This window comes from Coptis chinensis, chromosome 9 (assembly GCF_015680905.1).
Source record: "Coptis chinensis isolate HL-2020 chromosome 9, ASM1568090v1, whole genome shotgun sequence".
Classification (NCBI taxonomy): domain Eukaryota; kingdom Viridiplantae; phylum Streptophyta; class Magnoliopsida; order Ranunculales; family Ranunculaceae; genus Coptis; species Coptis chinensis.
In genome coordinates, this window is record NC_141464.1 from 68,423,713 (window position 1) to 68,536,509 (window position 112,797).

The 112,797-nt window shown below is 38.0% G+C and overlaps 6 protein-coding genes and 1 long non-coding RNA gene across 18 annotated transcripts in view; 2 read left to right on the forward strand and 5 right to left on the reverse strand.

Annotated features, from left to right (window-relative positions):
* LOC147477597 (SWAP (Suppressor-of-White-APricot)/surp RNA-binding domain-containing protein) overlaps positions 1 to 1,674 on the reverse strand; it is a 4,138-nt gene extending 2,464 nt beyond the window's left edge. Inside the window, exons 1-2 of the mRNA XM_086583514.1 lie at positions 1,567 to 1,674; positions 421 to 1,404 (exon numbers count right to left, since the gene is read on the reverse strand). Coding sequence (XP_086439640.1) covers positions 421 to 1,397 — 977 coding nt within the window. The 5' untranslated portion in view covers positions 1,398 to 1,404; positions 1,567 to 1,674. The remainder of the gene's footprint in view (positions 1 to 420; positions 1,405 to 1,566) is intronic.
* A 21,761-nt stretch (positions 1,675 to 23,435) lies between these two features.
* Positions 23,436 to 59,178, reverse strand: LOC147477598 (plasma membrane ATPase 2-like). 11 transcript variants are annotated; one of them, XR_015208281.1, is made up of 25 exons: positions 57,015 to 59,178; positions 56,858 to 56,935; positions 56,076 to 56,218; positions 55,818 to 55,945; positions 55,625 to 55,674; positions 54,331 to 54,474; positions 53,893 to 54,122; positions 53,165 to 53,272; positions 52,585 to 52,654; positions 52,323 to 52,426; positions 52,094 to 52,242; positions 51,950 to 52,013; positions 51,725 to 51,858; positions 51,541 to 51,614; positions 51,399 to 51,438; positions 50,873 to 50,971; positions 44,028 to 44,114; positions 32,272 to 34,217; positions 31,447 to 31,619; positions 31,247 to 31,312; positions 30,905 to 31,160; positions 30,582 to 30,803; positions 30,345 to 30,503; positions 30,159 to 30,265; positions 23,436 to 23,717 (listed from the first exon to the last, which is right to left on the reverse strand). XR_015208281.1 is itself a non-coding variant. In XM_086583405.1 (24 exons), exons 4-8 carry the CDS (start codon positions 55,856 to 55,858, stop codon positions 52,628 to 52,630), a joined length of 492 nt encoding a protein of 163 aa, XP_086439531.1. In that variant the 5' UTR covers positions 55,859 to 55,945; positions 56,076 to 56,218; positions 56,858 to 56,935; positions 57,015 to 57,311; the 3' UTR covers positions 23,436 to 23,717; positions 30,159 to 30,265; positions 30,345 to 30,503; positions 30,582 to 30,803; positions 30,905 to 31,160; positions 31,247 to 31,312; positions 31,447 to 31,619; positions 32,272 to 34,217; positions 44,028 to 44,114; positions 44,572 to 50,971; positions 51,399 to 51,438; positions 51,541 to 51,614; positions 51,725 to 51,858; positions 51,950 to 52,013; positions 52,094 to 52,242; positions 52,323 to 52,426; positions 52,585 to 52,627. The 11 variants fall into 11 exon arrangements, 9 of the variants coding, with proteins under 9 accessions (XP_086439531.1, XP_086439524.1, XP_086439530.1 ...); XM_086583405.1 differs by lacking the exon at positions 53,165 to 53,272 and having other exon boundaries at positions 44,572 to 50,971; positions 57,015 to 57,311; XM_086583398.1 differs by lacking the exons at positions 56,858 to 56,935; positions 57,015 to 59,178 and adding an exon at positions 35,870 to 35,923 and having other exon boundaries at positions 50,688 to 50,994; positions 51,130 to 51,438; positions 56,076 to 56,216.
* A 5,567-nt stretch (positions 59,179 to 64,745) lies between these two features.
* Positions 64,746 to 65,153, reverse strand: LOC147477599 (uncharacterized). Its single transcript, XM_086586041.1, has one exon. The coding sequence runs from the start codon at positions 65,151 to 65,153 to the stop codon at positions 64,746 to 64,748; it is 408 nt and encodes a 135-aa protein (XP_086442167.1).
* A 7,623-nt stretch (positions 65,154 to 72,776) lies between these two features.
* On the reverse strand, positions 72,777 to 73,649 carry LOC147477600 (uncharacterized). Its single transcript, XM_086586042.1, has one exon. It carries the CDS (start codon positions 73,647 to 73,649, stop codon positions 72,777 to 72,779), a length of 873 nt encoding a protein of 290 aa, XP_086442168.1.
* Positions 73,650 to 92,803: 19,154 nt separating this feature from the next.
* Positions 92,804 to 97,586, reverse strand: LOC147477601 (uncharacterized). Of its 2 annotated transcripts, XR_015208972.1 has the most exons (3): positions 97,109 to 97,586; positions 94,016 to 94,411; positions 92,804 to 93,427 (listed from the first exon to the last, which is right to left on the reverse strand). It is a non-coding gene; the product is annotated as an uncharacterized LOC147477601 (long non-coding RNA). The 2 variants fall into 2 exon arrangements; XR_015208971.1 differs by lacking the exon at positions 97,109 to 97,586 and having other exon boundaries at positions 94,016 to 94,665.
* A 4,100-nt stretch (positions 97,587 to 101,686) lies between these two features.
* LOC147477602 (RING-H2 zinc finger protein) lies at positions 101,687 to 103,435 on the forward strand. Its single transcript, XM_086584350.1, has 2 exons — positions 101,687 to 102,559; positions 103,183 to 103,435. Exon 1 carries the CDS (start codon positions 101,747 to 101,749, stop codon positions 102,557 to 102,559), a length of 813 nt encoding a protein of 270 aa, XP_086440476.1. The 5' UTR covers positions 101,687 to 101,746; the 3' UTR covers positions 103,183 to 103,435.
* A 199-nt stretch (positions 103,436 to 103,634) lies between these two features.
* On the forward strand, positions 103,635 to 105,011 carry LOC147477603 (putative F-box protein At4g09190). The gene has a single exon (XM_086582936.1). It carries the CDS (start codon positions 103,732 to 103,734, stop codon positions 104,503 to 104,505), a length of 774 nt encoding a protein of 257 aa, XP_086439062.1. The 5' UTR covers positions 103,635 to 103,731; the 3' UTR covers positions 104,506 to 105,011.
* The last annotated feature ends 7,786 nt before the right edge of the window (positions 105,012 to 112,797 follow it).

The following is a 112,797-nucleotide window of genomic DNA, read 5'->3' on the forward strand; positions in this document are numbered from 1 at the left end:
TATTTCAAAATTGACAGAAAACAATCCTGTACAATAGCTGGTTGTATTAAGCCATTAAGGCCACAATCATTGCTTATATTTCCCAGTCTAAGTTACTATAGGCATGTAGTAACATGCACTAGCAATTCCTCTAGTCCAGGATACCAGATAACATAAACTAACTTAATAGGCACTGGATAACGTTTTGCAGATACAATGATAACAATATATTACAGTAATCCCTAAAATAATAATAATAATAATAATAATAATAATAATAATAATAATATAGAATAGTAGTAAAAGAGAATTAGTTTAAGGAATATAGAAACAAAACCACATGTATATATCTATAATTAAATCGTAGTATACTAATATGGTATGCCTCAATAATCAACAATCAGTTATGAATAATTGTCAAATGTCAGTCTTATGACGTACCTCTCAAAAAGAATGTCATTGGCCAAGTATACTATATGCAACTGTCTTTCAGAATCCTCGAGGGAAAGTACTCTTTCTCTCAGAGCCTCTGCTAGAGCAGGCGCGAAAGGGGACCTCTGCATAAACCATATCTTGGCACCCTTGATTGACTCCTTAGTACCAGTGAGATTATTGAGCACATTACCAAGTTCTGCTGCCACATCAGAAGGAAGTGGTCCAGACAAACCCTTGAAAGACTTGGGTGAAGAAGGATCATAATCTGGTCGACCTTGGCCCATTGAAGGAAGAGAATGTTGCTGGTCATAGAAAGGTGGAAAAGGAGATTGAAGCAAGTGAGGAGCAACTCCAGCAGCGGGTGAGGCATTCAGAGTAGGAGAGTTTATCATAGAGTTTGATTGTTGAGGCATCATTGGCATGGAGGAGGGAAATGATGGACTAAAAGGAGCATTTGAGGGATGTGTGCTTATCCAGAGTTTGTAACGATAATAATTATGGCCGTCTCCACCAAAAAGGAAAGCGTAAGCAGGATTTTCTCGCTGCTTCTCACGAATCATTGATTCAAATTCAGGGCCATTCTTGGCAGCATATTCAACAAGCTTATCAATGACCTTGTGGAGCTCAGGATCAGACGGGGGAGCAGCTTGGGGAGGTGCAGCATCATAAGGATTGTGGAAAGGAGATGACCCTAGGTGTGGGAGTAAAACAGGTGGATAGCCTGGTGGTCCTTGCTGCTGGTGTTGGATATGAGGAAGGTGGTGTGGATGTGGGTGCATTTGATGTTGCTGTTGCAAGTGACGATGGAACGGAAACTGTTGTAGAGAAGGATGAGGAGGTAAAAACGGTGGACCTTGTGGAAACTGTTGGTGTGGGGCTGGAAACCCAAACTGCTGCTGATGTTGTTGTTGCATATTAGCAGCTTGCTGTTGCTGCTGAGCAAATGCCATTGCCGCTGCATACTCTTGAGCCTGCCTATCCATACCCCTTCTGATGATTACAAGTTTCAATTTCTTAACATTATTGGGGGCATACTTAAACACAAACTTCCACTTAATATTATAGGCATCAATTAATGATTAATATAAGTAAACGCTAACAGCAGTGGATGATTATACATATTAAAAAAAAATGTATTAATTCGTTACTGACCTTATTATGATGATTCTTTAGCTCGAGGAATTAATTTTGGAGACAAAAGTGAGCAGCAGAAGAGAGGTGATATTATATATACTGTTGAAAGAAGAATTAAGCCCGGCCCGTAATTTGGCCCATTCCAATTATGGATTTTTCTTTTATTGAAAAATTGAGCCCGGCCCAATACTTAACTGAATGTCGTGTATCAGTAGCCAACGATGTCAATGGGTTGGGCCCGGCCCAAAACTTGATTGAATCCGAGCCGATAAAATAGAGACTAAGGACTTAAATATTGTCCGATAAGACTATTGGACCAGTTTTGGACATATCTTGTCCGGTCCGAAAACTAATATATAGTTTTGTTAGTATTTCAATTAAATACAAATAAATATTTAACTATTAGATTACATCAAAAGTTGGAGGTTTGGTGGTTAAGTGTTATAGTGCCACAAGGCATAGGTTCGAGACCTAGACTGGGCTAGGAACTTCTAAATGTAAATATGTTTACGGCCGGGACCTAGACATAGGTGAGTCTTGTTCAAGTCCGGCTATTGAAACAAAATTGTGACAGCTTTTAATTTTAGTTAGTCCTTCATTAGCGATGCCGCCTATCAAACAAACTGGTCTAGCAACGAGTTTAATGGATTCACTTCCGAGTGAGATCATTGGACTAATACTCACAAACTTGCCAGTCAAGTTAGTTTTTCGAAGTAGGTTGGTATGTAAAAAATGGCTTGATATTATCAATCAACCTTACTTTTCTGTGTTGGGAGATTTCACTAGAAAGTCACACCTCAATCTAATTACTTTCTATCCCAAATGATTTCAACTTGGAGCTCACACCAGGGAAATCACCCACCCAAGACTTTGGTAGTTATCACAACAAACTCAAACAAGCAAAGCCACTAATTTATCATCACCCATAGCAAGCAAACAATAAATAAGGAAGTAAATATGCAAAGAGACACAAAATTTTTGGTGGTTCGGTAAATGTTACCTACATCCACACAAGAGCCGAGTTTCCTTTATAGCAAAGATTGGAGAGTTTACAAGAGATATCAAGAATCAAGAACAAGAGGTCTCACTCAAACCCTAGCTCAATAGAGCTCCCACAATACCCAAGAAATGAATCTCTCAAAAAGTTATCTCAAGACCCTAATCTATTTCCTTTATATAGGTGTACATAGAAAAAAGGGGAGAAAATGGGCTTGGGCCGAAACAGTGAAAAATTTCGGTAGGCATGGTAGCGGGTGCCTCTTCATCGGGGCCAAAAATCGTAAGCGTGGCATACCGGACACCGAGCAAGGCTCGGCGGTTCCAAACAACCCAACAATCTCCCACTTGGAACCTTCAAGATTCTTCATGCACATCACATCTCAATTGTAACAACTCAATCCAAATCCAATTTACTAATGAAACACTCGGCTTATCCATCATGGTCTTCAAGCAAGAAGACCCACCGAAGTTGAACACAACTTCAACTTCTCGATGAGGGCGCGGTCTTGGTCAACATATCCGCCGGATTCTCACTCCCTTGGATCTTCCCAAGTGCCAAAACCTCATCCTCCAACAAAGATCGGATAAAATGATACCGGAGACCAATGTGCTTGGTCCTAGAATGAAAGGCGGAATTCTTAGCAAGATGTATAGCACTCATCCACCGTGTAACACACTTCTCTCTTTGCTTCATCCCAAGCTCTTCCATCAATCCCCTCAGAACGGATCATCTCTTTGTTTGCCTCTGTAACGGCCACATACTCTGCTTCTGTGGTAGACAAAGCAACAATCTGCTGTAACTGAGAAATCCAACTCACTGCAGTATCACCTACTGTAAAGACATAACCAGAAGTGCTTCTTCTGCGATCTACTTCTCCTGCAAAATCGGTATCCACATACCCTTGCAGGTTCACAACACCCCTTCCATAACATAGGCATTTCTTTGTAGTACCTCTCAGATATCTCAATATCCACTTCACGGCTTCCCAATGTTGCTTGCCAGGATTAGACATAAATCTACTGACAGCTCCCACTACTTGGGCTATATCCGGACGCGTGCAAACCATGACATACATAAGACTTCCAATGGCAGAGGCGTATGGTACCTTATCCATGAAGTTTCTTTCCTCAACAGTCTTGGGAGAGTGTTCCTTGGACAACTTGAAGTGGACTGCCAAAGGTGTGCAAACCGGTTTTACGACTACCCATGTTGAACCTCTTCAATACCTTCTCAATATACTCACTGAGACAACTACGAATCATACCTTTCTTTATCTCTTCGATCCTCATCCCTAGAATCTGTTTTTGTCTGCACCCAAGTCCTTCATAGAGAACTCACTTGCTAACTTCTCTTTCAATCTCCCAATTTATGACATATCAGAACTTGCTACTAACATATCATCAACATATAGCAACAGGATGACATAGCTGGAGTCGAACCTCTTGAAGTAGCAACAATGGTTAGCGTTGCACTTATAGTAGCCATTTCCTTGCATGAAGTTATCAAACTTCTTGTACCACTGCCTGGGCTTGTTTCAAACCATACAAGCTCTTTCTGAGCCTGCATACCATATTCTTTTTACCCTTCTTAATGAAACCCTTTGGTTGCTGCATGTAAATTTCCTCAACTAGGTCACCATGGAGGAAGGCAGTTTTAACATCCAACTGCTCAAGATACAAATCTTCCGTTGCAACAATACTCAACACTGACCGACTGGTATTCAGTTTCACCACTGGGGAGAATATCTCTGTGAAGTCAACGCCTGCTTTCTGCTGAAAAACCTTGACTACTAGCCTCTCTTAGTATCTCTGGGAACCATCATGTTCCTCTTTGACTCTAAACACCCATTTGTTCTGTAGAGCCTTCTTACCCATGGGTAGTATGGCTAACTCCCACGTGCCATTAGAGATGAGGGACTTCATCTCATCTTGCATAGCAAGCTCCCACTTGCTTGCATCACTCACCTCCAATGCTTCATCATAGCATTGAGGCTCGCCACCATCAGTAAGTAGCAAGTAATTCACATAGGTAGAGGGTGGATATCTCGTACTCGTTACATGTGGCCTGGATGTCTTCCTTGGGGCATGAGGTGGAGATGGACTCGGTGGTGTAGTATCCTCATTATTCTCTGAGTCACTACTAATGTCATCCTCTGACTGTGGGGCTCCCACTATACCACGACTTACATCGAAGTCTTCCAACTCAACATACTCTATGCCGCTCTCTGTACCCGATTCCTTGGTTTGTGCTTCATCTCTGTTCTTGTACATCACCTTCTCATTAAACACAACATCTCTACTACGAATGATTTTCCGATTTTGATCATCCCAAAAGCAATACCCAAAATCATCACCGCCATAGCCGATGAAGGTGCACTTTAGTGACTTAGCATCAAGCTTGCTTCTAGCTTGGTCACTAATGTGAACATAGGACACACAACCAAACACCTTCAAATGGGAAAGGTTCACATCCTTCTCGCTCCACACTTCCTCTGGAATCTTAAAATCCAAAGGTACTTGATGGTCCTCTATTGATCGTAAGTGGCGTGCTAACACTTTCTGCCCCGAACTGCTTGGGCAAGCCTTTGTGTAATGCGATACACCTAGCTCTCTCTGTCGATGTTCTATTCATCGACTCTGCAACCCCATTCTCATTGTGTGTCCCCCGGCAAAGTCTTTTCCATCTTTATGCCATTGTCAGCACAGTACTTCTTAAAACCTGAATCCTCATACTCTCCACCGTTGTCGGATCTTAGCTTCTTTACTTTCAAGCTTGTCTCATTCTCAACCATGGCCTTCCAAGTCTTGACCACTTCAAATACTTCTGACTTGTGTCTCAAGAAATAGACCCACACCTTCCTAGTATGGTCATCAATGAAAGTCACAAAATATGACTTTCCGCCAAGTGGAGAGACATTAGCTGGCCCCCAGACATCTGTATGAATCAACTCAAGCCTTCTAGCTTTTGGAGTCTGACCCATTCTCTGAAAACTCACCCTTTACGCTTTCCAAATACCGCAGTTCTCACGAAGTCAATTTCACCGATCAGAACTTTGGGAGTTTACCGTAAGAGTGAAGGATTTTCATTCCTTTCTCACTCATGTGACCAAGTCTGCGGTGCCAAACATTCGGATCCTCTTTGCCATGTGCCACGACAATCGACTCACAACCATGTGCAGTCATATAGAGAGTACCATCTTTCTTACCATTTGCACCAACCATTGAACCGCCCGAGACCTTCCAAGTATCACCGGTGAAGATCAGAACAAATTCTTCACTTGCCAATTGCCCCATAGAAATCAAATTCTTCCTCAAATCCGGGCGTCCGACGTCCCTCAATAACCATGACGAGCCATTCATCTTGACATGCACGCCACCCTTGCCGACAATGTCACAAGGTTGGTCATCACCAAGAAAGACCGTTCCAAAGGTCACCTTCGATTGTAGTTCTCAAGGAACTCGATGTGAGGTAGCATGGAAAGATCTTGGCCAAATCAAGTACCCAAGACTCCTTCTTGTGCTCTATCGAACATATCAAAGCATCATCTACCATCTCAACAACATTAGCTTCTTGATTCTTTTCTTTGTTCTTATTAATGTTGTTGTTGTTTCTTGGTGCCGGGCAATTTGTTACTATATATAGTGGCCATGCTTACCACAATTGTAACATACAACTTCACTTATGTCTCGAGGATTGTGTTCAACGCTTTGCAATCGGGGGGCTTGAGATTTCGATCTCCCCCTCCACTTTTTCTTACTACGATTCCTGTTTGAATTTCTTCCCCTACTTTCAGTGCTCAATGTCGACCCTGAAGTTGACCCCGAAGATGAAGGACAATCCTGTCTCCGGATTTCCTCGGTTAGTACCATACTAACAACGTGCTCAAACTTGAACTTGGTCATTCTCGCAGAGCCACTAATAGCCGCCATAGTCGCCTTCCAACTTGGAGGCAATTGTCCAAGTATCGCCAAAGCTAGCACCTCATCACTAAATGTAATCTCAACCGACTCCAATTGGTCCTTAGTTTGGTTGAATTCATTTAGGTGATCCTTGAAGGAGGTCCCCTCCGACATTCTCATACTAAATAGCTTGGTGATCAAATAGACTTTGTTCGCGGCCGAAGGTTGTTCATACATCGTAGTAAGTGCCTCCATGAGAGATTTCGCCGTCTTCTCGATTTTAATATTGAAGGCTACCGACTTCGAGAGACTCAATCGGATTGTGGCCAATGCTTTTCTATCTTGCAGATCCCATTTGCCTTGCGGAATCTCATCGGGCTTCTCACTTATCAATGTTTCCATCAAATCCTTTTGATAGAGTATGTCCTCGATTTGCATCTTCCAATAGCCAAAATTTGTTCCGTCAAACTTCTCTATCTTGTAGCTTTCCTTTTCGATTGTCATGACTTCTACTTGAACCAATACAATGGTGGAGACTCTCTCAGAGGAATTTCTTCAAACACCTAGCCTTCTCTGCTAAAGATAGAAACTTTCCTCACACACCTTGTTCCAATGATTCAAAACCGTGCTCTGATACCACTTGTTGGGAGATTTCACTAGAAAGTCACACCTCAATCTAGTTACTTTCTATCCCAAATGATTTCAACTTGGAGCTCACACCAAGGAAATCACCCACCCAAGACTTTGGTAGTTATCACAACAAACTCAAACAAGCAAAGCCACTAATTTATCATTACCCATAGCAAGCAAACAATAAATAATGAAATAAATATGCAAAGAGACACAAAGATTTAGGTGGTTCGGTAAATGTTACCTATATCCACACAAGAGCCAAGTTTCATTTATAGCAAAGATTGGAGAGTTTATAAGAGATATCAAGAATCAAGAACAAGAGGTCTCACTCAAACCCTAGCTCAATAGAGCTCCCACAATACCCAAGAAATGAATCTCTCAAAAGTTATCTCAAAACCCTAGTCTATTTCCTTTATATAGGTACATATAGAAAAAAGGTGAGAAATATGGGCTTGGGGCCGAAATATCGACAAATCATTGAAATTCCGAAAAGTTTCAGAACTCTAAAGCTTGCTGGTGAGATACCGGAGCTTCATTCGCTCGATGGTTCCACAGCCCAACATTATGATAGGATGAAACTAGTTTCTTACAACATGAAAAATGGAAATTTTACCTCACTTGAAGATGGACTTCCAGGCCTTCACCACGAAAAGGATTATGATATATTTTCGTACGATGAGAGCCTGATTTCACTGAATTTGCGCTAAGTAGATGTTAAAAACAATAAAAAAGTAGGAGGGTAATGCAAGAACTGAATAACAAATTTTTTTTTGTATGTGTTCCTCTTAAGCAAATCTTATTATCGGTTTTAGACTTTTAGCACTTCTATGGTTACATATGCAATATGACTCCAAACTAGTAACCCATTCTTGTATGCTATTCATATCTGAATGCACCATGAGCTGTGCTCTGTGGGGGTCTTAGTTTAATGTTAGTTTATCGGTGATATGATCCGTCCAGCAAACTCTTTTTGGTTCCTTAAAATACTCTGCAACAACCAAATGCAGTCAATATATATCGAGACTTAATCTAGCATAAGGATTTTCATCTTCCGCCTAACACGGTGTCATCACCCTTGGAATAGTCCTATGAAATTAAAGTCGCCCAAAGATTAGATAATTCAGTTCTTTCTATTTGAGCGATGAGAAACATTAATATTTGCAGCTCTCTTGTTTGTAATTTGATGATTAATTTAATGAAAGAAGGCTACTGCAAAATCAAATTTTGTTTGTAGTTTGTGACTTTGTAATGAGTCAGTGAAGTTTAATTGTTTATAGTTCATATGCACCAGTTCATTATGGCACAAGCCGCAAGAGCTGAATCAGCATAACATGCTAAGAAAAGGTGATACCTCACCATGTTCACAGTATACAAAATCCTTTGAGCAGAGCTGCTGTAAAAGGTTTCTGATTCAATTTTCTTAGTAAAACATGTTTACATGGTTACATTATTTGAGAAGCTCTCGAGGCAAAAAAGAAACGATGAGCAGGAATATGGAGGATGAAGCAAGCATGTGGTAGTGCAGTGTAGCCGTATAGGGGCAAAGACTTTCTTTGATGCAGTTATTTATTTTTAGAGTTCGTCTACCCTAAGATATCTTCATATGGACGAGATCCGAGACCGTTGGATGTGTGATCAGTCCGAAAATCAAAAACAAAAAGTCGGACACATCCAACGCATTTTCCGCGCTTAACATGGTGCGTCACCACCCTTAGCTTGGAGTAGTCCTAGAAAATTAAAGTCACCCAAAGACGCTTCACCTTATTAACATGCTTGCACTGCAAAACTTTGTTATAATGGCGTATTAAAATCGTGATCTAGCTTGCTGTTAAAACAGAGAATGTTAAAAATGACCATTGGTGTTTGGCTATTACCAGAGCAACACATGAATTTATATCCCCTCTTGATTCTAAGCATTTTGTTTCCCTATACTATTTGTTCACAATATGACTAGGGTCTTACATACAGTACGGCTGCAAAAAGGCCCAAAATATTGGTCGAAAGTATTTTATATCAGGAAATTTCGGTGGTATTTTATATCAGGAAATTTCGGTGGTATTACATTGGATATCAGGCTAGCAATACCGGCATTTTATATATCCACAAGTTGTTTCAAATATGCGGGAACTTTCATATCAAAAGTTTTGAGAAATGGTAAGTACCCTCCACTCTCAAACATTCGTGGCAGACCACGTGTCCATACTACAATATGACTAGGATCTTACATATAGTACGGCTGCAAAAAGGCCCAAAATATTGGCCGAAAGTATTTTATATCAGGAAATTTCAGTGGTATTACATTGGATATCAGGCTAGCAGTACCGACATTTTATATATCCACAAGTTGTTTCAAATATACGGGAACTTTAATATCAAAAGTTTTGAGAACTGTCAGTACCCTCCACTCTTAAACACTCGTGGCAGACCACGTGTCCACACTACAAGCAGGTCGTGCATACGACCTAAGGTAAAGTCGTCCAAACGATCTAGGAAACGTAACCGCTGCAAGCTAGTCAACAACATCATTAATGAGAGATCATTACTTCGTAACAGAAGGAGTAAAAACAATTACTAAGACAACGCAAAATGGGGATCTACGCCTATAAAAGGAGGTGTCTTCTCTATTCTCAGGGGAAACCAATTCTCCATCTTCTCGATCATCTATCTCCATCTCCCCTCCAATCAACCAATCAAAAGCTCGGACTACATTCGACTTGATTCGAGTTCACTAAAGAACTTGATACGTAGACAGCTCGACATAACCGAGTTAAGTCGAACAAATACTACTTCTATATTGGCGCCGTCTGCCGGTTCGTCTTCTTGAGAAAAAACATTAAATCATTTTCTCAAGCCTACGAAACTTGGTAAAACCACCATGGAAGGACAGCTCAAAACTTTAGCCGATCAAATGAAAACTCTCCAAGATTCTTTTAAGACAAGTACGTCATTGAAGTTTCCATGACGCTGGTGTGGATTATCAATGGCGGCAAGCGAAAAGTCAGCATTCTAAAAGATAAGTCTACATTCAACTATCCTTCATTTATACTAATCTTTAATTTTTGGATCAGTTCGGATAATCTGTGCACACTTCTTTGTTGCAAGATATACTTCTTACTTATAGATCACTTACAGTCGATCTAGTACCGACCCGAGGGCTGCAACTACTGTTTGGGCGAGAACTCATGCAAACACACCAATGATCTTGTTGGAGAGGTTGATATGAAGTGAGAGAGACTGTACCACCAATGGCTGCCTACGTATCCAAATCGTTCTCTGAAATCAAGTCTAAAAAATTCACGTAATCCTTTGTTTGAAATGATTGTTGGGTATTTATAGGAAAATGAATATGTTAAGCTTCTTATTGCTTAAAATACCCTTTCCTTATTTGATGAGATATTTCCCTCTTTGTATGAAATCTTTCCAAAAGCTTTATATGGAAAAAATCCCTTGACATATCTCTGGACCTGCTATATATAACTTAGGTGCTATATTAGTGGGCAGTGTCATTGCTCCAATAGAGGGCATGTCCGAATGCCACACTAGTAGGCAAGCGGGAATGCCACAGTAGCGGGCAAGCAAGCACGCCTCACTAGTAGGCAAGCAGGAATGTTAAAGTAGTGAGCAAGCAAGCAAGCACGCCTCATTAGTGGGTGGCTCTTATAGTAGTACCCAATGATGGTCGTTTGTAGGGGTACGAGTACACTGGTACATACACCGCCCCCTCTTCGTTGAATGGAATTCGTTCCTTGCGACAAAGAATAAATATTATATTACCGCAAAAAAATGAAACAGTGTGATTGAAATATCTGCGATGCAAGTACATGACAAAGCTGATAGTAGCAACCACCCGTTTAACATGGCAGCTGTTGGTTAGGGGCAATTTACCCAGGGTGTTGAGCGTCAGCCACATCATGTTGCTTTAAACCAATGTCCAAAATATTGCTGATATATCTGATATATCGCTGATATATATCGTTTTTTTGGTACACCGATATAGATATATTCGATATATATCCACTGAATATTGAATCCTTTTTTTTCCGATATATATCAAAATTTCCGATATAAAACTTTATATCGCCGATATAATCGATATATGCGATATATATCATTTGACTTTTGACCAATTTTTAATATAAATATTTTCGATATATCCAATATATATCGGTGAGATATCCGATATATAGTCGATATTTGAATAATGCAATTGAAATTTAATTAGGACAACTCTATTTATAGTATTTATAGTCGATATTTAATTAGTCGATATTTGAATAATGCAATTGCAATTGAATAATGGACAACTCTATCCAAGTTATGAATATGTTGGAACTGTACCTGGATTTGTTGCATTGTGCCCAATGTATACTTACACTAGCATTCCTCGAATTGGAATCATGTTAGAATTTCCAACACAAAAATATGAGTGGCATGTTCGACAATTTCTCAACAGTGGGTATAACTCTGTATATACTTGGGTAGGGTATTGTGAAGTAGTTAGGATTCAAGAAGCGGGTATGCAAGTTGACCAGCCACGTCACTCGTTTATGTATTGATGTAACTTATTTATCCTATTTTGTAATTTGAGACTTTGAGTACATTAGGTTATGACATTGTGGTTAATTATTTGTCAATATTTTTTTTATGGTTTTCTTGATAAATAAAGGTTGCTATTATGTCCTCCGATATATTCGATATTTCTGATATTTTAGATAGTTTGGACTGGTCACCAAAAAAATGGATATATCCGATATATATCAGTTTTTGGGTACACCGAAATATTCACCGAATTTGATATTTTGGGCTTTGCTTTAAACCATGAGGCTATGATTACTGATATTCTTATTTCCGAAAAGGACGTTGAAACTATGGAGAAGCAGCCACCGTTTACGAAAATCGAACAGGTCCAAGCCGCCCCCAATCATGTTATTGAAGATGGGACTAAAAATGGTGTGCATGGTGTCTCCTTGTATGCCACAAATGGTATACCAATCCACAACACGGATCACATTCCCACTGTATTTCTTGATGATGATGTGATAGAAAAAAAATGATGATCTAGTTTTCTCTACCGAGATGGTCGAAGAGTATATGAATAATCCAATGGTAACGGAGATGAGTTCGAATAATGCGAAAGGTGTGGAGGATATTTTAGACATGTGTATTTCTGGGATACACAAATTGCAAGAAGTAAAACAACTGCATATACAAATATATACTCCTTGTTTTGTCATTTGATATAATTTATGATAAAGAAGCCATTTGTATAACTTGTATAATAAAGTTAGTACATAACTTTTATGTATATATTTAACTATGATTGCGTTGAAACCACAAGACTTAATTCGTAGGTGGTTGATGTACTACCCAATTTAAAGACAATTGGGTTCAAGTTGCAGAAGAACTATATACTTGTTTATGGGGATATGAGTCGATGAAAAAGGACTTGTGATAGGATGCACTTGTGTGGGCTAAGACTACTAAACTTTGCTTATGATACCCTATGTTATGAAGCGTGTTATTTGATTGGGGGTTGAGGCTATGACTCGATTCTAGCTTAGTGAACTGTAAGACATTTTTGCCTTTGCAACCTGGGGTATGCTGGTTCATGCGCTTCTTGCATGAATAATATTTGTGCTTTAAGCATAGTGTTTGTTGGTGTTGTCACTGCTTACTTGATGATTTTTTGTTTTTTTTGGTGCATGGAGAGAGGTGTTGAAAACGCAAACTCCACGACTTTTTGGTGCATGGAGAAAAGTGTTGAAAACACAAACCCCATGACTTTTTAGTGCGTGGAGAGAGGTGTTGAAAACGCAAACTCCACGACTTTTGGTGCATGGAGAGAGGTGTTGAAAACGCAAACCCCATGACTTTTTGGTGCGTGGAGAGAGGTGTTGAAAGTGCAAACTCCACGGCTTTTGGTGCATGGAGAGAGATGTTGAAAACGCAAAATCCACGACTTTTTGGTGCATGGAGAGAGGTGTTGAAAACGCAAACTCCACAACTTTTGGGTGCATGGAGAGAGGTGTTGCAAACGCAACTTCCATGACTTTTGAATTTGTATATGTTTTTTTTTATAGTTTAGCTTTCTTACCAACTGCTTGTCTTTAATAATGGTAATTGAGTAATTGATATATATTATTTTTGACTAACTAACTGAATGAAAATAAAGAAATGTGGAATAATGCATTTTATTGATGAGTGATAATCTGAAAAACAAAAGAAAATTACTTTAAGGACCAGTTCTAAGGAACTGTCGGCCCAAACTACTAATTGTCTAGGTTGATAAAAGCCCATCCTAATCCAGAGCCGGCTTTGTTGTGTTAAACGTCCGTGTAAACCATCTATGAATCGGGTGATGGGGCTGTAAGATTGTTGGGCCTTCCTCGCCCCCAACTGCTGGCGTTTCACTAGAGATGCGCTCGTCTTGGTTGATTTCAGGGACAAAATCGTCAATTGGAAAATCTGTCATTAGGGATGCAAGGGTGTGATCCTTTTCTGAAACGCGAGGTTCAAAGACAATGTTGTAAGCGCTTAAATAGATGTCCCATTTAACCAGTCTGCTTGATTCCTGAGCATTGCGGAAAACTTTGCGAGTGGGTATTCAGTGTATACCTTGACCAATCTTCCTTGGAAGTATGGCTTGAGGCGTCTGGCAGCATGAACCAATGCTAGAGCGATTTTTTCAACTCTCGCAAATCTAGTTTCCACCCCCGTTAGGGTCTTACTAATAAAGAAGATTGGACGACCGTCTTCTCTATCGATGAATAGTACTGCACTGACTGCAGTGCCTGTAGCGGCCAAGTAAACTCCGACAGGTTGCCCTGTGGCTGGGCTGGCCAACATTGGTGGCAAGACTAAGTATTTCTTGATGGATTGGAAGGCATTTTCACAGTTATCATTCCACCCTGCTGAGTCTTTTAAAGTCTGAAAGAAAGGACGACATTTGTCCGAGTACTTAGAGATGAAACAGTTGAGAGCTGCTAAGCGTCCTGTGAGCTGTTGAATCTCCTTTTTTGTTTTTGGCGCTGGCATGGCTTGAATGGATCGGATATACTCTGGGTTAGCTTTGATGCCTCGACGAGTCATCGAATACCCCATAAAATTTCTGGAGATTAGCCCGGAAGCGCATTTTGAAGGATTGAGCCGCATGTTGAATTATTCAATTATGTCAAAAACTGATTGTAAGTCAGAGATGTGATCTCCCTTATGCTTGGATTTTACAATCATGTCATCAATGTATGCCTCCATTATCTTGCCTAACATATCTCCAAATATGGTGTTGATCATCCTCTGATAAGTGCCACCCGTGTTTTTTAAACCAAAAGGCATGACCTGGTAACAAAAAATTCCCTGATTAGCTATGAATGCAGTTACTTTTTGGTCTTTAATAGATAGCGGAATCTGGTGGTATCCTGAAGAAACATCCATAAATGATAATCGCGGGTAGCCAGATGTGGCATCTACCCATTCTGATATCCGTAGAAAAGGGTAGGGATGAATCAGGCAAGCTTTGTTAAGGATCGTGAAATCGATGCACACTCTCATTTTACCATCTTTCTTAGGCTTGACTGAGAGTAGACGATTGATCTCCTCTTTGACCTTGAGTTTTCTATCCGGTGTCATACGCCTAGGTTTCTGTCGCACTGCCTTGGTTGTAGGATCAATGTCAAACGTGTGGCATGCAATATCTGCGCTAAGTCCAGGCATTTGTTCTACTGACCAAGCAAATATTGTCTTGTTTTTTCTAAGGAGGACAATCATCTCCGCTTGTTCGCTTTCTGACAGTTCCGCCGATATGAAAGTTGTTTCGCTGCTTAAATTCCCAATCTGCACTTCTAAAAGGCGGTCTATAGTTGGCGGCCCTTCATTTCGTGAACTAGCAGTACAAATATTGTGTGGTACTGATTCTGACTTAGACACCTCCTGCGAATTGCTGAGAACTATATTTTCTCGCGCATATCGGTTGTGATACTCCTCCAAGACTTTTTCGTGGCAGCTGTGGGAAGCCATTTGGTCGCCCCGTATCTTACAAATTTTGCTGAGGGATGGGAATTTGACTGCCTAATGAAAAGTAGAGACTACTGCCCCCATACTATGGAGCCAATCCCTTCTTAATATTGCATTGTAAGGGGATTTGCAATTCATCATAAGGAATTCAATGGCTGCCATCTTGTCCATGAGTGTGACAGGTAAAGAAACTCTGCCCACTGGGGTTGTTAATGTTCCATCAAAACTGACTATTGGATAATTTTCTGCAACCACCAAATTCTCTGAAAGTTGCATGTTCTTGTAGCAACCTGCAAAAATGACGCTGACAGAACTCCCCGTGTCTATCATTATGCGCTGAACTCACTATAATCCAATGAAAGCAGAGATGACAACCGCATCATAATGAGGATGATGGATGCCCATTAGGTCTTTATCACTAAAACATAAGGGACCAGGTTCGGTAGTTTCTAAACGAATTCCTTCTGCAAAATCAATGTTATTTACATGATAAAATTCATGCAAGAAACCAAACTTGGCTCGTTGCTCATACTTCTGCTTTGTTCATGAAATGTCATTAATTTTGGCATGACCAGCTAGGATTTTATTGTAGCCCGTCATTACTAAATTTTGCTTCATAGTCTTTGGAAGTAAAAACTCATCTAACTGTCCTTTTTCAACTAACCTCTGTATCTTTCCCCTGAGGGATCTGCAATCTTCAGTTTCATGACTGAAATCATTATGGAAGTGACACCAAAGATTTTTGTCACTCCTAGACTTTGTGTTTTCAGGTAAGGGCATTAGAGGAAAAAATAAGTTACGTCCTTTAATCTTCTTATATATTGCTGCATATTTGGCATTTAATGGAGTGAGTTTCATTTCTTCGCGAACTGTGTTTGATTTTTGTTGTTGTCCTTCCGCAGTGTTTTACTTATGTTTCGCTTTACCATCGCTTGAATCTTTACTTCGAAAATAATCTTTGTCTCTTGAGGCTTTTGTTATAATATCTTCTTCGACGTTAATGAACTGTTGTGCTCATGTAAACAAATCGGACTTGGATTGCGGGGGGTCTCGTACAAGGGAATTGTAAATTCCATTTTTATCGAAATGTATTCCTTCCTTGAATGCATGAACGATCATTACGTCAGGGACATCAGTAACCTCTACTTGCACTTGGCAGAAACGAATTACAAGCTTTGCCAGAGTTTCGTCCTTTTGTTGCTTGGTATTTAGCAAGATGTTGATATCCTTAGGACATGTCCAATTATGCTTGAACCGGTCTGTGAACTGACTTGCTAATTCTTGGAATGATGTGATAGAATGAGCTGGCAGGCCGGAGAGCCAACGGAGAGCTTCTCCTTTTAATGTCGACGAAAAAAGTTTGCATAAGAGGGGGTCATCTCTACGCCAGAGAATGAGTCTGTTTTTAAATTCCATGACATGATCGTTCGGGCCACCTCCTGCTTCATCAAACTTAGGAAGATCTGGTTGTTTGAAGCCGTCTTGATATTTTGCATTTTGTATGATCAGAGAAAATCGCCCAACGACATCTTTGTTCACTGCAAGGTCTTTCCATCGAGTTTTAGCCACAACCGCATTGGTCATTGTTTTCTTGATAATGTCTCTGATTTGTTGTTCCATAAATGCTACTCCTACGGCCTCTTGACTTTCGACTTGAGGAGTGACTTCACTATGTTGCATCTTACGGTGTGTCGCCCCCAGTTGTTGCTTACATCTAGATTTTGCTGGTGTCTTGGACTACGGGATCTGTGTCGGTAAGACAAGCTAGGTTGCCATTCTGGGGAGTAGTTCCTTTGGTGTGGTTGCATTCTAGGCTGATCTGCATTAAATCTTCTGTACCGGTTTGCCGCATTCAAACCATGTCTAAGGTCGTGATGCAATTCGGCTCTGAGGACATGATCTTGGCGTCTAGCACTACCTCTTATTGTGGATGTTGTCCATCTTTCTGACACGCTACGATCAACGTTCAATGACCTTGTCCTGTTAAGGGAGGTATGATGATTACCTAACAATGTGTATTGTTGTTCTTCATGCCCTGTGTTATGACCACTACAACGCCTAGTGTTGTTGGTATTTCGAGATTTGGATCGCTCTCTTGAATGGGATGAATGTCTGCTTGACCTTGAGTAATCTTGACAATGTTCGGAGATGGGTTCCAATGGATGGGATCTGCCATTATTATCTTGTATTTGGTTGAATACACTCCGGTTTTCGCCAGATTTGGGGGATCTTGCCGATGTGGAAGATGCAGCATCGATGTCATCCCTCTGTACTTGCTTCCCTTGGTCCAGTTGTTTTTGCAAGTTTTTGTTGCATTCCTTCTCTCTTATGGACTTTTGACACATCATTTCTAATGTAAGGTAATCATCGTTTGCCGCCATATTTTCAGGATTTACTTCGTTTGCATTTGTAGTATCTAGATCTTGAGGGTGAATTACTGGAGCCCGAGGTGGTGGACGTTTAGATCTGGGTTGTCGTGGCACTTGGAGCTGTGAAGGCTGTGATAGGGTTATATAACTTTTGTAATAACTCTAATTTTTTATATTTTGAATGAGAATCATATGGGCAAATATTATGCATATTATATATGTTATTAGTTATATGCATGTGTCTAATACTTTATGTTGTAGATGATATGGTGTGTGGTGACATACAGAAGATCATATCATCAGTACCTTATAAAGTATAAGTAAACGTTCACAACCTAGATGGATTTGGACAAACCATTGGTAAGGTTGTAGTATAATCTGGTATTAGTCTATCTTGACTATAGGATTACACTAGTACACTTTGTGTTTATTGAATAGGACCAAGTGAGGTTATTTCTCTTTATATTGACTATATAAGAGAACAAAAACCTCTGTTATTATGGATGCTTGTCCTCTTAATCCGGATATAATAATAGGCACTTACGTGCATTGTACATTGCTTTAAGTCATTAATGAGTGAGATTCATTTGTGAATCAACAAACTCGATGGATTGAGTAATGACATTGTATGTAAAGTGTGTTGTTGATTATAGAAGGAATCCGTGACCCGCAGGAAGTCGGGTTGATGATGTCCCCTTGAGGAGCTCATAAGGATTGTCATGTAAACCCTGCATGTGGATTTATTCCGACATGACAATGAGGTTGAGTGGTACTACTCAAGGACATAAGAAGTTGATTGATGTAGTTGTCAGTAACTTGACTTAATCAACGAGCATTCAATATCTTAAACACGGGGAGATCAACAAGCATATAATATGGAGCCCATAAACGTAACACATAATTTGGGATTAGGGCGATAGTGCAACAATGTCCTTTAGTGGAATAAGCCATTTGTTGTCGGACATGGGCCATGTGTTCTGGGCGAACATGGGAAGCCCAAGCCCGTCAGGAGGCCCAACCCTAATTTCTCCTCATGACCCCTGTTGTAGCCTATAAATAGAAACCCTTCTCTCCTGGCCGAACTCACTATTCATTGTTTGGAAAAGAGAGGCAAGGAAAGAGAGAAAGAAAGGGTTGGTAGATCGTTGCCCACACAACGTCCATTCTAAGGATAGGAATACAACAGAAGATCAAGAGGTTGTTGATTTCATAGAGCTTGGATTCTCAGAGATAAGAAGCCGATTTACAGGTATGTTTTCCAATCAAAATCGTGAACCCCATTAATTCCGCTGCACATGGTTTTCATGGTTTGTAGAAATTTACATTCTGAAATAACGGTTCCTACAGGCTGATCTTGCAGATCTGTTGCAGCGGGTTGATCTATCACTTCCTAATTAACTAGAGCTTCCAGATTTTGTTGTTGTTGTTGTTGTTGTTGTTGTTGTTGTTGTTGTGTTCTTGCATTTTTGTTCATCTGGGACCTTGTAGTTTTTGCCATTAATGGTGCTTGGAAGAAGTAACGTGGAAGAGAGCCCGTCAATAAGAACCACGGACGGCGCCAATTATGTTTGGGTGAGAACTCACACAAACACACCAATGATCTTGTTGGAGAGGTTAATATGAAGTGAGAGAGACTGTACCACCAATGGTTGCCTACATATCCAAATCGTTCTCTGAAATCAAGTCTAAAAAATGCACGTAGTCCTTTATTTGAAATGATTGTTGGGTATTTATAGGAAAATGAATATGTTAAACTTCTTATTGCTTAAAATACCCTTTCCTTATTTGATGAGATATTTCCCTCTTTGTATGAAATCTTTTCCAAAAGCTTTATATGGAAAAAATCCCTTAACATATCTCTGAACCTACTATATATAACTTGGGTGCTATATTAGTGGGCAGTGTTATTGCTCCAATAGAGGGCATGCCCGAATGCCACACTAGTAGGCAAGCGGGAATGCCATAGTAGCGGGCAAGCAAGCACGCCTTACTAGTAGGCAAGCGATGCCACAGTAGCAGGCAAGCAAGCACGCCTCACTAGTAGGCAAGTGGGAATGCCATAGTAGTGGGCAAGCAAGCACGTCTCATTAGTGGGCGACTCTTATAGTAGTACCCAATGATGGTTGTTCGTAGGGGTACGAGTACACTGGTATATACAACTACCACCATGTCACATGTTCCTTTATAGTGAATCGGTGACAATACAGATCTAGGAATCTAGCTTACAAGTCACTAACTAAGGTGTTGGTTCAACCAATCTCAAACAAAAATTTTAGAGCATGTTAATCTATGGACCTATATCAATGAGGAGTAGCGCACACTAGCACAACTCATCACAGAGCTATATCAAAACCTTAGCCAGATCTCATGCAAAGACCTCCGCCAGGCTATCCATTAGTCTTCCATCAGCCAAGTCGTTATCAGTCATATCGTCCTCCGCCAGGTCGTCCTCAGCCAGGTCGTCTATCAGATCAGCACATCATCAGCTCAGGTTGGACAAAAATAGAAAAAAGTGAATTTACAAGAGAAAATAGTGGATTTTGACCTCAAAATAGCCACCACAAAGTGGAGCTGGGTGGTGACAGCATGTGCGTCGCCGAGATCTTTCCGAATTGGGGTCACACACGTGATTCTGACAATTGTAGCCAAAGTTATGGCCAAAATACCAAAACGCATCCAAACTTATTCCAATTAGCTAAAGATCACGATTACTTGCCATCTTTGCGCTTATCTGCCAACTCATGATACTTTAGTACCATCAATGTGCAATCTGACAACTCAGCATCATCTGACTCAGATCCTCCTGCATCACTCATCCAGGTCATCCTCAGCCAGGTCGTCCATCAGATCAGCGCATCATCAAGTCAGGTCGTCCTCAGATCAGGTCATCCTTAGATCAGGTCATCCTCAAGTCAGGTCATCCTCAGATCAAGTCATCCTTAGATCAGCTCATCTTCAAATTAGATCAAATTATCCTTAGATCAACTCATCCTCAAGTCAGGTCGCCCTCAGATCAGCTCATCCTCAAATCAGTTCATCCTTTGATCAAGTCGTCCTCAGCTTATGTCATCCTCAAATCAGCTCATCTTCAAGTCAGGTCATCCTCAGATAAGCTCATCCTCAGATCAACTCATCCTCTGATCAGGTCGTCCTCAGCTCAGGTCATCCTCAGGTTAGGTCGTCCTCAGATCAAGTCATCCTCAAGTCAGGCCAGAGCAAGTCTACAACCTGGAAGAAGCAACTAATATTCCAACTATCAGTTCAACTCGAACACAATCACTGTCAGTTCAGCTTGTACACAGGTTGTCATCAGTTCACTGGAGCTTGAACGAACATTAATATTCCAGGTCGCCCCAGACTGACCACACCGCAAAGCTCGAGTCGATGATGTTAATCAATCTAAAAAGCTCGCTCGCCATGGAGTTATACCACACACAAAAGGTTTTTTTTTAAAACAATAAGCTGGGGTTAGGCTGACCCCCACCTGTATCTATTAACCAAAACCAAAACGTACATATATGGTGCCTAATGCATCCTCCTCTATGAGCTTACTAAGTTCTCTATCTACTGGAGGTCCATAAAGCATCAGTTCATTACAATGAGAAGGAACTAGTCCTGCAAGATGATCTGCAGGCCTATTGGAATAACAAAATCAAGGGGAAGCAATACTTTGTTGAATCAACAATTCCAAATTGAGAAGCATTTAAGTGTTCCCGAATTAGATATAACAATTCATAGCACGCAGTTCCCTCCTCGATAGTTCGCATATAATACAAACCAGTGAGTCGCTCGAATTGCAAAATGGAAGTTCACTCCCTTGTAGTTTATTGCAAGCCAACCAAGCTGGGGGGCTAGCCATAGCCATCTCCAAACTAGGACAAGTTATTGCCATCTAAACATGTCAATCAAGCTCCAACACTGGGGCTAAACAACATTAACACCCACAAAGGGCTACTTCTACTACGAACTAGGGGCTAGCTACAACCATCTCCGACCTGATCGCTCAAATTAAGCTCTAAAACTGGGCCTAGCAACATACAATCAATTCAAGACTAATAACCATAGTGATGCCCCCAAAAGGCTAGCTATCAACCATAGTGACGCCCCCAAAAGGCTAACTATCAACAAAAACGCCCCCAAAAGGCATACAAATCAACTTAACACCAACGTCAGGGTTAAGCTTGATTCAACTGTAATTACCACTCAAAGGTTAATTATCAGTCAAATCCAATTCACAGTACTCCCAAAAGGACCACAAATCAATTTAAGGCCTATGATAAGGTTAAGCTTGATTCAACTGTAATTACCACTCAAATGCTAATTATCAGTCAAATCCAATCTACGAACTACGATATACACACTACGGCATACGATTTACGATTTACGCACTATGAGGCTTACGAGCTATGATTTGCGCACTACGACGTAAGACCTACCACATCAACTCACAACAAAACTCTAAGCAACAAACGACATCCAGCCTACAAACACAGAAAATTCAATTCGTAACAATCTCAATTTTCAACCAAGTAAGACACGCGGTCTCCTTTATTATCTTTCTTTACACCACTATTCTACAAAAAGGGGGATGTGTTAGTACCATCCACTCTCAAACACTCGTGGCAGATCACGTGTCCAGACTACAAGCAGGTCGTGCATACGAATTAAGGTCAGGTTGTCCAAACGACCTAGGAAACGTAACCGCTTCAAGCTAGTCAACAACATCATTAATGAAAGATTATTACTTCGTAATGAAAGGAATAAAAACAATCATCAAGACAGTGCAAAAGGGGGTCGGGATCTACGTCTATAAAAAGAGGCGTCTTCTCCATTCTCACAGAGGCCAATTCTCGATCTTCTCGATCATCTATCTCCATCTCCCTTCCAATCAGCCAATCAAAAGCTCAAACTACGTCCGACTTGATTCGAGTTCACTAAAAATTTCGATACGTAGGCTGCTCGACATAACCGAGTTCAGTCGAACAAATACTACCTCTACAAGAACCAAAAACCTTATAAATCCTAAACCCCCTACTTCAACACATGATGTAAGCAATAAAAAAAAAAAAATGGATAGACTTCCATGCGATGTCATAGCAACTATTCTTACAAATCTACCAGTCAAGTCAGTTGTTCAATGCAGGTCAGTATGTAAAACATGGCTAGCAAATATAGACAGCCCTCACTTCCCTGAACTACATCTCAATGCATCAACTCAATCTGGTAAGAAGCCTTCTTCTATGATATTTATGATATTACAGAGTACTTCTAATGAAATTTACGTTGGAAATGTAGTCGGAAAGTTTCCTTATCGATGGCTAATGGTCCGAAGGCTGCATCTTTTATGTAACAAAGATAATTATGTTTTATACGCGGAGCCTCCTGTCAATGGACTTTTATTTGTGTATACGTCAAGAGCGATTTTTAGTAAGCCATTGGAACACATGAAGTGTAAGCCATCGAAAGACCATTATGCAATGCACATTTGCAATCCTGCTACACAAGAGTGTGTCAAATTGCGCAATTTTAATTTTAACTTCAGCGAGTACAAAGAGGCGTCTATTGTGTCAGGGTTCTGTATGACTACTATTGTGTCGGTTTCAATATGACTACTAAGGAATTTATGGTGGTGAGAATGTTTTTCGGGTTGAGTAATGATGACGAGGCTTCTGTATCAAATGTGGAGGTGCATACATTGGGTTCAAATTCGTGGAGAAACTTGGGAGAAGCTCCTAGTGTGTGGTTTATTGGGTTTTCTTCTGTATTTGTTAATGGTTCACTACATTGGTTGGCCAAAAGCAAACCAAAAGATGGTTCTAATGGATTATGTTCAATGCTCATTGTGTCCTTCAACTTAAGTTCTGAAAATTTTGGCGTTATCTCATTTTCTGAATTTGGAATTCTTCCGCATTCTGTGCCTGAGGATGGGCCTATAGCTTTCCAACTTGTGACATTAGGGCGGTGTCTTTCGGTAGTTGATTCTTGTCTAAAAAATCCAGTAATATTATGGGTTTTGAAGAATTACAATGTAATGGAATCATGGACGAGGTACATTATCCGTAAATGTGGATCACGTATTGAACCAGTTCAGATGATTTCTTATGGGAAGAATGGTGATATTTTACTACTTTATGGCTCTAATAAACTGATGTCTTACAACATAGAAAGTCAAACTCTTTCCTCCCTGAAAGGTGGCACAAATTGGTGGTTTTATACAGCATTTTCGTATGTGGAGAGCCTCATTTCAGTCAAATCACTCTGCAAAACAGAGGATCAATGTTAAAGGAATCAATAGAATGAAGAACAAAAACGAGGTAACTAATACATCTAATACATCTAATACATTTTATTTATTTGATTTTCTGTTTTCTGTTAAATAAAAATAGCATATTGGATAAGTAGTGTGATACAAGAGGTCACTACAATTCTACAAACCAGAGTACAAAGGATAGAGTAGGAAATCCTTACTGCTTACCTCGTGGTGGAGCCGTATAGGGGCAAAACATGTTCTTTGATGCAGTTTTTATTTCATATCCTCTTTGGAAAATGGAAATCATTGTTTGTTACTGTAACTAAGGTTTTGTTTATTACAACTTAAGAGCTGTAATTTGAAGTCTGAACTCTGAACTAATATAGCAGTATCGAATATCCACGCAGTTTAACGCGGTTCCTAAGAATAATGTTGCATAGAAGTACACTAAGGCTACAAATCCCATGAGTTTTTCTCTTTGACCAGGATCGAGCTCGACGCTATAGATCCTAGGAGTTTTTCGATCTCTTTGCCATGGTGTCGAACATTTGATAAATGAAATAAATATTGGCATGGTATTCCACCGATACCTTTATACTTAGATATTGGCATGAATATTATAATTTGGAAAGTTAGAACATACATAAGGATAATGAACAAACATATTCTTTATTGACAATGAACTACTTTGAATCATACATAATGACAATGAACCAACATATTCTTTATTGATAAAATGCTTTCAAATTACTTATATTTTGAGGTTTTGGTAATATTACACCTTCAGCTGTTTTTAAGTAATATGCTCCATTAATTCCAACATTGTAAATGATGTAAGGGCCTTCCCAACTAGCTGCTAATTTACCAGTCTCTTTTTTCTTGGTAGCTTAAGTTACCATCTTCAAAACCAGATCACCTTCTTGAAAATGTCTTTCTCTTACTTTCTTGTTGAAGGTTTTTCTGAGTTGTCGATGATATGTATCCAACTTTATCCTGTTTCATCTCGTTTTTCTTCGAGATTCAGTACTTTTGCTACCATTACATCCTCATTCTGTCAATTATATTCATACGGACTTTAGTTTTGGATGTAGCTACCACTACTTCTGCTGGAGTTACTGCCTCCATACCATATGCTAGAGTGAAAGGAGATTCTCCAGTAGCAGTACGTGGTGTCGTTCTGTAAGCCCATAGAACATTATTAAGCTCATCGCCCACATACTTTTCTTATCTTCCAGCTTCTTTTTGATATTATCCATGATCGTTTTATTTGTTGCCTCTGTTTGCCCATTTCCCTGGGCGTAATATGGTGTCGATGTAAAATGCTTTACTTTATATGATTATAAGAAAGCTTTTACTTTACCTCCTTCGAATTGTGGTCCGATATCCGATATGATAGCATAGGGCAACCCGTATTGGCAGATTACTCTTTCAAAAAGAAAATTAATTACATATTACTATTTTATATGTTGTAGCGTTATGGTTTCTACTCATTTAGTGAAGTAGTCTATGACAGCAAGCATGAACCATCTTTTACTTTTTTTTTGCTCAGTAAGATTAAAATTTGATTAAAATGGGAAAAAAGAACAGTGCAAAAAGATTAGTAGGAGCAACAGCCTGCACCCTACTAAGATTCAAGCTAGATAATCCTAACTACTACCATTCATAAACATGGTGTAGCGACAATCACACCTAATTCCACTAAAGAACCTCCGAAAAGGTACTTCATATCTGTGTAGCCAAGAAGGTTTTCCATCGATAATGATTGCTTCATTGATTGGCGAGCAACTCCTTTTTTGGGCGACAAAGACATCTGCGGTGATATTGCACTCTCTCCAGATAGAGGTTATCTTCCAATCATGAATCTTATTCAAACAGTTCTGCCATCTTGCTTGTAGCTGCCAAGGGAGATTGCCACTTTTGAAAGTTGTTGCTGCCGCTTCCGAGTCGGTTTCAACCCACAAGTTTACCCATCCATTCGCCACTGCTCACTCAATGCCTTCAAGGATCGCCATACATTTAGCTTGATAATTGGTTCTAGTGTCGATATTCTTAGCCAAGGTCATCTTAAACTTCCCCATAGGTCCCCTATAACTCACACCAATACCAGATGGACCTGGATTACCCAGGGAAGCACCATTAGTATTAAGTTTGATAATATTAAGTTCTGGAGGAATCCAAAAACATTCTTTGATCTTAGATGCATTTTTGGGTCTAGGATTCACATTCCAAAACTTCAGAATACTGCTTTCTTGAGGTGAGTTGTAACTGTGCCCCTTCGAAAGATTACCAATGATCCTCACTTGAGTTCGACATAGAGTTTACATTCCCAAACATTTGCCTTCTTGTCGTTCGAAATGTACTTTCGGTTTCTCTGTTTCCAAATAGCAACCATTCCAAATGCAATGCATGAGTTCCATAGATGTTGTACTTTCGTGCACTCCAACCTTATTAACCTTCAAAGCATCGGTGAGAGTTAAGATAGGTCGACCGATATTAAAAGTTTGCATAATCCATTGCCGGACTTTTTGCACGAAAAGAGCATTCCCATATGAGATGTTGTTGGGTCTCAGATTTTTGTTACACATCCTACAACAAGACACCGTGTGAATCCCAGGTATACGTACTCTGTCATCGGTGGCAATCCCTTTTTGTATAATTTTCCAAGCTAGAGCTGCTGGTCGTGGGTGTATGTGGCTATTCCAAATGAATTTACTCCACCCAACAACATGCTTCTTCAATCTGATCTCCTCATGTGCCGACTTAGTAGAAAACGCCCCCTTAAGATCTGGAGACCATATAAGGTAATCCTAAAACTGAGAGCTGCATTTTTGTACAGAGTTAATTCCAATGTTCAGACTATCAATAAGTTGTTGAATAAGGTCCGGGATATGCCAAGTATCATTCACCAGAAGGTCACACACTTTAGCCCGACATTCCTTCAAATCTTGTGTACTTAAGTTGAGCAATTGTTTCAATGATTTGCTTCCCAACCAATTGCTCCTCCAGATGTCTACTTTCTCTCTAGAACCAACAATCCACTGAGTTCTTGAATCCACCTCCTCAATAGCTTTCCTGATGCCATTCCAAATGGAGCTCGGTTTATGATACATTATGATCTCCCCATCTATATTGAAGTATTTTGCTCTCATGAATCTTTCAAAGTCATTGTTCCTAGTCAGTATGCCCCAACCTAGCTAATTCATTAGCATTGCCAAGTTCATGTCTTTTAATCTTCTGATTCCAATTCCTCCTTCTTCTACCGGTTTGCACACCCTTGCCCAAGAAACATCCCTTGAAAGGAAAGCATCCTCCCTTTCCAACTGGTAAGTTTCTTCTTGATTCTATCTAGTACTGGAAGTATAGAAGCTCTAGAAACCCTTCCTTTATGTAAAGGAATGCCTAAATACTTTTCAGGTAGAGACCCCTCTACCATCCCCAATTCCTTCAGCACTACTTCTTTCCTTGCACGAGTGAAGTTTCCAAAGAAAACCTTACTTTTTGCTTTATTGACAAACTGCCCGGAAGCTTTTTGATATCTCTCTAAGATATAATTAAGTTTTCTGATACCTCTAATGTCACCATTTGCAAATATAATGATATCATCTGCAAAAAGTAAGTGACTAGGAGCAGAATTTTTTTTCAAAGCTACTAAAGGCTTCAGGTGGTTCCAAAGCCTCAAGTAATGTAAAGCTTTACTAAGTGTATCCTCAGCAATGGCAAAGAGCGGAGGTGATAAGGGGTCCCCCTGGTTAAGCCCTCTTTTCATGTTAAAGAAACCCACTGGACCACCATTCAAAAGAATAGAAATATAAGCAGATTTGATTATAGTACTAACCCAATTTATCCATATTTTAGAAAAACCCAGCCTAGTCATTACCTGGAAGAGGAAGTCCCAATTCATGGTGTCATAGGCCTGAGTTATGTCCAACTTCAAAGCAACAGAGCCCCCGAACCTTTTACCATTCATTTCATTCATGAGCTCCGAAGCCAAGCATATACTAGATTGGGGGCATCTATCTGGTACAAAACCAATTTGTTCTTTAGTAATGATTTTTTCTGCTAGAATATTCAACCTCAGTTGCATCAACTTTGTAATGATCTTCATAAGAAAGTTTCCCATGCAGATAGGCCTATACTGGCTGAGCTTTGTAGCATCCTTATCCTTAGGAACCAATGCAATGAAGTTGGTATTGAGACCTATAAGTAAGCTTCCTTGACTGAAAAAGGATTGGACAACAACACAAACATCTTGTTTAATAATGCCCCAACATTTGTGATAAAAGTGCCCTTGAAAGCCATCAGGTCCCGGAGAACTATCAACCTTCATACTAAAGACAACCGTTTGAATTTCTTCAAATTCCGGAATTTTAGTAAGCTTGTAGTTGCCTTCAACATCCAAAAGCTTAGGAACAATACTAAGTAGACCAGGGTCAGGTAGAACTTGATCTGCTGCAAATTTGGTCTCATAAAACCCAACTACATGCTTCTGAATCTCTTCCGGTTTTGTTAACAGATTCCCTTCTTCCTCCATAATTTCAGTGATCAATGCTGCACCTTCTCTAATCTTACACATATTGTGAAAGTACTCAGAGTTCTTATCTCCATCCTCCTCAAAATGTGTTCTGCTTTTCTACCTGAGAAGAGAGGCTCTATTGTCTCTTGCAGCATCCAGTTCCAATTCCTTTTGAACCAAAACTGTTGTAACAAGCTCATCCTCCATACTTTGATTTGCTATCATTTGCATCTCTTGTAATTCCTCCTGTACTCTACTTATATTCATGTCTATGTGTCCAAAGACTTCAAAATTCCACTTCTTCAGCTCACACTTCAATCTTTTTAGTTTATACATGGCTTTAAGAATGGGCAGTGGTGGACCTCCTTCAAAAGCTATGTTCAAACTATTTCTGACTAAATCCAAAAAGGTGGGATGAGAAACCCACATCTTATTGAATCTAAAGGGAATATTTCTGGGCTTAGGAATGTTTGGGTGCATTCCAAGAAGAGGTGAGTGGTCTGAAGCATGCCTTGCCGCCGCTTTATACTTCCACCCTGCATATTTCAAATTCCAAGCCCCATTGTAAAATGCCCTATCTAGCTTGCTTGCCACTCTATTAGGACCCCATTGGTTGTTACACCAAGTAAGTTTAACTCCTTCCCAATTACTTTCCATCAACTCAGCAGTGTTAACAAAGTTAATGAACTCTTGCATTGCTTGTTTGTTAGGTGGCCTTCTTCCTTTCTTCTCCTCATTCCTCAATACAACATTGAAGTCTCCGATTACCAACCATTTCCCACGGTTAACATTATTATAGCAAGTCGTAGAGTCTATTAACCACGGTTTTGGAAATCATAATACCACGGTTTTTTCCAACACCGTGGTAAATAAGAGGTATTTAATACTAAGATTTTGTTAGAAGTATTTGTCACGGTAGTTGTTACCACGGTTTTAAAACAGTGGTTAAAAAGCTTTTACCACTGTATATAACAATGGTTATTGAGCTTTTTCGTAGTAGTGAAGCAATTTTCTCATTTCTCCTAATGCCAAAAGATTGAGCAATATACCTAACTATTGAAAAAACTGAAGATTAACAACTAGATTGTTCCAACGTACACCTTAGCGGCTACTTGGACTCCTTAACAAACAAGCTAGCTAGCTACTCCATGGATAGCTCAAAAAATAAAGTAGAAAACAGTTCTAATTAATATAAGCCAATAGAGCCCAGATAATACCTTACACAAATAGTCGTGATGATCTATGGGATATATTGGTCGATAAATTAAAGTCAATGAAGTCCTGGCGAAGTACATCTATTTCCTTGGTCGTGTAAGTGTCCTTGCTAGCCAACTCCATCACCTAAGTGAGTCGAGAAAAAAGTTGATGGATCATGAATTTTTTTCGATAACATACTTTTTTCGATATCATATTTTTTTTTGTTTATGTTGATGTGATGTATTAAAGAACATAATAACTCTATTCACTTTCTTTTTTATTGGTAGACCAGGATCCTCGATCAAGTGCAGCATAAAGATCGAGCATCACATAATAACCACATAAGATAACCCCCTTTTGTTGTGGGCACTTCACAAAAAATTATATAAAACAATCAATTATATATATATGCAACTAATAACAAAGATACACATTGCACTTTTAGCAGAAAATAATAGTTTACCTTCATGTAGTTCCAATTTGGATTTTGATTGTTCTTTCTCTTTTCTTGAAACAAGTTAACTGTTTTGATTGAACTAACAATTGCAAGATTTTTGTAACAAGAATGAAAAAAAAAATAGCCATCCCTGCTTGTAACTTATTTAAACTCATAATCAACCAAACGTTTGAACCAAAGGATTTATTCATAAAGGAAACGAGTGCAATTCAAGGCACTATTACTAAAGATCATATCCAAATAGCTAGGGGTCTAGTCAAAGAAATTGAAAAGGGTACTTACGTGTTTATCTCTAATTTCATATCTGGATTTGGTTCACTTCCAAGAGAATTAAACCAGTACACTTCCATCGATGGTATGTCAGTACCTATTAAAACCCCCAATGCCCGCTGCGACAAATCAAGTATAATTGAATTAAATAAATTCTTACAAAAATAAAAAATTATTTCATAAAAAAAATACACGTACCTTGTGTTATAAGGAATTAAAAGCACGCGGTCGCCATGGATACTAGCCAAATGCTGAATGTATCGTGTCTTACCATCATCCTTTGTAAGAGCATTAATGCTTTGAGGGTTTCCAAACACATATTTTGCTCGAGCAATCCCATAAGAAGTATACAAGTGTCTAAACCATATATAAATCAATTAGATTGTATTATATCAAACAAGAATGAATTTTAAATGGCAAACCAAGAGTTCTCACCTAATGTATGTTATCAGGCAAGAGGAAGCTAACTTTCCCGTGTGACACACATCACTCAGCTCATCCATACTCACTGTTATATCCTCCATCTCATCGATAAAAAGAGCTCCAACCAGTGGAACAGTTACCAGTCCATTATCCTCCAACTTCTTTTCCACAGTTTGATAAAATCTTTGTGAACTTATTTTCCTTATCACCATTTCTCAATGGAGCATGCTCTTCCTAACATGTACGTTATCATATCATTGAGCAAGATTGATATTGTGATAGCGATCGTATAATAGAAAAACTATACGTATGTAAAATATTGTTAACACACTCACCACAACATTTTCAAGTATCACGAATTCCTTTAGCCACAAATGAACCAACTGCATCTTTCACACATGAATGTTCACCAGATCCATTAGGTAATGGGAGAAGGGCACCACCAGACAATGCTTTTTCGATCGACACACGTACATATGCATCCGGGAAAGTCAAGCAATGCATAGATGTTGCTGCCTTTGTCATTGGATAAACACTTCCTTCAACAACAACATTGTCTTTTGATCCCAAAGCCAATTTATACTTTTGGAACTATGAAAAATAAAGAAATTAAAAAAAATATTAGGACTTGTTGAGTCATAAACGTATGTCTTAATCATCACTAGGCAGATACTTACCATCATCCAATTTATAGGAATAAATTTTGATGTCGCTACAATGCCTTTTTCTTTAATTGATTTTGACTATACAATGAATACAAAGCCAAGCCAAGTTAGTAGGGGGGAAAATGCATAATAGAACAATATATAGAATCACATATAGAGTCTATCCTAAAATACTAGAAAACATAAGCCATAGATTTTAAATACGTACGTACCTAATTTTTTTTCACCTTTGGTTTCGACAATGCCCCGGTCTGCTTTGTTTTACCGACTTCCTTTGACTATGCATTAATTGAATAAAGCAGGTGCCAACTAGCAAAGTCGGTAAAACCTTTGGGTGATGATACCAGAGGTCTGGGGCTCGAACCCCGCAAGCATCAAGGAGTTACTGATCTCATTTAAAACAGGCTTACCAATAAAATAATAATAATAATAATTGAATAAAAGTGAAGTCAACAACCACATAGTGCTTAAAAGGCTTTGGAAACCAACATATAGAATTAAAGGTACAAAGGTACAAAGTTTGTACCTGTTGCCTACATGAATTACGATTTTGAGCTTGGGTAACTACCCTGTCTATTATCACTCTTATCACTATTGGACACTAGGCCACATTTTCTAATGGTGTGGAGTTCAGCATTCCTACTTGTTTCTTAATCAACTCACTCAATGTTTCATCTATTGGTGAGTTAACCAATCATTGTTGTTTAAGCAACTGTATCAGTGATTTCTTCAATGTCACAATGTGATCATCTTTCTATTGCAACTGCACCTCCAATTTCTGAGTATATTCCTTATTTGATCTACGCTTAGGGAGATTAAAGTACATAGTTGGAGTACAATACATTCCACCCACCCTAACTCGGCCACTATGCTCAGGGGTTCCCAATGCCAAAGTAAGAATATCTTCACTACCTTATGTTACCAACTTTCCTTCCTTTTCATCATGTTTTAGTACCTCATGTAAGATAATGGAATGAGAAGCTCATTAAGTATCTTCCCACGAATTAGAAGTGTTTTTCATAAAATTTGGAACTTACGATTTTTTCAGCTATCTCCTTAGTAGCATCATTTGAATATTCACCCTTCTTGTCTTGTCGTGCTAGTAGCCACATGACATGTCTATCTTTAGGATCAATTGACACTTCCGCTGCTTTCTATTATCAATCACAAGTCAAATAACTCAAATAATGTTAGAATATATAATACAATTTCAGAGACTAGAATATTAGATCTATCTACATGTTGTCATGATGTCTGGGGAACGGGAGAACTCTAAGCATTATTTGCACTTGGAACAAGCCTGAAAATGTATTTGTTCTAGTCTTGCTTCAAGGGAACGAGTCGAGTAGGAACAAGATTTTATCCATCGACCAGATTAAGAAGCCTAGTAGTACTAAAATTAATCAATCCAAACAATAACAAAAATTAACAAAAATATGAAATATGACAAACCCAAATTTGAGACCCTAGAGTTTGCCATGAAATGTTATTGCATGCATCAATGCACACTCACCCTGTTGTCATCAGACTTGTGCACACTCACCTTAAGTAGACCATACTCAAGTCCTAGGCAATTAAAAAAAATATACTACAAAAGACTACTCAAAGAACTCAAGTAATGTTAAGATATGTATACTACAATTTCACATAATAAATTATTAGATATATCTACATTGTCACGCTGTCTAGGGTATGAAGAAAGCATGTTGTCAGATATAACGTTTACTTTTTGTATAATTTGTTGAAAAAAACAAGGGGCACACACGAAGTATCAAGAGCGGGAAGAAAGGAAGAATTCATCTGGAAAAACAGCAGCAACCCTAAATGACAACTCTAGCCATCAAGTTTAATTAATATGTTGTACAGAAGAATAGTTTCATAGCATATATGTTCCAACACGTATTGATTGGTTTTTGTAGGCAAGGCCAAAATCTATGTCATTTATCTCACCATCCTAGATTGGTACTTGAAATTTAAATGGGGAACTAAAGGACCCAACCTATGTTGAATTCAACTTCAATTGTTATGGACAAAGAACTTAGGCTGGGTAAAAGTAGCTTCATATTCTAACTGGGCAGTTAAAAAAATACACAACAAAATCCTTAAAAAACAAATTATACTAGAAAAACATATATAATCGATTACCATCTTATCGGCGAGGCCAATATAACCATCTTTACCTATTCGATGGTCATATTCGTTCACATCCCTTCTCTCTGCTTGCAACTTGCTTAACTTTTAAAGGTTTCGAAGGAAAAAAGAATCAGTTTATCTTAACTTGCCTCCAAAATATTCTTTAGTGGAAATTATAAGAAAAACATGCACTTTGTATTAACCTGGAATTCTTCTGAACATCTAATCATTACAAATTTCAGCCAATCCGGTGTCTTCATGTCTAGATAAACGTACCACAAATATGGTGGATTTTCTAGCAGTGATGGATCATCTAAATATGGTGTGACAAATTCTTTTGTCAGATGAGTCTTGAACCTCCTCCACAGTACACCACAATGGGATATTGCTTTCTTTTTATGTTTTACATCTATAATAAATCTCAACTGCAAGTATTCAATTAAACAAATTGTAGTTTACATATAAAATAGAAAAAGAATTTAATAATTAACCACTTCAACAATGATAAGCTCAATAAACACTTACCTCCATTCCTACCTATAAATCCTCTTTCATGAGATCAGGCACTTTAACTCAATTTAGATATTCAGCTAGTGGAACAACACCTCTAACCAATGAACTTGCCCAAGTAGCAACATTTTTTTGTACCACTCTTTCGATAGGCACAGAATTTTCATCAAACTCCACTACAATCTCTATACTGTCCCATTGCTTAGCTTATTCATGTCGAGAGACACTGTTTGACCTCTCACATTTTTTTCACCGGCAGGTACCACAGCTAAATGTCTTCTATTCATTTTTTTAAGTGAACCAGCACCTGTTTCAGGGTCCATTGCTTAAGCTTCAAAACCTGTAATAAGCAGACATGTCTCAATTTTTAGTTTACCACAAGAAAAAGCAACAAAAAATGAATAAACTTAAGCATGCGTACTTAACCATATTAAACATTACTTACCTAAGTCAAGAACAAATGAAAACGAATTTGTCACAACCTCGAATATAATTCAATGAAGGATTCTCTTAATCCATCTCATAGCAAAAAGAATATAACTAATAGGCATATTATGCAAATCTACTTCACGTTGATAGAAAATAATAATAATATTAATAAAAATGAAAGAAACAAGCTCAACCAAATATAACATGACAACTCAAAAGTATATAAAGAATATATTATTTCCTATTTAGAACAGTTCACTAGTGGAATGGAACTATAAGTTAAACTGAAAAATCTAAAATTAAACTTTTAGCTGTCAATCCAAATCCCTTCACAATCTTCTCACATGTAATTTGATTGAGATTCATTAGTAGCATCAAATGATTCAACACTTGGCAATACTTCAACTTGATCAAGTATGTCATTGAGGTCATCTTCGTCTCCGTAGTCCAGGTAATTTTGGCGGGATTCTAGAACCACTGACAAACTAGGATCAACTTGATCAGGTACATAGAAAACTTGCTTCACTTGTGATGCAAATATAAATGATTTTGACTTGTGACCAATTCTTCCAAGATAAACTAACGTGTGACCCATATCATCAGTCTTGACACCATTTTTACTATCCACCCAATCACACTTGAGCACTGGAACTTTGAAGGCAACATAGTCGAGCACCCATATCTCGACAAGAACACTGTAGAATGACATGTTAGTGACTATTGGATTTTGATCCTTTGAACTTGAAATCTGTGGTGGTGTTGCCAATAGAGAAACTCCACTATTTTGAGTGACTCATGAAGCATCACAATCCTTTGTCAAAAAACGGTGACCATTAACGACAAAGGTAGAATATTTTAAAACATGTGCCAAAGGACCTTTAGATATCCAGTTTAAAGCGCTTGACACCTTATTCTCAGGCTTAAGTCGTTCCTCCAACACATGATTGTTTTAAAATAAAAGTTAGCCATACTAATAGTTTATTATGCTGAAAAGACTCTAAGTCGATCGTTTACCCTTTCTTTAAGCCAACTACTAAAGGTACGCTTGTGTTCGTCTTGCAACAATGTCGGTTTTCTTGACTTGCGGGGATCTTGTTTCTTTAAATAGGTCATATGTTCCCTATCATGTTTCCAATAGAAATCATTTTGTTAGCTAACAAAATTCTAAGAAACATAAGACTGATTTGAAATGTGAAACAGCTAAATAGTCCTACTTACTCAAAGTAAGGAAGATCGAACATCTTTTGTGTTTTGCAACACATAGTTATGTGCTTAATCTAAAGCTTTTCTATCAACTGGAATAACACCATATCAGCAGGGTGTTGTCACCGGAAGGAGGAATCCCAATTTTCAACAACTCAGGTAAGAACTCACTACAAAATTCAATTGCTTCCTCTGCAATATAATTTTCTGCTATACAAGCTTTTGGTCGGTTTGGATTTCTTATATAACTCTTTAAAACCTTCATATACCTAAAACAATATGAAAAGATAACTTGAATTTTAAAATTTTTATTCTAATATATATGAACCATTAACAATCAAAATAAATTATTCATCATACCTCTCAAATGCGTACATCCATCGGAAGAAAACAGGACCACAAAGCTCAACCTCTCTGACAAGATGCACCGTTAAATGAATCATAATGTCAAAGAATGATGGTGAAAAATATATTTCCAACAAACATAATGTGATCACTATATCATTCTGGATTTTAAGCAACCTTTCCACGTCTATTACTTTCGCACAAATAGCTTTGAAGAAGGAACACAACCTCAAAATGGCATACCTCACATGTTTTGGCAGCATAGACCATATTGCAACAGGAAGCAATTGTTGCATCAACAAGTGACAATCGTGCGACTTGAGACCATGCAATTTTAGGTCTTGAATTGCATTGACACAAGTGGCTTAAAATTTGAAGAGTATCCTTCTAGGACTTTCAACTCGTGTAATGTTTTGCACAATCTCACTTTCTCGGCTATAGATAATGTGTAGTGTGGTTAGAACATCCTCTTCTCCCCAATCTTTAGAGCCAATTCCTTCCTTAAACCCATCTCCTCCATATCAAGAGGACTATTAAGATTGTCTTTTGTTTTATTTGGTACGTTTAGTAAAGTGCTAATGATGATATCACAAACATTTTTCTCGATGTGCATGACATCCAAGTTATGGAATAAAAGCAAATACGACCAATAATCAAGATAAAAAAGAAATTGACTTTTTATTCCAACATTTGGTGGCATTGCTTTCATCATCTTCTTCCAATGACTTCTTTGATATTCCCACTGTTTTTTTTTTTCTTACATGTGTGAAATTGATCCCTTCACCTTTGCTTTTAATTTCCTCACCAGATAATATTTTAGGTTCCATTCGAAGCTCTTTCTCACTGTTGAAGGCCTTTTGCTGTCTACGATAAGGATGATACCGCGGAAGAAATCTTCTAGTGGCTTGGTATATATTTTTCCTTAAGTGTTTCAGCCTATAAGAAGATGTGTCTTCGCCGCACCTTAGACATGCATAATAGCCTTTAGTAGTGCACCCTGAAATATTGCCAAGTACTGGAAAATTGCTAATTGTCCATAGCAATACAACTTTCAACAAAAAGGGTTCTCGCTTGTAGGCATCATAAAGCATAATCATGTCACCTCGAATTTCGTTCGATGCATTCGGAAAACATTATTTGTCCCCGACTCTTGATCTCCGAGGTGTGGCGACTTCCACTTCCAAAACCCATAAACAGTTTAAAATATCGCGGATAATTAAAACCAATAAAAATTTCAATTATACAAAAGTCTTCTTCATTACAAAAAATTCCCAATTAAGATTAGGTTACAAATCTCTTTTCAATAACTCTTTAATTAAAATATATAAATGAGAATACAAAAACCTTGTCTACCGAAAAAGCTATATCACCTCGAGGGAAAAACAAAACGTGTCCGGAGATGTAACGCTTAATGCAAACCACAAGCGGCTGACCACTCTTCTTCAACACTAAACCTCATGTCAAAACTTATCAACTATGTTCATTGAATGAATGAACACACCGATAAGCAAACATGCATATCGGTCATTGACGTATAAACAATCTTTGGTGTGAGTAGCCCTAAAACAACATATACTTATACAAATATAAACACCATCCATAAGGCGGTTAGTTCCTCTACCGAGGCCTTTAACTTTCAACGACAAATACAACATCCTAAAGAATAATAATTAAAGGTGGTAGTTCCTCCACCGAGCCTTTTAACTTCCCACTAATCACACAACAAACTATACACATGATAAATAAGACATGTAGTTCCTCCATCGAGGCCTTTTAGGTTCAACTAAACAAATAACCAACCAAACATATTATATCGTTACCTCATTTCATGCTCGATCCGCGAGTGGGTCGTCTCGCGCCCAAGTAATTAGTTTGACCCACCCTTACGCAAAACCATATATAATCATCTATCTACGGATACAACATTAACAAATATATTACCATAATTATATTAATTAAGGTTTTCTTTGCGTGTCCCTAAAATCACGTCGTATCTATGTCTTTACCTAGTTTCCACGGCTACCACAATGATCGCAAACCCAACCCCGACATGTACATCCACATGCCTCCCTTACATAATGAGCCACTCGTGCGTAACCACCACGAAATGGGATGCGCGCGACACCGTAAATCCTCACACGGAAGCCAAATCTATGTAAGCACCGCCACTATTCGGCATAAAAATATTATTATCATCGTTACATTTTCTTAACGGAATAATCAAGCCAATTATTAAATTTCGCCCGATGGGGACGCCCGAAGGCCATTCGATTAATTGAAACGCCGGAAGGGCCGCCCGCCATTCATTCAGATTAATCAAACGCCCGGAAGGGGCCAATCACATGAGTTGTGGTAGTCGGGTTCAGGATTTTCGTTCGTAATTTATTCGGTGTCATACATTAATGACTCATAAACATTTCTACTATATCACGTCTTGGTCAATTACCTTATTGCACTAAGCCATAATATATATGAAACATCTCAATTATATCTCATAACCAAAATTCATTCTTTCACGCGTGCCAATATATTATTGCACTACGCCACAATCCCGGTGGGCAAATATTCACCGATACTATATTAAGCATCTCACATATAAAATAATGGAGTGTATATACATTTCTCCAAGATATTGCATTAATATAAATATCCCAAAGATATTATCTCATGTCACAATGCTTCAACGTATCACATACATTTTATTATAACGTATTAGGAATATAATATCTCCTAATATCTCAATATCGTCACGTGTCAAAAATACACAACATCGATGTCAAATCTTTCTTAGATAATGACCACCAAAATATATATGAAGCTTCCACAAAGATTTTATTACTACATATGTCCATATAATATCTGACATAAAACGTGAACACAAATAAAGCGGTCCACGGTCCATAATCAAAGCCCAATATATATATATTTTCTTTTTTACTACTCACGTCAAATCTAAATTAGATAATGACAAACCAAGTTATATAATATCGACAACATTTTATTTCTATATTTATCCATATAGTCAATATGTGAAAAACTAGAAAAGTCAACATTCACAATCAACGGTCAAAGTCAAACGGTCAAATGTCAAAGTCAACTGATTAAACGGTCAAAGCCAAAGTCAACACATCATGGTCAAAGTCAAAGTCAACACATCATGGTCAAAGTCAACACATCATGGTGGTCAAAATCAAAGTCAAAGTCCCCATCATGGTCAAAGTCAACCCATCATGGTCAAAGCCAAAGTCAACACATCATGGTCAAAGCCAAAGTCAACCCATCATGGTCAAAGTCAACACATCATGGTCAAAATCAAAGTCAACCCATCATGGTCAAAGTCAACACATCATGGTCAAAATCAAAATCAACCCATCATGGTCAAAGTCAACACATCATTGGTCAAAATCGTCAAAATCAACACGCCATGGTCGTTCAAACCGTCGTTGTTCAAGTCAAACCGCTGTTCCGGTGTTCGGACAGTTCGAGTCATAGCCACGTTCATGGCTAAGGTCGAAGTGCATGGCTCGTGGGCTCATGACCAAGGTAATGGTTCGGACCTAACCGCTGCCCCAAAACCTTAGAACCCGAAGTCTAAACATTGGAAACCCACATAGATCTATTTTAAGTCCAATGGACCGGTCCCAAAGCAATATTATAAATTGGCCCAAAACGGTTAAAGTGATTGGGCCCAAAGGAAACTAATTAAACCGATCCAACACACAAATGGTTCTACCCGTCAATTTAACTTGAATCGGGTCCACAAATTAAAACAAAACCGGGCCCAAATAGCTAATAGAATTTGGCCCATACAACTAAAACAAACCGGGCCCAAAACTTAAACATTTCGCCCAAACAACAAATGAAATTAGGCCGCCCAAAACTTAAACCCGACCAACCGGCCCAAGCCCAGCCGCCACAATGATTAAGGCTTCCTCCTCCCCATTCTCTCCTCCACCACCACCAAAAATCCGTCCACCACAAACTCCGATCGCCCACCCATTTCAAACACACGGTTTTGATCCTCCTAGAAACCCCTACCACTTTAACAAAGATAATAACTCTAATTCTTAAATTCAACATATCGCCCAAAACTAGATCTGAGAATATTCCGACCGCCATTAATGGCTTCCACCAAGCTCTAATCGACAGCCCCACACAACCCTCACAACCAAACATCAACCCATTCATCCACAACAACAAAACAGTTCAAACACAAACAAAATCGCCCCCACCCCCGATATGGCGATGCGCCCATTAACGCACCTCGAAGCTTTCTCCAAGCTCCCGATCCATACCGACCACCACCATTCCATCCCACAACCACACACACAACCTAAAAAGCGGTTAACACCTCTTTAATGGAGTGTTTAGGGCGAAATAGCCATTAACAACTTCAAAGGTTCAAAGACCCCCTCGCGAGGCGACCCAATCACGGTTTAAACAACACACTTCACCCATCCACCCCGACGGTTTCACCATCGATTTCAATCTCGACGGTTTAACCATCGATCACTCACCCTCCACCAACACGTGAAGACGCCATTCTGATAATTCAAAGTTTTCAACGGTTCAATCATTTTAATTACAAAAACGAAATTTAATAAAGTTAAATAATACAAAGACACGAAATCCAATACAACAGGTTTTAACAATGCTACAAGGCCGTAGAGTAATGAACGGTAAAATTAGTGAAAACATAGACAATAAAAAGCGGTTTACGTATTCGGTGAAATAGCAAAAGAGCTACTCACTGTATGAACGACTTCGACGAATCCTCTAGCCGATTCGTCAAGGCTCCAAAGAAACCGACTTCTCTCTCTGCTCCATTTTAATTATTCTATTCTCCGGAACCCTATTTTCTAGAAAAATGTGTTTATATACTTGGGTCCAAACCCAGCCAAACCACGGACTTCGGACCCAAAACCAGCCCACGTATCCCGAGTCCAATCCGACGAATTTTGAAAATAAATAAATAAATAATTAAGAAATAGAAAAAATATGTATTTAAAAATACGGGCGTTACAATAACTCCTTCCCTCCACAAGGTAACTAAGTCCTCAATCAAGGGTGCCAAGTATACATCGATATCTTTCCTAGGTTGTTTTGGACCATGAATCAACATTGTCAACATCATAAACTTTCGCTTCATGCATAACCAAGGTGGGAGGTTGTATGTGACTAACATTACCGGCCACAAACTATATCTACTGCTAAGAGAGTTGAATGGGTTGACCCCATCAGCTGAAAGTGCTAAACAATGGTTTCTTGACTCACTTGCAAACTTTGGACACCTATTATCGACCTCCTTCCATGCTTTAGAGTTAGCTGGGTGATGCAATTTATCATCGATTACTTTTTCATTGGCATGCCATGTTACTGACTTTGCTGTCTCCTCAGACTTAAACATTCTTTCAAATCTTGCAATTGGTGGAAAGTACCATATAACTTTTGTCGGTACACCACTACACTGGTCTATCTTACTTTTGTTTTCCTTGTATCTTGACACTCCACAAGTAGGGCACTCAGTTAGGTTCTTGAAATCATCACCTCTGTAAAGTATACAATCGTTGGGACACACATGTATTTTATGGTATTTCATACCATAAACTGACAATGTCTTCCTAACTTCATGCATGTTCGAAGGCAACACATTATCTTTCAAAGGAAACATCTCCCGTAACACATTCAACAAATTCGTAAAACTTGTGTCGGACCTTTGCTTTTAGATTAAATAATGTAACCATTGCTGATAGCTTTCTAAACTTTAGGCTGCCTTCGTACAGAGGTGTTTCTGCATCTTCAAGCAACTCTTTAAACTTCTCAGGATTAGCCTCGAATTGTTCTTATGTAGTATATACCATTCGTTTCATGGGTACCATATCATCTGGAGTCTCCATCTCATGATATTGGTTGTCATTGGCATATGCAGGAACACTGCGCTCAGTAAAATTAGAAGATCTTTCCCCTTGAAATCTCCATGTCGTATAAGTTGTGTCAATACCATGATGGACAAGATGAGATCTGCCTTCTCTCTTTGTTAACTCGCAGAGATTTCCACAACTTTTGCATGGGCAGCGTAAGAAACTATCCTCATCCTTTGCAATACTGATCAAAGTTTCTACCCCATTATTGTATTCCCTAGTGAGCCTATCCTTTGACATCCAAAACTTATCCATTTTGAAAGGCAATAATTAATTTCGCGAAACAATGGAAAAGTAGCACTCTACTGCAACAATTAAAACGTAAAATAAACACATGATCCAAGGGATGAACTACAATCAGGTGAAAAAATAAACAACAAAGCAGACATTATTAATTACTTGCATGTTATCATCGAGTGTTTAATTCTTAAAAAAGCATAAATCTTTGTCCCAAACCAATTTAACACAGACCAAACACAGCTCGCAGATATGATTCCAAATCACCAAGTTTTTCCCTATTAAGTAACACCATAACATATGGTAGAATTACTAGTTGGGGTTTGGATATCAATCATCATTTTCAGGAAACTAGAAAGGCAAAAACAACAAAACCATACCAATCACTAATTTAATAAATTGAAAAAAATGGATTCATACTATACATATTGCAAGAAAAACACGGAAGTAGTAATGGATCATTCAGCAGGGCACTAGTACTGGAAGCATTTGCAAATGAATCAGGTGATAATGATCCTAATGGTGTGGGTGGATCGAGTAATATGTTCTTAAGTGATGGTGGTTTATCTACTGTTATTTATAAATATAGGTGGTTCTAATCACGTGATTGTTTGTTTTCTTCTTCACGTAGTCATTGGCAAAATCGTTACTATAATCCTACTCGGAGTTTGATAAACCAAAGGGATGTCAATGAACTAAGGCTACTTAACATGCCCAATCTAGAACTCAACTTCCCAAAACAAAATAAACCATCAATCAAGTTAAAAAAAAATGAGGTTATTCAGGAAAAAAAAATGAGGGCAGATCATGTTAGGGACATTTTGTGTGATGCATTTTGGAGGGCTAGGGTACAAGTGAAGAAAGAAGCTCCTGTTAACTTTCTCACTGATCCGAATGAGGGCAGATCGACACATTGGCCTGCGGATATCTTGATTTACAGTTGGTCTGAGGGAAAACATGCATGTGTTAATGTAACTAGAGTATCTCCGTTGGTAGGGTTGGGGAATGATGACTTTGAGGTAGGAGAAGCAGCTAAGAGAGTAGTGATAGGGAAGATGGAGAAGGATGGAGAAGCATGAAGAAGCTTGCAGGGCTAACCAACATTGTTTCATTATGTTCAGTTTCTTGGAACAACAGTCTGTTGAGCTCTTCAAGAGACTTCAGAAAGTTATAGACAGTAACGTTATGACAGCTGGTTCTTACAAGTTTGTTTTTAGAATGATAGTATTTGCTATTCAGAAAGGACTGGCGGCACAGCTTGTTGCATGCTTGTCCTAATTATTTGTAAAATTCGTTATCATTATCAATAAAATTTCCACTTAAAAAAAAAAAAAAACTTTTAACAAAAGGCGAGAGTCTGGAAGATGAAAGCTTGATTTTTTGGCAAAGAGCTTGAGAGATGTCGAAGACGAAAAGATAGAATGAAGGAGTAGCAGGAAGAAATGCGAGAAGAGGGAGATGAAAGCTTGAGTTTTTTTTTTTTTTTGAAAGAAACGGTGGAGAGAGAGTATGTTCTTTTTGGGTTTCTTTAATTGTGAAGGGCGGAATTAATTTGGGATACTTGAAATTTTTCATTGAAGCGCAAAATTTTGATGAATTTTGATGTGTGGGTCTGATGAAGTATAGAAAACATTATACTCAAAGTTTTAACCTAAGCGACACAACAGGTTTTAGTAGAACTGACACAATTGAAAAACTTGTAGTGTCTCTTTTCGATGAAGTGACACAACAAACCTAATCCTTAGGCAAACAATTGAAAAAGTTTGTTGTGTCGGTTTCTTACATACCCGACACACCAAAAACCAACACAACAACCCTTTTTTTTAGTAGTAAAATTTATTGTTTAATGAGTAGCTAGCAGGAAAATTGGTTCTTCACTCCATTGAATAATTAGTTGTTATCTATTAAGTTTTAGTTATTTTTTTATATATAATAGTAATTGAGCCTATTTATCAACTTAAATTACAACCAAAAAGAAAAAAAGAATAGAAAATTGGGGCTGGATTTGTCATTACCTATATGCTGCACACTAAAAGAATCTAGTCATTTCTATTGCCTAAACAGTAGGCACTCTCCGCCTACGTCTGACCAACAATTTATGCCTGCAAATGAGGAAATATTCTTAGGTAAGTGGTCAGTATATTAGATTGTCATAGATCAAACAGAGCGTGAACAAAGAAGAAAAGGCATTTCTCACTAAAGTAAAGTAAAATAAATAGAATAAAAATGAATATGAGGTTTGCATAAAAACATTTATCCTTAGTTATTTGAGTATGGCAGGACTTGAACTTGAGACCATTAGGCTAAGCCCAATGCTCTACCAACTCAGCTATACACTAATACGCCCCAAAGATATTTTGTAATAAATATGGATTAGTGTGGAAAAGATTGATTCTGGTGAGGTCACAAAGAACAAAGGGATATGAGAGAAAACTTCCATCCGGCCAATTCTAAAGAGAAGCACCAAAAAAACACTTGTTTGTCTTATATATGAAAGGGAAATTATTGGTTTAATCATGGTCAAAGAGCAAACTACATAAACAGTAGTGCTGAGATTACCATTGAAATTTCTTTGAATGTAAGGGTGAGCCTTTGAAGAGAAACACTTGAAGATTGTGTGAAATATTTCCACAGTTGAATTCATGGGGCCATAAGTTGAAGAAGAAATAGTGGTTGCAAAAAGAAAATACATAACATGAATTTGCATTTGTAATAAAACTACATCAATCTATGAAATTTAAAAAAAGGTTCTCTGAGTGGTTGTGTTTAATCAGAATAAAAATATAGTTACATACGCAAAGAGATTGAAATTCATAAAGAGGATGAGTTGCAAAATTACAACAAATTACGCTTTTTTAATACTATTCACATTTTAAACACTAAATTCATGTTAATCGTGTACTCTGGTGGAGCACAATCATCGTTTTTGTTTTGAAACACTATTTTAATGTTAAATTAATAAATAAATACTGAAAGTCAGTGTAGCATACAAATTCAACATAGGAAAAAACATAAAATAAATAGAAATTGAAGATTGTTGTTTGTATTAAATATGAAGGAAAAAAACAATAATCATAAGACCTAACTCAACATCTACTTACAAAGTTCATCCCTCAAACTTCAGTAAGATTGATATGGATTGCGAAGGAATAAATAGAAAAGGCTAACGTCTATATTTTGAAATTATATGTTCAGACTCTGCCACGTTAAAAATCGATGACTACTTAGTTTCTACAACATCTTCACAAGGAGATTCACATTTGATTAGATTAAATTAACGCAAATTTGGTTAGTAGGGAAAAGAAAGAACAATAGATTGTCCAGTCGAAAATCAAAATACCTGACGCGATGAATATCCAAAAGTGAAGTTAGTGAAGAAGAAATTGTATATGATATCATGAGGGAGAGACCTTCATGCGAGAAAAAAGTATGCAAAATATTGAAATTTATGACGTGGAGCGCTTTAGTATAGTTAGAATAGATAGGTCACAATATCAACCGAGATTCATGATTTAAAATATCGACATTTCGTCAAATATACAACGGAATCTTGACAATTATGCGATGGAAGAACTCTGAAGTCTGAACCAAGTCCATCTTTTTTTTTTTTTGATAAATATGCATCTTATTCATATGAGAAGAAAGAAAGAAAAAAGTGAGTAAGAGACTCACCAATACAAGGAGGTGTTTAACAAAAAAGTAACATGGAAGTGAAAAATCCTAGCTAAGATACACTTGAAATAACAGATCCCCACTCTAACATTAAGTTCCCAAAACAGTATCCCCTTCTCTCTGATAGCATTGATGTCCAAAACCACAAGTTCGCTTTAATGTTACGAATAGTGGTTTCAATAGATGCGGGCTTGCTGTTAAAGATGGCATCGTTCCTTGTTCTCCAGATAGACCACCACGTGGCATAAGGAACTAAAGGCCAAATGCATTTCCCATAGGCGTAGTATTTGGCGACACCCAACTATGAAGGCAAAAGAGTCTTGAATGAGGCGGATATGCTTTGGTTGATATCAATGCCCACCGGTTGTAGTATGTTTTGCCACACGCTTTTATTGAAGGCTGCGGTTAGTAGCATAAGGTGGTCTGCGGTTTCATCAACTTGAGTGCACAACTCACACTCTGCCTCCACCTCCTTACCCCCTTTGTAGCGCGGTTGATCCCTTGTCGATTATCTTTCCTTGTAGTAAACACCAAAGGAAGAATCGCACTTTAGGAGGTACACCACCACCACTATCCATCGATAAGAGCTTCGGAGTTATAGGTTGTGGTGGGTAGGGAATGTTGCTGGCCAGTAGATTGTAATATGATCGAAAACTGAAATTACCGTTGCTAGACTGCTTCCATACCCATTTATCCTCTTCCACCGAAGGGGTTAACCCTGCAAGAGCATCCAACATGTGAATGACACCATCTATGTGCCACTCCCTTACACCATGCCTCAATTTGAAGTTCCAAGTCAACCCATTGTTCTCCGAAACCATATGATCTTTTACTAGCCCATCCTTGTCACTCACATATCGAAAAAGCTCTTCAAAATCCTCTTGGAAAGGTTTATCCGTGCACCAAGCATCCTTCCAAAAATTTTCTTTGTCACCCTGCCCCACCTGATATGTGACATTTTCTTTAAGCCTACCTTTGGTAGCGAGAATGCCACGCCACAAACTGCACCCATAGGAACTAGAAACATCGGGTGGTCAGCCCACCACCTCTGGAGCCCCAAATTTGTCCTGAATGATCTCCTTCCATAATTTTGGTTCACCTCTGTCGTATCTCCACACCCATTTACCCAAGAGGGACATGTTGGTCAAGTGTATATTTCTGATGTTCAAACCCCCCATCTCCTTAGGCTTACAAACATTCTCCCATGCCACCAGATGATACTTTCTACTCTCTGCCGAAGAACCCCATAGAAAATCTCTCATGATTCTCTCCAATTTCTTAGCTACACTCATCGGAATGGTAAGAAGTGAGAGGTGATAGATAGGGATGGCGGCAAGTGTGCTTTTGATGAGTGTGAGTTGACCTCCCTTAGACAACATCTTTCTTTTCCAACCGCTAAGCCTCTTGGCACACTTTCTAGTACAGGATCCCATACTTGTTTGTTTTTGTAACCTGTACCCACTGGCAACCCAAGGTACTTACAAGGAAGTTGGCCCTTTGCACACCCCATAGCATTGGCAAGTAGCTCCAAATTTTGCACCTCCCTTACTCCTATAATAGAAATTTTGACTAGATTGGTTATTAAGCCAGAAACAGCCTCAAACCAAAGAAGACTAGCTTTAAGCACCAAGACTTGAGCTACTGAAGCATCTAGAAGAAAGATAGTGTCATCTGCAAATTGTAACATGGGGACGACGGGACTATTGTTACCAACAGAAAAGCCAGCTAACCACCCTCCTTGCACCGCCTTTTGAATAATTTTTTGGAGCGCTTCCATCACTATATCAAACAAAAAAGGAGATAGAGGATCACCTTGACGTAAGCCTCTATTTCTCTTGAAATTACCCGTGGGAGTCCCATCAATCATCACCGAGAAAGATGATGTCGATACACATGTCATAATCCACTCATTCCACTTATCTCCAAATCCGAATTTGCATGACATATATCTAAGAAAGCTCTAGTTCACATAATCGAACGCTTTCGTGATATCAACCTTGCATATGATACCTGGTGTATTCTGACAAAGTCTCGAGTCAATACACTCGTTGGTTATCAATACCCCATCAAGAATTTGCCTCCCCTTTATGAAAGCACATTGGTATCTAGAGATTATGTCTGTTAATACTACCTTCAAGCGAACAGCCAAGACCTTGGAGATGATTTTATATATGCCCCCAATTAAACTAATAGGTCTGAAATCTGACATATCCCTTGCCTCCTCATGCTTCGGAATAAGAGTGATCTACGTGGAATTGTACACTAGTCAATGAAAGCTGAATCTTGAAACATTTTCAGAATAGCCATCGCATCATCCTTAAGAAAGTGCCAGCATTTGTGGTAAAATTCTATATGAAAGTCGTCTGGTCCCGGAGACTTGTCTCCTTTGAAACCCTTCACCACCTCCTCCACTTCTTTGATGCTAAAATCCCTCTCTAGCCACTGTTTCCTTTCTTATGAAATTGTCTCAAAATCTAGGCCCTCTAAAGTTGGACGAAAGTCTTCCTTTTCTGTATAGAGAGAAATGTAATACCCCACTATGCGATTTTTTATTTCAGCTTTATCTGACACCATTCTACTGCCCACCCGGATTTTAGAGATGTCCCTGATCCTATTCTTCATGTTAGCCACTGTATGGAAGTACTTAGTGCATCCGTCACCATCCTTAGCCCACAGCGTTTTTGATTTCACCCTCCATGAAATCTCCTCCCTCTTCAAAAGAGTTTGGAGCTTTGCATTGGCCTCAATTTTAGTTATAAATTCCTCCTAGTTAAGACCCCTTTCCTTTTCTAACTTGTCAAGATCATCAATGATGCTGACTTGTGTATCAATAAGAGCATCCACACGCCCGAACACCTCTTTGTTCTAAACAATAAGTTTATGTTTGAGTGCTTTTAATTTTCTCCACCAAATAATACTCGGAGACCCACTGAACACAAAAGAGTTTCACCATTCTTCCATCTTCCCCAGAATATCTTTGTCATCAAACCACATCAATTCAAATTTAAATGGCCTTGGGCTTGATTCTTTAATGGTCTTGGTCCATAACACAGCTTTATGGTCCGAGGAATATCTCGGGAGTGCAATTTCTTTAGCATTTCGAAAGTTGCACTCCCATTCTAGAGAAACCAGAAAACGATCCAACCTGCTCAAAGTGGTTCGCGCTTGATTCTTTGACCAGGTGAACATCACACCTTGTAGTGGGAACCCAATTAACTAATTGCGGTCTATAAATTCTCCAAAAACTGCCATTTTCTTGGTGCGTCTACTGCTTCCATATCTTTCAGCCCCTTCTCTGATCACATTGAAATCTCCACCTACACACCAAGGGTACTCACACCAAGCACGTATATCATCTAATTCAAGCTAGAAATCCTCCCTCAGATCTTTGTTGTTCTGATTAGGACTATATACACACCAGTAGCCATCCACTTAAAGTTGTCATTTATCAAAGGACCAATGATAGTAATTGAATAAGCGCCTACTAAGTAGTCCTCGACTCCCACCTTATCTGTATCCCAAGCAAGAATCATTCCCCCTGATTGACCCCATTCCCCTTGATTGACCTCAAGAAGGGAGTCCAATCCACTGCCAATTGTCGGTCCAAATTCGCATTTCCACAAAGTAGGCTAGGTCTTCTATTCTAGTTTCTTGAACACAAAAAATATCAGGCTTCGTTTTGAGAATAAGCTTCCTAAGACTCATGCAAGTTGCTTCATTCCCCATTCCCCTTGCATTCCATGTCAAAAATTTAGTCGACATTAGCAACTTGTACACCCTCCATGCCACATATATCTGCCTCAACCACACTTGTGCATCCTCAATAGCACTTGCCTCTATTGCTGACACTGCTTGTGCACCCTCAATACTGCATGCTGTCTCAACCATATCTTGTTCACCCTCAAGAACACCTGCCTCTGTCTCGATTGTCTCTTTGTTCTCAGAATCCTCTTTGCAAGCATCTATAATTTGCATGTTCGACGCTTTTTTTGCTAATTCCACATTCTCAGCATGTAATCTACCGATCAAGTCCTCCATGACTGGTCGACTGATTGAGGTACCTAGACCAAACTACCTAGCTAGAGGTAATGCGATTCTTTGAAGCCAAATCCCAATATCGAGTGTTGTCTCACAATTGCAAATCCCTTTTAGCAAGATTTCAGCAGAATCACTTGCACTGACATTGTTCTCCCCCGATGAGTCAGAATTGTTTACTGACAATGTCACCAAAGCTGGAGCTAGAGTTGTTGTTTGTCTAAGGGGACTAGAAACATCTTCTTCCTCCTCATATAAATTACGACCGAGATTTGTAGACTGCCTACCGTCCTCCTCTGATCTTGTTCTTTGCAGGAGAGAGAAAGAACCTCCATATAGAATTCTTTTCGATAGCACTGTGCCAGTTTGTGCAATCAATCTTCTATTACCCCTTTCTGGATTAAAATCACTGTTCTAAAAATTGGTCTAGGCAGCCGCCTAGGCGGTCTCTAGGCGCTAGGTGGTGCCCAACCAACTCGCATAAGCCCTAGTCGTTTAAAAAATTGGTGGACTGACTAGGCGGGTCTAGGCAGCCTCTAAGCGGTTTAGTCAAGTTTTTTTTTTTTTTTTTTTTTTTTTTTTTTTTTTTTTAATGATTAAATGTAGAAAAATAAAGGCACGTGTAAACTTAAGATTTGAATGAGTTTAAAAGACTTAAGTCTAATGTAAATTATATGCCACTATAACAAAGTATGTTTTTATATGAAGTTAATATTCCTCAACTATTACGTACTTTTGTAATAAATATCTTTGTTTGTGTTTATTTTTTGAGTTATGATAAATGATTTTCTTCATTTATTGTAGTATATGTGTGTATTACTATATATATATTAGTTAAAAAAATCGCCTAGCGCCTAGCCCGTCTAGGCACTACCTAAAAAACCTAAGCGCTAGGCGCTCTCCCACCGCCCGACTGCCTAGCGTTTTTTAGAACACTGATTAAAAAATCTGCTAGGACGGGCCCTCACCAAAGTCTCTTGTATTGGCCCATGAGGTATTGCTTCCACACAAAGAGCCCCATTAAGAGCATTTGGGTTTTCCTCATCACATATTGGATCTGGTGTGATAGCGACTGGACTGGTCATTACAGGTCCAAGATTTTCACTAGGATTAGGGACCACAATGCATGATTAAGAACTTCTCCCTGCCTCACCCACTAAGTGAAGCCCATAATCCACTCCTGACCTCGAAGCTGCATCTAGATGGTCCCTTTCACGTGACACATTATTTTCCATCTCCGTGTCGATGACACCTGTATCCAGCTGATCCCCATCACTATTCTTTTACCGAAAAACAGATGATAAAGAGATTAATATTCATACAGGTAAAAAAAAAAAACAAAACGTAGCATTTACTATCCAAGCTCAATATAAATATGAATTTCCAAATATTTCCCAAAAAAAAATTCACCTCGTGCATGTTTCTCTGTTACGTTTTATCACTGACATGCACTTGAATACTTTAAAAAATGATTTGAAGTCCTAGCTTGTGAGTCACATATATGCATGTAGTATTCAGGAGTGGCACCAATAGGCACTTGTGAGTCATACACAACCAATCCAACTTGAAAATCACAACATAAAATAAGTTTAAGATTACAGTTTAACAATGGAAAATGATTAAGACCTATGGTTAAGTGATTTTACTTTAGACCACTTGCTTAAGGGGTCACAGTTTACCTCTGTTTATCAACACTTCAGCCAAATCTCTTCTTCGTGACTAAATAAAATCAAAACAGTAGTTCATTATGAAGTCATTTGATAAAAGGAGAAGCAAAAAAATAAAAAAAATAATACTACATATTAAATGATTGCCTTCCACCTTCAAAGTATTTGTCCGTAGGCAGATGGGCCGTGGCTTTTCATAAGACTGAATAAGTTCCAATAGTTTAACAACTGGAAACATTTGTAATGAGAAGACAACCAAAATATACACATGTCAAGTTACTAATCATAAACCTAGCTAATTCAATTATTGAAACAAAACCATTCTATCAATATATTACCTCAACCAAAACCCCAATAAGAAATTCATTGTATCCATAATAAGAGGTCAAATCCCTTTTAAGCTGCTCAACATAATCTTTACGTGTTACCCCTTCTTGCCTCAAAGTCTTAAAATTCGATAGTATCCGAACAACTACAACCAACCATCAACACAAAATTCTCAAAATTAAGCTAAAAAGCAAACTTAATTTCTCAATACTAAACTAAAAAAACAAAGTACTAACTCTCTTTAATTCTCCGTTGCATATTCGAAAGATCAGGTGGTTGAAGTGCCTCTGCTCCAATTTCCTACATTACCAAAATCCAAAAAACAACCTCAAACTACATTTACAAAAATTATAACTCACTAATAACTAAAATAAACAAACCTCTTCCGTTGGCAAACGAAACTCATCAGACTCCTCTTTAATATTAAGCTGAAGCTTAGCTTCAGCATCCTTTTGTTCCCTCGCCCGTTTCTCATCAATCTTTCTAGATTCCTCCTCAATATCCAATTCATCATCATCCGAATCAGTACCTGGGCATAAAGAGATCTAAGCTGATCATTTACAAGTGAGGCTTGCCTAGGTGTTATGCTACCAATGGAAAGAAAATCACCCTGATGCTTATGAAGTAAAGAGAGGGCATAGATCCCAAACAACAATTGTAGCTATTCTTTCACCCCCTTTCCAGATGTGTTTTTCTGTAGCTTCTCTTTGAATCTGTGCAACATGACTCACACGATTAATCAAACAATTAGATTGTCTATCGAAGTTTGTGAGGAATCACGACAAGCTTCTGCAAGACTTATTCTTCACCATACTAATTACTTTAGGGCGATAGAAATACCAATTAGCAAAAAGAAGGCAGAGAAGCTTACTTGGAAACCACAATCAACTGGCAGTGAGTAACAACAGCCTCCACTAAATCAGACGAGAGATATGTAAAGCCTGAACGGGATCTTTTTATAAGGACATGTTCTATTTATGAGAAACAAATTCCGCAAATAAATTACAAAAGAAAATTTGAGCATGGTCTCCTACTTGTCACATGGCACACATGCAAAGCAGATAGAGAATGGTGTATTACATGTCATATTTTTAAGCTGCGGTAGAACTTGAAGATAGAGAATGACCCTATTATGGCACATAAAGAGATATTACCATCCAGTTCCAAGTATTCACACAAAGGAGCATATTTCTCTCTTATCAAGAGATTCAAACTTTCACAAAGGTCAACAACCTAATATAAAACATATATACTCAACACTTTGCATCATCATCTGCCTTCACAAAATCGACATATTCTGGATGAGCTGCTCAAAAGGGAATGGACGGGTATATGTATAATATATCTAATAAACATTCAACTTCGTGATTTATATGATAAATACACAGAGCATACATGTAAAAAATAGGACATCAATCCACATGCTTCTAGGTTATGCAGAATGAACTCACTAAATCCAGTTTCAAATCCCGAAGACGAGGTATGCTTGCTGAGTTGCGTCAATGTTTCCTTCAAGATGAGCATAATACACTTGAGGCTGCTGGAAGGTGTGTTTTCCTCTTTAAAGGTCAATTTAATTCTTAGTTAGAAAAAAATGATGTCACAATCTGAATGCCTTAAAAAGAAAATAAACTAGGATTAAATAAAAAACAACTAAGTTAGAACTAGTTCAAACAAACTAATCTTGTGTGAGTGAAACAATGCTCCCTAAGCAAAAAGAACATCTAAAAGTCACACAAGCAGATCTCATCGATTCTAATATATCACACAAGCAGTATAACTTTCATTTGATTGATTGTATGTGCTTCTAATATGATACATTTTTTTATTTCTCTTCATCGATTCCTTATAAACAGAAGATCTCAGACTTCTACCTCTTTAACCAACATGAAAAACAAAAATTAAGAAAACAAAGACACCCAGGCATCTGTTGGGCATAGTCTGACGCATGAACCACTCTCACCTATGTTTTATCTAGGTTACAGTTACAATAGTTTATCGCTATAAAGAATCACTAAAGCTAAAATATAACTTACCACAATACGAATTGTAATAGAAACTGCATAAATATGCAAAACCAAAATAAATAAATAAATAATAATTATATAGAACAGCTTGGATACTAAAAAGGAGTTTCTTATTTGTTAAACACGATGGTTGCGATCTAATTGACATGTACCGTATAGTTTTTCATCCTTTGAAAGATTGCTCGGCTGGTCAATAGTGCACTTATGATAACGCTAAGGCCAGGTTCTGTTAGTACAACGTCAGGAGCACTGCAAGCTGCATCAGCAACAGCTATTCCAATGTCTGCCTTCTTAAGAGCAGGAGCATCATTGACTCCATCACCAGTCATTCCACATATCTGTTTTCTAGCTTGCAAGCATTTAACGATTTCATATTTGTGCTCTGAAGCAACAGAAAACATGAGAAAAAGTCAAAATAGGTACAGACATTTGTAAACTACTTTACAATAGGACAAGAAGACCTAATAAAAGAGTCAAATGCAGTGTAAAGAAAAGGAGAACAAAAAATCAGTCCTCTTAGTTATGATGGTCACCAAGAGAATGCAAAGTTTTACTTTTCTGATTTGAGGCTCTTACAATATTGCTCTTACCCTTCAAACTTACTCGAGCTTTGTCGCTGGCCATTCTGAAATTATCTACAGTGAGAGATTCTAAGCTCTCATTCTTCCGAAGTGCTTCTTCAATTCGGGTTGCCAGACTGGTGTCCTTCTTCGCAATCAGACTTGTTACTTTACCTGTTACAATAAATCTAGGTTACATTGACATGGGCACGCGTGTCGGTGTCCGACATGGATACGAGGCGTCGGATACGGCCAGCAGTTGAAGATCGACACGGGGACACGGATAGGAATAATTAATTAATTTTTTAATAATTATAAATTTATTAAATTAGATGGTAAATCAGAAATTCGAGGTAAATTAAATACAATATGTGTCCGACACAGACACGGACACGTGGATACGTATCCGACATATATTTTTTTCAAAATAGAGCATGTCCATGTAACCTAGCAATAAATCAGTTTAGTTAACTGGAACATACATTAGCCTGCAAAGATAAGAAATTTTGTAGGTTTGACAGATATTTCAACTATGTGTGTTTTCATGTATAAGACTTTTCTGCGCATCATCTAAAGTAAAAAGTACTTTTAGGTGGCTACATGAAAGCATAAGTGTGTATAAAACTGCTTATGGCTCTATGGTTCCACATAGCACTAAAGCACGTATTTAGACTCAAAGCTAGAAGTGAACTGAGCAACTATAGATAATCATGTAGGAAATGGCTGTAGACAAATAAAATTTTGATAAAACAATGCTTGTTGACAAAGCATGAACTTAGTTCGATAGCCAGCAAGTGATCTTTCTATTTCTCTGACACATGTAGATAATGTCGGGTTTGAATCTACATGTAAGAACTTACAATTGAATTTGCCAATGTTAGGACTATGGAGCTTGACATATTCTGATGGCGAATGTAAGCATTGGCTTTGATATGAATTAAATTCTAGTATTATTTCAGTTGTTGTATGCAATAACTAGTAATTCTGTAGTAAAAAAATATGTTCCTGTCAATATTTTGGTGGCTGAAAAACTGGAAAACTATTCAAACTTTGACAGTACATGAGGCTGGACTATTGTATAAATAATAGAGTATATCAGAGGTCTGGAGTTTGAACCCCCGCCACACCAATGAATTACTGATCTCGTTTAAAAACAGGCTTACCAATAAATAAAAATAAAAATAGAGCCTATCATACTGTTTCGTGGAAAATACTGCGGTCTTAGGCTTTATGCCAAGCATTTTGTACTATGATTAGCCCCCCCCCCCACACACACACACATAACATACTTCATGCGAAATCAAACAAAAGTAAAGCAACATACCTTTAGCTCCCCATACGAGCAGTTCTCCCTGTGCGGTGGAGGTAGTCAATCTAAAATACCATCAAGCAACAGTTGGGTCAGATTTTCACTGAAGTAACTTGATGGGAAAAAACTTATAAGATAGTCAATAGAACAATAAATGAGGTGAAATACCAGGCGAAATAAAATCCAGAAATGAAGTAAAAATACATACAGAGTTTGAGGGAAAATCAAACATAATGACATGGTCCACATCCAAGTCCAGTCCTCGAGCAGCCAAGTCTGCAAACCAATGTGGGACAATCCCCATCTTCACTCTTAAACTTCTTGAGGTTTTCGACTCTGCACATAAGAATCCAAATCAGAAACAATGCATAGGAGGTGAATTGGAAACTAGAAACACATCGCAAATTTCATTAACATATATAAAGATTAAAGTAAAACAAAAACAAATCAAAAGGAATTAACTCACCTTTGTTCAACTGGCACCTCCCCGTGGTAATTCACTGTGGAAATTTGATTTTCACCGAGATAATGATCTACAACGTGACTAGAATTCAAGGTGTTGCAGAACACCATTACACGATTTCCCTTTGACAAACTCGGCTCAAGGACCTGTGATGGCATGATCAAAAAGCCATATATATAATAAGGAATATTAAAGTGCCATTGAGGAATATTTTGATTCTTGAAGATATATAAGTGGTGCTATGTTATTATCAACATACAGAGGATCAGAAACCAAAAAAATTTGTTAGTGCACGAGCAGTATGTGTAGGATAGACACAGTCATACATGTCAGTGCCTAATTCACTGCAAACTACAATATCAAGTAGATATCCAACACCCTGAAACAAAACAAAAGTTAAATGATTCACATTATTCATTATTGTTACATGGAGCCTTGATAATTCCCAAGTGCATGGATATTGCAAGATTGTAACATTATATGCATCATAACATAGCGTGGTTTATCCTCAGGCAAAGAAGCAGTACACTGGGCAACAACACGCCAGAATGAGTCTTTGTCTTCACCGCCCGCAAGACCACCAATAGCATAGTTGTCACAAAATCAAATCAAGCTAAATTACTAAGTTCATTAAGGACTATGAACAGACTAGGTAACAGGCTACAACATTTTGAAAAAAATTATCTATATTTTGATTGCTCAAATTGTTTTCAAATAAATCTCCAATGCTATTAAGGAAATTTTTGGGAGTTGTGTCCACATACCCAGGTTGATCTTGAATTTACCTGAGGACAGGATCCAATCCTCCTTGTACTAGTTTCTTCGTAAATAGACCGGCACAAACAATTCTCACCTTCAGGAAACTATCAAGAGATTCAGTGTTAGTTGGAAGAAAAAAAATGGATAAGTATCAAAGTAACACAGCTATACCCAATAACTTACCAAACACTTGAATTGCAGACACTATCTTATTCAACTCGGGAACTAAATCTGCATATTTTTGCGCTTCAAAGTACAGGTGAGGTTGCTCTCACTTCAGAACCTGCAAAAACCAATTAGTTCCGCCTTTTCCCTCCTCTTTTATCTGGGCTTCGGAGTAGCAACGCAAATATCTAGTCTGCATTGGGTTTTCTCAAGTGGGACGTGGGGTTCTACCGTCTACAGAAGAAGAGGAAGAAGAAATTTCTGCATTACTTTACCAGACGTGAATGGAAGAGAAAATTCCCACTATAACCTTATGATTTTCTGAAGTCATTCTGCGTTAAAGAAGGGCAAAGTTTTGGAAATGGGACGTGGGAGTATATCTAATTCCTTTTTTTTTTCCGCTAATAATAATCTAGAATGATATACTTTTTTTACCCTTTCAATGGACACCTAAACAACCGGTTGTAAGTGGTAAAATGAGTGGCCCAAAAACGTGCGTAGCAAAACAGCTCCCGCACTGAAGAAGCCCTCATCTTTCAGATCTAGATCTATACTCAAAAACCGCTCTTCAAACTTGACACTGGTTTTAAACCAAACCTCAAAACAAGAATGTTTACTTCCATTTCTCGTCTCAGCCGTGTCTTTGCCAAAAACACCCGAATAACAGCAACACCTCAAATTCTCACAAAAACCCAAACACCCAAACAAGAAGAAAAATCCCCCACTTCAATTAACAAACTTTCCAAACAAAAAAACCTTACCACCCTTGTCGAAAACGAAATAGGTCGGTTTCGTTCTCCACATTTAGTATATGAAAAAACTATTGCTCGTCATCAGAACAAGTTTGATGATATTACTGAACAAGGTTTTGCTATGAGATTTATTTCTTTATATGGGAAACCGGGTATGTTTGATCATGCTTTAAAACTGTTTGATGAATTGCCTGAACGTACTGCTGTTAAGACGTATAATGCACTTTTAAATGCTAGTGTTGTGTCTAACAAGTTTGATGAGACTCAGAAGTTGTTTAGAGAACCCTCTTTGAAGAAGTTGCCGGATTTTCCTTCTGGTAATGATCTAATTACAAAAAGAAAGAATATCCTTCGCCCGTTATCTCCTCATCTTCCTATTTATAAGCCACATCTCACTTCAACGTTTTCAATTTTCCGTAGAATATCCGCGGTATTCCTAACCACTCTAGTTTTGTTTAGTTATATGCTGTATTTAAAAATAGGTTTGATTTGCTTCACCTATGAGATTTTCTACAAATTCTTGTTTTATTCAAACTTTTATTGAAATGGGGAAGTGGGAGAATGCTCGTTCCATGTTGGATGGGGTGGAGCCGAGTTTGATTACTTTTAATACACTGCTGAATGGGTTTTATAGGGATGGTAAGTTTGAGGATGGAAGAGAGTGGGATTGTCCCGGATATAATAAGTTATAATGCTAAGTTGCAGGGTTTCGTTAATGTGGGGAAGATATCGGAGGCAGTTGAATTAGTTGAACAGCTTGGGAATAACGTAGAGAAACCTAATCTTTTTACGTATAATGTTTTGATAAAATGGTATGGCAATAATGGGAATCTGGATGAAGCTAAAAGCGTATATGATAATATGTTGAAGAGTGATATTGTCCCGGATTGGTTCACTTTTGAGGCACTCATTCCCTGTGTTTGTGAGAAAGGGGAGTTCGGTCTTGCTCTTAAGCTTTGTGAAAAGAGTATTGGCTCTAATTGCCATGTTTCTGCTGGCATAGTACAGGTTGTGGTTGATGGGTTGCTGAAAGAGTCGAAGGTTGAGGAAGCGAAGGGGCTTGTGGAGATTGCACATTCAAAAAAGTATTATCGTTCGAAATTGAAAATGCCTCAAGAAATTGAGTGATGTTATTCTTCCTTGTATGTTTTCATCTAGCAAGTTTTCCATTTTGTCAGTTTCATATTTATTTTTGTTAGTGATATGATCGGTGTAATGTTTCTTTGTTTTCCCTGTTTGCTTTTGCAAATTGATTTAATTGCTTCTATGCTACACTACAAATTCGTTACCGTTTATTACTGAATGTGGGAAGAACTGGATTTCCTTATGCCTCTTTGAATGTTGCTGACTTGCATCTTATCAACCTGCTTGCTTATAAGGGTTGCTTCTTTTGATATTTTTATAAACCTTTATGTCGCAAATGAGAATTCAAAAACTATTGGAATTTAAGTGAGGTGCATGGAATAACTAAGATAGCAAGTTAACAGAATATGATCAGTCAGAACAATTTGATCCAGTAGTAGAAAGTGATCCATCAGTAGAACTGGATTCAATCAACTGACGTACTACCAGAGTACCAGATCATTTGGCTCAAACTAAGGAACAAAATGCTGCTATAGAATTCTCGTAAGGATTTGTATTATCTTGATAGGTGCATACTGCATACCATCTTTCCTCCTAGATTTTTTTGAATATTTCAGTCGAAAACTTGAAGTTCAATGGATAAAGTGCTGATTCTGCTGTATGTATATTAGTGTTGGTAGATAAACATAAATCTATTCAATTACTCGTTTCCAGTTCAGTTAGCTTATGAATTGGATTGTTTGAATTTACTTTGACTAATACATCAACTTTCTTCTTGTCCAATGCATATTATTCTCACCTGACTAGATTCAGTTCTTAGTACATCTGCCTATCTTTAGAAAAGAAAGCACAAACACCAAGAGATTTGATAATGATACTTAAATGCATTAGAAACGGCATATTTTGTGAATTAAGCATGGGCTAGGCATTGTCGCAAAATGTAAGGCCAAACAACCGTACCACCGTTAAACAGAGGAATGCAGAGCGGGCTCAGAATTTATCTTGATTATTAGCAAGTGACAATTTTGTTTAATTTGTTTACATGTATGCTTGTATGCTTAATGGCTAGTGTAAGTCCGTTCGTTTGTGTCGGAAATCATTTTCTTCTCCTTGCCAACTATGCCAGCTTTTGTAGTTTTAAGAGGCTAGCTTCTAACGCTGCTTCTTTAGGCATTTTGAGTTCAGCTTCTGGTGTTTTTCCAACCCAATCTTTCAGAACAGAAAGTTATTATTAGGTCAACCCGATTCAGTATAGATCACCAATCAAAGTTTTCTGCCCCTACAACGTAGGCTTTTGGCCACAACAGGTGATCTTACAATTATGCGACTACACAAGGGGATCCACATGCATTGTCCACAATAAGTAGGAAGTATCGCCCTAGAAGAAAGGTTCTGAAACAGCAAAGTAAAAGAAGTAGAGTACCTGTTAGTAGTATACTGCTATATGAGACACCTCAAAAATCTCTAGTCATTAGTTGGCCAGTCTAACTTCCAGAAATATCCCGAGTCTCATTATTGTAATTGTAGAGACCTAAAAACTCTTTCCTTACAGGTCTAAAGGTCTCTCTTCCTATCCTCTTCCTATTCTCCTCTTGTTCCTCTCTCCCTCCTTTTTCTCTCACTTTCTCTCCTCTTCTTTCTTTCCACTGTGCGGCCTCCTCTTCCCTTCCTTTCTCATTCTTTTTATATCCCTTCCCCTCACTTCCTGACCGTCCAGCTGTCCCTCCATCCAACCATTCCTCTTCTTGTCGTACCCCTGACACGTCCGCGCTCTAGGGTTTCCCGGCTATGATCGCCTACCTCTCAGTTGGCCTTACTAAGCTACCCCCCATTCGGTGCCCCGCGGACCTGGTCCTCCCCTAGGTTCAATTCCTATGCTCTTGTTCTATCACACTATCTTGCCTTCTTCATGATGTCCGCTGACCTGGCATCATTTCCTCAACTGAGCCCATACAAATGCCCCTTTTCGATTCCGCGGTCCTGTTTATGGATCCGGGGTCGAGAACCACTTTCTCCTCGTTCTCTGCGCCCCTTATGCGCACTCCTTGGGTTGCGTGTGAGAATGATTACACTGAACACGCACGTTCTTCGCCGCCTCTCATACATCGTGCTGCCACGTGTCTCCTTTCGGCTGGCTCGCTGTCTTGTCGCCTCGGTTTCCTCATCCCTTGCAATTACTCTTCTACCCCTAGCCCCTTCGATTTTCCCCACTTTTTCAAATGACGCCTTTACCCCTCCACTATATAATCCTCTCTACTTCTTCTTCCTCTCCCACTTCACCTTCCTCCTCTCTCTCCAGCTTCTCTCTTTTTTTGTTTTCCTCTCACTGCCCTATTTATTCACTCCGGCCAACCTCCAGCTAGTGACCACCCTTTTCCTCTTTTTTCGGTGAACTTCTTCCTTCTTGAGCATTTCACTCGGGCTGCACTGTTCCTTGGTAAGTCTATCTGTGCTTGAATCTCTTTAATTTCCGCTTTTATTTGAAATAATCACCTTCTCGAACCTGTTCGTCTTCCTTCGATGTCGGTCTCTGAACCCCCTAACTCTTCGTCCTCCCAATCCGATGGGGTGGCGTCTCCGCCTCCTCCTGTTCCAGCTGCGGTCCTTTCCACCTCTGGCCGTCCAGCCTCTTTACTGCCGCCCCCTTCTCGATTCCGTAAACCTAATTTGGCCGCAATTAGGGCGGCATATGGTATTCCGGCTAACATAGTTTTAGAGCATGTGCCCTCCATCACCCATTACCCTCACCTGGTTCCCCGACGTCCGGGGTACCTTGTAGTCACGGTGGGCCAAATTGTAGCCGGCTTGCGACTACCTCTTACTTTGTTAGATGTTGAGGTACGCAACCATTTCAACATTTCTCCCTGCCAAGGTATAGGAAACTTTTGGAGAATTATGTATGCTGCGAACTCTTATAATAAGACCGGAGACCCCAAAATCACGAATTGCGACATCTTTTCTCAGTATTACATCAAAAAAAGCACCAAAGATGTCGGGGTTGGGTACCAGTCTTTCTGTGTGCGTCCTCGAAAGAAGTCCTTCCTACTTCATGTTACCACCTCGGATAAAGTCTGGCACCACTACCCGTTGTATGTGTCAGGCCGCTTTCTATCCGCGGATCTTCCTGATGATTTGACTCTTAACAATCTCGCCTTCAAATCCTGTGGTGTGTATCTCGGCTCTCCCTTTCTCTCCTGATGTATTATTTCGCTTTTAACTAACTGCGTTTTCTCTTCCTTGCACAGGGTGGCGACCAGATTCCAAGTCCCAAATCTACTCTGGCATTTCCAGTCCTATTTTTCAACAACTCTGCGACCTCGGACCCGACCAAACCGTTCACCTAGGTATTCACCCTATCACTGCGACCCCATTTCTGCAAGTTCCTGAACTCCAACATTTTGGTGGTTTTTCTGCCCCTTTTTACCGCCCTCCCCCTCCCAAAGAACGCAAACCCCGATCCTCTCCCACACCACACGCCGCAACCGAACCCTAGTCCTCAACCCCTACACCCCTCTTCCGCAGATCCCAAGATAATCCCACCTCCTCTGCTCTGGAAGGCGTCCATTCATTCCGCTCCATCTCTGCCTGGGACGATCAATACCATAACTCTCCTACCAATGACATGGACGTACATACGCAAAAGCTGTTTGATAGCGACTCTGACGATGAGGTTATTGAAGTTCCCTCCGTCGAGGTCCGGGCTTCCATTGAACAATCGCCCTCCAAGAAGCTGCGGACCTCAGGTTCTGCCGAGCCTGAGCTCTCCACCCAACATGCCTCTATTTATGGTGACCATGCCCCCAACCCTGCTACCCGGCCCCCTGCCGTTTCATCACCCCCCTCTCACCGGGCTGGCAAGGGACCTGCTTCCGCGCCCCTACCCACAGATCCCCCGGCATCCTCCCTTGCCATTGTAGAAGAATTTCACCCGGTCTTCAAGGTGCGCAACTGCCGAGTAAATACTGACGACTCGGCTCTTGACAATGCCGCGGTTGCCTCCTCCTTATTTTACAACTCTCACTTACCCCGCGACATCGCGTATGCAGACGGCGGCACGTTCGATTCGCATCGCACTCCATTGTACACTAACTGGGAAAAGGTATGTTTTTTTTTTTAATCTTCTTCCTTGTGTTTCAGGTCAGCTTGGATATCTCTTTTATGATTCGCGGCCTGCTCAGTGCCCAAAACAAGTTGCCCACCTTGGAGAGGGAGCTAGATGGACCCCTGGGTCTGAGAGCGGCCTATACCGGCCTTCAATCCGACTTGGCGGCCGCCAACTTGGCCAAGCTCCAGGCCGAAGATGAGCTCCATGCTGCTGAGCGTTCCCATCAAAAGTACATGGACCAGGTCAATGAACGCCTAAGTCAACAACATGACTCACTTCTCCAGCACCATCAGCTCACCTTGGAAGCCGCGGCCCAATAGCATCAGGAGGCTCTGGAGGCACTTGAACAGAAGTATAAAGAAGCCAGTGTCGTCGAGTCACGAAAGAACCTATCGGACATGAACATCCTCCGCGACCGCTTCAAACTTCTGGCCGACAAGAGGGTGGCCAAGAAACTTCAAGAAGCAATGGATAGACTCATCCGGAGGGGCCGCCCTCCTCACGAAATGCACGCCACCTCTGGCGGTGACCCTCCGGATATCACTGGAGATATTTTGTTGGCCCCAGAGGTTCTGCCCACAGCTCCCTCCGAAGAAGCTGCCGAAGATGTCAATGCTACCACTTGCCAATCACCTTCCGAAGCGCTCTCGGCCAATGAGCCCACTTCTGATGCGATTTAGCGACCATTGTTTTGTAATAAGATATTTTAGCTTTCCTGGCCCGGTTGTTGGTCATACTTCCCTTTCAACATGGTATTTTGGATTCCATATGTTTTATTATTGTCTTTTCGACATTTGAGATTACTTGTACTTTTCATCTACACTTTTTCCTTCATCCAAATCTCCGCTATTCTCCTGAGTCTCTTCCACGCTATCCTCTTCTATAGCGTCAGCGAAGGGCTCACCCCCTCCGCCGCCTCATCTACTGAGATGTTCTGAAACATGCCGGGGACATTCTCTTTGCCCCCGTGTTTCTTGAGGGTTGGTCCACGGGACGAAAATGGCTATTGCGCCGCCCATCTCTGGTCCGCGAGGGGCTCATCCCCCCTGCGGCTCGCTCCATCTCTTTGACTTGCAGGAAATGCTCTATAGCCCCACGCGTTTCTGACATCTCTGGTCCGCGAGGGGCGCATCCTGCCCCGCGGCTCGCTCAGTCTCTTGCACTTGCTGGGAACACTCTATTGCCCCACGTGTCTCTGACATCACTGATCTGCGAGGGGTTCATCCCGCCCCGCGGCTCACTCAGTCTTTTACACTTGCTGGGAACACTCTATTGCCTCACGTGTCTTTGACATCTCTGATCCGCGAGGGGCTCATCCCGCCCCGCGGCATACTCAGTCTCTTACACTTGCTGGGAACACTCTATTGCCCCACATGTCTCTGACATCCCTGATCCGCGAGGGGCTTATCCCGCCCCGTGGCTCGCTCAGCCTCTCACACTTGCTGGGAACACTCTATTGCCTCACGTGTCTCTGACATCTCTGATCCGCGAGGGGCTCATCCCGCCCCGTGGCTCGCTCAGTCTCTTACACCTGCTGGGAACACTCTATTGCCCATGTGTCGCTGACCTCTCTAATCCGCGAGGGGCTCATCCCGCCCGGTGTCTCGCTTAGTTTCTTACACTTACTGGACGCACTCTATTTGTCCCTATCCATACTCACTCTGCTGATCTCTGGTTTGCACTATTCCTTACTACATTGCAGTTAACAAACACAATTCCATTCCCAAAAGTGCTATGGTTTTATACATTTACATTTAGCTGTTGTCCTCTATTTTGGACCTCCTTACATTGCTCAAGATTTCCTTACATTCAATTGTAAAACTTTTTCAACAGTCTTACATTCCATGGCTTCTCTATCAGCTTACCCTTCATGGTCTGCAACTTGTAGGTTCCTAAACCTCCTGTCTCTACCATAGTGTATGGCCCCTCCCAAGTTGGACCCAACTTCCCATCCTTCTCTTCTTTAGTGCTTGGGGTCACTCGCTGCAGCACCAATTCCCCAATCTTGAAACGTCGCGGCTTGACCCTTTGGTTGTACTGTCTCTGTAGTCTTCGGTGATATTCTTCCAACCGGATATGAGCTGCGTCTCTTTTCTCTTCTACCAAGTTCAAGTCCCCCGCCAATATGTGCCAATTCGACCCGTCCTCCACCGCCTTGGTTCTCATCGTAGCCGCGATCATCTCTGAAGGAATCACGGCTTCAACTCTGTATGCCATGGCAAATGGTGTCTCCTTGGTGCTTGTCCTCGGGGTGGTTCGGTAGACCCATAACACCTGATTTAACTCGTCGGCCCAGGTGTCCTTTTTACACTACAAGAAACAAGGTCTTTAGCGACAAAAATAAACGTCGCTGAATATTGATAAAACGTCGCCCATGATATTTAGCGATGATTTTTGGAGTGTGTCTACATCATAGCCAATGATATAGTCGGCAATTATATAGAGCTGCGCTTTTTTAACGTCGCTAAATGTGGCACCTTCAGCGACGATGGTAATTGTCGCCATTGTCTGAATTTCGTTGCTAATTTATTTTTGCGTTCTTAATACAATAACGTCGCAAAAGGTGAATGTTTTGCGACGTTTGTTAAATCGTCGATAATGATGCCTTATTTAGCAACGTTTCTATCGTCAGTAAATGCCCAAAAAAATTGAAAAAGTTAGTATTATTGGCGACATTTTGATCATCGCTACAAGTCCAAAAAATTTGAAAAATTGGTAATGTTTTTATCGTCATCAAAGTTCTAAAATATTTGAATTTTTAGTGTTTTTAGCGACATTGTTATCGTCTTCAAATGTCTAAAATATTTGAATTTTGAGTGTTTGAACAACGTTTTTATCGTCATCAAAGTTCTAAAATATTTGAATTTTGAGTGTTTTAAGCAATGTTCTAATCGTCGCTAAAGACAATAGATATGAGACTATTTTCATTACTAATATTGTCGTTAATTTTGCACCATTTGTACAATTTTCACCTATCCTCCCTCCCAATGCATCCAATTACCATTTAACAAATAAACCTAAAATAAAACAACTAGAACATCAATTATTTAATAATTAATATGTAATACACAACAAAATTTCAATAAATAAAAATGAGTCAATTCACTTAATTAGAAACAAAAGAGAGTTACATCATCCCCTTTCATAATTTTTTTTCTAAAGTCATTTTAATAAAAGTATTAACTTAAACAAACACAATTCTAAACATCCCTCAAGTAAATTGCGAATGAAACCGTCTTCACAAACAAATAAAAAATTGACCAATAGCATTTAGTTTCATCAGAAGCCTCTTGCAATTCCTTATCACCATTTCTTCACAAAAAATAATACCACTTCTCTTTTTGACGTAAGATTATCATATCTGCACATTAAGATGTTATCTATTAGATCACCCAAAAAAAATGTGAAATCAAAAATATAATAGTTCGTCACGTCAAAATTAAAATCTAGTGAACACAACTAAGAAAGTAAGAATTCAACTAAGATACGCCACCAGACATAATGCAACACCACTACTAAGAGACATATAAATACACTTACACCCATTTGCCAATATTGATATCCAATCGGTAAAATAAAAAAAGATGAAGGATTAAGTATTACATTATTTTTTTTTGTTTTGCCCATATACTCACTGGAATAGTGTCAGTTAAGTGCTCATTGACCGGTAGCAATCTTACAGGTAAAAACAAAAGTTACAAGTAGTTCAATGATATAACATGCAGATCAAGGACAAGTTATGTGAAATAAAACAGAATGCAATATAGTAGAAAATTACACCTTAAACAAGTCTCCCATATCCCAAACTATTAAGATTCCTAAAATACATGTTAGTTCACATACAACCACATGACAAACTCCTATAACAAATAAGAAAATGAGACTGCCTTAACCCACTCACCCAATTTATTAGGCATCTGTCAAGCATATTTAACTAAATATATTAGCTAAGTGATCATGTCCCAATCTAAAATACATATAGCCCATTGCCTCATAATGCATACACGTTACAGGCTAATAGAATCTGATCAAGGAGAGTTCACTTAGCCAATAAACTGAACAAGCATATTCAACATCAGATCCCACTAGTGTAGAACAGTAACATAGCCATCATCCACTCCTATTTCAGGAAGTGACGACATTGCTAATCATGCCTACCCAGATAAAGGTGAACCTAAACTTAATAATATGGAGGCATCTTCCTTCACCACTTCCTAGTCTGAGAAAACAAATCCTCTGGGGCTGGCCAATTATACAGTTATAGTTTCACATTACCAAGGGATATCTCATATGAAGCAGGATGATGGATCCCTAGAGTGAGAAATGGCTTAAAAAATGGGAACAATAATTTCCATAGAACTGAACGTTGAGGTCGAGGTAATGGCGGATCTACCTACAAAGGTGTCTTAAGCTAACGGTGATGTTAGCATCTTACAACCCTCTATCCAATCATATTTGAGGCCCTTGTTAAGATCACGGTTCCTTCCTCGTGTGAGGGTAGATAACAGGAAGCTTCGTGTCTTCTTCAACGGTTAATACTACTCCATGAAACATCATAAATTCTATTACATGTCGATGAAATATTATAAATTAAGTCATATATCACAATTCATTATGATCGAAGATTCATAACCACATAAAAAAATCAAGAACCCTAAAGTTACACGTGATGCACTGATGCTCATAGCATACATAGCCAAGGGGGATAGCAATATAGGAAAGAAAAAGACTCAAAAATAAATATGGACTTGCAAACAAATATGAGATGTATGACCTCCAACGTTACAATAGGAGCATAGACATCAAACAGAATGTGCAAAAGATATAGATACGTCAAGAACTCCATATGCAACAAAAGCGAAAACTCAAAAAAACCAACAAAATTACAAAATGTTACCTGTTGCTGACAGTAAACATCTCGTCATTCTGGTTTGGTAGAACATGGTCCAGGGGACAATACTTCTCCCCTATTTCTTGATCATGTACTATTGCATGTCGATGACTAAATGCGACTCTTTTAACATCCTGCCCACTCAGCCTAACATGATTTCCTTCTACTAGCAATGTAGTGAAAGCAAGTGCTTCTACGACTGCCCAGTCAATACCTTCCCCTGTTTCAATCATCTGAGAGCGCTGCTTATAAATCTTCTTAACCACTCTGTGTGGCTTGAAGTTATCTGGAAGGGTTGTGATTGCTTTGCCAACATTCTTTAAAATCTCTGGTTTAACACTGAGTATACATACATGTTAGTAATAAAAGATGGAGAGGCATGTACAAGAAATGAAATGGGAAAACAGTTACACATACCCCGTGTTTTGAATTCGTGAAACCTATTCGGGTGATTTAAACCCAGACCAATAAGCTGAAAGCCAGTCCCTTTTTCTTGTAACATGACCTTTGCTATTCACAAATTCTTCGTTGAGAATGGAGTTTTTTCTTGTAACATGACCTTTGCTATTCACAAATTCTTCGTTGAGAATGGAGTTAACCTTCTTGTGTATCCTGTCAATGTCTTCTTGTCCAATCTGCCAAGATTCTAAGAGTTTCTTCTGGTATATCTCAAGAGCAGATGAATGATTTCGAATGATCTATCAGCATATGCACAATGTTCTCACTTCTCAATGGTCAATATTATGTGAGATCATCCAATAGGCAGCAAAATATTAACTACAATAAAAACAACTCCCAAGTTCATATTTCATTAACTAGTTACTGGATTTGTAATGGTCAATATTTTGCTCCCAGTAATGTTAATAAATATTTTAATTGTTCCTTCTCTAGTCTCCTTCCTTAGTAGTACAATTTTCCATCTCAACTCCTCTATCTTTTAAAACACAATCATTCACATAAGAAAATATCTCCATGAGCACATTCATGAATATTTAAATTTCGCACAATAACTAGAAAACGAAAGTAAAAACAATCTAGCCCAAGTAAACTTGAAACTTTTGTACACATCATAGCAGTACTACCCATCACCATTAACTTTAGAGACATAATAGTAGTACACCAAAAAAAATTAAAATTATTGATCGGAATTAGTTCTATTAGCAAGAAAAATCATGGCCAGTAAGTTTTAACCAATACATACTACATACCCCCAAAACATAAGTTTCTCACACACAATCAAGTCAAATAAGTGTCTACAATATAGTGTTAATAGAAAAGCTTTTGGTTTTTTCTATTGATAGTGTACATCTTTACTGAACTTTGACTGGAAAATCCCCAAACTAAATTGAAACCCGACATAACCCCAAACCTCAACAAACAATCGAAACCGAATTCAATTGAATATAACCCTAACTAATTAATCAAAACCAACACTATTATGAATTATTCTAAATCTAAAATATTCTAGATTTAGGAGTGGGGAAAACTCACAAGTGAGAAAGACTAGAAGGAGAGAATAACAAGGTGAGAGAAGAGAGCAAGAGACGTGCTCTTAGAGAGTCTTCGATGGAGAGATGGTACAGGCTACACGTTTCGGTGAGAGAGATGGTCGCTGTTTGTTTCCTTAGTTTTAGGTCATTTTCTTTTTTCTATTTTCTTTTTCGATAAAATTTTTTCTATTTTTTATACGGCTATACTATTTCTCTTTTTTTTTATTTGGTTCAACTTATTTCGTTTAGCTGCCAAAAGAAAAAGAGGGCGCGAGATACAAAACCCAGGCGAAACTTTTACCGACGAAATTTTGGTCCCAAAAGCCACGGGATTAGCGATGTAATAAAAAGTGTGTCAAACACTACATTAATGTCGACGTTTTTAAATGTCGCCCTATATCAAAAGATATTGTCGATGCTCATTATGTCGCAGAAAACGGACTCTCAATTTTAATATTTCACAGAATTTGGATTATGACTTTTGGCGACATTAAAAACGCTGCCAAATATTAGTTTTAAACACTGTGACTAAAGTTTATTTGTGACACTTGTAAACGTCGCCAAAGAAAATCATTACTTGCAATTTTCTAGCGTTGCTAAAATGTTTGTCGCTAAAAACCTTGTTTCTTGTAGTGTTACCTTCCAATTTCCTTTTCAAGTTGTTCATTATCGTTTTGTTGGAAGATTCCGCCTGTCCGTTACCCTCTGGGTTGTAAGGGGCTGAGAATCTCTGTTTCACCTGGTATGTCTGTAGAAACGCTGCCACTTTAGCTCCCGTGAACTGTGTCCCATTATCTGCAATGATAGCATACGGCAACCCAAACCTACATATGATGTTCTCCCATAGAAACTTAATCACTTGCGTTTCTTTGACTTGCTACAAAGGGACGACCTCAATCCATTTTGTGAAGTAGTCTGTGGCCGCCAGCATGTATCTCCTCTTGCCACTTGTCATGGGCAACGGCCCCACGATATCCATCACCCACATGGAAAATGGCCATGGACTCGACACATTATGCAGGGGTTCTGCAGGCGCGAATATCCGCTGTGAGAACCTCTGGCACTTCTCTCATTTCTTGGCGAAGTCCACCGCATTCCTCTTCATATGGGGCCAAAAGTAACCCTGCGTCAACAGCCAGTGCGCGGTGGTCCTTCCCGCAGAATGGCTCCCCGCGATTAGCGCCCGTTGCAATTAAGCCTAACACCTCTTTCACCGACCGCTGCCCCAAACATTTTAACAAGGGTCCGTTGAAGTTTTTCTGGTACAACTCCCCTTCTATTAGGACGTACCTTCGGGACGTTTGTTCCAACCCTCTTTTTTCTTTCTTGTTGGTCACCTCCCTTCCCCCCAAGAAATCTATGATGGGATCCCTCCAACATTCTTCTTCCTCTATAACCTGACACACCTCTGCCCCCTCTTCTCTACTAGGCCTGTCCAATCTGCCTACCAGTATCATCCTTTCCTCCGACCCCGGCATTGCTGCCGCCGCGTACGCCAATGCGTCTGCGTGTCTATTTTTTCCGCGACCCAAGTGTACAAATTGAATCTTTGCGAACTTGCTGGCCTTCTCTCGCACCACCTTCAGATATTTTGCCATTCTCGGGCATCGAGCTGCAAACCCTCCATTAACTTGGCAAACCACGAGATTTGAATCCGAGTACACTATCAGTTCTCTGACCCCCACATCCTCAGCCATCCTCAGCCCCGCTACCACTGCCTCATACTCTTCTTCAATACTGGATGCCGCAAACCCTAATTTTGCAGTTAACTCTATTATATGGTTATCGGGTGTAACCAATACCACACCTATGCCGCTACTTTCATCAGTGGTTGACCCGTCTGTGAATATCCTCCATCCATTTCTCTTATCCTAAGGATCCAGTAAATTGGGCTCCCCGTCTCTCTCTGGTTCCATAACCATCTCTTCTCCCCAATTGGGATCCTCGGCTGGGAACTCCGCTAGAAATTCGGCCACTGCTTGCGCCTTCTCCGCGATCCTCACCTGATATTGTATCTCGTACGCACTATGCATCACTGCCCATTTCAACATTCTTCTAGAACTTTCTGTCCTCAGTGCTTGCTTGAGCGGGAGGTTGGTGACCACTATGATGGAGTGAGACTCGAAGTAGGGCTTTAGCCGAACCGAGAAGATTAGGGCGAGGGCATGTCTCGATTCTGCTATACCTCGTCTCTGCATCCAGTAATGTTTTACTTTGAAAATACACCGGTTTCTCCACCCTGTCCACGAAGCAGACCAATACTGAACTCACCGCATAATCAAACGCCTCCAAGTACAAGTACAACTTCTCCCCTTCTTCCGGCCGGCATAAAAAAGGTGCTTTGCCCAAATACCCCTTCAACTCTTGGAATGCCTCTTCACACTCCGCCATCCACAAGAAATCCGGAGTACTTCTCAATAGTCGATACAGCGGTCTGCATTTGTCGAATGATTTGGAAATGAACCTATTCAATGCCGCCACCCTTCCTGCTAGCCGATGTACCTCCTTTACATTCTGCGGGGATGGCATTTCTATCAAGGCTCTTATCTGCTCAGGGTTGGCCTCTATCCCTCGATGTGTCATGATGTAGCCCAAGAACTTGCCCGTGGTCACTCTAAAGGTATACTTCTCTGGGTTCAACTTCAAGTTATACTTCCGCAATATACTAAATGTCTCCCGTAAGCCCTCCAAATGCTCTTCCTTCGACATGCTCTTTTTCACCATATCGTCTATGTATATTTCAATCCCTTTTTGGATCTTGCTTTCAAACATTTTCTCCCCCAACCTTTGGAACGTGGCTCCAGCATTCTTCAGACTGAATGGCATCCGTGTATAGCAATATGTGCCGCATTCTACCACAAATGCTGTTTTCTCTTGATCTGGCCCATACATTGCCACCTGATTGTACCCCATAGACACGTCCATGAACGAGAACACCTTGTACCCCGCAGTCCTATCTACCAACTCATCTACTCGCGGCATGGGGTAACTATCTTTCGGGCACTCCTTATTCACATCCGTGAAACCGAAGCACATACGCACTTTGCCATTCTTTTTCGGTACCGCGACTACATTGGACAACCACTCGGTGAATTCTGTCTCCCGTATTATGCTAGCTCCCTTCAACCGTGACACCTCCTCGCGGATACTCTCCGCATTCTTTGGTCTGATACTCCGCATCCTCTGCCTCACCGGCTTGGCGTCCTCCTTCATGTGCAACCTATGACATGCAAATTCTGGGTCTAACCCCGTAACGTCCTCAATAGTCCATGCAAACACATCCCTATTTTCTGACAAGAATTGTATAAACTTATTCTTCCAATCATCCGGCAGACTAGATCCTACCGATGTGAACCTCTCTTCCTCTCCATCCCCTATATTCACCACTTCAATTTCATCTAGTATCTTCGGACCCTCCGCAGGTTGCCCCTTACTCTCCGCGGAGGCGATCTGTAACTGCTATGCCTGCCTCTTCCTTGGGTAGGAGCTTTCTTCTTCTGTTCCGTGCACTAATCGCTTCACTGTTCCCCTATGACTGTTCTTAGCTGTCACCTGATCACCGCGGACTTCATATGTGCCCGTTGGAGTTGGGAACCGTATCACTTGATAGTAGGTAGACGGGACGGCCTTCATCTCATGAATCCACCTCCTCCCCAAGATAGCGTTGTATTGGGAGGCAGAATCCACCACCATGAACTGCGCGAATACCGTCACAGGACCCGTGGTTACCGGCAACAAGAGTTCCCCCAGGGGGTCTGTCATACTTCCATTGAACCCGTATAAATTAGTGCGAGGAGGCCTTAATTGACTTGGATCCACTCCCATTTCTTCTAAAGCTCCTTTGAACAACAGATCAACCGCGCTACCACAATCCACTAACACTCTCTTCACCAGATAATTGCCCATTGCCACCGTGATCACCAACGCATCCTCATGTGGGGAGTCCACTGCCTGCAAGTCCGCCTTGCTGAAGACGATCATGTCTCTGTCCTCAGCTGATCCCACCCTTGGTCGCGGCATAGTAGTCCTGTCATTGATCTGTTGGATGCTCGCAGTCCTTCTCACCTTATCTCTATGTGCATTATGACTTAGTACCTCTCCACTGAAAATCACATGTATAGTCCCCAACAACTGATCCTGCCATGGTAGGCGCTCATCAATCTGTGCTTCCCTCACAAACTCTTTCATCTTACCCTTCTCCACCAATCTCTGAACCATCCACTTCAAAGCGTAACAGTCATCCGTCTCATGGTTTCGCATCTGGTGATATGCGTAGAACGGTTTATCTGGCAGCTCTATTGGTGTAGTCCGCGGTCCTTCATATCCCTGCATGTTTTTAATCAGCGGCAGTATTTCTCTCAACGGTCTATTCAGTGGTGTCACCTATATCTCCCGATATGGCTTCCTTTCTCTATTCTCCCGTCGAACTCCTTCCCGTGCTCTTTCGACTTTCGGTGGGTAATCACGGTATCCACCGCTTCCTTTCTCCGAAGCCCTTTCTTTGTGGCGCTCCCTATCCTTATCCAAAGATAGAACAACTTTCCCTGATCTCCTAGCCTCCCTCGGTAAAGTATCCTCATACCTGATGTATTTCTCTACCCGAAGATATAGCTCGTGCAACGTTGCAATTTCATTCTTTGCAACCGACTGGTGCACTCCCGTCCCCGGCCGCAACCCTCGCTCAAAGGCGATAACTGCGGTCCTCTCATCCAAATTTTTGACCTTCAGTGTCTCAGCCTTGAACCGGCAGAGATACTCCCTTACTGTCTCTGCAGACTTTTGTCTCACATTGAACAGGGTCGCGATGTCCACCGCCCGCTTTTTCTGGTGTATGAAATGATCCACGAAGGCGTGTTGCAACTCTTGGAAATTCCTTATGCTCCCCGCCGGCAGCCGATAGTACCAATCCGACGCCCCGCCTTTCAAACTGGCCGGGAACATCATGCATCGCAATCCATCGTACCGCGATTCCTGCCACAACGGCATCTGTTGCCTGAAGTGGTGGATATGATTCGCTGGGTCTCCTTTCCCATCGTACCTCTTGAATCGGGGCTGGTTAAAGCGCTTTGGGACCTCAGAAGCCCAAATGTCGTCCGCCAAAGGGTTGCAGTTTAGCCCCGCCACCACCTGGCTAGCCGCTCCTCCACGGCTCTTCCCTTTCTGTTGGTTCGCTTCTCTATCCTTGTCTATCATATCTTGCACTTGTTCAATTGTCAAGCCTGCTACCGGATTTTCCACCAGGTTGGGCTCCTCTCCTTCCTCCCCCGAGCTATCATTTTCTTTTTCGTCCAGTCCTTCCTCTTCTCTTTCCCTCTCTCTCCTCAACCCGTCGTTCTCCTCCCTTAGCCTTCCGATCTCCTCCTTCATAAGCCTCGTCTCCTTTGTCTCCAAATCTGCTCTCCCGCTTCCTTCTTCCTTTACCCCCGCCTTTGGTGTCGTTTCCAGCACTGGTACTTTCCTTGGTCTGCCCACCTTTCTCTTCGGTGCCATCTCTACTTCTCTTTTGTTCGCTCTCCACAGACAGCGCCAAATGTATAGACCTAAAAACTCTTTCCTTACAAGTCTAAAGGGCTCTCTTCCTATTCTCCTCTTGTTCCTCTCGCCCTCCTTTTTCTCTCACTTTCTCTCCTCTTCTTTCTTTCCATTGTGCGGCCTCCTCTTCCCTTCCTTTCTCATTCTTTTTATATCCCTTCCCCTCGCTTCCTGACCATCCAGTTGTCCCTCCATCCAACTATTCCTTTTCTTGCCGTACCCCTAACACGTCCACGCTCTAGGGTTTCCCAGCTATGATCGCCTACCTCTCAGTTGGCCTTACTAAGCTACCCCCCATTCGGTGCCCCGCGGACCTGGTCCTCCCCTAAGTTCAATTCATGTGCTCTTGTTCTATCACACTATCCTGCCTTCTTCATGATGTCCGCTGACCTGGCATCATTTCCTCAACTGAGCCCATACAGTAATCGGAACATCCAAATAGCAAATAAAATTAAAATGAATAAACCAACATTTATTGAGTGACGCCTTTATAAAAGTAGCAAAATACCAATCTATATCAAATGATTGCTCCAATGTTTTTATTGAGAATAATTGGAAGAGAAGTGATATTAGTTTATAGTATATACTAGATTTTGGACCCGGACATACGCCCGGGATCTATTAAATATTTTGTGTGCTGAAAAGGCTTTACAAAATGTCTCACACAAATTTTCGAATCAGAATATATTTTTATTGAAAATAAACCGAAATACGTTAATGACCAACGATTATAGTGCATAAGTACTTGGAAACTAATTAAGGGATCAAATTGAGATAGCCTCTTCACTTTGTCGTTTAGGATATTAATCCGTAATTTTTAAATAGAATTATCTTAAACTCGATATAGCTTGTATAATAGTTTTATTATATTTATGGTGATTTAACGGCAAATTTTTGAATCAGAATATATTTTTATTAAAAATAAACCGAAGTACGTTAATGAACATCGATTATGGTGCATAAGTAATTGGAAACTAAGAAATCAAATTAAGATAGCCTATTCACTTTGTGGTTTAGGATATTAATCCATAATTTTCAAATATAATTATATTAAACTCGGTCTAGCTTGTATAATAGTTTTCTTAGATTTATAATGATTTAGCGGCAAATTTTTGAATCAGAATATATTTTTATTGAAAATAAACTGAAATACGTTAATGAGCAGCGATTATGGTGCATATGTACTTGAAAACTAAGGGATCAAATTGAGATAGCCTATTCACTTTGTGGTTTAGAATATTAATCCGTAATTTTCAAATTGAATTATTTTAAACTCGATCTAGCTTGTATTAATAGTTTTATTAGATTATGGTGATTTAGCAGTAAATCATCGTCATTCGGCTTACGTACTAATGTGTACAAATCACTAAAACAGATTAATTATTTCCATATCCTCAAAGAATACGCTACTCCCACTAGAAAAGATTTATCACATGAACGTGTCTTACGAACGGGTGCCGTTATATTAAATTATTCTAAAAAATATTAGCAACTATGCATAGCTATGAGATATGAAAATTATATTAATTACTCATTTAAATTTCTTGCACCACTCTCTATAAAAAAGAAAGCACCAAACCTTGATAAAACTCATCGACTTTTTTTTTTTATTGTTAGGTTTAATAATAGAAGTTTGATTGAAATTTTTTGAGAATGCCCAATGTGGAAAAGATAATATTGGAGCTACTTGAATAGCAAGGTATTCTCAATCACAATAAAAAAAAATTATAATAAACACTACTTAAAATGCAAAACTATATTTGTCGAGATATTTATTCCCCCTACATAAAATACAAATATATTTTAGGGGTATTAGTTCAATGCATTTGCATCAAGTTTCTGATTTTCAATTAATTATTCTTTGAGGTTAGTACAATGCAGTTGCATCAAGTTTCCGATTTCCCATTAATTATTATTTGAGGTTAGTTCAGTGTAATTACATCCACTTTATGATTTCCCATTAGTTATTCATTGAGGTTAATTCAATACAGTTGCATCCAATTTTCGATGTTTCGTTAATTAGTCTTTGAGATTAATTCATTGCATTTGCATCCATGTTCCAATCTCCCGTTAATTACTCTTTGAGATTAGTTCAATACATTTGCATCCAGTTTCTGATTTCCCGTTAATTGTTTTTTTAGGTTAGTTCGATAGTTTACAATTTCTATACAATTTGCATACATGTAAAAGTCTGTTTTTATAAACTCACCTTTTTTTTGGGTTCCTAATTACTTGTAATTACTCATATGAGAAGGCTAAAAAAGTGGATATTTATGCTTTGAGGTAAGTGCGATGCAATTACATCTGACTTCCAATTTCTAGTTAACCATTTTTTGATGTTATTTCAATGCATTTGTATCCAATTTCTGATTTCCCGTTAGTTAATCTCTGATTTTAGTTTAATGCAGTTGCATTCAGTTTTTGGTTTTCCGTTAATTATTCTTTGAGGTTAGTTCAATGCAGTTGCATATAATTTTCGATTTTATGTTAATTGTTATTTGATGTTAGTTCAATGCATTTGCATCAAGTTTCTAATTTTCTGTTAATTATTTTTTTAGGTTAGTTCAATGTAGTTACATTAAATTTATAATTTCCCGTTAATTATTCATTTAGGTTAGTTTAGTGTAGTTTCATCCATTTTTTAATGTTTCGTTAATTAGTCTTTGAGATTAGTTCATTGCATTTGGATCCAGTTTCTAATTTCCCATTAATAACTCTTTAAGGTTAGTTCAATACATCTGCATTTAGTTTCTGATTATTCATGCTTTGAGGTTAGTTCGATATAATTATATCCGGTTTCTGATTTTCCGTTAACTATTCTTTTAGGTTATTTCAAGGCATTTGCATTTAGTTTCCGATTTCCCACCAATTATTCTATGAGGTTAGTTCAATGCAATTGCATTCGGTTTTTGATTTTATGTAAATTATTTTTTGAGTTAAGTTCAATGCATTTGCATCCGGTTTCCCATTAATTATTATTTGAGGTTTGTTTAATGTATTTGTATACCGTTTCCAATTTTCCGTTAAATATTTTTCAAGGATTTGCATTCAATTTCTAATTTTCCGTTAGTTACTCTCTGTCGTTAGTTTAATGCAATTTGCATAAAGTTTATGATTCCCCGCTAATTACTCCTTGAGCTCAGTTATGTATTTGAATCCAGTTTCCGATTTCCTTATAATTATCCAATATGGTGTGTAATACCAACTTCTACTGATCCATCTGTAGTGTCCTTGCAAACATGACATAAAAAGTAAATTATGCTTAATTTACTATGTGGGATCATCAAAGATTATTCAGTTTCTGAGTTCTCGTTAATTATTCTTTAAATTATGCATGACTTACTATGTGGAATCTTCAAAGATTATCTACGAACGGGTGTTGTTATATTAATTATTCTAAAAAAATATTTGCAAATATGCATAGCTATTTTATATTAATATTATATTGATCACTCAACCAAATTTCTTATAACGTGAAAACCTCACTCTCCATTAAAAAATATAACTCACATTTGATAAAATCCTTCAACTTCATTTTTTTTGTTTAATAATAGAAGTTTGATTGAAATTTTGTGAGATTGCCTAATAAAACGAAATTCATATATATTGAAGTTACTTGAATAGCAAGGAGTTCCCAATCATACGGAAAGAGATAAGATAAACATCATTTTAAATGCAAAACTATACTTATCGAGACATTCCCACAACATATAACCCAACTATGTTTTGAGGTTAGTTTAATGCATTTGCATTTAGTTTCTGATTTTTCGTTATTTATATTTTGAGGTTAGTTCAATGCAGTTGCATCAAATTTCCAATTCCCGTTATTTATTTTTTGAGATCAGTTCAATGCAATTGCATCCAGTTTCTGATTTATCGTTAATTATTCTTTTCGGTTAGTTCAATACATTTGCATCCAATTCCTAATTTCCTATTAATTGTTCTTCGAGGTCAGTTCAATGCATTTGCATCCAGTTTCTGATTTCCCGTTAATTATTCTGTGATATTAGTTTAATGCATTTGCATCCAGTTTTCGATTTCTCGTGTTTATTATTTGATAAAGTTGCATTTGCATCTAGTTTCCGATTTTCCGTTAATTATTGTTTGAGGTTAGTTCAATGAGTTTGCATCCAGTTTCCGATTTCTCGTTAATTATTTATTGAGGTTTTGCATCCAGTATATTTTTTGAGATTAGTTCAATGCAGTTGCATTCGGTTTCCGATTTCTCGTTAATTATTTTTTAAGATTAGTTCCACACATTTGCATTATGTTCCAAATTTATAATTAATTTTTCTTTGAGGTTAGTTCAATGCAGTTGCATCCAGCTTCCGATTTCCCGTTAATTTAATCTTTGAAGGTTAGCCCAATGCATTTGCATCCAGTTTCCGATTTCCCGACAATTATTTTTTTATGTTAGTTTGATGTATTTGTATCCAAGTTTTGATTTTTCGTTAATTATTCTTTGAGGTTAGTTTAATGCAGTTGTATCCATATTCCAATTTTCTATTAACTACTATGTAAGATTAGTTTAATGCTTTCATTTGCATCCAGTTTCTGATTTCCCGTTAAATATTATTTGAGGTTAGTTCGATGCATTTGCATCCAATTTTTCATTCCCCATTAATTATTTTTTGACGTTAGTTTCATTCAGTATTATATATTTTAAAATATTTGTCATTATTGCTTTGCCATTATTTTTTTTTTCATTTTCTATTATATATTTTGTATAGTTGTTTTTAACTATGTTTTGAGGCCATGTTAAGGATATATTCGAAATAAGTCGGTGTTTTATCATAGATACTAAAATTGTATGATTTGTAATAGGGATTTAGTTTCTACAAATCACCTATTTTTTAGCAATTTTTTTTTTATTTTATCAAATATAAATTAGTTTCTACAAATCACCTATTTTTTAGCAATTTTTTTTTATTTGATCAAATATATAAGAATTGGAACACAAAGTGTTTGATTCGTAGTAATAGGAAATTACCTTCTACAAATCACCTATTTTTTTAGTAATTTTTTTTATTTGATCAAATATATAAGAATTGGAAATACACTCAAACTCTCAAAATATAAGAATTAGAAATACACTCAAACTCTCCAAAGAGGTTTCATGTACGTGGGATTGTAAACTATTATAAAATACTATCTTTCATATTAAAGTGCCACATATGATAGAAAAAATGTTAACTCTCATATTAGAGTGTCACATAGGAGAGAGAAAATTCTCCTTTAAAGGTCTCTACTTTATATTCAGTATTATATATATTTTAAAATATTTGTCATTATTGCTTTGCCGTTATTTTTTTTTTTCATTTTCTATTATATATTTTGTATAATTGTTTTTAACTATGTTTTGAGGTCACGTTAAGGATATATTCGGAATAACTCGGTGTTTTATCATAGATACTAAAATTGTATGATTTGTAATAAAGAATTAGTTTGTACAAATCATCTATTTTTTAGCAATTTTTTTTTTATTTGATCAAATATAAATTAGTTTCTACAAATCACCTATTTTCTACAAATCACTTATTTTTTAGCAATTTTTTTTATTTGATCAAATACATAAGAATTGGAACACTAAAAGTGTTTGATTCATAGTAATAGGAAATCACCTTCTACAAATCACCTATTTTTTTAGTAATTTTTTTTTATTTGATCAAATATATAAGATTTGGAAATACACTCAAACTCTCCAAATATAAAAATTAGAAATACACTCAAACTCTCCAAAGAGGTTCTATGTAAGTGGGATTGTAGGCTATTAGAAAATACTATCTTTCATATTAGAGTGCCACATATAATAGAAAAAATGCTAACTCTCATATTAGAGTGCCACATAGGAGAGAGAAAATCCTCATTTAAAGGTCTTTAGTATATAGATACTAGATAAGGGTGATTTTGGACATACCCAATAAAACACTCCCATACCCCAATTTTAAAATAAATAAATAAAATGATTTTAGACATATTTAACTTCCTAAATTACTCTTCTTTTTTATTAGGCGTGCCCAAGATATTTATTGACTAAAACAAGTCATTTACTCTACGTGACTAAAACAAGATATTTGTGCAGGAGAGAAAACATAATCACCCGCTACCTACCCATTGTTTCTTCAACTCTGTCTTTCAAGCCGTCTTTGTCTCACTAAGAGCATATAGACATAATTTATTGTTCTACACATTTATTCTGTTTTTGGCAAATGGAGTCTTTTATTAAGAGGGATTATATTGGAATAATTTCTATTTAGTGATGAAAAGACGAACTAAGAGAGAATTTGAAGAGCCTAGTATAAAAGCCAACGGTTGGAACCATGATCGAGAATGAGAACTTACTCAAAATCTTTGCAAAATTCCCGCTTTCTTCGTTTGTCTCCATTATGTTAATTAATGTAGTTAATTCAGCAGCAACTAAAGATTCCGAATGTACAATCCTACAGCGAAAATTTCCAAATAACATTTTCTGGCAAAGAGCACTGGTACATATGCCAGTTAGATTTTTTGGATATGCATATAATTTTTTTCTCCTGAAAATCTATCTGCATAACTGCTTAAACGGGACTGGAAACATATAAAGAGAAAAACATATTCAAAATTTACACGATGCCAATCACAGCTTATGGGGAAAAGAAATTATAGTAGAAGGAAAACAAAACTAAAATGGACAGATGCAAAAGAAAATATCTCAATAGAAAAAGTTATTAATAGATTAGTAATGTGGTTGCCTACAGATGTGCCTTATTGGGAATTTTGCTTAGCTACTTCATACATATCAAATCAATCTAATGTCTACGAACTTAATTAATCAAGTAAAACCCAATGCCTTTCCAACGATTATTTGTCAGTAGAAAGACATACTATTTTGAGGATTGATAAATGGATCACCAAGCAAACATAAATACATGGGGAAACAAGTTATTTTTTTTAATCTTTTTGTTCTTATGGGAAATACCCCAATAATATATGGGAGATATTATTGGATTTAGGCAGTTATTAGGGTATGACAAAAATTTATGTTAGTTATGGGGTACGGGAGTGTTTTGTTGGGTATGTCCAAGATCACCCATATATAAAGCTCTTGATAAGAAACTTTATTTATTTATAAACAATCATAAGTTTGTATGTAATTTATAATATATATCTGGGTTATCCATGTTGTCTTTTTGGATATATATTATTAAAAGTATGCAGTCAAATACACATTTAGCCTCCACCTAGACTCTAGATTCATCTCTAGCGCCGCGCGCCTAGGAGTGCCCATGTACTGTTGTCTAGGCCCAGGGTCTAACTAGTTACTGCGCCTTTAATGGCGTAGCTCTAAAACACCACACATGAAGGTGAAATCGTGTATTCGATATGTTAATGCACCAACGTACTTTATAGAACAGAATATGTGTGTAATTGTGTAAAGATTCTGACCTCTATCAATTTTCCTCCTCCCTAAGCCGTAAAAAATGATGACGGTTGTCGTTAGTATCACTGCAGTTACTGTAGAAACTACTATAATCACAACTCTTTTGGATGAATTCGTTTGCTGAGCTATTGATATAGAAGGGAAAAAAAAAATCATAAATCAATATATATAATTACCTTAATTGCTTAATCTTTTTCAGTCTCCCTCTCCATGCGGTTTTCTTCTATTCAAATTATTTATTGGACTAACTAAATGAGGTCCTACACAACTTGGTAAGACAGAGTATTTTACTAACTCACAAACTTAAGTGCAGTCCTTTTTACATACACAAAGCAAGACACTGCACCTATTGGTAAAACTCTAAAATTTGCAGCTCAGATAACATAAGATAAACATCACTTTCAATCAAAAGGAATTAGACTTTAGAGTGCACAACTTAAGCATCATGAGTAATCACTTCACATGAGAAGCAAGTTTATTAAACCCATTTGCTATGACTAAATGAAAATTCTTTTATTAAACCTTGCATTAATAAAGCTTGCTGCCCATTGCAGGCTTGCACCAAAGCCCTATTTCAGAAAATCAAGTTAGCAAATTAAATTTCGTTGCAAGAAAATTTGCTTAATATAAGTTTGATCGCTTACGGTTGGTTGTATTCGTGTTTAGTGATGCTGGTATCGTGTTTGGTGGTGCTAGTATTGAAGTGGGAGGAACTGGAGCTGGAATGGTTATTTCCGGTCCAAAGAAGCCATTGGGAATTGTTGGAATCTCTATAAGTATTTCTAAATACTAGTGTGTGTTTGTGCAAAGTGGAGGAGATGAACAAAGGGTGTTCTCTCCACTTTAGTGCATAGTAGATAGTCCCACATTGGTTATCCACCACATCGGGTAGAGTTCGGGCTTGGGCTTGGGCTTACTGTTGTAGGTAGTGGTTTGACCAATAGCCTAAACTTGTTTTGCTTTTTTCTTGAGCAGCAAGTTTCGGTGTTCTATTAGGAGTTGGTTTCTCTTCCTTATCTGTTTAGGAGACCGACCTAACCTCTATAAATAGGATTGTGAGTCCATAGAGGGAATTGACTTCATCAGAAACTCAACTCAGAGAAACAAAAACTCAAACCAGTCATTTTTCTTCTTTTCTTCTTCTTGTAGCCGCCAGAGAAAGTTATATTGTTGTTCTAAAGGGTAGTCTGTTTTAGTGCAAAGTCAGACTGCTGTTAACCATTGAATCCTGTGAGGAAGACGTCACTGCTGCCTTTCTGCACCACTGGAATGGGAGAAATCTTTCCTTAAGGACAACCTAATCCACACCTTGGTTATTCCCAGTTACTGCTGTCCTTGTCTCTTCATTTATCTCTTTTTCATCGCTCCTTCATACGTTTCTACTTTAGTTGCTGTTTCAATACAACTATTCTAACAATCTTAAGGAAAAAGTGCTTTAACAACATAGACTGATTTCATAGTAGAACAAAGGAGAGTGCTTTAAATACGACAATCAAAAGATAAGTCTTTTACTTTGAGTTATTGTTTGTGTTATTGGGTTATGACTTACGAAATTTTCTGATAATTTTGTTTTTGTTAGGGAAACCAATTAAAGATTGAATCTTAATTTATCTTTTGTGGTTTATCAAACCCTATATAGTTGTAGACCTTTCTCCTACGTTTGTGGGAGTCAAATTTAAGATTTCTATCAAGAAAAACGTCAAAGTTCATATTTTTTACAGCTGCGTCGCTCATTACAGAAACTGCTGTAACTTTTAGCTCAGAGCTCGGTTTTGCAATCCTCTTTTTGTGTTAGATAGCTGATTCAAATAGATTTCCAGTGGTATAAGGCTTGATACCCAATTCGTCCTAAGCTGGTTCAGAATTACAGTTCTTTTGAACTGTTTTTCTGGAATGAGGAAAATATGGTAATCCGGTTTTTCAATCGGTTAGGTATCGTATTCTTTCACTCTTTATAATTCTTTTGGTTTGATTATATGATGATATTCTTGCATTGAGTTGCATGCTAGGTTTTCTTAAGAGGAAAATCCTTAAGCTTAAACTTCTTTAATAACCTAGTAAACAAATTATACGTGTTTATCACTAAGAAATTAATTAATTTGACTAGAAGTAGTTTTATATTAATTTTCTTTGTACATATGTAGATGTATGTAGATGGTCTAAGAGAGACCTCAAGATAGTTAATATCAACCACACTCTTGGATAGTAATTATAATGTATTCAATGCATAATTGTTTACCTCTATTAAGTGTACATGTTGTTAGACGATGGTTATGATTATAATGTTGTGAAAATACATGTTAGATGAAGTAACTTGTAGCTTATATCCAATAGAGCATATGTTAAAGTTGTATAGCATACTAGTTTTGGATATTAATCATCGTGGATTTACTTTGAACTTTATCGATGATAGTTTATTGGTAAATTTTTTCTAGTTTAAGATATTAATGGGTTGAGTCATTATATGTTGTGGTAGTACTTGAGGTATTGTTGATAGGGTATTCTATCTTGCCTGAGCTCATGTAAGGAGAGGAGGTGGAATCCTTAGTTGTTTTGCATATTCAGTGGCTAGATTTGCTTAATATCGTATACATTTTGTTATGAGGGGTACAGTTAAAATTTCCTTTTCCTGAACCTATGATATGATATTAACCATGTTTGGCATGAATGCATTATTTAACATTGACATGAAGCTTAACCATATCATATATTATTAAGTAATGAGCACCGTTGTCTACGAGAGAAAACAATATGGGAAACAATCAATATCCTCCTAAACCTAATTTAGTCAAGGAGATATAAGGTTATGGATTGTCTTCTTAGACAATATCCTCCAGTGACTATTTTAGATAAGGAGATGTAACGCTTGTGGATTGTCTTATTAGGCATTATCCTCCTATGACTATGAATAAATAGCCAAGATGATGTACAAGTGCGTGGATTGTTTCTCTATGTAAGTTGGAATGTTGAATGATGAAAAGAAGAATGGTAATGATATTATCTTGGGTAAAACTTTTTTCATCTAATTCTTCTATTCTTTAAAATTCATTTGAATCATTTGTGGATTTCCTTTCATATAGATAGCATGAACATAATATGACTATGTTTAATATGATCCATAATCATAGACTTGAGTAAAGTATATTCTTGTCATAAGAGTGCATATTATTGTTGTTGTTTCTTTTAGTATTTGTAGCGGCATACTGTGTTTTGCATGTAAGTTTGATTAGGTTGAGTAACCATTAAACTGTAGGGGGCTGTGACCCATATGCATGACACTGTTTTACCAAAGTTTACCTCACAAGATAATTGGAAATACACTGAATTACAAAGTATGGAAAGGTCTTGGGCTTATCCAAAAATGTTTCAAAATGTGGGGGGTGTCTTGCCAAGGCTATTGTGAATGAATCTAAAAGAAATATTTTTGAGGCCTAGAACTACCTAGTAGATGTTCATTGGTGAAACTCATAATAGTGATGTTTGTTTTAGTTGTCATGCGTGATAACAATCTTGTAGATACCACACTATTATTGAATGTCTTATATGCTAATTTTATTTTGAGGATGTGCTTTCTGTAAAATTGGCATAGAGTGGTTTGATGTTCATAATGAACTACGTAAGAGGATCTCATAATTTCTGAATAAGAAATTTGGAAGACTATCAGTGAGTATATCCACCATTCATGGTGATGATGTTTATATGTTTCTTGAGGAAGATTCATTAACCTATAAACTGGAGAAGTATCCTTTTTTGAAGGATACAACTCCTCTAAACTGGACTCTTGTTTTATTGGGGGATCTATAGGTTGAATTGGATATTCAAGAGAAAACTAAAATGTGATAGTTATATTGCAAAATACAAGGCTAATAATAATAGCCAAGGGGTTTCAATCAGAGACAAGATTTATACTACTTTGAAACCTTGCTCATGTAACTAGAATTTCTTCTACAAAATTCTAAAGACTCTTGTTGAGTAGTTGTGCGGAACTACAATACCAAGTAGTACCAGGTGATGAGCTGAAGGTATACAATTTAGTTAAATCTTTGTATGAGTTGATTCAAGCGCCTATAAATGGCATGAGCAATTCAACAACATATTAGTGTCATATGGATGTCAAAGTACCGTTGTTGATAAAGGTGTGTCTTTTCTTTAGAGTAAAGCAAGACATATGTGTTAATCTCTCTTTGTTTAGATGATTTAATATCATGAGTGCTACCATTGAGAATGTGTATGAGACAGAGAAATTCTTATTTGAAACACATAATAGACCGTCATTGAAAATGATAGTTCATTATATTGTTAAACTCATTTATGTAACTGCTATATTCAATTGTCAAAATGTTGACGTTTGAATATGGTTGAAGCCCACATCGTACCTTAAACTAGACCGGTCGGATGGTCTAAGGGAATTTTGGGCACTACAGAATTGAATGACTGGTGAATATAGGAATTATAACTCATGTTGGTCTTATTATATTATTTAGCACGTAATAGAAATATTTTTCTATTCTGATAGTAAGCATGCGTTAACACCTTTTGTGGCAAATATCCATTTTATGAAAAATAATCTACTTGTGTTTTCTCATACTAAATATGTCAATATCATTGGTAGCCTATTGTACTTGATGAATTATATATGTGAGACATGACATTGCCTACATTAATGGCATACTGAGTTGATAACCCATTGTTCTTATAAGAAACATTGGATGTATATTGTCAGTTTATCCAGGTACTATAGCGGAGCCATTGATTATGGACTTATATTTAGTAGATTTCCATCATTGTTGGAAGGGTAATGTGTTATAAACTGGATCCAGTAATATTTATGTGTTTACCCTTGGTGGAAATTAAATGTCTTGGATATTATCCAAGCTAATCGCCTCATAAAAGGCATGTGATGATGTTGAGTATGTTAGCAATCTCTTGACAAATCTTCCCATTGGCTCTAAACAGCCTCGATGTGTCTATGCTTTGCAACTGTCTCATTGCAATAGCTAAGACATAAAAAAAATGTGCAATGGGAAATGTATATACATAAGTTTGAGATATAACTTAATCAAGTAGCTGCTAGATATTATGTTAGGTCGGACTTAGTTTGGCCACATGTCTGACCGTACCACTTATTTGGAGGCAAGTGGTTATACGTCGAGGGGGATGGGACTTATGCCCATATATATAGGCGACGGCAACCCAACCCTACCTATGTGATTGGAGATCCTATGAAGTAGGTTCAAAGGGAAAAACAAGTCACTTCGTCGTCCTGCAGTACTATCGTCTTATTTGAGACGTCCCACCCTATGGCGAGATGGTACTATAGTATACTTTGTATAACTAGAATTGCAATGAGTAAGGATGAGTTATTTTACTCTTATTGGAATCCATAGTCCATTTTATAATGAGATAGTGTATTTTAACTGCAATGTACACTTGATGGATATCCACCTACGTGAATGTAGAACTGGGTCGGTTCTTATGAGTATACGGGCAAGTACTCTAGAGCATTTATGGAACACAGGCAGTGCAATGGCCAAAAAGCGCAACACCGCAGAACAGGCATATAATGAAAGAGCAGTGTGGGTGCATGTGATCTATTTTACTACAAGGGAATGTTGGTTCAAAGATTTTTTAATCCACCACTTTCACGTATTATAAGACATGTTACCCTATGACTGGTTCAAGCCCGTAAAGCACCAGTATCTTACGCATTGTTTTTTCGATTCTCTCTGGCATTTAGTTAACCCATTTCTTTTGTAATATCCTATTCCAAAATAGTGGGGGACTATTAGTATTTTGAAATAGTGGGGGATTGTTGGAATCTCTATAAGTATTTCTAAATACTAGTGTGTGTGTGCAAAGTGGAGGAGATGAACAAAGGGTGTTCTCTCCACTTTAGTGCATAATAGATAGTCCCACATTGGTTATCCACCACATCGGGTGGGGTTCGGGCTTGGGCTTGGGCTTACTGTTGTGGGTAGTGGTTTGACCAATAGCCTAAACTTGTTTTGCTTTTTTCTTGAGCAGCAAGTTTCGGTGTTCTATTAGGAGTTGGTCTCTCTTCCTTATCTATTTAGGAGACCGACCTAACCTCTATAAATAGGACTGTGAGTCCATAGAGGGAATTTACTTCATCAGAAACTCAACTCAGAGAAACAGAAACTCAAACCAGTCCTTTTTCTTCTTTTTTTCTTCTTGTAGCCGCCAGAGAGAGTTATATTGTTGTTCTAGAGGGTAGTCTGTTCTAGTGCAAAGTCGACTGCTGTTAACCATTGAATCCTGTGGAGGAAGACGCCATCTTTGCCTTCTTACACCACTTGGAAGGGGCGAAATCTTTCCTTAAGAACAGCCTAATCCGCGTCTTGGTTATTCCTAGTTACTACTGTCCTTGTCTATTCATTGCTACTGCTGTCTACTGTTCCTTCTGTTCTACTTTAGTTGCTGTTTCAATACAACTATTCTAACAAGAATCTCAAACCTTAAGACACAACTTGGTTTAAGAACTCTTCCACCTTGTTGCGTATTACAACATGATGAAAGCTGAGAAACAGATCTATTAAGACATCTAAAACAATCATTCGTACTTATATCTTGAGTGCACTGAGCAATTCCAAGTATATTCTCAGAGCTTGTGAATTCTATTGCACCAGCCGCAAACAAACTAGATGAATTAGAAACAGCTCGTGCCACTATGTCTTCCATCAACATTTTCAGTCTCGAAGTGAACTGATCAACGTTAATATCTCTTGTATTAACCAAATAAATAGTGGGATCAAGCTGCATAAAATATATAAAATTCTTGTCGGAGTAGTGTAGCAAACACTCATCGTAAAACAGAACTGAATCTTTCTTGAACGGGCACCAAATTGTGACCTCTTCAGTTGCAGTTTTGGCACACTTCTTGTAGTCTTTAGACGTATAATCACCTCTGCATTGGAAAAGCCCATAAACTCCATCTGAATTTCTTTTCACGGTTTAGGTAAAAAATCTTGTATTATTTCGACTAGTGCTATTATTATTGGACATAGATGAAAGTAGCTAGGATGCTGAGATTAGCTTGAAATGTGCTATTTGTTGTGTAATTTTCTCCTAAACAAAATACATTAACATAGGTTTGGGCAGTGCTGTGCAGTACCAGTGTAGAAGAAAAGGCAAAGAATAACAAACCAAAGAGACCCATTGAGATTTCTGGTTTGCAAAGATGCACCAGTGATAATGGTTTGTTGGGGGTTATAGATACTAGCATGATGCATGTGCGGACAACAAACCATTATCACTGATGCATCTTTGCAAACATGTTTTTGTTTAGAAGGATGTTCATTAATTTGGAACATCTACACATGCATCATGCCAGTATCTATAACCAACAAACCATTATCACTGGTGCATCTTTGCAAACATGTTTTTGTTTAGAAGGATGTTCATTAATTTGTAACATCTGTTGATGCTCTTAGTTCAGCCGAAATAGTTGACCAACCCAAAAAGTAAACAGGACTAAATTTGTAAATATGCAATGGTATATGGGTAAAATTATATTAAATCAGAGAAAAAATGACGAAGAAACGGAGAGATGCATAAAAAAAATATTTCACTATTGCCCTACAGTAGATAAGGGTCGTGATTATTAAAATATTTTAGATAACTTGTATGAGCCATATCATTATTATGTGGATAGTTAGGAAGAAAAGTCAGAACAAAGTCAAGACTGAAAATTTCTTATTCTCTCGGCAGGGTCAATCCGAACCCGAACCAATAAAAATTTAGTGAACCCAAAACCAATCAAAACCGATAAGAATTTAATGAATCCGAAACCGATCCAAACTAATAAGAATTTAGTGAACCCGAAACCAATCCGACCTGAACCGCTAATTAGGACCAAATATTAAAGGTCTGATAAGTAGTCCAAAATAACTAAATAAGAGACCAAGTGAAAAATTCAAGATCTTTTACATATATCACATCCAGCAAAATCTCATAAAGCTTCCAAGTAAATCCTCTCCTGCCAAAATCTAACTACCCCAAAATCAAGAGATTTTTTTTTGCATATCATTGCATCTACTGGTCACATCCAGCAAACTCTCAAAGCAAGCTTCCAAACAAAATAAATCCTGCCAAAATAAAACAACCCCAAAATGTCAGCATATGTTCAAATGACATCAACCCAGAAAAAAGAAAGAAGTAAAGAACAATAAATGGGTTGGGTTATTTGTGTATTACAATCAAACCACCAACAGACTTTCCGTGGATAACATATGCATGCTGACCAATTTAACATAATCTACTTTAATATCAAAAAATATAGTTCCAGTATGGAGTATCCTTTTCACCCTCTGTACATACTCATTTTTGCTCCACAATGCCAAACACAAGCCTTTAGCAGGACTGGTAATACTTTCATGAGACTCCTTCACGCGAGAGCGAGTGAGGTCTTGAAATAGCACAAGACTAAGTGTAGGTGACTTTAACCTTGCAGCTCTCTACATTTTAAAATGTGCGTTATATATCCTAAGCATATACTTTTTCTTGTTCTCTATAGCTATATGGAAGAGGCAACGAACCCCGCACATCACCAAAAGCATTTTCACCACAAGAAGGGATATCGGAAGGCACAGAATCCAATACAGAATCATGGATGGAATCCAAAGTCTCCTCGAGGAAGGACTTCAGTGTCTACAAAGATCAAGAGCAACCAGAGAAATTTCAAAACAATGTTAAATCCAGTAATTAAAACATACCAAGCTTTCTAATTCAACTGATAGCTCCTACCACTGCATCATTCTTTGCCATATGTTTTGCTTGTGCTAATTGAAGAGAATGATGTAGATGAATCTGAGATAAAAAATTAACTGACGAGTTATGTAACTATAAATTACAATAGACACCACTTACAAGTTAATATATTATTCATCCATTACAATAGTAAACTTAACTATACGTACCTGCTGGAATTCCTGGCAACCAACTTTGTGTGCATAAGAGAGCTTCAACCATGTCAATCCCCAATGATGTGCGTTTATCACATAGCACTCTACCCCCAGTACTGAATGTTGATTTTGAAGGAACCAAAGTAATTGGAATACTCAAAATATCTCACGCCATCCTTGACAAAGTGGGATACTTGGGAGCGTTAATCCTCCACCAATCCAATACACTTACACCTTGGAGTGGAAATACAGATTCCTCTAAGTAAAGTTCCAACTTAGATTTTGTTTGCATACCAACAATAACTTCTTACAGATACCAATTTTCCATTCTTCTAGCTTTCTTTCTAACCACACTTTCTGCACTAGTCGATTATGTATTAGCACAACCACTTCAACTCATGGAATCATATGTCGTAAAAATATGAACTAAGACATCTTTAATCTTTTTTGTCTGCGACTCGGGACCGAAGTTTCATCGTAAATATCTGGAAAGTAGTACTCTATAAATCTAATATTGAACTCTGGATTCAACACAACAGCCACTCCCAATATCAAACTGCAATCAGACCAGTATTTACTAAATTTCTCCGTCATCTTACCTGCCATAACTTGCACACTAAATATAGGGCTGTCTTGCCATTCTAAAAGGCTCAAGTGAATCTCACAAACCTCAGAGAAATAAATGTCTACAGTTGGATACTTTTGACCTAAAGTACACATTCAGAAACATGCATGATTACTCACTTAATTATATCAAACAATAAACCAATTACAAAAGAATTGAAAAAGGAATTGCTTATTAAATTATATACCTGAAAGAGTGTTTGTTGAATCAGCAAACACTTTCAAGCAATTGCAAATAGCTCTTGCCATGTCTCATTCTTCTCTCGAAGGATTCACCTTAAAATCATCATCTCGTTGGTCTAAACACATGAAAGTTTCTTGGTACTCGAGTGCATTTTCAAGCATTTCTTGTGTTGAATTTCACCTAGTCTTGCAATCAAGAGAAATAGACTTTTCTGTTGTTACTTTGACTTGATTAATTGCAGCCTGCCATTTCGTCTTTCTTTGAGGTGTAAGCCTAACATAGTTACAACGCTCTCAAATATTTTTCAAAGTATTTCCTAATACTTCTAGACCATCTTTAACAATAAGGTTGATGATATGGGCTGTACAACGTATATGAAATTACACCAGAAATGGCCAAAAATGACGGTTAAATCCGTCCTAAATCCAGATTTACGACGGAAAATAGTGTCCCAGACTCTGTCGCGAATAGCCCTGTCGTTAATATTAACGACGGGAATGAGTGTGGTAAGTTGAATTAGAACTGCAACGGACTTGAGACAGTTTATGCCGTCGTTAAATATAGGACTCTCAAAACCGTCGTATATTTGTTTTCCAATGCAACTACATGTTTCCAAAACTGGAACTCTACCAACCGTCGTAAATTTGGGTCCTTAGTTTAGGACATGCATTTCCGTCGTACAAGTTTAAGGTAATTTTTTTAATATATATATGTTTTTGTAGAATCTATTTTTCCAGACCCCACCTGATTTAAGGTTTCTCAGATGATAAAATCAATTAGTCAAACAACATACTAAAACAACACATTTCAAAAATTTATATATACATTGATAATTTCCAATTTACAATATCTTCAAGCTTATGATTGCCAACAACTAGGCTTTCAAAGTATACAAAGAAGAATAAGAACATAATGAAAAAACAATTTGAAATTTCTGTCTTCATCACCTTTGCACGCACATTTTGTTCTTTCGTGTGAATCACCAAAGGCACACCACCACCACTAGCGGCCGAGCACCCGGCCAGGTCCATGGCAGCGACACCACCGATGCCGGCCGAAGCGGGCACCGGCCGAGCACCAAAGCGAGTCCATGGCGGCCCGGCGGCTGACACTGCGGCGAAGAAGCGGCGGCGGGCACACACTCCACCCAGCGGCGAAGACTCCGGCCTGAAAGACCACACTCACTCACCACCAAAGCCACACTCACTCACCACCACACTAGCACTTGCACACACTCACACACTACCACCTCGTTACACACACTCACATCTTGCCACCTCGTTTTTACACTCACACGCTACCACCACCAGCCAGCACACACTCAGATCACGTGCCAACACCACCACCACACTATGACTAGTATCAGCAACACACCGACCATAAGCAGTTGAGCACCAAGACTGATGTGGCTATAAACACACATGTAATCCTACAAAAGTGTTTTTATCAGCTAGAAACCTTGCTTTCTATGCAGACAATGCAATTTAGATCATAAAAGCATCACAATCAATGTTCAAACACCACGGAAATGTCAGATGTTCTCAAGCAACTTGAAGCTAAAGTACAATCAAAATTTTAACAAACGAAAAGTCGACATCTAAGTCTAGCAAACCAAAGGATAGACATAACAAAATGCAATATTTACGGGAAACGGCAAATACGTAATCATACACCCATCAATAATGATTCATATGCAGAATGCTAAAGAAAATGTCCCCAAGCGAATCATAGTTCTTCATTCAGTTTTCGCAAAAGTAACATCTTATACTAGTACTAGCACCTCCATACGTTTTCACCTCCTTAAACCATGCCTCTTTCAGTATACCCAACTAGAACTGTTAAACAAGCCTAGTGTAAATTCAGTGTGAGCATGATCAAACCATCTCATTTTTCCTCATTACTCAATAATGGATTCACAATTAAAGGGAAAAAATCCCTATTATGCATATAATTCTAACATTATCAAAGGATCATTAAAAGAAACTAAACTATAAACGTTCAAGGTTAAGCAAATTACCTTCGGCAGCATCCATCTCCTTCTCAACCTTTGCCTGCATCTCACAGAGCTCCCACAACCTTTGCCTTCTCAATCAGTATTTCCACCATACAACATATGTATCCACAATTGCACAACTATAAGAATCGTTAAATGCATTGGAGCCATAAATTTTATGAATCAAATATGTCTAAGAGAACCCACAATGTAATGTAGACCCTGGCGTACCAGTTACCACAACCAATTGGTGTACCAAACAGCAAAAAAAAACATGAAAAAATATATGAAATTTGCAGTAAGAGATGAAATTTTTTACTGCAAATGCAGGCTTTGGGAGCTCGGGAGGAACCTCTTCAGCAGGTAAATTAACCTCCCACTGCTCACTGGGGAATCCATACAAACACAGATTTTCCTTTTCTGCACAACACAAGAAATATCTAAGAACACTACAATTACAGAATCGGTAAATCACAAAAGCTGAAACTGTGCACCAAAAATAAGCTGAGAAGGTGGGTCGTCATATCGACACAACCACAAGATCCAACTAAATTGTGTTTCAAACAAGAAAGATGGAGCATTAAAAAAATTACTATGAAATACAAACAGAATAGAGGATGAAGAAAGAGCACTTGAACGCTTTATAGCATAGTAAAAATTGTTGACTTGCAATAATACACCTTTATGTAAGACAAATTTCATCATCCACATAGATATTATCCACTATCCAGATGGTGATCACCAGAAAGTTATAAAGCGGTAGGACCTGGCACTCCTTTCTCATTATAAATATAATGCATTATTACTATCTTATACAGCGTAAATTTTATAAACCACATAACAGGCCCAAGATTCAATAATAAACACTATGACAATATGTCCATTAGCAATTACTCAACCTACGAGGTGTAAATTGAAAGCAGAGGCACCTGTTCGGAGGAGCTAATTTGAAGAAATATTAAATACATTCTAGTAGCCAACACTGCAATAAGAAAATGATGACAACTTAATACAGTCAAACTAATGGGCCTAACTACGGATATGTTATCCACCTTATCATCCAAGGGTAATAACAACATGATACTTAGAGTAACCAACAAACTACTGAAACAAAAAATCCATAAGTCACACTCATCCTTTAATTGATACATCCATTAGCACGAAGGACGTATCAACTAAAAGTTAATTAGTGTTCAATTTACACCTCAGGTTGTAAATGTGAACCTTGGCTGTGAGCTATTTGTTATATCCAACAAGTTCAACAACTTTTTTTTCCCAAGATTAATACCTGATTTAGAAATATGTTCTTGAACGATGGATGTTACACTAATATGTTCAACAATTAGTTTTTTTTTTTCTTGTGATTTAAAATTCTGAATGAAACCATTGGATAAAACTAGGTTTTTGTTGGAAATCACTTTGCCCTTTCCACTTGTAATAATTTCCTTAGTGTATGCATCTTTGTAGTGACAGTTATATACGCAATTCTATTATTTTTTTGTTGGTTAAAATTACAGGATGTATGCTAAGAGAATCATGGTTCTTTATATTTAATGGTTTTTGTAGGAGATCAAACCTAGAGCTTTTTCTTTTAAAATCTCAAAGGACTACTATAAATAGAAATTAATATATTCAGATTATAAATTCAAACAAAAACAAGAGTTTCATCTATATTGAGACTTCGATATGCGTTAATCCTTGTAGGGACAGATATATTACTGTACATAGTCATCACAGTGTTCATAAAAATCCAAAGAAGTAACACTTAACTTCAGAATGACAAAAATTCATGGAAGAATAACCCATCCTCCAAAGACCCTGGCCTGGTTTAAAACACCAATGGATATCAAACAAAACTAAATGTGACGCAAATCCACTTTAGCTACTCCACAAAGATTGTAAGGTCCTATTTTAAACTAAGCGTGAAAAAATTTGCAGTAAAAAATATCCACAATTAGAGCTAGAACTCAATGAAAGAACCAAACGACAACGAAGAATCTTTTGAAACTGGAAAAACCCAGTTTATCTCTCTCTAAACACACCTATTTAGGCCTCCAAACCCATCCAATAACAATCCCAATTAACAATGCAATCCACAAAGAACCTGCATAAACCATTGTAACTCATTTTTGATAGAAAGCAAATCGTTTTCAGAGTTTCACAACTTGTTCAAAGAAACACTGACCTATTCTTATCAAATTTGCTATGTTCTTCTTCTTCGATAACATAACTAGTAAAGAAGCCCATCCTATTTTCCTACAACAGTCCCGTGAACCGAAACATTTTATTCTTCTACTTGTGCTGCTTCTACTAGAATGCTCTTCTTTTGAAGTGGTAGCACTCTCCCGCTCAAAAGTAAGGACTCTACCAGGTTATCCAGGTCTGCTCCCATTCCAACTTGAAACCGGGTGAGTTCCTAATTACTTACTATCTCATCTTTATGTCTTGTGCAAACAACATGATTACATAGCAAAAAATGAAACACATGTTTAAATTATATGTGCACATTTTAATTGGTGAAGTTATGTTCCAAATTCAGATACGTTAATGTAGATGAGTCAAAGGGTGTGGAACTATTCTATTACTTCGTCGAGTCAGAAAGAATCCACAGTTCCAATACTTCCCAAATTGTTTGGTTTTCATCAAATTCCACCAACGTTGATACCAAAGCCATTATAAACCACACAATCAATACAAAAATAATAAAACTAATAACTTTAGACAAGAAAAATCACAGAAACTTTCAGTTGACTCAAATTTATTGACAATTTACATGTGAACAAGCCCACAACATAAAAACAATACAAATCCTCAATTGAATCCAAATTACATACAATTAACCCAATATTCATTAACCCCAATCCATAAAAATAGTAAAGTTAATACCTTTGAACCATCAAATTACTAGAAACTCTCAATTAAATCAAAACATTAAACAATTAAAACACAATGATTCAAGGGATTCAATCCAAATCACTTAAAAAAACAGAACTAAACCCAACAAAAAATTCATTTTCTCAGCACGTCTCTTAGACCCTAACCCACAAGTCCAACATATCAAAAGGATTACTGAAAAACCAAACAAGAATTGTAAAGGGAAAAATGAGAAACCCATACCTCAGTCACACTTTCTTCGATTATCTTTCCTCGGTCAAGCTCGGGGAAGTTGAATCTAGCTCTACGGAGGTCTTTGCTTTTCACGATCATTTGCTGATTTTTTTTTCGTTTAAAAAGAATGATTGTTTAGTTTAATCGGCGAGATTGATTCAAGAGGCCGTCTTCGTCTTCATCATCGTTGACGACACCGGGAGCTTCGTCAAAACGATAATAGCGATAAAAGCAATCGATCCAAGAGGGCACTAATAAGAGCGGCTACTTAACAGGTGATTCCATTGAGAACATCACACGGTGATCACGACAAGACCGCTTATTCATTCACCAACAACAGCCGCCGGTCACAGTTGTGTTGAACAAGGTTTCAGTAGACTAGGGTTTGGGAAGGGGTGGAAGAAGGGAAGCACACACGAGATAAGAATAGTTTTGGAGAGACGTGTGTGATGGCTGAAGAGGGGTCCTTTTCATAGCGACAATATCTAACCCCATTTAAGACTTAAGTATCCGTCTTATATTAATTACAATAAAAAAAACGTAGACAATTATTCAAGATAAACCACACGACGGGTTTTTTCTCAATTGGGACTAGGAAGCCCGTCCTAAATTAAAGACGACCAAGCCCGTCTTAAGGTCCCGTCTTTTTTTGACAATTCTGATGTAGATATAATCCCCACCCGATACCAACAAACTATCTCGATTGAGAGTCCCCTTTAACCTTGCAATCAATGTATTATTAGATGCGGCATTGTCCAGAGTAATAGCAAACAATTTTTTTTATCAATGTTCCGGACAAGTAAATAGTTCATCATTACTTTAGCCAATTCCTCCCCTGTATGACCACAATGAAGCTTCAGAAAGTTTAAAATTTTTTGCCTCAAACCCCAATCATCGTCAATAAAATGACAAGTTACACACATATATGAATCTTTTGTATTTTCAGATGTCCACAAGTCGGTTGTTAAACTGATTCGGCTTGAAAGCTTCTCTAATAGACGATATAGCTAAACCTTTTCCTCTTTAAAATGTTCAGTAATATCAGTCCTTAGTGTATTGTGCTTGTTAAGGTCAAAAAGTGGTTGAAGGTTTTGCACAAACTCCCTAAAATAAAGATGATCCACCATACGAAAAACATATTCATGTTTCACAACCATCTTGGACAGATCACGGTGAATCCTCTCTTGAGTAAATTTGTGATTCTTGATAGAAGCAGTTCCATCTTCTCTCTTGAGTGGTACAAGTTATTGTTGACCTGACCCCTGGCTTCACCCTACGAGAGCATCTTTTCAAGTGTGACCTCAAGTGACTAGTTCCGCTAGTACTTTTCCCATCAAAATTCTCTTTGCAATGCATACAAATGGCTCTATCCACTCCTTTCTCATCTTTTTTCATGTCAAATTCTTCCCACACAACAGACCTCAACTTCTTAGCAGGCGTAACTTTACAAATTTGAGTGTTTTCATCTTTCCCATCATCAATCACAATAGTATTACTTTTAGCAACAAAACTAACACTCGACGATGGAGTAGACATAATATGTTTTTTAAGCACTGCAATGGAATAATAAAAAACACAAATGCAATAAATATTTGAGTGAGAGAGGAGAATGTTTGAGTTGTTAAAAATTAAGCAAGTAAAATTAAATAGGTATATACCTTATTTGAAGAGAGAAAAGTCGTACTGGAAGAAATTGTGGCTAAAGAATCATGCATTGCTTTGTTGAGTGAGAGAGTGAGAGAGGAGAGGGGGGTGTGAAACAGTCAATCTAAATTCTCACTAAAAGATTGGATCTTAGCCGTAGATAGTTTTCATCAGTGGGTCTCAGCCACATATTTTGTTTTAACTTATACCAAACTAATTACAGATATTACTATAATACCACTTTATCGGTTCGGGTTAATGTCGGTTTGGTGGAACCAAATACCGAAACCAAACCGATAGCTTATCGGAACTGAAAAGTGGATACATTACCGAACTGAACCGAACCCGAAATACCAAATCCGAACCTGTTTTTTATCAGTTTGGTTCGGGTTGGTTATCAGGTTATCAAAACCCATTGACATCCCTAGTCATGAGGCAACATAACTTTGATAAGTCTTCTGGAACAAACATTATTGCTCATGGAATGCTGGTCGATACCAGATTAGGATTTACCGGTATGGGCTCAATATTGACCTCGAAAACCTCCCGTACGGTCGAAATTTTCCTGATTTTGTCTCAAATAATCTTCTTTTGAGGTATGCCCCCTTTATAAATCATGTTAATCACTCCCAGCGGTTTCTCATGTATTGTAATTGTGATCTCTGGTCAAGCATCAGCTCTAAATTCTCGAAGTTTTCCATCTTTCATCAGCCTATCAATCTCCTTTAACAATTGCAGACACTTGTTTGTTTCATGATTCTTGACTTTATGAAACTGTCAATAGGGCTTGTCTGCCAATTTTGTAGGAGTGAATTGTGGATGTCTCACATAAGCTTCCTTACCCACTCTTCTCAAAATATCTTTTGGGGTTGTATTGATGGTCACGTAGTTCTTTGGATCTAATTCTTCTTTTAATGTCCTCTCATACCTTCTTTTTGTTGGAGGTTGAGTCTCTGGTATTACATAATCATCATGAGATTTCCTCTTATCTGGCTTTGAATACTCTCACCTCGATCTCGAGTATCCTTTTTCTTTTTCCCCGAGTCCGATACTTGAAGCACAGTTTGAACTGTAACTACTTGGATCCCTTTCTTGACTCGAATATCCCTTTCAGCTTTGTCATATAATTCTTGTAAACTTTTAACCTCCTTGCTTAACAAATATTTATACATATCCGATGCTGGAACCAGACCAGTTTGAAATGCCATGATTAACATCATCTCGACCTCATCTAGCTTTTCAACTGACTCTACTTTTGCCTTGAACCTAGCCAGAAGTCTTTAAATGACTCCTTTTTACCTTGCTTCAGATGAAATAAAGTTGATACCGGCTTTGGTTTTATTCATTGATGACCATAATTTGTCAAGAATTTTTATTCGATTTCCCGATAACAGGCGATTGACCCTTCTTGCGACGAACAAAACCATTTCATCGCCTTACCCTTCAGACTCGATGAAAATGACCGACATAACAACGAATCCCAATACTCCATTCCCTGGTATACCAAAAATTGATGTCGGTAGCCGAACAAATGATCCATGGGGTCTATTGTCCCATCATACTAATTGTACTTCGGGTTTTTAAATTTAGGGGGTAACGACATCAGTTCAAGTTCCTTCTTGAGAGGGTTTCGACCAACATCGTCGGCTAGTTTGTGCACCGATGCCAACACCTTTTCTAATAACTTGTTTCCAAACTATCACTGCATCATCTCTTGAACCTGCATCATCTCTTGAACCATTTCTTTCTTGATTGGTTGTGTTGTTTGTTTTATCTCCTCTTCATGTACCACTTTCTGTGTTATATTAGTCACAAAGTGTGCTTCTTCAAGATGGCTCTTTCTAGCCACTGGGGTGACCGAGGTCGACTTTGCCTCCGCCTTCTCATAGAATTCTTAATGTGTAAGCTTCTCACTCATTTCTCTCACCGCCTTATTTTCTGCTATTAACGCCTTATTTTGCTTCTCCAATTCATTGAATTTATTTCTTCAATAAAGCGTGTAATGAAACTTTTTCTTTTTGTATCTCTTCCAATTCCTCCACTACTCTACTTACTGATCTTCTTGTTTACCTTTCTTCATTCTTAGACATGCTTTCCTCATTCACTGCTACCTTACTAGTTGGCACACGTTTAGGAGCCATTGTATAACTAGGATTAGACCACTGATCCTTAAAAGAAGACAAACTCTCAGTACAATTCACGCTAATCTTCAACAAAAATCACCCCAAATTGATCAGTGAATTGCACAACACAAATGAATCGCACAACACAAGGGAGAAAGATCAAACTTGACCTCTCAAGCTTATGATGCACGGACGGCGCCAATGTGGTAATCAAGTTGGTTTTGCTGAAGATCTAACAAGTTCTTGGAGATTGAATGATGATTTGACAAGCATTTATTGAAATGAGATATGTTTTATTGAATAACAATGGTGTTCTTTACAATCTCTCTGTTTGCGCTCTCGTTTACAATTTTGTGTGGGGGTGAAGATAATGATTTCTCTCTTCTCCTTTGGTCTTTATATAGTCCTCCAAGCTAGCTTCACTCCAATTATATGATGACGCGTGTCTATTCTTCTTCTTCACAACTTTTTTTCCGCTCATACCTGCAATATTTCAATTATAGAGAGATATCGACCTTTATATCGATATCTCGATATTTAAAACATTAGGGTAAAATATCAACTACGATATTTGCCCACGACGACACATGGGTTGAACAATCTTGAACTACCGGGACTTGCCCACGAAAAATACCAGATAATTTCGTATGTTGAGACTCTTACTTCACTCAATTCGGTCTTGTAGCAACAATGAAAAAGGAGGAGGACATAACTATTTTGTATTCTTTATTCTTCTATCGACCGATATTTCATACAAAATAGTTGATGACTTAATGGGGAATCCAATATATTTCGGACCTTTTAAAGAATTGGGTATATACTATATAGGAGAATTAGTCCTTGTGTCAATAAACGAGACCCATACCCAAAATCACAACCCATGCCTCACCCTTTCAATCCCACGTCACTTTGTTTACCTGATTTGTTCGTCACATCTCTCTCTCTCCTCTTCCTCTTCTCTTCAACAACCAAACCTCATAAAAACCTCTTTCTCAAAATCCCCAACAACTTCCCACGTTGTTGTTGTCGTCCGTTTCTTAAAATCCCCAACATGCCCCCAACAAAATCCCGATTTCCCACTCCACAGTCACTTACCAATTGGCTTAAACCACGTTTACCACAAGACTCATTTTCATCATGGGGTAATAAGCCCGGCACTAAAAACATACACAACTTATTCCTCGAAATCTCCGAAGGCGAATCTATTTTAACTGACACAACTCCACCAATCCGCAACCTCCACGTCATCACAGTTAAAATAATTAGTAAAAGTAATAGTAACTGTGTTTTAATAGAAGCGTTTCAAGAATTATCTGATGGAACACGTCGTGAAAGGTTTAGACCACTGTCAGAAAAAATGAAGCCAAATGAGAGTGTTGAAAATGCAGTTTTGAGAGCAGTGAAAGAAGAACTCGGGTCAGTTATTACAAGTGAAGATGATGGGAATGTGAAGATTGTGGAAGGGTCTTATGTAGAAAAAGTGGAAGAAAGAGGGTCGGTTTCGTATCCGGGTTTACCAGCTTGTTATGTATTGCATTGTGTTGAAGCTTGTGTGGATGGTTTGCCTAGTGAGGATTTTTGGACTGAGGAGGGAAATGAGTATGGGGAATGTAGTGAAGGGGATATAGTTGAGAAGGCTGTGTTTGTGAAAAAACATTTTTGGAAATGGGTTGGAGTAAATAGTTTGAACTGAGTAAGTTTATTGCTTTGCTTTCTGTTATGTTGTTATTCATTTTCAAGTGTGATGTGAAATAAAAATCTTGTGTAATAGACACTTGCTTAAGTTTTGGAGTTATAACTTTTGGAGTCGTTTACTTCTGTATATCAAATGTTAGTGGACGTGCGTGCCCCCTAAGGGTATGGTTTCTCTTGCTCACTCTCTTTTTTAAGGTCTGGATTCTATTTATCTCATGTAAAGAATTCAATGTGGTGCAATGGTCTCTTATTAGGAAGGTTAAGTCTAAAGATATTAGTCAGTGAAAGTTTGCACACTACTATCCTATACCCGAATTCAATAGTTCACCTGCATTTGTGAACGGTTCATTACAGTGGCTGGATAAAGTTAGACCAATGTGTGGTAGGAACTAGGAACTTAGGAAGTATGTCATTGTTTGAAATAAATCTGTAACGTATATCTGGTTGTGAACAGATCATGTTATATGAAGTTTGTATTCTGTTGTGAGTTGTCCTGATTTCTCTTTGTGAATTGATCATATTATCTGTTGCTTCTATGAGAATGTCGTGAACCAGTATAGTTTTGTGTTTTCAACTCCTTCTGAAGCAACATCTTTACATAGTGTTCTTTTGGAAATGCAGCAACCCTTACACTACTGCTTAACAGGGTGCTATAGCTGAGTTGTTAGTTTAAGGCTGTTGCTAAGAATAATGTTGCATAGAAGTACCTTGTACGCGAAGTCACGAAGACACCTAGTTAAGCAATGAGCCCAGAGTTGAGAATTGCCCTATTAACAACCAAAATCTGTGTACTCGTGAAACAATGTAATAGAAGTCTGACTGACTACTCAATTGTGAAATAGTCAATTATTTTTGTTGCCTTATGTTATGGAAATATCAAGTCCAATCTTCATTCTTCATTCTCAAAAGAACCAAATTTTATATAGCAAATAAAAGGCCGGCATAATCAAGAATAACGACAGCCTACTCCAATTCAGATAATAATTTTCTTTGCATTCTTAGCTTTATGTCTTTGCTTTCAACGCCAAATTATTACAAAAATATGGCTACATATATCTGAGGGAGAAGCTTTTCTTAGCCATTGTTTTAGTGTCAAAACACTATAAATATGAGTTAGAAGGAATTCTTCTGTTATGATCCTTCTCCAACATCCCTTTAGCAATCAATTCAATGGACAGATTTCCTACGGATATCATCACAATCATTCTCACATATTTGCCAGTCAAATCAGTTTTACGCTGCAGGTCAGTATCTAAAACATGGCTAGCAATTATTGACAGCCTTCAATTCCCAGAACTACATCTCAATGCATCAACTCGATCTAGTAACTCATCTTCTTTTATCATTTTACCAACTGATTTTAATGAAATTTACATCACAAATGAAGATGAAAGGTTCCCTCGCATTCTTGAGACCACCAAGATCAATCTTTCATTCTACCAGGAAGCTGACTTAATCCAAGATCCTTCAGTACATGGACTTATGTTCTTCAGTACTTGGTGTAGGTCTTATAGCAAAGAAGCACATAATTACATTTCCATGTACATTTGTAATCCTGCTACACGAGATTTTGTGAAATTACCGAATCTTAATATCCCTGAATGTACAACATCAAAACTTGTTTCTGGGTTAGGTTTCGATACAGTTAGGAGAGAATTTAAGGTGGTGCAAATATTTTACCAGTCATGGGATGTTCGTATCTCAGAAGTCCAAGTGTATACATTGGGTGCAAATTCATGGAGAAACTTAGGAAGGGCTCCAAATGTGAAGTTTAAAAAACACTTTCGTGCATTTGTCAACGGCTCTGTGCACTGGTTGGCTGAAGATGAATCAGAAGATGGTTTCAGGTCATCAAAGTCAATGCTCATTGTGTCGTTCAACATAGCTTTGAAGAATTCGGGTTTGTTCCGTGTCCAAACGTCAGCGTTCTTGATCATAGGCTGAACAATCTTGAATTTGTGTCACTGGACAGGTGCCTTTCGGTGATTGATAACTTCAGTGCAGGTCATATTGAAATATGGATTATGAAGGAATACAATGTAAAGGAATCATGGACCAGATATGTTGTCAGTAAACTTGATGTGGATGGAGTGTTGTGTGAAACGGTTCAGCCTATTTTGCTTAGAAAAAACGGCGAAATTGTAATACTTTATGATAGGATGGAACTGGTTTCATACAACATAGGAAATGGGAATTTTAACGCATTTGAAGTTCATGGATTGCCGGGACTTCCCCATGAAACATACAAAATATTTTCGTATGTTGAGACTCTGACTTCACTCAATGCGTTCTAGTGTAGGCAAAAAATATAATAAAACTAAAACAATGAAAAAGGAGGAGGACATAACTATATATTTTGTAATGTAGGTGTTCTTTATATGCAAAGTCTTACAGTTTGCTTCTATGAAAATATCGTGAACCAGTATATATTTGTGTTTCAATTCAAGTCATTCTGAAGCAACATCTTTACATAGTGTTCTTTTGGAAATGCAGCAACCCTTACACTACTTCATAAGTTTATAGCAGGTAGGTGCTATAGTTGAGTTATTGGTGCAGAGCTTGCACTAATCAATTCTTAAGAACACAAGGTATATGTCATCATAGGTAATTGAGAGTGCTGACTCTGGATGTAACATAAAGCGTCGTCTTTGGGAAACAGTACTACATATGCTGTGAACATATATGGAGGTCGTCAAGTATTACACGAGCATTGTCACTGTCACACTCCAAATTTCCAAACAATTAAAATAGGGATTTTTTTTTTCAATATATAAATATCCCTATCGCCACCCTATTCAATCATCTGAAAACCCATGGTGAAACGAACCCTAATAACATATTATCAACCACAATATTAAAAATTTGATATCAAATTTAAAACTAAAAGGAACAATCCTTCAATCACATTTTTTAAACTACAAAGAAACTACCCAACTCTATTACATTTGCCTCAAAACAAAAACGTACACTTCAGAAAAACTTAAACCAGAAGACTCCAAGAGTAAATCCAAATCACGTGTCCTCATCCACTGTACTCTACCATCTATGTTTCCAAGAACACACCCACGTTACAAAACAAAGCACACATGGGTCAGCAAATTGAATTTGCTGGTATGAGTAAGACTAAATATAAAATACTAATACGTTCATATCTTTCGAATAAATAAATATACTATTATAATCATTTAAACTTTGAAGACAAGTTAGTTCCGTTTTCTCAAAACGGCATGTAGTTTCTTCCCAAGTAAGATTTTACCCCCAATATACAATTCCAAGAATCTCATATAATAGCATTCATTATTCACACTTTCCAAAATAACTCATAACATAAATATCACTTACATTTCACTTATTAAATGCACATATGACAACCTAATTAAATATGAGTTTAATACACCTTACCTTTAAGCTAACATGTCGTCTTAGGGTAGGATATTTACGTCCCTGCATAAAAGATTAATCAATCCTACCCTCCTGTAAAACAGAGTTAGACATCATAATAAAATGATTTATCTCAGCCAGTCAAATTTCCATTCATAATCAAACATCATTTAAGACATTTAAGTCTAATTGATACACTTGGTTCGTCCCGCATATTTGGAGAATACCACTTATCATAATACCTATATCAAGGATAGTCATTCACATGACATCATTACGTCATAAAGTTTATACGTGCATAATCATAGGTCTCAGACTATCACAAGTCATTAATATTTTCATAATAACATATCAAGTTATAGTCATTTCTCAATCACATAAAAGATCACAAGCATTCACTAATATTATTCAGTCACACTTCAAATCCATAACATCACACAAATTCACATACTTTTAGTTCATTCAATTCCACAATACATCTTGTTTATTAATCACTTATTTATTAACCTCACTTTTAGTTCATACTCCACGATTTGCACTTCACATATCTGCCAAATCACACATACCCATGTGCCTCTCTCACACCGAGTACCACTACAAGACATATCTCCCAAGCGGGGGTATCGCCTCCAGGAACATATTTACATCTTGCAAACTCATAACTTATGAGTCACAGCCATCTCTGGGTTTTCCATGTGCATAATCACAGCCTCTTATGGGCATTCAATATCTCATGTCATTCATGACACATTTAATGAATACTTTGGGTCATTCTCGCCACATTCAAGGAATACCCATCATACACTAACAGGTCATTCATGGCACATTCAATGAATACCTTGGGTCATTCCCACCACATTCAAGGAATACCTATCATAACACTAACATGTCATTCATAGCACATTCAATGAATAACTTGGGTCATTCTCACCACATTCAAGGAATACCCATCGTAACACTACCAGGTCATTCATGTCACATTCAATGAATACCTTCCTATCACATGAAATCTCAAGTCATAATATATTATTACCAAATCCTGAGGCGTAGAGAGTTATAAAGGTGTGATAGACTCGTTGCAAATATTATTCTTAGCTCACTTTTCATTGTACTAGCATTAATCATGCACAACTATTGATCACACGTGCAGAAAGTATTTTCACACATCAATGCAAATCAATCACGCATTTAAATATCATTGAACACAACACGAATGGTCATCAATCAAATACAATTCAAACAGCCACAATCACGTACACAATTAAATACTAACATTATATACATATAGTTATCACAAAAACTAATATATAATATATAATATAGTGGCTGCACTTTTACTCAAAGCTGTATACGTATCCAAATCTTTCAAGATTAGAATCAAGCCTTCGTAATTCTTATCAGCCACATAGTAAAAGTCAAAGTCCATCAGTGTCAATATATATAGTTGCATAATACCATGCCAAATCTTTAGCTACCAATATACGCTCTATATATACATTATTCATCAAACAATTATGCATGCAACTCTTATTCCAATATATGTAATAGAACTCTTTAGACAAATAAAATAATTACTCCTCCAAGCAATACACATTTATTTAAAATATTAATATGATACAAATTGCATGATCATTTTATTTTTTTTCTTGTACAACTAAATCCTACACTAATAAGTTACGTATATTGTTTTATGCATGAGAAATTGGTTAGGACAGTTTGACTTTTGTCCATTCTAAAAATTATAGAGAATTTATATAATCAAAGTTTTGAATCAATTATACCATTCTAAAAATTAGACAGAAAATCCATTTCAATAAAAAAAATTCTTAAACACTAATTCGTTTAGTATGTGCCCTAAACTATGTGATGGAACAGAGCCAACAACTTAAGTTCTGCTATTCAATTTTCTGACGCACTTTCTTGTAAAATTTACATCAAATAGAATATAAACTGGAATCAATCAAGGACAATTGGAAATGAAAGATGACTTAGAAAACTAAAATTGTTTAGTTCTGTCGAAAAACTAGTTACATCATCTAATTAGTCGAATTCAAGTCACAAGCCAGTATTTGTGCAGAATTCTGCAAACATATCATTGTTCCAAACAACAATTAAAATTTCAAAACAAATAGCAAACGTTCACAATTAAATATGGAAATTTTATAAAATGATAATGAATCATTTATGAAGCAAGCAAGATAAAAATCACAAAAAAACAATTTATATATATTTTTTGATAAAAATATGTCTACTCATCTGAAATTGAATTTGCAAAAGAATATCAATGCTTCATTTTCTCTTATCACTTTTCTTTTTCTTTCCCTTCTTTTTATTTCTTACAAACAAAAATATTATTTTTAATAGAAGCGGGTTTTATTTTTGAATAATAAGAATTTTAAAGAGGAAATTCGCAGGTATTGTTTATTAAATGTTTTAAGTTTGTTTAAGTTAACCTACGAGCGTCAAATGAGTTTAAAAAACACCCAAGGTCCATACCTATATGAATGGGTACATTTTAACAATGTTTTCAAGTCCAAAAATGATTCTAAAATACCCACAAAAGTTCTAACAAACAAATTCTATAACAAACTAGACTTCATAATATAATAGTTATTTTCAATTCAAATAATGTAATTTATGTTGTTTAAAAACTGGAGTTGTTATAGTCACATTGTTGCCTTTCATTTCCACTTGAATTTGGTGTGTGTGGTTTTACTTTATAGCAGACACTGATTGGGCATTTCGATATACAGTGAGTAATGACAATTTGTTCATTACTTGACGTAGTGGAGAGAATGAAGAGGCAGCTACAGTTTGGGCACCTGTAAACAAGTATGTTAATTTAGTTGTGTATTTGCTTCTGTTAATATAAGATTACTATTATGCTTTTGATGGCGCTCGATGGTTGCCAATAGAAAAAAAAATTTGCTAAAATCTTCCTCTGTTGTAATAATCACATTCTTTTCCTCCAAGAGCATTAATAGTAAGCCTAGGCTAAAGTTGAAGATATGCATGTCTAAGGATAGGTTTCAGAATCTACAGTGATGCTCATTGAATCGGTCTAGGAAAAAAAAAATTAGAGTTTTGGTCCCAGAGTCCGAACTTAGCACTGACTTTGTATCTATCTCTACTACTTATAAGAGGCTTTGGTGAGTTAGCCAAATAAGCTGTATTCGGTTCTGTCCGTTCTCTATTTCGTGACACGTGGTTTTTTGTTTTGAGAAACAAAAGTACGAGAGGAGAGAGAAAGGCGCGTGGGATTAAAAAAAAAAAACTACGTGGCTTTTTGTCTCTTTATGCCTTTTAACAAAAGTTTTCTCTTTCTACTTTTAACCCTTCACAACTTTAACTGTTCTCTCTCCTAAACAAATTTTTTCTCTTTCTACTTTTAACCCTTCGCAACTTTAACTGTTCTCTCTCCTAAACAAATTTTTTCTCTTTCTACTTTTAACCCTTCGCAACTTTAACTGTTTTCTCTCCTAACCCACGTGTCTAATGCAAACGTGCAAAGCACGTGTTTAAGTCTAGTATATAATAGAGTCCCGATTAATGGTTAGAACTTGAGTTCTCCGCAAAAAAGGGGGAAAACATAACACGTACGTAGTCTCGGATGACAACTTCTTGCTTTTAACTCTCAAAGATCGGAGACCCTAAACCAACCATCTCCACATTCAATCAAGGTTTTACGATATATCTACTACTTATAAGAGGCTTGGGTGAGTTAGCCGAATAAATTGTATTCGGTTTTGTCCGTTCTCTATTTCGTGACACATGGTTTTTTGTTTTGAGAAACAAAAGTACGAGAGGAGAGAGAGAGGCGCGTGAAAAAAAAAACATGGCTTTTTGTCTCTTTATGCCTTTTAACAAAAAAATTCTCTTTCTATTTTTAACTTTTCGCAAGTTTAATTGTTCTTTTTCCTAAACAAATTTTTTCTCTTTCTACTTTTAACCCTTCGCAACTTTAACTGTTCTCTCCTCTAACCCACGTGTCTAATGCAAACGTGCAAAGCACGTGCTTAAGTCTAGTGTAGAATAGAGTCCCGATTAATGGTTAGAACTTGAGTTCTCCGCAAAAAAGGGGGCAAACATAACACGTACATAGTCTCGGACGACAACTTCTTGCTTTTAACTCTCAAAAACTGGAGACCTTAAAACAACCATCTCCACATTCAATCAAGGTTTTACAATATCTCTACTATTTATAAGAGGCTTGGGTGAGTTAGCCGAATAAGCTGTATTCGGTTATGTCCGTTCTCTATTTCGCGACACATGATTTTTTGTTTTGAGAAACAAAAGTATGAGAGGAGAGAGAGAGGCGTGTGGGATAAAAAAAAAAACCTACGTGGCTTTTTATGTCTTTATGCCTTTTAACAAATTTTTTCTCTTTTTAACTGTTCTATCTCCTAAACAAATTTTTTCTCTCTCTACTTTTAACCCTTCGCAACTTTAACTGTTCTCTCTCCTAACCCACGTGTCTAATGCAAACATGCAAAGCACTTGCTTAAGTCTAGTATATAATAGAGTCCCGATTAATGGTTAGAACTTGAGTTCTCCGCTAAAAAGGGGGAAAACATAACACGTATACATAGTCTCGGATGACAACTTCTTGCTTTTAACTCTCAAAGACTGGAGATCCTAAACCAACCATCTCCACATTCAATCAAGGTTTTACAATATCTCTACTACTTATAAGAGGCTTGGGTGAGTTAGCCGAATAAGCTGTATTCGATTCTGTCCGTTCTCTATTTCGTGACACGTGGTTTTTTGTTTTGAGAAACAAAAGTATGAGAGGAGAGAGAGACGCGCGTGGGATTAAAAAAAAAAAAAAATACCTACATGGCTTTTTGTCTCTTTATGCCTTTTAACAAAAAATTTCTCTTTCTATTTTTAACCTTTCGCAAGTTTAATTGTTCTTTTTCCTAAACAAATTTTTTCTCTTTCTACTTTTAACCGCCCCTTCGCAACTTTAACTGTTCTCTCTCCTAACCCACGTGTCTAATGCAAACGTGCAAAGCATGTGCTTAAGTCTAGTGTAGAATAGAGTCCCGATTAATGGTTAGAACTTGAGTTCTCCGCAAAAAAGGGGGAAAACATAACACGTACATAGTCTCGGATGACAACTTCTTGCTTTTAACTCTCAAAAACTGGAGACCCGAAAACAACCATCTCCACATTCAATCAAGGTTTTTGTAACGCCCGTATTTAAAATACGTATTTATTTATTTATTAATTAAATTATTTATTTAAAAATCGGTTGGATTGGATTTGGATATGTGGGCCTGGTTTCTGGGCCCGAGTCTGTGTTGGGCTTGGGTTTCAGACCCAAGTATATAAACACATTGTTCTAGAGAATAGGTGTCACACCCCGAATTTCGACAGTATTCGGAAAAAACATTATTTGTTCCCGACTCTTCGATCTCCGAGGTGTGACGCACTCTCAACTCCCAAAAACCCATAAACAGTTTAAATATGCGGATAATTAAAAAGCAATAAAATTTTTAACTTAAACAAATGTCCTCTTCATTACAAAAATTTATCAAATAAGATTAGGTTACAAATCTCTTTTCAATAACTCTTTAATTAAAATTACAAATGAAAATACAAATAATATTTCCTCAACTGAAAATCTATATCACCTTAAGGGAAAACAAAACCTATCTTGAAATGCAACACTAACGCAACCCACAAGCAGCAACCAATCTTCTTCAACACTAAACCTATCAAGACTTACAACTGTGTTCATTTAATGAACACACCCGATAAGCAAACATGCAAATCGGGTCGGCATTATAAAAATGCTTTGGTGTGAGTAGCCCTAAAATACAACATATAATTATACATATATATGCACAATCCATACGGCAGTTAGTTCCTCCATCGAGGCGCCTTAACTTTCAACAACTAATACAACATCCTTGAGTACAATAATCTAGGCAGGTAGTTCCTCCACGAGGTGCCTCAGGTTCTAACTAAACTACCAACCAGCCAAACATATACAATCATCTATCTAGAGATATATCATTTACCAACATATTACCATAATTATATTATTAAGGATTTCTTTGCGTGTCCCTAAAATTCACGTCGTATCTATGTCTTACCTAGTTTCCCTGGCTACCACAATCGCTACCCAACGCCGAACATGTACATTCACATGCCTCCCCTTACATAATGTACCACTCCGTGCGTAACTACCCTGAGCGGGATGCCGCACACCAGGTAAATCCTCACACGGAAGCCATTATGTAAGTAATGCCACTATTCGGCATAAAATATCGAGCGTCTCGTTCTATTTTGCGAACGGAATAATCAAGCCACTATTCGGCTACGCCAGAAGGGCCATTCAGCTTAACTGAAACGCCAAGAGGGCCAATCACATTACTTACGCCCGAAGGCCATTCAGATTAACTGAAACGCCAGAAGGGCCAATCACATTACTTACGCCCGAAGGTCATTCAGATTCACTGAAACGCCAGAAGGGCCAAATCACATGAGTTGTGGTAGCTAGGTTCTAGGATTTTCGTTACGTAATTTATTCAAGTGTCATCTATTTATGACTTATAGTAATTCCATTATACCACGTGCAGGTCAATTACCTTATTGCACTAAGCCACAATATTTAGAAATATCTCAATTATATCTCATAACAACTTTTATTCTTTCACGTGCCAATATATTATTGCATTACCCCACAATCCCGTGGGAAATATCCACAAATACTATACTACCTCATAGTAGCATCTCACATATATAATAATGGAGCGTTTATATAAATCTATGTCTCCAAAACTATTGCATTCAACATATATATCCCACATATTACATAGTGTCACAATATCCACGTCAAATCTTAAT

What these genes read in the sequence shown, in the direction of transcription:
- LOC147477598 (XM_086583403.1), bottom strand. Translation starts at nt 55,858, where the DNA reads ATGTGGACCATGTCATTATGTTTGATTTTCCCTCAAACTCT. An exon ending in GCTCGTATGGGGAGCTAAAG is followed by an intron (nt 54,475 to 55,624) that starts GTATGTTGCTTT and finishes TTATTGTAACAG; the next exon opens with GTAAAGTAACAAGTCTGATT. An exon ending in AAAGGATGAAAAACTATACG is followed by an intron (nt 53,273 to 53,892) that starts GTACATGTCAAT and finishes TGACCTTTAAAG; the next exon opens with AGGAAAACACACCTTCCAGC.
- LOC147477599 (XM_086586041.1), bottom strand. Translation starts at nt 65,153, where the DNA reads ATGGCATACAGAGTTGAAGCCGTGATTCCTTCAGAGATGATCGCGGCT.
- LOC147477600 (XM_086586042.1), bottom strand. Translation starts at nt 73,649, where the DNA reads ATGCAGGGATATGAAGGACCGCGGACTACACCAATAGAGCTGCCAGAT.
- LOC147477602 (XM_086584350.1), top strand. Translation starts at nt 101,747, where the DNA reads ATGCCTCACCCTTTCAATCCCACGTCACTTTGTTTACCTGATTTGTTC.
- LOC147477603 (XM_086582936.1), top strand. Translation starts at nt 103,732, where the DNA reads ATGGACAGATTTCCTACGGATATCATCACAATCATTCTCACATATTTG.